The 108,470-nt window shown below is 45.0% G+C and overlaps 14 protein-coding genes and 1 non-coding gene across 15 annotated transcripts; 3 read left to right on the forward strand and 12 right to left on the reverse strand.

Annotated features, from left to right (window-relative positions):
• LOC8054873 (UDP-glycosyltransferase 85A5) lies at positions 934–2,542 on the reverse strand. The gene has a single exon (XM_002462650.2). It carries the CDS (start codon positions 2,540–2,542, stop codon positions 1,055–1,057), a length of 1,488 nt encoding a protein of 495 aa, XP_002462695.1. The 3' UTR covers positions 934–1,054.
• LOC110432970 (BAG family molecular chaperone regulator 1-like) lies at positions 12,049–14,030 on the reverse strand. The gene is made up of 4 exons (XM_021454348.1): positions 13,462–14,030; positions 13,102–13,358; positions 12,849–12,995; positions 12,049–12,747 (listed from the first exon to the last, which is right to left on the reverse strand). Exons 1-4 carry the CDS (start codon positions 13,715–13,717, stop codon positions 12,409–12,411), a joined length of 999 nt encoding a protein of 332 aa, XP_021310023.1. The 5' UTR covers positions 13,718–14,030; the 3' UTR covers positions 12,049–12,408.
• LOC8054874 (ribosomal RNA processing protein 36 homolog) lies at positions 20,573–23,825 on the forward strand. Its single transcript, XM_002460502.2, has 9 exons — positions 20,573–20,782; positions 20,863–21,059; positions 21,152–21,218; positions 21,756–21,808; positions 22,077–22,131; positions 22,222–22,296; positions 23,129–23,246; positions 23,361–23,407; positions 23,516–23,825. The coding sequence occupies exons 1-9, from the start codon at positions 20,672–20,674 to the stop codon at positions 23,615–23,617; spliced, it is 825 nt and encodes a 274-aa protein (XP_002460547.1). The 5' UTR covers positions 20,573–20,671; the 3' UTR covers positions 23,618–23,825.
• LOC8059028 (F-box protein PP2-A13) lies at positions 24,274–27,245 on the reverse strand. The gene is made up of 3 exons (XM_002462651.2): positions 26,293–27,245; positions 25,920–26,038; positions 24,274–24,962 (listed from the first exon to the last, which is right to left on the reverse strand). Exons 1-3 carry the CDS (start codon positions 26,641–26,643, stop codon positions 24,533–24,535), a joined length of 900 nt encoding a protein of 299 aa, XP_002462696.1. The 5' UTR covers positions 26,644–27,245; the 3' UTR covers positions 24,274–24,532.
• On the reverse strand, positions 30,522–34,193 carry LOC8054875 (E3 ubiquitin ligase BIG BROTHER). Its single transcript, XM_002462652.2, has 7 exons — positions 34,045–34,193; positions 33,325–33,491; positions 33,145–33,209; positions 32,975–33,019; positions 31,407–31,531; positions 31,180–31,288; positions 30,522–30,932 (listed from the first exon to the last, which is right to left on the reverse strand). Exons 2-7 carry the CDS (start codon positions 33,470–33,472, stop codon positions 30,897–30,899), a joined length of 528 nt encoding a protein of 175 aa, XP_002462697.1. The 5' UTR covers positions 33,473–33,491; positions 34,045–34,193; the 3' UTR covers positions 30,522–30,896.
• Positions 37,109–37,819, forward strand: LOC8054876 (anther-specific protein MZm3-3). The gene is made up of 2 exons (XM_021453843.1): positions 37,109–37,468; positions 37,600–37,819. The coding sequence occupies exons 1-2, from the start codon at positions 37,138–37,140 to the stop codon at positions 37,602–37,604; spliced, it is 336 nt and encodes a 111-aa protein (XP_021309518.1). The 5' UTR covers positions 37,109–37,137; the 3' UTR covers positions 37,605–37,819.
• LOC8059029 (plant UBX domain-containing protein 8) lies at positions 37,925–43,313 on the reverse strand. Its single transcript, XM_002462653.2, has 10 exons — positions 43,047–43,313; positions 41,793–41,854; positions 41,163–41,694; positions 40,858–40,958; positions 40,554–40,773; positions 40,281–40,469; positions 40,040–40,204; positions 39,503–39,646; positions 39,327–39,383; positions 37,925–38,344 (listed from the first exon to the last, which is right to left on the reverse strand). The coding sequence occupies exons 1-10, from the start codon at positions 43,128–43,130 to the stop codon at positions 38,231–38,233; spliced, it is 1,668 nt and encodes a 555-aa protein (XP_002462698.1). The 5' UTR covers positions 43,131–43,313; the 3' UTR covers positions 37,925–38,230.
• Positions 47,846–54,987, reverse strand: LOC8054877 (protein HAPLESS 2-A). Its single transcript, XM_021454327.1, has 18 exons — positions 54,761–54,987; positions 54,503–54,640; positions 53,813–53,901; positions 53,449–53,488; positions 52,737–52,794; positions 52,597–52,657; positions 51,932–52,010; positions 51,462–51,596; positions 51,168–51,362; positions 50,700–50,780; positions 50,521–50,621; positions 50,099–50,216; positions 49,903–49,935; positions 49,454–49,547; positions 49,269–49,357; positions 48,840–48,949; positions 48,655–48,758; positions 47,846–48,540 (listed from the first exon to the last, which is right to left on the reverse strand). The coding sequence occupies exons 1-18, from the start codon at positions 54,953–54,955 to the stop codon at positions 48,059–48,061; spliced, it is 2,202 nt and encodes a 733-aa protein (XP_021310002.1). The 5' UTR covers positions 54,956–54,987; the 3' UTR covers positions 47,846–48,058.
• On the reverse strand, positions 56,748–56,819 carry TRNAK-UUU. Its single transcript has one exon. It is a non-coding gene; the product is annotated as a tRNA-Lys (tRNA).
• Positions 56,883–60,161, reverse strand: LOC8054878 (RHOMBOID-like protein 2). Its single transcript, XM_002462655.2, has 5 exons — positions 59,512–60,161; positions 58,045–58,208; positions 57,757–57,923; positions 57,420–57,667; positions 56,883–57,223 (listed from the first exon to the last, which is right to left on the reverse strand). Exons 1-5 carry the CDS (start codon positions 59,796–59,798, stop codon positions 57,112–57,114), a joined length of 978 nt encoding a protein of 325 aa, XP_002462700.1. The 5' UTR covers positions 59,799–60,161; the 3' UTR covers positions 56,883–57,111.
• On the forward strand, positions 68,040–70,449 carry LOC8054879 (protein ROOT PRIMORDIUM DEFECTIVE 1). The gene is made up of 2 exons (XM_002460504.2): positions 68,040–69,524; positions 69,897–70,449. The coding sequence occupies exon 1, from the start codon at positions 68,076–68,078 to the stop codon at positions 69,441–69,443; it is 1,368 nt and encodes a 455-aa protein (XP_002460549.1). The 5' UTR covers positions 68,040–68,075; the 3' UTR covers positions 69,444–69,524; positions 69,897–70,449.
• On the reverse strand, positions 78,184–85,044 carry LOC8059030 (homeobox-leucine zipper protein ROC6). The gene is made up of 9 exons (XM_002462656.2): positions 84,183–85,044; positions 83,831–84,084; positions 83,602–83,719; positions 82,761–83,480; positions 82,522–82,623; positions 82,083–82,334; positions 80,731–80,905; positions 80,197–80,630; positions 78,184–79,254 (listed from the first exon to the last, which is right to left on the reverse strand). The coding sequence occupies exons 1-9, from the start codon at positions 84,345–84,347 to the stop codon at positions 78,856–78,858; spliced, it is 2,619 nt and encodes an 872-aa protein (XP_002462701.1). The 5' UTR covers positions 84,348–85,044; the 3' UTR covers positions 78,184–78,855.
• Positions 93,651–95,341, reverse strand: LOC8054880. The gene has a single exon (XM_002462657.2). The coding sequence runs from the start codon at positions 94,513–94,515 to the stop codon at positions 93,907–93,909; it is 609 nt and encodes a 202-aa protein (XP_002462702.2). The 5' UTR covers positions 94,516–95,341; the 3' UTR covers positions 93,651–93,906.
• On the reverse strand, positions 98,012–99,889 carry LOC110433170 (heat stress transcription factor B-2c). The gene is made up of 2 exons (XM_021454914.1): positions 99,315–99,889; positions 98,012–99,178 (listed from the first exon to the last, which is right to left on the reverse strand). The coding sequence occupies exons 1-2, from the start codon at positions 99,618–99,620 to the stop codon at positions 98,279–98,281; spliced, it is 1,206 nt and encodes a 401-aa protein (XP_021310589.1). The 5' UTR covers positions 99,621–99,889; the 3' UTR covers positions 98,012–98,278.
• LOC8054881 (UDP-glucose 4-epimerase 3) lies at positions 104,841–107,335 on the reverse strand. The gene is made up of 9 exons (XM_021452554.1): positions 106,976–107,335; positions 106,786–106,835; positions 106,491–106,626; positions 106,323–106,424; positions 105,960–106,187; positions 105,751–105,832; positions 105,574–105,656; positions 105,395–105,486; positions 104,841–105,304 (listed from the first exon to the last, which is right to left on the reverse strand). The coding sequence occupies exons 1-9, from the start codon at positions 107,204–107,206 to the stop codon at positions 105,214–105,216; spliced, it is 1,095 nt and encodes a 364-aa protein (XP_021308229.1). The 5' UTR covers positions 107,207–107,335; the 3' UTR covers positions 104,841–105,213.

Genomic DNA, 108,470 nt, shown 5'->3' on the forward strand with positions numbered 1-108,470 from the left:
TTTCCACACAACGAAGGAATGAATTTTTTTTAAAAATAAAATATTTTATAAAACCATACTTTCACTATCCAAATTGACAACCAAATAAATAAAGGTTGGAAAAACTTAGAGAAATATTTAAATCCTTTATTTTATTAGTGTTTTCTATTCATAACCTAAAAGAATAATTTTGCAGGTGTGACACAAAGTCGAAAGGTATGGAGTTCTTTGGTTCTAGTGAGTGGTCCTTTAGTCTTTGGATTGGTTAATAATATGAAACTCTAGTTTTGTTTGGAATGGGTGGAGCCACGTTAGGGCCACTGCGGGCTCCTCCCTCCCAGCCCCCCGCGCGCGCATCAACGGGAGTTTTCTGAACAGCCAAGTGTTAACGGTTTAGGCACTATATTTTTTTTTAGCTCCCCATGGAAGTTACTTGTTGTTGCGTACAACAATTGCTAAGTAAGATAATATATGTGCTTTCCTGAATTTGTTGCTCATTACGGCTCTCAAGCATTTCTCTATTCTTAAAGCATTGACATGCATGGTCGTGAATGATGTAGTAGCTAATACACAATGTCATGAAATGAGCTTTACATGCACAAGCACTTCGTCTCGTTTTTCATCTTGTTGGCTTCTCTTGCTCATGGACAAAGCGCAACCTGGAAGGGGGTACCAGCTAGCTAGGTGTAGCATGAGCATATGGAATTGGTCCCCTCTTGAGTTTAGCTCACAGTCCGCCATCGGCAACTTGGGCTATATATATCTTTGTAACAGTTGCGATAATTTGATGTCTCTTCTATAAAGAAGTTTGAAACCAGAAGTTATTCTACTATCTAAAATTTACTGTAAGCACTAAAGACTCTTTTGTAGGGCCACAAGTAATCTTTAGTGACAGTTTGAGAACCTTTTATGTGAGTCCATGGTGTGTGTGTTTTTTTCAGAAGTGTCCATTGTAAATATATTTGCTCACAAATCAAGAAAACACAACAGAAAAAACAACAACTCGAGTCCATGTCCATATGATGAGTTCTCGAGTCCTGACCAAGATCCGATCTTAATAGTCTCCACTGCAGATTTAACGTATCTTGCGGTTGCGGAGCAGCACCTCATTGACAACAATGTCCAGATTGGTTTCCGCAGACCCGCCTAACATTGTCGCTCGGATGGCCTTCTCCTTCCAGTCCGCGGCACGCCGGTGCATCTCCCTCCCCTTGTCCCCGCCCATGGCCTCTCTGATCATCTCTGCCAGCTCTGCGCGTCTCACCTTGCCACCGATCTCCATCCCGACGCCCCATTCTGTACGCTTGTACCGGCAGTTGGTCTGCTGCTCCGCGAAGAAGGGCCAGCTGAGCATTGGCACCCCCGCGGAGATGCTCTCTAGGGTCGAGTTCCACCCGGAGTGCGTGAGGAACAGCCCCACCGCCTCGTGCGCCAGCACAGCCTCCTGCGGGCACCACGTCGTTAGCATGGCGCGGCCCTTCACGGAGGACGAGAACTCCGGCGGCAGCACGGCGGTGTCACCCTTGACAAGGTCCGGCCGGATGTTCCACATGAACGGGTAGCCGCTGCCAGCCAGCCCCCACGCGAACTCCAGCAGCTGCTCGTTGGACATCACGGTGATGCTCCCGTAGTTGACGTACACGACGGAGCCCGGCGCCTGGCCGTCGAGCCACTCGAGGAGGCCACCCTGCTCCTCCCAGAGGTTGGAGCCGAGGCCATCGAGGTCGCTGCCCTCCGCGACGGCGCGGCGCGCGTGGAGGAGCAGCGGGCCCACGGCGTACATCGGAGGGAGCGTCGCGCGCAGGGCGTCGAGCGTCGGCGCCTCGAGGTCGTCGAAGGTGTTGATCATGACGGCGTCCGGGAGCGACAGCCGCTCGGCCTCGTGGATGAAGAAGTTGAGCATGACGTCGCCGCGGTCCGTGGTGCGGATGAAGCTGGGGAAGTCGCGCAGGCGCACGCCGTCGCACATGCCGCGCGCGCCGCGGACCACGGTGTCGAGGTACGCGCCGTCGTCCGCGAGCTGCGCGTCGTCGCTGAAAGGGACGAGGCCCCACTGGACGAGCTGCTGGTAGTGGCGGTACCCCGCGAGGCCGCACGCGCTGGCGGTCCAGAGCGCGGCGCAGGGAAGGCCCAGCTGTTTCGCCGCGTCGTAGGCGAACGACATGACGCCGTCCACGACGAGGCAGGTGACGGGTGGCACGCTAGTAGGGTCGTCGTCGTCGTCGTTGAGCTTCCGGAGGAGGGACAGGAGGTGCGGGAGGCAGGTGGTCATGGTGGAGTAGCAGAGCGCGGGGACGTCCTGCGTGGCGTTCTCGTCGGAGGGCGGGAGCCCGTCGGGAATGGCGGCGTAGCGGAACCTCGGGATGCCGTCCAGCGCTTCGGGGCCACGCGAGTGGAGCAGGCGGCGGTGGTTGAACTCGGTGTTCACCATGGTGACATGGAAGCCACGGGCGTGGAGCAGCTTCGCCAGCTTCAGCATCGGAGTGACGTGGCCCTGCGCCGGGTACGGCACGCACACTACGTGCGGTGGCATCTCCACCCCCTCAGGCCCCGTCGAACCCATGATGATCGACCGTCGTCAACCGAGCGAGCGAGGTGCGCAGACTGATCAGGATTCAGGCGCAGGACGAAACAAAATCGATCCCAAGTCCGCGACAGGAAAATCGATCTACGTAGCTACAAGAGCAGAGTTTTGCATGGGTTTCTTGATTCTTCGTAGGTAACCTCTTTATATATACTCCAGCAGCAGAGTAATCATCCAACAGCAGTTCGTTGTGGCCAAGGCCACCGTACAACAAAAAATCGTTCGCTCAGTCGGCCTCATTGGCCAGCCAATATATAAGCCCTGCCGCGCCGCGTCAACGAGGAAACGGACAAAATGATTGTAGCACGGTATCTGCTCCGGCCTCCGGGCATCGTGGCGTTCAAAGGACCGCGACTGCGCCTGGACGGCAATCGCGACGTGGAAACCCACACCCGACATCGAAACGGACATCAGCCATGATGAACTTGCTTTTTTTCGCAATAACATAAAGCTCACGAACTGTAAATACTCAACCTCCGTTTTTATCAAGGTGTCGCGTTTGGTTTTGGTATATGCTGCACAGACCAAGGTGGCTCACCAGGTCGTCCCTATATGCTCCATCCGATTTGCCACTTACTACTACATCATTTATAATTAAAGCAGGCAAAAAAGCTTTATCGAGGCGGTTACCCAACTACCTCAAATCAAAGTTCGTGGTTAATATAATTTTTTTCGAGACGGTTTGATGTTTGCCTCGATTTATAAAATTAAAAAAAAAACAAAAAAAGACAGTGCATAAGGCCAGCGAGACACCCATGGGCTCATCAAGCATTCAAGCCCATTCGCACTGCCGTTGGCTGGATCCTCTACTGTCATCGCCCCCGTCGTCCAGATATGGCCCCAGCAGTCGCACGAAGCAGAGGGGCGTCGCCAAGCCAGGCGAGGGAGGAGCACCGCCGGCCTTTCTCATCGGGTGTGGGGAGGACCTCTGCTCCGCTGACATAGCGCCGCCATGGTTGTGGCTGGGAGGAGGGGCTCCGTCGCAGAGGAGGATGACATAGGGGAGGAGGGGCATCGCTGGTCCACCGCCAATCCATCGTCGGCGTCGCGAGCTCTTTCTGGTCGCCGAGGTCACGGCCTAGCCTAGGGCACGGCTTCCTGGCAACTGAGTGAGAGAGAGGTGCTGAGAGAGAGGCACTGAGGATTGGAGGATGAAAACGGTATGGATATTTTTCGACCGTATTTGAGATCGAATTCGTTTAGAGGGGTTCAGATCTGTCCGTATCCGAGTCCGAATATTTAACATCCGATACCGTATCCGTATCCGAATATTTAAATCGTATATTTATGATGTCGACATCCAATCGTATCTTATCCGACATGATTGACATTATCCGTATTCGAATCCGAATTCGACCAAAAATATGAAAACAAATATGATATTGATGATATCCGTCCGTATCCGATCCGTTTTCATCCCTATTGAGGATGGTGAGAGAGAGGAAATTGATAATTCTCGATTACCAAAAATTGTTTTTGAGTAATGCCCCCCCCCCCCCCCCCTCTCCTCCCCCCTAAATGGAAACGGTAACAATAACCAATAGAATGGAAACGAGAACGGTAAAAACATATTATCTACGGTCGATAATTACCGAACTCAGGCAGAGACATATGTCTCATCTCTGCCGAGCACCCAGGCCAGGCACCTAGGCCTATTGGCTAAGCCCGCTATTCACCCTCAGCCTTTGAGGCCTTAGTAATATTCACCCTCAGACTCTAGCACAGCGCACAACCTTTATGTCATTTTTATTGCTATAATAGTGTATGTGTATTGCCTCTTATGTCATGAATCATTACTAATACAATATTATTTTTCATGTGACCTAGGTTGAGCAACTTCAATAGTTTTGCAAATTTTGTTTGACAAATTTTATTATTTGCCAACTCCTAAAACGATATAGGGAGGGAAAAAAAGACATCTCCAAGTATTCGGCAATTTTGGTTTGGCAAAAATAAAATTCTACCGGTTCTTAAGATCAATGAAGAAACATCAAGTTGTCAGCTTGCTATAAAAGCACGCAAATGCATAATGTCAAGCCTATTCTAGGTGTGCATAAATGCCAAAAAAGAAGAAAAATTTGTCAACTTGCTATAAATGCCAAACCCAATTGTCAAACTGTTGGATAAGAGATTTTGAGAGTTTTGACAAAAAAAACAAAAATGTCAAACCTATTTGTAAAACTGTTGAAGTTGCTATTATAGTCTATATAGTTATTGTCATGTTGTGCATATATATTGGTGTGTTTAATGTATTTTAGATATCGCTTTCATAATTTTCAATTGTTATGATGTACTTTAATTTGATCGAATAGTTCCGTTTCTGAATTTACTGGAATATCAATGCCGTTCTCATTTTCAATAATATCATTTTTAGAAAAATACTAATATGAAACTGAAAATGATTCGACCCATAGCAATCGTTTCTGGCCATTTTCAGCCCACTTCATATCCAGCGGTATCGTCGATCTATCTCCTTTCTGCATGGCTGGATGCAAGCTAAAGTCATGCAAAGCGCCCAAATATTCCGAGCCCTGCCGCCCGGCACTTACGCATGGCACGAACGATGCGATTAGAACAGAACACGACATCTAATCGTGACTTCTTTCAAAAAACCAAATGCGGCACCTAATAAAAAAATGGAATAAGAAGTCAATAAGAGACTTTTATTTTTAACAGTGTTTTGTTTTTTTAATAAATCAACGAACAATAATTTCAATCATAACTTATGAGCCTAGCGAACCAATGCGGAAGCTTCTAGTATAATGAAGGCAGAAACTGAGGCTTTGTTCAGTTGAAGAAAATTTTTTGTTTTGGGTACTATAACACTTTTGTTTGTATTGTTAATTATTGGCCGATCATGAACTAACTAGGCTTAAAAGATTCGTCTCACAAATTATAGACAAACTATGTAATTAGTTATCTCTTTATTCTATATTTAGTGCTCAATGCATGTACTGTAAGATTCGATGTGACGAGTAACCTGTAGATTTTTTGGAAACTAAACAAGGCCTAAGAAAGACTAGAGATTTGTCATCTGGAGCAACAAATGTGACCAATGATGGTAAAAATATCTACGTTAGGAATAAGGCCTTGTTCAGTTCACCCCAAAACCTAAAACGTTTCAAGATTTTTTGTCACATCGAATCTTGCGACACATGCATAGAGCATTAAATATAGATGAAAATAAAAACAAATTTTATAGTTTTCGTGTAAATCGTAAGACGAATCTTTTAAATCTAGTTACTTAATAATTGAACAATGTTTGTTATATAAAACGAAAATACTACAATATCAAAATCTAAAAACTTTTTGATACCTAAATCCACGTCCACCTGTAACGACAGTGACGCGGAGAGTTGCGACACAGTGGCCAAGGCGAACTTGATTTGGAAAAAAAAAAATAGCATTCTCAAATTGAAGGCTCCTGATCTGAGGCATTCCTGAGCGTGGTTTTTCTGTCCTTTGTACTCAGGCCCTTCCAGTAGATGGGCCGAGGCCTGCTCCAAGTCAAAGGTGACAAACATGTTTACGATGGGATGGCATAGCATGATCGAAATAGACACCTGCGTATTATTCCCATCCCAAATAAATGTTATTCTCGCTAAATAACTTTGATTAAATATATATTAAATAAAATTAATACTTATGATATATAATTAATATTATCAGAAAGATCTTTAAATTTAATTTTTTACAAATTTATTTAAAAATACAAATATTATATAGTTTTTTTTATAAATTTAATTAAATTTATGACACGAAAACCAAAATAATAATTATTTTGGGACGGAACGAGCCACTAGTGACGATAAAAAAGGCGCATTCGGATTGGATCTGCTCCTTTTGTATGATATGACGTACTGAGCAAGACGCTTCGAAAGACCGTGGTGTGCAGGTAAAACGCAGGCACACAGGTCCCAGACTAGGCCTTGTTTAGTTCGTCTCGAAATTCAAAAAGTTTTCAAGATTCTCCGTCATGTCGAATCTTGCGGTACATGCATAAAGCATTAAATATAGACGAAAACAAAAACTTTTTACACAGTGTAAATCACGAGACGAATCTTTTAATCTTAGTTAGTTCATAATTTGACAATATTTATCAAATAAAAACAAAAATGCTATAGTGCGAAATCCGAAATTTTTTTGAACTAAACAAGGCCTTTGCAAAGCTGTACGCTGTACCATGCCATGGCCATGCCAAGCGCTGCTCGTGACTCCTGACGGTCGCCATTCCCCACAAAATTCCATCCCGTGCCCCGGACACGACGGCAACGCAGGGGTTCCTCGGCAGATATCGCATATCTCATCTGACCGTGATGAGGTCGAGACGAGAAGGCCGGCGTCACTAACTACAGCAGCCCTCCTGCGTGGGCAGCCCGCCAATAATTCGCAAAGCAGGAGGCGTCATGTGGCGTGTTTCCCGGCCACCGCAGCCAGCACGGAGCGAAGAAGCACCCGTACGTCGCCCCACCCCTGCCGGCCGCCATCGCAACGACAAGCAGTCGCGTCTCCCGTTCCAGCTGTGCACGTACTACACCTGCGACCACAGCGGCCGCGCCGCCCAAGTGGAACCGGCCGTTGAACCGCAACTACTAGCAGACACGGGCGCTGTCCAGTCCTGTCCTCTCCCTCATCAAGCATAGCACTTCGGCGCAAACCGCTCCTACTGCTAGCTAGATCCTGCAGGCACACAACTGCTCTAACCAAAACCAACCCAACCCAACCCAACTGTCTCCACGCAAGGTACAGGTACTATACTACTACGAAAGTAGCAGCAGCAGCAGCCATCAAGACGGTAGCGCCTACGTATTTATGGGTCAGTCGGTCGGTGTGTCCATGCACGGTGCACGGATGATGGTAACGACCGTAAAAGGTTGCTCTGGTATTGCTATGTAGGGGGCAGGGATCGAGTTGGTGTGTAGTATGCCTTGCCTTGCCTTGCCTTGCCGTGCCGTTCCGTGCATGTGCGCAAGCGCCGCGGCCACTTTTGGTTGCATGTGGGCCGGAGAGCACCGCCCCGACCCCGGGCAGGCGAGAGCAGGCACGCACGCACGCAACGCAACGCGGGGGCATGGCATCCGGCGCGCGGCATTACCCTGGTGGATTCCAAACCTGACCACCCGGTCAGGCTGGCATCGATGGGTGTGCGGCGTGCGCCCTGCGCCGGTGCGTTCGTTGCGTTGCGTTGCGCCTTGACCTGCCGCTGCCCGGTGCCGGGTGGCGACGCCGACGCGACGCGCCCCTGGAATCGATCTGCCGGAGTGCCCGGGGTCCTGTTTTTTTTCTCGCGCTTCACCGGCCGGGGCGGTGGAAAAGGTCCCGAAAGCAAGCAGTTCGAGGCCGTGATCCCATTCCCAGACGTGGCCAATTCCCATCCCCATGTAGCAACACACGGTCACATGACGCCAAACTGTGATTTGCATTGCATGCAACAGCACCGCACGCGCTGGTCCAAGCCGCGTTGCATATATATAAACTGAGAGAAGCTTTTGTCCCTGTCGAGCCAGAGAGAGAGAGAGACGCGCGGCTTTGTCTGCTACAGGCGGTAACAAGTGACAAAGACAAACGACGACGCCGACCCTCGTCCGTCCCTCGCCTGTACCGCGTCCGCGTGCCAATGGGCTAGCCAATTGAACGCCGCCGGAATTATAGCACGCCGGAATTCCTGCTCGTCCGGTCCGGCTCCGGCGGCACGCATGAATAAAGTATGGTTGTGTATGCATGGCCATGGCGCGGGCGGCCTGAAGCTTCCAAAAGTCCACTTCGACCTCATCATTGCCCACATTTGCCAACTCACGGGGGACGGTCCCCGGCCTCTCATTCCGTGCCCACAGAACAGTGGGACCCCCACATCTGATCTGACTCTCTCTAGCAGATGTTCTACACACGGACGGCAATGGCTCTCTAGTAGTAATCTCTATAGCACTACTAGCAGAAGGATGATCTCGCCCGCACCCAAATCAACGAACGGCAGATGCATCGCTGAGCTTTCTTTCTTTGCTGGCCTGGCCGGCCACTTGCATCGTAACGGAGAATCAGGTCAGCTGGCAAATTGGCATTTGTTTTGGCGCGGGCGCGGGCACGGGCACGGCCACCGATTGGGCCCTGGAAAGTGTGCTTCAGAAACCGCTTTCGGTCTGGACACGACTTCTTGTGGGCCTTTGAACGTGCACGTGGTCTTCTCTTCCCCAGAATCCAGAGTTTACTCATCATTGGGACTAGAAACAAACCGATTGTTCAGCTGACTTCCATCTACACATCTACTAGTAGGAGTACTCGTACATGATACGAGTACCAGTAATAAGTATACTGTCAGACTTCTTAAGAAATACGAACTGCGAGGCAAACTGGGAGCAAAATGGCAAACTGGGAGTATTATAAAATGTTGGAAAGGCTCATCCTAAAAGCCCTTTATTCGATCAGAAATTAATATATGAGAAACAACTTCAACTGAGACACAGCACACTACTGAAAGCGCCTATATGTACAGCACTCGATTTTTGAGCTATGAGTTACTTATATAAAAATTTGTGAATAAGAGAAACGGTAAAAAAAAATGATACGGAGTACAAAACGTCTCTGCACTTTTAATATGATGGAGGGAGTACCTATGTTGAAATACGGACCTGGTGCAAGTCACAGTGTCTCCGCTTGTGCCTGTACATGTCCTAGGTTTAAACGTCAAACCAGCCTGTTTGCAGAGTTTGCAAGGGTAAAGCTAGAGGCCTAGATCAACTCCAAGTAGCGGTGGAAATGGATGTCTGGAAATCCAAATACCTTGCAAAGTTCGCAAGAGTAAAGTTGCTAGATATTTTTCTTCCGTATGTCCCATATAGAGCAACTCCAAGTAGCGGTGGAAATAGATGTCTGGAAATCCAAATACCTGAATCTATATCTAGTAAAACTTGTAATATAGATATCCGCATATGTATCCGTTCATAATGTAGATACTAAATGGATGTATCTGAAATCGAATTCGTTTTCCAGTAACTTCACTATTCAATTTCTGATGAATATTTGATAAAAATATGGAATACCTGACATTTATCTGTATCCGCAAATAACAAAGTAAAATGAATCTATTTAAAATTTTTCTCTACATGACTAGTGACTGATTATTTACTTTTCATATTAGCTGCTGTAAATATTAATATTATTTTACTATTAACAATACATGAAGACTAAATTAATTTAAGTATTTTTTATTAAGTTCCATGCTAATATATTTGATGCAAGTTATTTCATATAATTTAAGTAATTTGTAATTTTATGATAAATATTATATAAATAATGATTGATTAATTGATATATTTAATTATTAAATATTTATTAATAACAATATTGTTTTTTATGAGCTACTCTTAGCTATGTCATATACCCACATACTTTAATCTCTACTTGTGCAATAATTTTGTAATTACAAAAACATTGATAAAAAATGGCTACTTGTTGCCTACCATTCTTATTGGAATTTCTTTATTTGACCTATCGTTTTATTAAATATTACCCATTAATTTAGTCTACTTCGATACTGGATATCACTTTGGTTATTGATGAACTTAGTAGTAAAATTCTATTCATGTATGTTGAATTTTAACAATATACATTTGGAGTTGAATTAAGTAAATATTCAAAAAAATCTGAACTTGAGCATTTTGTATTCATATTAAAAAAATATGTATATCCGTATTCAAATTTGAATTAAATTCTGGTAGAAGGCGATATCCGGATCTGATTCCAAAAGAATCCAATTTGTTTACATCCCTAAAGAGTCTCTTTTATATCCATATGCATTGATAGGAATAGAGATTTTTGTGAAAAAAATTGTTCTCCAACAACTTCTTTAATTGAAGTCTAAATATTGTTATCCTATATGATTTCTCGCTAGCCAAAGATGAAGAACGGGTTTGCTCTCTAGAGTGCGCATAAGATAAAGATAAGTCATTAGAGGGTGGAGAGATATAAAAAGCTACTTTCATTTAAATGGATCTTCAAATGAGGATTAGAGAGTGAGCTTACTCCTAAGATGCTCTTAAATGACCATTCATCCATCCCAAGTTATAAGTCACTCTAGGCAGTCAGTAATTCGGTTTGGTTCGGTACTTCGGTTTTCATAGAAATTTGGTTCCTTAGAAAATAGGTACCGATTGGTTCCTTCTAAAAATCGGTATCGGGTAAATTCGGTTTCGGTACTTTTGGTATTTACTGAAAAATACCGAATTGATTGCATGGATAGTATTAAGTGGTTGAAAAGCTAATTTTAACATAATTTGGAAATGACCTCATAAAAATAATAGTGCCAAATACATACATATACAAGTCCACAAGATTATACGAGTAGAGTACCACCTGTATGAAATATAATAGACTTAAAAAATAGTGATATTAATAATATAACTACACTCAAACTCAGCATATTTCGATAATTTTGGTTCCCCGAGGTAAAGTACCAAATTTACCAAAGTAAATTCGATTTCTAAAAAATAGTAACCGAACAAGGTTCCAAAATTTGGTATTTTCGGTTCGGGTCTTGGTATTTTGTGCCCAGGGTGAGTTATAAGACGTATTGACATTTCAAGATTTGTAACTTTTACTATGTATCTAGACATAACATACACCTAGGTGCACAACAAAAAGTTATGAATCTAAAAAAGCTAAAATGCTTTATAATTTGGAAGGGGGGGGGGTATGATTCAAAGTTTTGTCCTAAAAACTCATTTTTAGCATCAGGATAAGTAGTGGTACTATCAAGATTAATTTTCTCCAGGTCAGCCTTCCTTATTTTTATGCATGGTTGCATACAACCTCTTTAATTACCAGCATGCTGCAATTATATCTAAGCGTAAACCGTAGGCGATTAATCAAGTGCCATGTTCTATTATATCCGAACTGCCTCTAATAAACATGAGTACTATGGTCATTTCACCTCACATTACTTTGTCCGATAAATTTTAGACAAGTGCTGAGGCCCTCCAAGGCACTCTAAAAGTTTCATGTGAGATTTGCCAATCCAAATTGAAAAGGAAAAAAATGCCCATCCAATAATTACGGGGTTTCCTGTACTTAATTTTTTTTAAAATTTTCAAGATTCTTCGTTATATCGAATCTTACGATACATATATGAAACATTAAATATAGATAAAATAAATAACTAATTCTACAGCTTGATTGTAATTTACGAAATGAATCTTTTAAATTTAATTAGTCCATAATTAAATAATAATTAATAAATATAACTGAAAATGTTATAGTATTTAAAACCAAATATTTCGCCACCCTTAGTATTCGAAGCACACTGCAGACCGCACACGGTTTCGCGAGCGCGAACCATAGCGCACCGCACCCAGCCAGACACGAATCGGTCGAGCCGAGCAGAGCACCCTCACTCGCCCCCTCTCACACACTCTGATTCAGGTAGTCAGACCTACACAAGCATTGCAAATTTGCACTGGAATGGAAATCAAGTAATCATACACGACCAAATATACATGCTATTTATATGTGTGTATATTTTCATGAAAATTTCTTCATCGTCATGGTAAGAAGACCACCACTTATTTGCTGTCACTGAACAACACGCATGGATGGATCCTCATGACATGAGGAGGAGTTGTGAACTGACGGACTTTGACTCACTCAACTCACTGAACACACTCGGCGCACCGGGGTCGGTCTCTGTTCTTTTTGTAGATATATAGTAGATATACAAATCGAAAGGAAATGGAAGAAAAGAAGAGAAAAAATAGAAATGGAAAGAATCCACAGAAGAAACAATGGCACTAATGATCCATGGACAAAGGGAGGTACCGTCTGATCGATCAACCGGCACGCGCTGAGGAGTGGCTTCAGAAGAGCTCCCAGTCGAACCGCGGGATCGGGGACGGGGAGGCGCCGGCCGGCGAGGTGGTGGTCGCGGCCGCCATGGTTGTGGTCACGGCGGCCGAGGACGTGGACGGCACCGACGACAGCAGGTCGAACGACTCCCAGCTCTGCGTGGGCGGCGCCGGGGAGGGCTGCTGCTGGAAGTTCCGCCGCTGCGACACGGGCGGCGGGCGCGGCGGGAGGTGCGGCGCGCGGGGCTTGGCGTGGCCGTTCATGTTGCCGTTCGCCTTGGGCGCCGCCGCCGCCGCGTTCTTCGCGCGGATGGCGTCCAGCGTCTCCACGTACTTCTGCACCCGCTTCTCCTGCACAATCATCGGGTTGGGCGGCGGCGGATTGAGCTCTCGGCGCACGCGAATTCGTCAAAGAAGCGGCAAGAAGTTTAGCCTGCAGCGCACGTACTGACCTGCATTCGCCGCTGCACCTTGACCTCGCCCTCGGCGGCGATGGAGTCCAGCTTGACCAGCTCGTTCATGAGCGCCTCGGTGAGGGTGACCACGTCGGCATCCACCACCTTGCCGCCCTTGCTGACGATGGTCTCCAGCGCCGACACCTGCACCGAATTGAGTAGTGCGTTTAACAGCCGAACTCAACACCCGACCGAGGTCACCGTGAGCTAGAAGAACTACTAGTAGGTAGGTTGCTCGATCGATCCTTACCTTGGTGGCGAGCTTGTCGACGTCGAGGCTGATGCGGGAGATGGACTTGGCGGCTCGCTCCGCCTTGTCGGTGCGGCGCTGCTCGAGGAGGCGCTTGGCCTGCGCGGCGGGGTCCTCGAGCAGCACCATCTTGGAGCGGTCCTTGACGCCGGCCATGTCCAGGAACGCCTTGGAGTCCCTCTCCTTGTCCTTGTACACGAGCTTCTGGTCCTCGGGGTGCAGCCCCGTCCGCGCCGACAGCAACTTCTTGAGCTCACCTGCAGGAGAGGAGAGCATCGCCGGCCATCTCGATCAGAAAAGCAGCTCGTAGCTAGCTAGGATCGCCAGCCAGGCGCGGTGTGTGCATTCTACTGGGATTACCGAAGGAGGCCTGCGAGTTGATGTAGATCTCGTGGTAGACGCCGTTGAACTTGACCTTGACGCGGATGGTGGGGACGGGCGCCCCGGCGGGGGCGTCCGCGTCGGGGCTCCGCTTCTGCACCAGCATCCCGCCCGGACGCACCTCCCACTCGTCCTCTTTCACCGCCGCCGCCGCCGCCGCCGAAGCCGGAGCCGGAGGAGGGGAGCTCTCCCTCATCGCGTCGGCGAATGTACCTTTGGGCCTGGCGCGCATCATCTTCTCATGGTACGTGCACGCACCCCCCGCGCGCGCGAAGCGAGAGCAGAGAGAGAGGGACAGAGAGAATCAAATCAACCGCTCCTCGTGCACGCACGCCAGCAGCCACAGCAACCAAGAACAGGCAAGCAAGCAGAGTCAGCTCTGCTCTGCTCTGCTCGGCTGTCCCCGGAACGATCTCTCTGGCGCGAGCAGGCGCGGATTAGGCGGCGGCGCCGGATCTGGGGAAGACGGGTGCGCACGGTTCGCAGCTGCAGGTAGCGCAGGTGCCTCCTCTCGGCTCTCGGGACTCGGCCTCAATTGGGGAAATCAGGATCAGGGCCGGGGCAGCAGGCAGGCAGAGAGGTAGGTGGGGGGGGGGGGGGGGGGGGGGGGTTAGGAGCTGAGGCAAAGCCAGCCGAGGCGGAGGTGGAGAGGAGGGTGGGGAAGAGAGAGCTAGAGACAGAGAGAGCGAGACGACGCGAAAAGAGGAGGGAGAGGGAGGGAAAACAACAGCGCGTGTACAACTCAGGGACAGGGCAGCAGCGGAATATTTATACCGATAAAAAAAAACGCGGCATGCGCGCGGGTGACGCCACGCGATCACGGCACAGGAAACCAGGCAATCCCGCCGCCGAGACGGAGCAAAAGGTTTTTTCGTTTTCTTGCCCAGCTCCGGTCCGGTTCGTTTCTTGCCGTGCGGTTTTGACCGTGGCAGGAGGGAGGAGGTGAGAGCGGGTGGGGGTGGGGTGGGCACTGCTGGTGCTGGGCAGGCAGGCAGGCATGCTTGCTTGGGAGGACGGCCACGGCCTTGCCGGTGCCGGCGGGCGGGGGGGCGGGCAGGCGGAGCCGCCAAGCAACCGTTGGCGCCGGCGCCAAACCGAACCTGCCTGCGGCCTGCCGCATAGCCGCGCGCCGTTGGGCAATGGGCATCGACCGCCTCGCTTTCTTCCGTGCCGAGTGTTGTGGCGGTGGGCATCGGCAAGCAAAAAGGCACGTCGTCTGCAACAAAAGCTAGAGCTGGTGTCGATGGTGGTACTGGTGCCTTCACCTCCAAGTGTCCGTTGTGCCGGGTTCGGATCGGATCCGATCGGTGGGAGTGATAATTGGAAGGAAGGCGCGCGATCGACAGCAGGTCAGCGACCTCAGCAGCAGGCCAGCAGGCATCATGCGTGCATGTCAGCAAAGAGTCACACCGGGAGAATTTCGTGACAGTCGCCAAAAGATACAGTACCAGCACGTACTGTACAACGTACGTATTTCCTTGTTGCCAGAGAATTTTTCGTTCGTATCGTATGATGGAAAAGCGGCAGTTTCGCTGTACTGTGAGTGAGTGGCCCCATTTTTGTATCTCTCGGTGAGAAATTATTAAACGAGGCTGGCGCCTGGTGGGTAGCTATAGCTAGCTACATGATGATGGCTGACGATGATGAGAGGTCAGGTATGCGGGCGATGCCCCGTACTATGGCAACAGGCCTTGTTCCCAAATCTGTCGAAGCGGCGCGACGGGGCTGGTGCGCGACTTGGCGAGAGCGTGCATTCCAGTTGCTTCCTCGTCCGCGTAAAAGCTCTTTATTTTGCTGCGTGTAAAAATGTACATGGATTATTTCACGGGTGCAGTTGGAGCATGTTTGTCAACTCGAGTAAAAGGTGACCAAAGGCTTTATATTTATCGACACAAGCATATGTGTATACCTAGAAACATTTTTGTGAAAGGATGAAATGACCCCAAAAGGAGCCGGGCCCGCGCCACTTGGGCCAACCACTCCCGCCAAAAGAAAGCGAGCCGAACGGGGATTCCTATTTCCAGTGCGGCGGGGCCAGTCCAGGCTGCAGGACCCACCTGTCACAGGCCAACAACATCGCGCAGCCGAGCGGAGCCACCCATCGGTGGCGCGAGGAGCCGCACCGACAGCGGGTCCACGCGGCGGGCAGGGGAACCCCCCACGTCGGCACCCCGTGGGCCGCCCCGGCTCCGGCGACGTGATCGGAAAGCGACCGTATAACCTACGGGCGCGGCCGGGCCCGGGCACCGGTGACTCCTGACCCGGCACCCACCCTACCACCCACGGGCCACGGCCACGACCGCGTCGCTCGCGATCCGAATCCGACCGACGCCTACGCTACGACCAAGCGAGGCGCGAGGAGACGAAATTCCTCATCTGCCCATGCCTGCAACCGCAAACGGTAGCATGCCATGAGCTCCCGAGTCACTTTTGCCCGTAGATTTGTGGCCAGTAAAAAAAAAAAACTGGATTCTTTTCTTTTGGCTGTGCAGTGCAGCACCTGCGCACGTGCGGTTTGGCCCTGAATTGTTTTAACTGCATGTCTGCATGCAGCAGCAGCATGGCAGCTGCGAGTAGTGTCGGCTGGGGTTGGTTTGCCATGCCAGCGGGATGTTTGACTCGTCTCCTCATGACGGCCACCGCGTCCGGGCCAATGTGGCAGCCTACTCGGCGGCAAGCAGGGCGGCAAGTCGCTGATGCTAGCTAGCTTAGATGCTTGCACTCGGTGCACTAACCACTAACCAGCTTCGGATACCCTCTTGACAGAGAACTAATCCTCCGCCGGCCGGTCCCTTTCCTTTTCCGAGATCGACGATGATGCATGGCAGCGCATTCCGCACAGCAAGTTCACGAGACGGAATGGGCTATCTACTCCTCCACTACTGATCCGCCTGGCCTCCCCTCCCGGAATGGCAGCGAGCACACATGGCGTGCTCGGCGTCCATGGCGCGTCCTGCCTGCGCGACCTCCCCGGCCGGCCTCCGTCGGCATCGCCAGCACACCGCGCCACTGCAGGCAGGCATCCTATCTATATAGCCTGGTGTCATCGCTCGTGGCCGCATCGATCGTGGTCTCCAATCTCCATCACATCTCCAGCAGTCGCCATGTCACTCGCGCCCGGTTCTCTGTCCACGTACAGATCCATCTCATCTCGCATCTCGGAAAGGACGCAAACGACGAGGAACGAGAACGAAACGATGCAATGTGCAGACAAAACCATTCTGCGTCCGTCTGCAGCCCTAGCGATCTGTACGCACTAGTACTACACTAACGTACAGCTGACTTTTCTGTACGTTCTTCAGCTACGGATTCAGTATCGGCCGTATCTCGTAGCCGTATGCCCGTATCCATCTTGTGCTAGCTAGCTTGGCCTCTCCGTTTTTTTTTTCAGCTGCGTACGAGCAGTTCTAGTGATGGATCTCGCCAGGACTCAGGACGGGGGCTAATAACGAATTAGTGTCAAAAGGAAAGGTAGCCAGAACAGCAGCCACACGTACGAATGGCATTCGTCAATCATCACGGTTCCATGATTAATTAGTGTCGGTACGCGCTGGATGCTGCAGTCGTGGCGCACATAATTTAGACGCAGCTCTCTGTTTTTTTTTTCTGATCTAACAAACTGCTACTGGTACTGTCACTTAATTTAACAGTCGTAGCCGTTGATCCGTTCGTGCGTACTCTTCACGAACTGTAGTCAGATTATGTCCAAGGTAAAGGGGAAGCTAGCCGGAATTACTCTCTGTTTGTTTTCCAACCTATAACAAGGACCTTACAAACTGTTACTTAATTATTAGTACAACAGTCTTAGCCGTTGGGCGTACTCTTCAGTATTTGGTATGTTAGGGGACTTAGGGTTCCTGACATGCCCCCCCAAAAATAAAAAGTTTGATGTGATGAACGTGAGAATTTTTCATCTTGTTGTTTTCCTTCAAGTCATGGAGGTCAATGGTCCTGTCCTCTGCACTTTTACCGGGTCAGTATCAGCTAGCAACTTGTCCGATCGAGATCTACAGATTCACGATCCACATTTCAGTGATCCGGCTTCTGCTGCTTGCTGACCATACATGCTCAAGGTCGAAACATCACCCACGTCCACGGCCACAAAGCTATCTCAAAGTCGATCGATGCCTGCAAAAGCTATAAAAAGTACAAGAACTGACCAAGAAGCAAGAATATCTCTCGTAGGCTTTTTTAGGAGCAATCATAATGCTGAGCCTCTCTTTAGTCTTTACCCAACAATAATACGTTTTCCATCTTCTTTTTCCCTGCCATAATGTGGTGCCTGCCGCTGCCGGCCTTTGCTTTTGATCATCGCTCCATAATGTATTTCGCAAACCGCACTTTGCGAGCGTGGAGGGCCGATCGATGTTTTGTCGATCGAGATATGTGCGCATCTAGTATGTGCCAAAACATCATCAGATTCTTCTGAAGCTTCGCCTCAGAAAAAGCGTGCCCCATCTGAAGGAGTGAAGATTAATATATGATTCCGGGGCATCTAATCAGGCCTTGTTTAGTTCGCAAAAAGTGTCAAAAATTTTCAAGATTCCCCGTCACATCGAATCTTACAACCTATGCATGGAGCATTAAATATAAACAAAAATAAAAACTAATTGCACAGTTTATCTGTAATTTGCGAGACAAATCTTATGATGCTAGTTAATCCATGATTGGACAATATTTGTCAAATACAAACGAAAATGCTACAGTAGTGTTTGCCAAAAAATTTTGGCAACTAAACAAGGCCTCAGTGTCTCGTCCTTCTTAAATATCTCATTTTTAACGGCCCTCATGCTGCGTGCGCTGGGATCTGGCCATCTGGGAATGGGATGGTGGTAGAGTAAGTAGCCGATTCACATGGGGGAGAACTAGAATCTGAATGCGCTGTTTGGTGTTAAAACCTACCAAATCATTTGCAAGAAGTACGCCTGTACTGTTATTGTTCAGGTCATCAAGTGTAAACGGAAGTAGTTGTGTGGGTAGAAACATGCTTTCCACTTTTCCATAGCGACAACCATTCAATCCTACAAACACAGCTTCTTGAACTTTTCTTCTGCGAACTATAAAATGAAATTAAAAAAATGCAGCATTTTTGCACTGTCGGTTGCGTATTAAAAACTGACAACACTTCTGGAGTTCTGGTCCCTTTTCCTTGTGTCCACTCTCTGAATTCAACATGTTCATAAAAAAATAGCTCTCCTCAACATGTATTAATTTACAGAGACTTACGGATTTGGTTTGTTTAGTGATCTGAGAGCTTGATTTAACAAAAAAAATAGGAAATTTGTCGGTCAGTTCTTCACAACAGATAGGCAATAATAAAGGAGTTAAACTAAAGCCACTTGTTGGCCACTTTATCAGGCTGTATCATCCAAGAAAGCGAGCAAATAGTATTGTACCTGCACATTTAAAGGATAATAAAAAGCGGCGACAAGAAATAAAAAAGGAGTAGCCCCCATTCTTGCAAGAGCACATGAACAAGATGCATGATCAATGTCCTTTCACCACCACCACAGCTAACCTCTTCGGTACCCCTGTCGCTGTTCATTTGTTGGTAAGCAAAAAACACATCCATAAAAAGACTGTTAAGCAGGGCCAACGCCATACAGACCATAGCTGTCGACATTGAATTAGCAAATCAATCCAGACCCTATCGCCATTACGTTGATTTTGACATACATGTCGTTGTTCAGTGTGTGAGTGTCACACACAGCTCATTCACTCGTTTCATTCCCATTATTTCCCACTACTAGGCATTGGCAGAAACATGATAAGATCTTCAGTTTTCGGTATCGAGGTTTCGTCAGAGGAACAATCTTTCGCATAGTTCTCATCCCTGATGTACACCTCGCACCAGTGCATGGTCTGCACGGAATGGAGGACAAAGTGAAGCTAGCTTTTTGTCAAAAAAAAAAAAGTGAAGCTAGCTGTGTGTGTTGCAAGCAATGCTTCTGGAGTTCTGGTGGTAGGTGACCATGAGAACATCACCCAGCAGCAGGGGTCCAATTCCAAAGCATCATTTTCTGTCCAGGAAGTCTGAAGCCTGCAAACCTTTGGATGAGCACACATCAGACTGATTGGTGAATAGTCCCTTTCCTTTTCCTTGTGGAAACCGCCCCGGTTTCAACGTGTGTGAACTTGTATGATCCACCATTGGTCCCTCTTAAAAAAAAACCCGATCTTCTTCGAACATGAGTTTTCTGCCTGGGGCTTTGCTTGCCGTCGACAATTGTGTTACTTGTAGCCTACGGGTTTCAGATCGTAGAAGAAACCATGTGACATCTTAACAGCAAGCTCTGTGCCGTACCAAAGCTACTAGTAACTCAGTCAGACTTGGAGTGCACAGTTTGGTCACATCCAAACACCAATGTGCTGTAAGGCATTTGTACAGTTGGTGTAGGACGGTGTCTGAAAGGGACACATAACAAAATCAAGTGAGCTGCTGCATCGATTGATCGTCAACCATGACCTGTTGAAGGGCATGGCGATGGCTGGCAAGAAGCATAGACCTGAGGCATGGGTGGAGGATGGAGGAGGAGAACAAGGAGCAAGAAAACAACCAGGCAGGTCATCTCTCAAAGATAGAGCCGGTCGCGTTGTATCTTGAGAGGAGAGCAACGGCGTAGCTTCTGCAGGGAGCCAAGGGCGTTCGCCCGTCGCATCTCGTTCTGATGAGCAGTTACCGTCGCCGATCGTCTTCGCCGGACGCGAATAAAAAGGTCTGGACTTTCATAAGCCTGTGGAAAGCAACGGCCCTGCACTGCACGGATCTCTCTACTACGCGGAATTGACCGGTCACACAAGCAAGATACCAGGAAGAATATCGTTGCTGAAAAGATATAAGCGGACAGCGACTCCAGTGATTGCAGCAGTAGACTTCAGTTTTTTTTTATAGCAAAAGTAGACATCAGTGTTTGATAGGCAGGCTTCAAACTGGGCCCGAAATTCAGATCACATATGGGCCGATCATACTTGGGCCCTAGGGGAAGTTATCGGGCTTTTATTTAGCACGAGCTTTAGGCTGGGCCGAGCCTAAATCACGGTCACGTCGTAATGGTTCTTTCTACACGAAGCGGCCCGAACCCGATCTCCGTTCCGTAACCCTGCTCGCACAGTCGCACTCGCACACCAACGCTCGAAGCAAAGCCTCGCCGCCGCCGCCAGGCCCGCCACAGCCACAGCTACCGCAGCCATGAGAGGCGACAACCGCCGCCGGACGGGAGCCTCCATCGCCTCGACGTCTAGCAAGCGCGACCTTCAAGAAGAGTCCGCCAGCGCCTCCGACGAATCGGGCGACGACGAGGTGAGCTGGGGGGTTGTACTCTTCTTCTGACCTCCTCGCACGAATCAAGGAGCGCTTACAAGAATTCGCTGGCGCACCAGGAGGTCCCCACGTCGTCGGCGTCGGAGTCGGAGTCCGAGAGCGACAGCGAGGATGCGGAGCGGGAGCTGGAGCGCGCGCTCGCGGACGTGCCCTTCGGAGAGCTGCAGCGCGCGAGGGCCGACGGGTCGCTGGCGCGGGCCACCTCTGCGGCCAAAGCAGCCGCGGAGAAGAAGGCTCGCAGGGCTAGCAAGAAGAGGTTCGGCGATGCCCAGCTGCTGTTGCCTTTTCATGGGTTCTGCTGTTGCCGGTGGCTGTTGGTACTGATGTGTTCGCGTGTGTTTTCGACAGGCCCATGGAGATAAGCACGAAAGTGCGGCCACCGAAATTGAGGGAGGTGATACAGGTTCCCAAGAAGGTTAGTTGTGCCTCCCGATTTAGTTCGATTTGTCATGTTGAGACTGTACTTTTATTTGATTAAGCTCTCTGCAGTGCGCATATGTTCTGTACCTCTGCTAAGTTGTGTTTTGGCTACTCGTTGAATCCCTGTCATCCTTCAAACTTATGCATGGATAACAGTGTGTTTTCAATCACCTATCTGGTTGGGCACGCCTTGCTGCTGCAGCTTGGATATTTCTGAATGTTGTTACATGTAAAATCCAGATTGCTTTATGTTATTTATTAAGTAATTTCATTTAGTTACTTAGGATTGAGAAATGCATCTTAATGTTCAATTCATATATAAAACTATAAAAGGTATCTGTTGTAATTGATACTCATATTTATCATGAAACAGTGCAGTTTATACATTGAATTTTCTCTACTTCCACTTAGTGTTCTTAGCTTCTTATCTTCATCTTAATTTCTTTCATGCAAATGACTCTGTCTTGAGAGGTTGTATTGTTCACGTTGTCTTCTAAATTCATATCAATTCTGAAATTGCTCTTTCCCATAGGTTGGAAGAGATCCAAGATTTGAGCCTATGTATGGATCTGTTGACAAAGAAAGGTAAGAGTTAGATACACAGTTGCATATGTAATTTTTTTTTACCTTGGTGTCCACACACATTTAAAGCATTTTTTTCATGTCAATTTCTGCTTTGATATTATATCTTGATATATCATTAGAGGTTCTCGATTGTGTTTTCAGTCTAATGCTGACCCCTGACCTATTTCACCCAGTTGATATTTTGATTGAGTGTTATTTGGTTGGTCGCTCTGGTACTGTCTGTTAGCCTGATGAAATCTTGACATTTTTCGATTTGGTTGGCATGCAGGTTCAGGAAAAGATACAATTTCTTATTTGATGAAGATTTTCCTTCTGAAAAAGATGTGTGTTCAGCATTCATTTTCAAATACATTGATTATAAGATGTTTCTTTTTGACGAAAATAATTCCATCCACATTTTCTTGTATATGCAGAGACTTCAAAAAATGATTAAGAAATCTAAGGACCCAAATGCCATTGAAGAAATGAAGAGTCGTGTCACGTGGATTGTATGTAGTACTTCTTAACATGTTGTTCTTTTCCATGATTTTTTTATTTTATTTTATTTTTTTACAAATTGAATCCATATGATGCTTATTTTGTGATTATTAGTGAGTTAAACTTCCTGAATCTGACCATTTACTGATAGCAAAATTGGTTAACCTTTTGGTCCATTGGATCTCTGTTATTTCATTAAAGTATGTTCACTTCAGCAGTCCAAGCCCTGTCTCTGAGAGTACTATTCAGTAGTTAAAGGCAATGTTAACCATACTGCATCACTAGAAACAGTATCCATCATCAGTGAAACTATTGACTATCTATACTATTCAGTAGGCAAAGGCAATGTTAACCAATAGCCATACTGCATCACCAGAAAAGAGTATCCATCAGTGAAACTACTGACTATCTATACTATTCAGTATGCAAAGGCAATGTTGGCCATACTGCGTCACTAGAAAGAGTATCCATCATCAGTGAAACTATTGACTATATTTATGCACTAAAAATATATTATGAATATAATCATTTGTTGTTGCATCACAAACTAGACAACTGTTATGCAAGTTTTTATCTCAATGGAGTCAGGATGAGGTGATGTTATTACGCCTTGTCAGAAACAAGCTGCTACCATGCAGTAATGGAATCCAATAATTTCACCTCTGACTATGAAATACGAGGCATCTACAGTTTGATTGTCGTATTCTTATATGGGGTTGACAATGAAAAGACCTTTTTAAACTGGTTATTACTTCCATTTAAACTTGTCCTTGTTGTGCTTTTGGGAGCAACATAATCTGTGGTGATTTGTTTAGTTGATTCCTGGAATGTACCTAACTACAGGATAAGCAGTTGAAGTCTCATCCTCAAAAGAATATTGAATCAGAAATCTTGCGTGAGCATATCAAGAAAGAGAGGGAAGCAGCAAAGTCCGGGAAACGACCATACTATCTGAAGAAATGTCAGTTCCTCAATCCCAGTTCCTTCTTTTCCTCAATGTCTCTCTCTATTCAAATCGAATGGATATAGTCTGTTCCTCAAATTTGATGGTTACTTCGATTTTTTTCTTAACCAGCTGAACTTCGCGAAAGGAAGCTGATGAACAAGTACAATGAGCTTAAGGTAAAGTTTACAAGGTTCACCTGGAGGTTTTTTATTTTTATTTTTATTTTCCCCAACGCTGGGGTATTTTGACTCGGCCCTCAAGTTTTTTATGTTCATTACTCACAGGAGGCAGGAAAGCTTGATGCCTTCATCGAGAGGCGGCGTAGGAAGAATGCTTCCAAAGATCATCGGTACATGCCATACCGACGGAATGGAGATGATGCATAATATAATATTTTCTTGATCCTCGAGGCGAAAGGATCTTCTTAAGATGGTCTTTTCATGGTGGCTGGACACTGCACAGTCTTCCTCTGTTACTTTGTTGCCCTAACCGTACATTCGTCAGCTCTGTCCACAATCTACGTTGGGCTTAGTAACAAGTTTTTGCTAAATTTAATTATGGATATATATATTTTTGTTTTGCACAACACTATCAGCCTCTTTCTACCTTCCTGCAAACCAACCAAAAAACGTTAGTGCTCAGTCCTGAATTGAGCAGTGTAGCAGTGGCAGAGCTACATAAGCATGTTCGGTTTTGTGGCTTGTTCCAGCTCTCATCCTCTGGTATCTTTTGGCAACAGCTCAAGCAAGAACAGGACATGATTACTTAAGCGCAACCGACCAAAGAGCACAAACCAACAGAAAGATACTCGGTTCCATATGTTCTGTTCCTAATGAACGATACCAAGAAAGATCTTCGATTCCATATGTTCTGTTCCTAATGAACGATACCATAGCTTGTTCGTTTGAGATTATTTACCGAATCTGCTAGTCATTCAGCAGTGTTTTTCTATCATGATAAATCAGCGAACAAGCTTACACATGACAATCCTGTTAATCCAGAATTTGAGTGGAAATTTTGGGTCGGCAAAAATAGCTTGGTGGGTGAACAAGTGCAGACCACAACAGATGTACATTTCAAAGTTCAAATGAACAATTTACAGAGGTCCAACATGTTCCTAGGGGGACAAGAGGAATTAAAAAACACTTACCCCTTCAGTTACATTGCAGTACTGCAAAATACTCTGTAACTTGTATAAGTGCAATTGTAAAACCGCACATCTATAAACAAAATGCACATCCGCAGAACAAAAAAAAAAAAAACTATGGATCACATCTCTAGACGCAACTTGTTTGACAAATCTACACATAAGTCCATGGTGCTTTTTTCTGCGTGAGGTATTGCGGTTTCACCACCACTGAATCCACACAAAGACCACCTTTCGTGTGTGTGCAATCTATCTGAATCATTGCAAACCTGATGTTTATTGGTCTGCTCGAGTCCTTCACGATAAAGTCCCCGACATGGTGATTGATCCAAATACCAGGATCAGTTAAATAACACTTGGACTGAACATGCTGTCCATCGGAAGTTGACATTTGGAAACGCACCGGCTTTATATCCCAGCCGTGGATGTGCTCTGAGCTATAAACTCGCCGTCCAAGACGCTTGAATGGTCGACCAAGATGAACGCGGTAAAATAGGCTGTATGTACCTTCTGGGAAGAAAAAATCAACCTCCCCTCTGACTTCAAACCACCAAATTTGCGAGAGATAAGCAACCGTGTGAAATCTGCAAGGAATGACACAAATCCATGACCTCTCTTCTTTATATGCATGAGATTGAAATGGTGGCTACATGCCTATATATTCATGCGGCAAAAGGAAAAAAAAAGATGTAGAGTTGAAGCAAATTTAAGCTAACTGAATAGGCACTAGAGTGAGTCATTAATGCTAATATGTCCTATTTACTCACATGACAAGAAAAGAAATCAATGGCAAATGTCAGGGGATACACGATGATATATGATTTATTACATGAAAACTAAAAATCAGATATATGTGGCAGCACAATTTGAAAAAAGAAAGAAAGAAAGAAAGAAAAGAATGTTGGATTGGAATAGCCAGTTGCCACAATAGTGAAACTTTAGGGACACATGACTCCCATGGTGGACTAAATTTTAGTTGTCCTTTCTTCTAACATATACCGTCAAAACATTGTAGGAATACAGATATAGGAAACAGAACATGTCTTCTTTCAAGCAAACTCAAGGTGCAGTTTTAAACCCTAAGGCTACTTTGTTTCAAAAAAAAAAACCCTAAGGTTACTACATCTTGTTCATGAGGATACGACACCTAGTTAGGGGGAAGGGGTAAGTGAATGGTTATCATTTCCTGCCACGAACAAGCTCTCACTAGTTGGGACACAAGTTGATTAGTTACAAATAGTCAACTCAACACACTCACTAGGCTGATGTCAGGTCTCATACACCGAGTCAAGCATGGTGGTTGAAGCAAACATGGTGAGTATGTCAGTATCTGTACCATCCATCATCAACTTAGTATAGGTAAGCCATCTAGATTTAAAAGCCTAGAACATAAGATATGCAATTCGGTAACCAAGTATGAAAAATGACCTCAGTTCATACATGAACAATGTCTTCTACTTTAAGACTCTGGGGTTTTTATATATAAAGCATGATCACTGAAATTGCCAAGTGAGATTTTCATTACTAGTAGATAAAAGCACCTTGATTCATCATTGGGAATGAAGTTCCAATATCTCCTATCATCAATGCCCGTTATTGAAAGTGCCCTTGAAGAAATTGACATGCATAGACCTCCACCACCCTTGTCCAGCCAGAACTCCTGCATAATGTGCCATACAAATTTGATATCTGAGTAGTCACAAAATCAATATACTAATCCGACTCCAAAAGGTCCTAACACAAACACGCTGCATTTGTCCTAATAATCTCAATCTGTAAGGCGCAATTTGGACAATACAATATTGTCTCACAAATTAATTCAACAAATTCCATATAATAGAATCAAATTAAACAGAACGTGGCTCACCAAGCATACAATCAAGCGAAAAAAGATGCCATGTAACAAATGAATACCTTTTTGCCACCATCGAAACGGTTCCGACGGCAAAGCCGCGCGTACAGTTCCTTCTTGGGCAGCGGCTCCGCCTCCGGAGCCGACCCGGCGGCCTGCCCCCTTTCCCCATCTCCGGCCGCGGCGATGGCGAGGAGGCGCGCGTAGTTCCTCGGCAGCTTGGACTCCCAGACACCGTCCCCGGACGCGGCGCCACGGAACGTGCGGCTGAGCCGCGCCATCCGGCAGATCTCCAGCGGGTCCAGCCTGAGCAGCACCTCCGCGACACAGTTCTCCGGCAAGTCGCCCAGCGCCGTGCCATCGCCTCCCCGGCCCCGGCCCCCTCCGGCCGCCGACGAGGCCACGGCGCCCATGAACCGAGAGAGATAGAGAGGGGGGCTCAGCTCAGCAGTAGAGGGTGAGCGACTTGGAGAGCAGCAGCAGGGAGCCCGGCGACTTGGAGAACGGCGGCGGCGGGTTATTACACCTCAGCGCCAGAGGACCCATCGCGATGGCGCCGCCTCGGTGGACGTGCCGTCGGGAACGGGGAAACCTCTGAGCGTCGTCGTCGTCGTCGTAGTCGTCGTCTGCTCACCGAAGGTAACTGCACCACCGCGTTCCTCTCCTGCTCGGCTGCCCTTCTCTCGCTCCCCTGCTTCAACCGGCCGGCTGTAGCAGATGATGCCCTGCTGAAAAAGGCTGCACCTTTCGGTTCTCCTCCACGATTCTTGACCAAACAAGAGGTGGTTGTTTCCTCTATAGTCTCTCCTGATGGCTGACGCGACGGAGAAGAGAAGAGTGGACGCGAACTCGCGAAGGGAAAGGCTTTGCGTGCGTTGGTAACTTGGCGTGGTGCGTTTGCTGGGTCAGGCTGTATCGGGGGAGGAAATGGAAATGGAATAGCATCAGCAGCAAGGCGTGGAAGCCGTGGAAGAAGACGGGTGGAAGTGTGGCACTGGGAGTACAAGCAGCGGCGGTGGCTTTGGGTTGACGGGATTCTCTGCGGTGGAAAGCAGCCCGGCGGCGAAAAGCGCATATTTTCTTTCAATTTTTTCGAGGCGAGCAGTGATCGCGTGTCGCCTCTCGGTGATCGTCGTGTGCTGTCTGCAGTCTGTTCAGGGAAAGTGGTTATCGATGATTCCACAGTTGTTCATGACGTCCTGTCTTGTATTCTAGCAGCAAAATGATATCAACGGTGATGGCATCCCTTCTTGTAAAGATGGAGTTTAAGATTCCACGATTGTTCATGAGGTTTTGTCTTTGCTGAGAATCCATGGTTAAAAGTAATATTCGTCAATTTGTTATAAGAGAAAAATATTACTAATAAGTAGACAAGTTTAAATAAACAGAGTGAGCAACTATTTGCTTACATGTTCTTTGAATGCGGCGTTTTTTTGGAAAATATGGAGGAAGACTGTGTACTTTCTCTATCTTAAAAAAAATCATTAGATTTAAACATTGTTCAGATTCAAAATTAGAATTATATTTTCTTTAGACAGAAAGAGTATCATTTTATTAGGAAAAAAAATTATGATTGTCTAAGGCATCGCAATTATACGGCTAAGTAATTGCTCCCAAACAGAACCAAGAACTACTAAGCTATCTTGGAGGAAAGGCTTTTTTTTAGTAGCTTTCTTTCGTTTTTGATTTAGGACTTATGGTTTAAGGTTGTAGGAAGGACATAATAGTATTTGTGGAGACCAGAGGAGAGCTATCTTCTCGCTAAACTCTTTGTCCTAATAATTCAGAGATCAAATTTGTTCACTCCAATGGAAGGTTATCTTGCTCAAAAGATGGCTATTCTTGCCGTTGTTACCACCTTGTTTGTTTGGCTGATAAGTTATGGTAGCTGTTGATTGATTTGTTGTGAAAAAAAAATGCTGGTACATTTGGCTGTAGTTGTGCTGTCCTAGAACAGGTCATGAGAGAAAGAATGGAAGTTGAGAAAGGGACGTGGCCGAAAGTACACGCGGCAAAATCGGTCCTAAGATGTCTTCTTTAATTTGGAGAAAAAGAAACCCCAGCATGCTTATCTAGTACTAAGACGATAAATAGTTGTTATTCTTATCGGCAACAACACAACAACAGTATAGTATACAGTGTTCCCTTTATAAACTTGGGGTTTGGATGATCCGCAGAGGCATATCCAATCGCTGCGCTCGGTGGTTCTCCAAGAAAATTCGGAGAGTTCCAGAACAGTCCCCCGAGCTGTCGATCATGTGGAGCAACCACGTATGCATTCCATCCAATCAAACGGCCCCAACGGCAGATGCAATGCAACATACATACAGGATCATCTAGGGACGCAGCTGGCCAGCAAATTGAACGCATCACTTTCCAGCTGAAGTCAGAGAAGCGCTTCCGTTTGCGTCTGCAAAATGTTCATGGTTACATGCATTGGATGGAGGTCTTGCTCTCCAATCACATCGATTATAATTAATGTAATACTCCGATAGCGATGCGCCATGATGAAACTCCAGAAACCAGGTGTTGTGAAACTAAGGATTTCGTCGTCGCCGCAGTTTCAGACATAAGTTCTTTCAGAAAAAAAAAATTCAAACATAAGACTTTCTGCTCCTGTAGTAGATGATACCAACTGCAGTCTCGAATTGATCTATATGTTTTTGTTGTTGACTAGCGTGTATATACTAGTATAAACTTAACCATGAACGGATGTCCAAGTGGATGATGGGTAGCTTCCAAACGCTGCAATCTTCAGGTTTGGCAAAGATTCTTTGATAGTGGATGAGATTGAGATCTAGTGCTGTGCCATGGAGACCACCAAGAGAAACCGCTCCTAACAACCGCCACCAGACCTACCATTGACTATGCTTCAAGCCTGCCTCATCTGATCAGCCATTTCAGCAAAGTTTCCCTTCCCTTCCCCAAAGGCCTGCATGATTGAACAATTATTCCCCAAACTAATCGGTTATTCTTTTCCTGAAGAAAATAATTGATTTTGTGAAGTGTCCGTGTCAGTTTGCTCCATCTTGGACGGACAGACGGCTCAACGAAGCAAAAGCGATCTCGAACGGTTCAGCAACATGGTCAGATGGAGAGGCACAAGAATACTCAGACGTGCCAATAATGTGCTCCTGCCTAACAGTACTTCCATTTCCTGATCTGAACGGACTTGGCCACATCGGCAGCTAAAGTTTATCTGTTTCAGGCCTGGAGAAATGGGCGTTTATTTGGTAGTAGATGATGCCTCCAGTTGGATGTCAGTAAGGCATACGAATGGGCTGAAAAGGTGCTTATGAATAATCATGATAGTTTGAGATGGTCATGGCATCATCCTCTTCTTTCGGTGGACGGAATAGCTCAGGCTCAGAAAGTCAGAAGTTCAATCGAAAAAAGAAGGCACAAGTGCGGTTCCAGCCAGCAAAAATACTAACCCAGTTGAGCGTCAATAAAGTAAAAAAAGGTTGAAATCTGTTGAAAAACGCCATAAAAAATGAAGGGATATGGAAACACAGAAGAGAGACTGGGTGACATGAACAGTTTTCAGAAAATTTTCAGGTAAATGCTTTATGTTTTTTATTTATACTAACAAAAGGAAAAATATGTCTGAATAACATTCATTTTCTTAAAAAAAAAATCATCTTATCCACGCTCTCTGTTACTACAGAGAAAAAGGCTTGGCAAGGCCACTTGCCGGTTCCAAGAAAGCTTCAGGTACGACAACGGAATGTTCATCTGTGAGTTTTGTTGGTTGCAATGTCCACATCCACACTTTACAACACTGGATAAAGTCAGAGAAACAATAGAAGTGGCAGAAAGAGCAATATGACAAGAGAACGGAGAACATGCATCAGCACAAGAATCTAGACCTAATGGTGTGGATCTGAGTCAGCATCGGATCATGCACCATTATATAATTGGCATTGTCAGAATCAGTGCCATCGTTTAAACTGCCAATCACTCTGAGAATACTAACCCAAGACCCAAGATATTTTTGGAGTGTATCCATCCCTGTTTTGCCCCAGCAACCTCACACAAGAACAAAATTCTCACCAAGAAGACGCATTTCAAATTCTACTGAGAATACTAATCCAAGACACAAGATATTTTTGGAGTGTATCCATCCCTGTTTTGCCCCAGCAACCTCAAACAAGAACAAAATTCTCTCCAAGAAGATGCATTTCAAATTCTACTAGCCATAAGCTTTTCCTACTGAAATAAGCAATGATGCAACTAAGTGGCATGGTGGTACAGAGGTCCGAGAAAAAAATAGAAAAAAGAAGAAGAGGCGTAGAACATCTACAATATTGTTTCTTGCCAGAATCAAATCATCATATCATCATATTTAACTGCTCTTGCTTGAACTTCTCAAAAGGAAAAAAAAACATCCTTCATATATTCAGGAAAACGGCAACCAAACTACCAAACTACCCACACAGATTTACCAATTTGTGATAAAACTAAGATGGATAGATGCATCATAAAACACGACCTGGTCCAGTTACCAGTACGTGTAGACCTATGGGTAGTTTTCTTAAGCAAAGGGCACCAACTAGGCTCACATAATCACAAAGCATTGACCATGTATATGTGTCCAACGTCTTCTGAAAAGGATGCTGCAAGCCAATAGCGATAAAACTGCAGCATTTGCCAGGTGCGTTGTAGATCATCCAAACACCTCCTCGTTGCAGATTGGGCATGCCTGAATAGACACACAGGTAGAGATCAGGTGGTACTCTATGGAAAATCCAATGGGTTCAAACAACACATATGCCCTGAAACGGCCTTAGTTGCTTTCATATGACTATGAGTACGAGCACTGGCGGACGCCGCTGACTATGAGAGATTCAGAATCAGCAGCAAAATGTTTAAACCTCTGAACCATATACTAGCATCTATAAAGGAAGACAGCAGATTTTTCCTGTTAGTATTTTAAAACAAAACTTTACCTTGTTGATCTTAAGCCAGCGAGTTATGCAATCTGCGTGATAACAGTGGCTGCAGGGCAGTCTTATCATCCTCTGCCGGCTTTTATATGTTGTTTTGCAGATCACACATCTGCAGGGAAGGTACAATGCAGTTATGTATCTGTCAGCAACTTTAATGATTCAAATTTCTACTTCCAAATTCAAAAGGATGAGCAAATCTGGCAAGGTAGAATTGTGCAGTTACGTACTCCTCGCTGTTCTTTTTCCTGGAGAAGAAGGTGCACTTGTTCCTAAATGGCTCCAAGTAAGCTATCAGCTCATCAGATAACCCTCTGGACTGAGTTCCTACTGCTTCCCCTAATGCTTGTAGTTGCTACAGCAGTTACAAAATAAATTATATGAGAGTTCCGTAGAAATAATATTATCATGAAATCCACCATAAGTGATAGATTTTAGTTAAAGCACTGAATATTTTTATGAAACAAGGATACAATGACCAGCTCTGAACCTGAAAGATGCAGCTGCTGCTAGCCCAGCTGCTTCTGGTATGTACTAATCCTAATTCTTATTCTATAACATGGAAGTTAGCTTGCTCTGTTCACTCTTATATATTCAAAACAACATGCTCTTTTGGTTTTCAACTTTTCAAAAAAGCATGGGAGTTGCACTTCTTGATTTTGAAGTTTGTGAACCTAACTCAACACTGAAGTTGGCTCCACTAGCCTGTCCTTGCTTCTACTGTATAGTAGCACGAGGACTCGAGGACAGGAATGGACCAAACCATATAATTGGCACGAAAGAATACTTCAGCTTTGCGGTCTGAAGATTCACTATCTAGAAGTGGCACTAGCACTAGAGTTTAGCCCAAGAGTGAAGTGCACCAGTGTTCCTTATTTCTTGTTCGGAGGTGTCACCCAGGTTCCAAAACTATTAATTTGCAATTTTAGGTCCCCAAACTTGCTTTGTGTCACTCAAGGCCCAAACATCTTTGAAGTGTTAATCCGTACACTTGGCGCCCATAAGATGTTGCTCCACCATGGCATAGAGAACAAAAATGAAGATGGTCTTTTCCATGTGAGTTGCTAGCATGCCATGTGGGCAGTTACACACTGGTTAGCAAAACGGACCTCGAAATGTGTATTTTGAGAGTTTTCATGTTTCCACCAAGAGATGAGTTTGCAAAACATATTTCCCCTTGAAGTGACATACTTAGCAAGTTGGGACATAAAACTACAAATTAATAGTTCTGGGACCTAGGTGACATCGTCAAACAATTTTAGGGACCGCTGCTGCACTTTGCTCTTAGCACAAAGTCCACAGAGAAAAGGAAGCGCTGCGTCATTTGCTTCCACCAATATTCACCAACATATATGCTTGGAATCCAGTCACATGCTGTAATGTTGTATACCCTGAATATTATATTCCGGGCAAAGAGTACTTGAAAAAATAGACTGCTGAACAACTTAGCATCCCTTCCAATCTTTTTCCCCCTTAAAAAGAAGGTTAAGCCTCCCCAGAGATGTTACAATCTTAGCAGGATGCACTTTTAATCTGTTGATAGGAAATAATGTACCAAAATTTCAGGAAGTCTTCAGGAAAAAAAAAACTATTTGTTCTACTACAAAACTCCAAAAGTAATTTTACTCTTTGCTACTAGCATATCATATCCTGCATAAGATGAGAATTTTGGATCATTCCTTCCATTCCAAGCTATTCTACTACAGAAACTTTTGCTACTAGCATATCCTACATGAGATGAGAGTTTCAGGTCATTCCTTCCATTCCATTCCATCACAGGAAACAAGAATCAGCATACCTCGTATGACATATTATCTGGGTCCACATTGTCTTCCCTTGCAACCTAATGTGGATACAAATCATCGTCATGTTTCCAGTTGAGACAAATGGGGTCCTTTTCATATAAGTGTAAGACGACAATCCCAATGAACCAAAAAGTTCAAAGAGAAGAGGGCCCAAACAACAAACCTGAGCTGCATTCTGTGTAGGCCTGTACTCAACAGCCGGTGACGATAACTCCAAGGACACATTGCCTGAATAGAAAATGAAGGATGAGCATGTGGTCAGTGACTGTGTTAGTTGACTACAGCTAAGTAACTAACGGAATCACTTCAGAAAAAGGGAAAGATTCAGAGAGTGGAGCTGTACCGGCGAATTCTCTGGTGTCGGCAGCAGCGTCATGCGTGTTCTCCTCCTCCTGCAGTTGCCTGGCCAGAGCTTCGTCAGACACTACCCAGGCCTCAATCTTGTGGGTCTCCGAGGAGACGCGGACTGAATAGGTAGTGTGAGTGGCCATTGATAGATTTGCAACTCCCCTGCAACGATTTAGCTTCGAAGATGGGGATTCAATCAAGCATATGAAACCTCGTGCAGCTTTTAAACATGTTCAAGCAATTGTCTGAACTATGAACCGAATTGACATTTGGAATTCGAGCTCACGATCGGAGTGAAATTGTTTTTATTTCTGCAATGTCTAACGTCTTCCAACAGAGATTGAAGAGCCTCCTATCACATCGCAGAAAGGGCAATTTGCCACACAGAAGAACGTAGCATCAAACGGTGCCACTAAATTTCACTCCTACCAAGAACAACCAGAGCTAAAATACACCTAAAACAGTTCCGGTTCATCGAAATCAGCCGGAGTAAGTTCGCAGGGAGGTTGTCTTCTGTTCTGCCTTCCAATTGCCACGGGACCCAACAAAAGATAGAATCTGGGACTCTTTTCTGTTTCCGATCAAGAAACCAATTACACAAAAGACAAAAAAACAAGAAGAACATACAGAAGTCACTACAGACCAAAAGCGCCCGCCGAATCATCCAACGACCGTCTTCTCGAACGAACTGGAAGGAGATAGCAGCAGTGCGTACCTCGCCCCAGATCAGCGGAGAAGAACGGAGTGATGGCGCCGCCGCCGCCGCTGCCGGCTCGCTCTCCCCCTCTCTCTATCTCTACCTCTCCCCCTCTCTCTGGCAAACAAACTGTGTGGTACTACTGCCCAGAAGCAATTTATGGCTTTATGCAACCGGTGAGAGGCGGTCGCTCACGAGTCAATGTGATGTAGACAACTTTACTCTCTTCCTTTTTGTTCTCTTTACATTTTCTTTTTTCTTGGTTTCTCGGCACCCTTGTTCTTCTTGTCTCAAGTTCTCAACTATGCAACTACTTCATTTTTCATTTCATTCGCGTTAACTAAACTCCATTTTATAAGCCCTAATCCGCAGGATAAGCCACGATGATGTAAGGCCATCCTCAATGGGAGTTTCATAACTCAGTTTTCAACGCATCTATATTTTGGAAACAATGCATTGGAGTTTTACAAGGATGAAACTCTCTCTACTCTCATAAAACTTTTATCATCTCTCTCTTCATTACTATAGCGCCACATCAGCATATTTAATCTGCATGAAACTCCATTGAGACTGGCCTAATGACGCATCTGGATTTAGCTGTCCTCCATGGGCACGTCACATCACCTTGCAGCGTTTGTTTAGTACTCCCTCCGTCCTAAGATAGAAGGCGCAACTACTTTTTTCAATTGTCCCAGGAAACAAGGCGCTCGACTCCTCGGCTCCGCATGCGCCGTCGCTCTACGTTCCTATTTACTGCTTGACATGGTACCACCCGCCTTCTACTGGAATATCGCCGTTACTCTCGGTGGCCAGTCCGTCAACCCAGCAGTATATGCACCGGAGTTGTACTTGCATGCAGTAGAACGACCGTGGGCTGGGTCTAACGGTCGTGACAGAACTACGTTTCATGCAGTTATCCTGTGATGGAAACGAAGCGGACATTACTGGGAGCATGTGCTAATTAATGCACATCTTGGTCTTTGTAATTTTAGAGTTGCGCCTTCTATCCTAGGACGGAGGGAGTAGATTTAACAGTGTGCTTAGGCTGCTAGCCTGCTAGGTTCACACAAAAGGTCACAAGTGGCATCATAGGGGAGTTGTTTAAGCTCACCGAACTGGTGGCAGGTCTTCGTCGCATAGATAGAGAGTGGCTCACAACCCACGAGGAAAACCAAGAGTTCCGTCCAGAACAGTAGCTTGCAGGCGACGGATCTCGCAAGATTTTGGCACTGAAACCCCTTTTGGATTCAGGGCCTGTTTAGTTCGCACAATAAAACAAATTTGAGATATTGTAACACATATAACTTAATAATTAATTATAGACTAATTAAAATAAAAAATCATCTTGCAAAATACATATAAATTATACAATTAGTTATTTTTTATCTATATTTAATACTTCATGTATCTAAACATTTAATGTGATGAAAAGTTCTTGGGTGAGAACTTAACAAAGCCTCACCTCCGTCAAATATGGAGTGGCTGTTCTGATGTACCAGCGAGGATCTCTGTCTCCCTACCATGTTTACTTTGTTTAACGCTTTAGCTTGGAATTGAGTTGAATTTAACACTATTCCCTCCTTATAAATAAAGGGATCACAGATTGAAATGTCCAAGACAAAAGAACAAAAGATCAATCTACTTTCACCTTTCTTTTGTCCTATTTTTTCTAACCTCTATATTGTTATTAATCACTTGATCTAACGAATAAGGATGATGCTCTAGGTTTGTTGGCCGACTTAGGATAATATCTCGATGTCCTTGCCCCAATGAGGCCACTTCCGGTTGAAAGGATCGACATCTTATTCTTCTTCTTCTTTTTTTTTTGCTAGTTTGCCCATAAATCTTTTCCTTTTTTTTACCACGTAATGTGACATTACTGTCATTGGACATTTCTAGGCAAAACCTAGATAAGCCAGGTAGGCTGATTCCCGAAACTGGCTATATCATTGTTGGCAGATTTGCGCCGCCTCGATCCGTTTGTAATCCAAGCGTCTAGCTTTTTGTGGTGTGTGGGCGATTTTTGCGTCAACCTATCTTATTATATCTTATTAAATTTTTAAAAATGCATCGATATCACTTAATATGTGTAACCATGCACTAACTATATTATTAGTTGGGTAAGCACCAGGCAGCGAGTCACAGAAACGCAAACGCCCAAAATTTAAGTAATTGCATAAGCAAGCTGAGAGACCCTTTTATAGGGCCCAAAAGATAATACAAAGAACCAATCACAATCAGTAAAAAATTCTATCCCACGAGAGTGGCTGATAATGATATGCGTCCAACCAATCACACTGCAGCTTTTTGATTTCACTTTCTGCTGTTCCGTATACGGTAAAAAGGATTGATTGGTGTTGGTGACGCTGGATAAATCCAAAAATTGCCGTAGTTTGCAATGGTGGGTGTATCGTGACAGCGACTCGTTTGAGCTTATTTGCTAAATCGGATAGTTATTTAGCAGTGTTTTGATCTCACAATAAATCAACGAATAATATTTTTCGAAACTGTGCATGTGTTGGACCACGAAGCCTCGTGAGGGCAGTCCCAATGGATAGTTTCTTTGATATAATTAATGAACATAGAAACTACCATAAATACTGCCCTGATAGCCAATGTGTGTTCGGCGGGTAGGAGTAGGAGACTCAAACTGGCCCAGTATGTAACCGGTGGGCCTTAGGGAGGATGTCAGGTGCTTCCTCGCAGGACGGGCCGGTCGTCGCGATGCCCCGCCGCATCGGCCCAGCTCATCGCGGTCATCGCCCCTCTTGTTTGTTGCCGCTCCACCAACGCCGACCCAACCAACCGAGCCCGCGAGCGAGCGCGTGTGACGTTTTTCGGTGGCTCACACGCTTGCGATGCACGGCGCTCCTCCGTCCCAAACGCGCGGGCGCGGCCGCCGCGCACGTAGACGATGTAGGTGAGCAACGCGAGGCTCGCCGCCGCTCCTCTCGAGGCCACAGTCACCCATGAACGCCTGCCTATAAATCGCGCCGTTAGCTAGCGCGCATACACTACACACACACCGCGACCCAGCAGTACGTGCTCTGCTGCTCAGCGTAGTACGCGAGACGACGGTTCAGGCCGGCCGGTGCTTTCCAGTTTGGAACAATGGCGATGGCCGCCGGCTTCGGCAAGGTGAAGGTGCAGCCGCGCGGGCCGGCCGCGGCGCTGTCCCTGCTGCTGCTGCTGCTCCTGGTGCTGGCAGCGGGGCTGCTGGGCGGTGGCGCCGAGGCGCAGCAGACGACGTGCGCGGGGCAGCTGAACGGGCTGGCTCCCTGCCTGCGCTACAGCGTGCCGCCGTTGCCGGGGCAGGCGCCGCCGGCGCCCGGGCCCGAGTGCTGCTCCGCGCTGGGGGCCGTGTCCAGGGACTGCGCCTGCGGCACGTTCGGCATCATCAACAGCCTGCCCGCCAAGTGCGGCCTCGCGCCAGTCAGATGCCGTAAGACCTCGATCGATCTCTAGTTACGTTACACACACAAATTGCATTGGTTTGTTATCAGTTATCACTGATCGGGGAACGTGTGTTTATTTGTCGTGGTGATGATTTGCTCTTTGTTGCCGTGCGTGCAGAGTGATGAGCTGACGGCCCAGTGCATCGCGCTAGGCAAAAGGGTGAAGGATGATCCAGAGACACGCTGAACAATAAAGGCCGTCGACTGCTGTGTCCTCGTTCGTATTCGTTTGGTTTAGTTTCCTGAAGTCCTCTTTTTTTTTCATATACGTTCAACCAGTCCTGTCTATGAGACACCAGTGAATGCTAAAGCAAACTCTGACGGTCGTTTTCTGAGTACCTCCTGTGCCCTTTTTGCGACCTCGACCAGCCCGTCGCTGTGCAATGTGCTTATGTGCAGCATCGCTTTGATTCACAGAACCAACAGTATATACAGAATCACTCTTGCACAGCAGGACTCAATGAAACGAATGGTCATAAGTAGGTATACGTTATCACATTGTATACATAAATTGGCCCCATGCCGTCCACAGTTTACCCTGACATAACATGCATATATAACGCGCAGCATGCAAAGCGCAATGCGTCACGACATGGCGCCACAAAAGAATTTTTTTTAACCTTTTCTTCGACCAACCCAACCATTTGACAGACTTTGAAGTTTTTACTGGCAAAAGGTGCAAGTATAAGATGTAAAACCTCCGACTCCAGCTGTGGTATCTCTAACCATATGCCTAACACTTATCCCCTCTACGCCGTGATCTGTTCTAGAAACAGGGCTTCCTGCTTGCTTGTTAGGCCGAGATCACTGAACGATACGTCGCCCTCACTGTCGGTAAATGTACGCCTTGGGTATGTCCTCACCTGCATGATACGGAATGGTGAAAAATACAAGGTTGGGAGAATTTTAAACAGAAGAATGAAAAGGTGCCACAAGAAAACTCGTCGAAGAATCGACTACATACGAATCTATGTTTCACAGTTAAAAGGAATTAAACTCTGGATCAGGGATTTTCAAACAATGATAGCTGCCTGGTTACCAGTCATTAACTGAAATGGTCAAAGATGATATATGGATACAATAAAAGAAACACCATCCAGCCAAATTTTATACTATTTTGTTGCCAGAATGCCCCCAGGAAACTACCAGTTTCAAGAGATCTCCAGATAGGGATGGTTTTTCTTCGAATGATATTCCAAAATGCACCCTGCATAGCTAACTAGCCTGACACTAACTTTTTTTTTTCTGCAAACCATTTCAGAGCAATGATAAGAAATCAAGCTAACTACTTCTAACATTTCTTAAGAATATCAGACATAGAAAAGCGATGTCCTGGAACAGAGCTAAGACTGCTAGACATATCAACTAGAATAAACCTACATGAAGTATAACAGAGGCAATGTCCCATATTGCAGCATGATAAAAATGATAACCCCTGACAGTTCATAGCCACATAGAAGCAAAAGGAAAAACTATGGGTGCAATTGGTTGCTTGCATTAACCTTTTGCTGCATTGGGTGTAATGCAGAATGGCCTAAGCCAGCATAAATGTACGCAGTGTGTTTGTGTTTGGTTGCGATGTATAAATTGCATTTGCTAATATTGGTGTTTGGTTGGTTGGCTGCATTGTATTTCTTGTGATCACCCATGCTTGTTGTGGTGAGATTAAACTCTCACGTTTAATGCTACAGAAGTTTGCATGAAACATCACTCAAAAGCCACATAGCATGCGGCATGCCCTGACTCATGAATAAAGTAATTCAAATTGATTTATTTGAGAAGACAGGAAACTGACAAGTTCTTTTTAACACAAAATACTATTAAAGACTAATGGTAGACAATTACCAATCTGTAGGTCCCTGGCTTGCAAGTCCTCCCAATGTCTAAGAAATCAAATAGGAACTGCAGGCAAGCCAACAAGCAAGTATTAATCACACAGATATAAAAAAAAACAGAAAAAAGAAAGAAAGAAGGCTAGTGGATGATTTTGTTCTGGATTCAGGCATCTCAAAATTGTTTACCTGAAGTTTATCAGTTTTGAGAAAGCGACGCCCCTGTCGACTACCATCAGGCATGCGGACTACAACTGTCACGGCACCCTCTGCATCTGGAGGCGGTTCTGATGGTAATGATGCTTGCTTGGAAGCGAGACTGGACTCTAGCTCCTATTTGATCAAAACGTTAGGGACAACATGACAAATAGGTAGTCAAATATCCAGTAAAAAAAACAGATAGCATAAACAACGAAAATACAGATCGAGTAAGCCAAACTGAAGTTGGTGAGATGAAGTGGCTAGTTATCATAACCTCATGTAAAGAAGACATTTTTACCAGTTTGCAGTCCCAACTAAACACATGATATTAATATGATGAGTACAAGTGTACAACTTTCACAAACCAAACTTAAAACAATATCCATCCAAACATAAGATAAAAAGAGTACCGAGTTTCATATGATCACACTGATGAACTGATGCTGTAGTTATCTAGCATTCAAATATTTAAGATAGTTGCCTATCAACCCTTCACCTTCCAGATTACATGTGATAGAAAGGTACCTCTTCCTCAAGTTGCTTTTTACGCCTTTCCTCCTCCTCTTGCTTCTGTTTCTCAAGAGCAGCTTCTCTCGCAGCAGTTTCTTCTAGGCGACGGAGCTCAGCCTCCTGTAAGGCCTTTAACTCCTTTTCTTGATCAGCTTGTAGCGATGCAAGGTACTCATCATCCTGTAAATCAAAATTGATAAAGTAGCTCACCCATAGTGGCAATTATGAATAGATGGATAAATATTAGACCTCGAACCTGCTGCTCTCGTAATAACCGCTGTTCAGTTAATGCTGGTGATGGAGAATGAGCTATTGGGGGATAATAAGTAGAGCTTCTGTGAGAAGGCATGGAGAAAGGATATGTTGGTCCTTCAGGAACTCCACCAAACATTGCAGCCTCAAGCATGACAGCTTCATCATGTTCCTCAGAAGAAATGCCGCCCCACTTTTTTATAAAGAAAAAGAAGTCAGAAACTAAACAAATGTTCTCTAATGTCCTAACACACATTGGGACCACAGATTATAATACCTCAGATGGGAAATCATCTCCATTGTTATACTGGCGATCGTTCCGAACAGGGCTAGCACCTGGGTGCACTATTTGTGCTAGTTCGGTGTTCTCAGAAGGGACACGCCGAGAACGGCGTCTAACTAACGGTTGTTCCTCTACATCTTCAGTCTCCTCTTGGAAGCCCTCTTCATCTATTGGTTGCCTAGACGTTCCAGCCTTTCCTGAAGCTGGTCCTTGCCTCCAAAAGGAAATCGCATGTATAAGGAATCAATTGGTGCTGGTAGCTTGGGTAAAGAGGTGGGTAGTAAAAGTTAATATTCACCTCTCGACTATTCCATCTGTGGTTCCCATGCCTGCTTTATCAGAAGAATGTTCCTCCAAGTTCACTCCCTCTTGATGCTGGTCTCCTCCTTGCTCTACTATCTGAAAATTATTGAAAAATTGGAGATGACATCAAGATGAGCACAGAACACAAGTGAGCGTGCAAACAGATGTCATAAAGCAAAATTAAAGATTCACAAAATAATGTTGGAGAAAATAAGCATGCATGCATGCAAGCTAACAAATCAATATTGGAGAAAAAAATATAAGCACGCACAAACGCGCGCGCACACACAGCTACATTACATTTGCCAGTGCTTCAGAATCCTTCTTTGAAGCTTCAATTGCTGCCCTAATCATTTCCTCTTCTATGTCATCATCATAGTCATTAACATGAACCAATGGAGGAGCAGTTGGCACAGAAGATGTAATGCTAGGAATACTGGCATGTGGAGCAGATGGTGCGGATAACAATCCTCCATCCTCCTCATCAATTATGATAGTTTCAGGAACTTCAGGGCCATTTAAAGACTCATTTCCAGTAACATCCTCAATAACAGGAGCCTGTCCAGATGGACCTGTTTGAGGATCACTATCTTTAACTTCAATAGGAATCTCTCTCGCCTCTCTAGGGTGCGAAACCAGCGGTCCATGACTGACACCATCAGTGGAGCCAACTCTGTCAAAAAACTGGCGCTGAAAATTTGGATCCATTAGCGCAAAAGGGTCATGGGAATTCTCTGGGAACAAAGGTCTTTGAAATGTATTATCAAGTGGTCCATCCAGGTCCATCATATCATCATGACTAGCAGGCATGGTGTTTTGACTGATTCCATTCCTGTAAACAACAAACATGTTATTAATCTGGACAGTATGTGTACCAGGGTGAACTTCGATATCCATAGCAAACATGGTTAGGAAAGCCGAAGCACTTACGATATGCTATCTCCATCATTGAAATGTGAATTTATTGCTCGATTAAGGTCACCACCATGTTCCTGGGTTACATTAGTCAGTTAGCCACTATGACTAGATGATAGATTGATGAAAACAGATGCAAATAGAGTTTGCTAGACTTCTGAAAGAGAAAATCATAGTAATAGAAAGTTAACGAACTGTTATGTGATTTCCCTCTTAAGATCAGATCAAACACATTGGATGATGGTATGGTAACAAGTGTAGCCAACACTCAACAGGCTCACTGGAAATATAGCTATGAATCCTCATAGTAAACAAGTACAGGAAATGTCTGCATATGGTACAAGCAGAATGAGCCAAGTAATCATTTCGAACATGAAGAGCGGATTGGACCAGGTCATGAAAACAATGCTAATCAACCTGGATACCCTGTGACCAATTTGAGCCCTTTTTCATTGTGAGGAAAAATATTGTAGCAGATTAACTACCACTTCATAGGTGGTATCTAAAGATAAGAGTTACAGCATCTAGACAACTGAAAATCAAAACAATAGGAATAACAAGGTAACAAAGTTGTTATGTGAGTTCCATCTTAAGATTGGATCGAGCACATTGGATGACAGTATGATATCAAGTATAGTCAACATTCTGAAGGTTTATCGTGGTATTGCAACTATGAACACCCATATGTTGACAAGCACGAGATATTTCTGCAAATACTACTTAACAGAATGAGCCAAGTAAATCATTTCCAACAGGAACAGCAAAATGAACAAGATCATGCAAACAATGTCAATCAAACTGGGTGCCCTGTGACCAACACGGACCGTTTTTCACTTGAGTGAGGCAGAAATTGAGCCTTCTTTTTTTTTGAAAAAAAAAGAGACACTTTTGATGAATAATTATATAAAGAAGAGAAAAAAAACAGAAAAGGGACAAGAAAAGCGACGAGATTTGGTAACAAAAAATCCATTCCGTAACTGCACACCAATTCCAGCACTTGCTAGTGACTTCAAGATTCAAAAAGACATGTGGGTTAATAATCCCGGCACGCAAATCTGGTGCACCTTATCTCGATGACATCTCGTCGCATCACACAAAAACCCCCAACCCCATCCGCTACACACCCGAAAACACGATTAAACACCAAGTCCTAACGCTCGCCCCAGCGCGACCAAATCCACCACGAGCCTAACCGATTTCGCCAGATTCTGGATTCTGAATTGAACAGGGGAAAGTGAAAAGGAAAAAGGATAGGCCTTTGGGCGGTACCTCGAGCTTGCGTACGGCGACGGCCTCGTCCGCCCCCGTGATGCTGATGAAGGTATCGATCGCCTCCTGCGGTGGCCTTGCCATGGCGGGAGGGTTCGGTGGCAACGCGATGCGAAGGGAGCGAGGGAGAGAGAAGATAGGAGAGGAGTTGCGTGAAGAGGACAGAGAGACGGCAACAAACTGAAGAGAGGCAGGTGTTCTCTTCTGATTCTGATCTCTGAAGCCGTGACTCCGAGCGACCTGTTTGCTGAAGTCTTTGAGTTGAACAACCCACCTCAAAAGGGCTTCCCCTTATCATCAAAATAGTTCTCAGCACCGTAGCAATTTCTCGCTCCACTCCGATTACGGGAAGCATAAATTACAAAATATTTTGATTTGTTATATACTACACTAGTAAAAATATGCGTGTATTGCAATAAAAAAAATTATGTTTTATTCTTTTTATAAAATTAAATAAACTTATCTCTATATCTCTCTTTTTTTATGTTGTTATATGTCAATCAGAATCCTAGCGTTTTTCTTATTTTTCTACAAGCTTATTCCATCGTTGTGCCATCTCCTCGGTAATTCTTACGGTTATCGGTACATATTTTTGCTCCAACCTAGGTAAGTATGGTTACGTTTTTACCAAGACATCGGAAAGCACACAATATAGCATGGGCTATGACCGTGGGACGTCCAGAGACTCGAAGTTGGACAGCACGGATTGTACCTATAGTGCTAGTGGAAAAATATATGCATGGGCTTAGGAGTTCAGCCGTTCAGGCCAGATGGCCCTAGCATCGCCATGTCCATGCCTGATTGCGCCTCAAACTCTCATTGCATTAGAAGGTCCGATTTTGATAATTGATTGACAACTTAGGTAGATTAATATGTGTTTATATGAGATACGTGTAGTTCGAGCTCAATACATATGAAACATGACATGAAATTATGTGACCAAGGTGGAGAAGATCAAGATGAGGCTTGGCTTAACAGACTGGTTGCAAGTGTGAAGGACAAGTGAGAAGCTTTAAAGTGAGAGAATGCTTGTGACAATGAAGCTTGAGCAAGACTTGGCGCCAATGGACCGACACAACTGTGAAGAGCAAGTGATGTCAATATCGATGAACCAATACGGTTACGTGATGATATGAAGTGGATCATATCATTTTTTATATAGTTGGTGCATATGTTGCATCAGCATCGAAGGAAATGGAATGGAATGTACAAGACAAAGATATATTTGTAGAGTATTTTTTCACTGGTCATAGATGTCTAGAGAAGTTTATGACCTAGTTTAGAATAGAAACATTTTGAGACAAGGGGGCGAGAAGCAGCAAAACAATCCCCTCATGTTTTTTGGATTATTTTTGTGCTAACCCCACAATATTTTGACGCCGGCGAAGAGCCGCGAAATGAACCCTTTGTCTTTTTTAGTACTTTGGTACCAAGCTCTCAAACATTTTTTATACAAGGGGGCTAGAAGTGACGAAATGAGCTCCTCGACACTTTTTAGATTACTTTTATGTCAACCCTTAAACAATTTGATGTGGGACGAAGAGCCGTGAAATGAACCTCTTGATTTTTTATTACTTTGGCACAAGGCTTCCAAACATTTTGAGGCAAGGGGGTGAAAGCTCCTAGCATGGCTAGAGGGAGTGAATAGCCTAATTTAATAACTACAAAACATTAGAGCACAAGTTAGATAATAACAAAGTGAAGCCTTTTGCTCTAGCTCTATGAGAGAGTTACAACTTTACAAGCCACCTATCCAAACAATTCTAGTTGATATAATCACTCTGTCAATCAATGGCTGTCTCTACTTATACTAGTGAGCTACCTAAAGTTTCTAAAGCAAGAGAGCAAGCTACACTAGTTTGCGGGAGTGTAAGTGAGGGAGATGTGATCTTTATACCGTCTTGTCGAGAGGATGAACCAACCAGAATTAGATAAAGACAAACATCAGGATAAATCCAATGGTGACATGAATTTTCTCCCGACGTTCACGTGGTTGTCGACACGCTAGTCTCTATTGTGTCAACTAGTACTTGATGGTTCGGCAGCTAAGATGTGTTGCACGGACCTCGTCCACATAATTGAACATCGTAATAACCTATCCACAAGTAAGGTAGCTCAAATGACACAAGCAATTTACTAGAGCTACCTTGCAGCGCTTCACCAGGGAAGCTGTAAAACCCCTCACAAGATCACCGGAGTCGGCGTCAAACAATCACCAACACATGTCGGACCTCCACCGCTGCTCTAAGACGTCTAGTTGGTGCCAACCACCAAGAATAATAAGAACTCCACAGCTCAAACAATCCCCGTGTGCCATTAGATGCAATCACTCAAGCAAATACACTTAGAATCACTTTCAATCTCACTATGATGACGAATCAATGATGAAGATGAGTGAGAGGTGTTTGCTTAAATTCACAAGGATGTCAAGTATGTCAAAGTGCCAAGAAGAATCATCCTAGAGCCGACCACCATGTATTTAAAAGCCCCACAGACAAAAAAAGTTGATAGCTCTATCCTTACAAAAAACAAGGCGACTGGACGCACCGGTCATGTTGACCGGACGCAGGCCCCAACGTCTGGTGCACAGATTGTTGTCACGTGTCCTCTGTCTTTCAACGTCGCGTGTTAGATCTCAACGTCAAGTTCTCATCCGACGCTCTTCACAAGATAACCAGACGTTGGACCTCAGGGTTCGATCGCTACTTAGAGAGGTTCCAAACTGTAGTTTTCACCACCAGACGCAACCGGTGCCTAGTGACGAGACTTAGCCCTATGTCCTATCAATGTAGGTGCTGATAGGTGCTTCACACAGCATTACATCAGCGTATGTCAGCACTGACCGAACTCACGTACCACGCGTTCGGTCCTCAGATCCAACATAGGTAAAAAGTGACTAGACGCGCAAATCCAGCATCTGGTTTACACGACAGACCATTGCGTGTTGTCAGCCAGCACTAACCAGACACACGACTAGCATTCGGTCCACTTGACGCTAGCGTCCAGTCAGAGTGTTTCTTTGCGAGAAACACTTCCGCAACTTTGCCATCTTCTCAACCCTTACTTGAAAGTGCTAACCACTAAGTGTATCATCTTATGCATGTGTGTTAGTATATTTTCATAAACTTTTTTCAAGGTTTAATGTTAGCACACTAGGTCCCTAATCCATATGCTCATATCAATTTACCTAGTGGCACTTGATAACCACTTTTATCATAAATTTTTTTCTCTTCATAGTACGACTATTTATCCTAAGTACGATCATACCCTCTATGGTGTCTTGATCACCAAAATCAAAACCCTAAGTTATACCTTTGCCTTGATCAACCGGATTTTGTTTTTCTCTTTCTTTTTTTCAAAGTTGAGCACTTGATCATCTTGTAGTCATTACAATTATCACCATAATTATCTCTAGCTCCACCACTTGGTATGGGACCATCCTTATATGTCTACACACTTAGCATTAGGATTAGTCACTAGGTTTCATCAACTAACCAAAACTAAGCTTAGGCTTTTAGAGGACTAGAAGCGGCGAAATAAGCCCCTCAGCGCTGTTTAGATTACTTTTGCGTCAACCCATAGTCAAAGTCACCAATGGCGAAGCCCCTCGCAGGATGTTGGCGAATGTTTAGTTGATGACGTTGGCACTGATTCTTAAATTAAAATAAAGTTTGCAAAACACAAATTCACATTTTGCTTTTGTTACATGCATGTATTCTTGGCGATGCGAGGTAACTGGGCTATATCAAAGCATTATGGTTTTGCTCATATTTTTGGCAACATGAAGTCTCTAAGCTCTTTTCATATCGTTCTGTGCATAGAGATCGAAAAGGATGCATGCAGGGATCTGTGACTGCTGACTATCAAACATATTTTTGCCAATATCGGGGAGCCTTTTCGATGCTAAGGTGCCTCTTTCGCCTCATGTGAAGTGCTCAAGCAGTGAATGGATGTTATGAATGAATGTCGTGATGCATATGATGGATGCATTCACACATATTAAAAGGATTGGAAAGTATTTTCATTTGGCTTCGCCCTCGCATGTCTTTGGAGGGTCAAAGCCTTGAGCGCATAAGTTTTTCGTTTACCTTGACCCTCATATATTTTTTGCGGATCAAAGTCACGAGCCCTTAGGCTTTTCGTTTACCTTTGTCCTTGTATTTTTGGAGGGTCGAAGTCTTAATTCCTTATGATTTTGTTTATGAACATTAATCCCTTAGGATTTTTGTTTTATTAGCTTTGCCCTCACGTATTTTGAGAGGATCAAAGTCTTAAGCCCTTTGCCTTTTTCGTTTAGGAAACGAGCAATCAAAACCAAAAGGTTTTACAGCGCAACAAGAAAACAAATAAAAATAATATCTTGAAATAATCATGTACTTGAGAAACAACCATGCTATATAAACGGTTTTGCTGATAGGACGAGGGATACTCAGTGATGTTATCCTGCATGTTAGAAATGAAGGATGCAAGATATGATTATTTTGAGACCGGCGCTTGGGTTAAGCGAGAGCTGCTTGGGATGATTTTTGATTGAGTTGCTAGCATTTCAGTTACTTTGGTGACCTTTTATTCATACGAAGCTTATGTTCTCATGTTTTGCTTAGTAAAGGCAAAAGTTAAAAACACAATCTTAATTATATTGACCATTTGAGGAAATGAAAACGTTAGACTTCAAAAGACGGATTGAGAGTACTTACTGGGCAAAAACCCACAAAGTGACAAGTGTGATAGGGGCATAGGGCCCAGCGAAGGGTGGGTATTCAAATGATACGAAAATAATCACATGGCAAACGAATAAATAAAATTATTAAGAAAACATTGTTGCAAAAAGTTTAGAATTGCATGGGTTATGCTTGTTGTTACACTGTTACGGTGTTACCTCTATGAAACAGTAGTATGATCCGGCCTGCAAATTTGAGGATTTTACAGCCCTTCCACAACGAGATCGTTAGGCAATCTTACGCTACATATGTTAGTGTTCAGACGGTCAGAATTCGGAATCCATTCCTACTCTACACTTCCCAGGAGTGGTGGCGGCCGTGATCGTCGTGCAGCACGCGCCCGGCATGCTTGACCTCGTACGGTCTTCGTTCCCTGAACTCCAGGGCGTCCTCTGCGATCACCGCTTTGCCATGCCGACGCTTGTGCCCCAAGTGCCCGGCCTCCCTGTGCTGCACACCGAGTGCCGGGTCGTGTATGTGCCGGTGGCCTTCTGCCGCCGCCTCGGGCTGCTGCCTGTGTAGAACGTGGTGGTGGCTGGGCTCGCTCTTGCTCCTCTGGTGCGCGTGGTGGTGACTGTGGGGGTGGTGGCCATGGCGGTGCGAGTGTCCATGGTGGTGGTGCCGGTGGTGATGATGGTGATGATGGTGGTGGCGGTGGTGGCCTTTCTTGTGCCTCCGGTACGTGCGGTCGTCGAGCCCCAGCAGGTCCTCCCACCAATCGTACACCGGGTCGAAGAAGCCTTTCTGATGAAGAAGACACAGGAGAAGTGCGCCTGCAAGCCACATTGATGACCAAAAGAAATGTTTGCTGAATGATGAGCATGGGTAACGTCACTCGTCACAGCATTTAGGGATCATTCGATGTTGAAATGTTCAAAGCCTAGTACCTGCAGGTAACGTAAAAAGTAGCAGCACCAACATGACGAGCCAGGTGATGCATGTGTACTGGGTATGGCAGCTGAAGTCAAAAAAGCTCCAACATTTGTTCATCCTGCTCCCAGATAATATGGTAAGAACGGAGGCAACAAGAAATTGTCAAAGATAATGAGCAAACTGGAAGGAATTGGAGCACCTGCAGGATTTGCCACTGAATAAATCAATCAGAAAATCCCAGAAGCTAAGCAAATAGCCTTTGATGGTATCAAAGAAACCCAAATCGTGGTCATTTGATGAACCGATTATCTACAGATGAAGGCAAGAAGCATCAGGGTTTTTGCGATAAAATGAATGATTTAATTGTTCAGGGCACACACAAAGCTTTCTCAATGCAGAGAAGAATATTGTGGCTGAATTGCTTATTCATACATAATAGTAATTTCATGCGACATGATTGTACAAGCATTTATAGTTTCTATTCTAGCCAAAGGAGCATACAGGTCGACAAAAAAATTTTCCGACAATTGAAATTGCTTTGAAAATCTGAAACAGTTTCTATGAGCATACAAACAAAACTAATGAATTCTAGCAGAATCATTAGGAAAAAAAACAAACTTTTCCGAACCTGTGTTCCATTATCAAGAACTGTAGCCATAGTAGAAAAAAGGCATTCTTGTCTGTCAAGTTCACTAAAATCTGACGCCTTCAGAATAGCTGAAATAGAGTATAGTGGCATCCGATATTAAGTCTCTAACACAATAACATTGTCAACACAACTGATGCTAAGCTGTACTGCAATTTTGAGCCCACCTGTACATTGATACTTTGCTGCTTTATCTGTAGATGCGCGCAAGTAAAATAAACGGGTACTTGCTTCATCCGGTTTCAGGACATAGTACTGCTCCTGAAAATCAGTAATGCAAACTTCAGGAGACTGACTCCAGTGAGAAGATAAACGGAGCAGGGAACTTGCTGATTGATAATAAGAAATAAGATGAGGCATAAAATTTGATATAGTAGGAATAAAATGTCCAGAAAATTCCTCTTAAAAAGAACATGAACTGTGCAGAGTGCAGACTAGTCAGGTAGCTGACTGATTGCATATTGAATGTATATTTACTACATTGACGACATATAAAATCTTACGAAAACAGGTATATATGTAAAATTTGGAGTAAACCAAAGTGGCACAAGTATGGCAACGGAAATGTGTACAGAAGTGCCAAACATGCACCCATGCAGACGAAAGTAAACATTACCTCCACAAAACTGATTCCACTTAAGCAGTTAAACTGCAAAAAGGAGCAAACCACTGGTTAAATTTCAACAAAATCAAAGTCGGGGTTTGCAGTCAAGCTCATCTGCTACTTTGATCTCGGATAACACAGAAGACACAAAAGTTCACACTCCAGTTGGCAAGTGAAGCAAGGTGCAAAATTTCTAACAGATGCATACCGTCAAGGTATACGAAGCCTCCAGTTTACCAATATTCTTAGTTGTGACCTTTGCAGTGCCATATTGACTTAAGGCTTCAAATGTTGGAACACTAATGTTGGTTATCTTCCCTGGGCTCCTGATGTGCAAGTACAATATATTAGACATTCTCCTAAATTAAAGAACATAAAAATGTAAAGAGCGGGACTTGATAAGAAACCTAGAGTACCAACGTTTGTTTCCCCTACCGTTTGTGAAACATGGCATAGATTTAAAGGGGCACTTGTTATTTGGATAGCATCTACTTTTAATAATAGGGCCATGGTCAACAAATATAGATATGGCTGTAATATCTAAATGGAAATGAGTATGAACACCTGATAAATATAAATCTGTCTGTACTTGCTAATTTGAAATGAGTGGGGCCATGGTCAACTGATTACCTCTGATACATGTATTCTATGTCATCAGCACTCAGCTCTATCCGTAAATTGCTATTACGAACTTCTGTCACTCCAATAGAAAAGGTATGAACAGTTGCATTCTGTGTAGGAGGTGTGTCAAAAACTGGACCCAACGTTAGCAAATGAGAACAAGATAGGAAAAGAGATGGAAACATTACTGGATGTTGATTGATCCTCTGAAACCTTCCCTGCACAACATATTGGGGCTGTTGTCTCCTGTTTATCCGATTTTTGTCAGACTGAAACATATGGGAGACAGTTTTCAAAGACTTGGTGCATAATAGGAGTAATTCATTGCAAAGAGTAGATAGTGGTTAGTCGCAAAAAAAAAATCAGATAGTGGTTTAATAAATAGGCACCTAACACTCGCTCTTTTATGGTGATCTCAGTGCTATAATATGAAATTAATGACAAAAAATCTGAATTTAAACTGAATTTAAAATATGATTCAGGATGGAGAGAGAGAGAGAGAGTGCAGTGTGGTCCAGTTGCTATATTGAATCTGCCCTAACCAGTAATAACCAATAAAGGTAATAGTTATCTTTGCTGCTCTTTAAAGGATTGATGCACAATTTCCCATCCTAGTGCAGGAAAAAAGGGAAAATTCCAGGGGCTGTTAACAATACCTCCAAAAAGGTCGATAGCTGATTGTACAAACAGCTCCCAAATGCCGATGCACAGAAGTTAGGTTGGTTTTGGAAAGCCTGATAACCAACACCAATCTTGTCACATTCGATACCTTCTGTAAAACGAACTCTCTCCAACAGCATCCACTTGCTATATTCAGCACCAAGGTTTTGTGGCTCACCACTACCAGCACCCTTCAATGTAACACATCAAAAAATGTTTTCAAGTCACATAATAGAACATTGCAAATACATTGATACAGTCAGGGTGTCTATTGTAATTTGGTGATGCACCTTCCTAGGGGTCACAAGATAGAAGTTCTCAAATGTTGGGATGCTGGTATAACCACTAAAATCACCAATAAGATTCACTCTCAGAAAATTGTCTTTAGAAACAACAGTTCTATTCTCCGGACCAACAACAACCTCCTGCAGTGCAATTGGGGAAAGATATAAAAAACACTTCTGAAGTCAGTGACATAACAAAAAATCTACTGCAGATTAGGAGTAAAACCCCTTTAAAACAAACTTCGGTTTTATAAGTAAACACCAAAATTCAGAATTTAGTTTCTAGACTAGAAAGAAAAACGATCTCAAAATAAACAAATAAGTATAAGCGTAGTAAGGTTGTGGAATTTTCTAAGCACAGTTCATGGGTATGTATGCTTAACCAAGCAAGAAACTGGCATTAGTAATTTGATAATTTATGCCCTAGTCCTCACGTGATACTAGTTGGAACTCTAATGCAGAATTTCAAATCCTACCGATACAGATGAACCTTTCTTAACTTGTACCCTGATGTTGAACCCAAGTAATCTTTTTCCAATTCCAAAAACATGGAACCTGTTTGTCAGAAAATAAAGGAATATCAATACACATGTTTATTATTAGTATAATTGTATAGCCTATTGTCGTACCACACTACCACAGTAACTTGTATTGTATCACAAGATGTATATACATGGCTATATATATGTGTGTGAAAGGAACCCCCCACAATGGGTGTGTGGTGTTGCCCCACATCATTGTCCCCGTTTATTTTACATTACATTTATTCAAACTGGACCTGAACAATTAATCGAGGATACCCTAAAGTAGTAGAAGAGTATATAAGCTTATTTTACATTACAATTATTCAAACTGGACCTGAACAATTAATCGAAAATACCCCAAAGTTGTAGAAGAGTGTAAGTTTGAAACGAGAAAGTATTCCCTACTTTAACAAATAAATAATATCATGCCTAATCAACATAACAAACTATATATTGTGTATCTAATATTGGAGCCATAGTCATGTTCAGAAATTTTACAGTCAAGTCATTAAGTCATAGCAAAGACATGAACATTTATTTCAGTTAACTCAGTTTATTGAGTGAAGGAATTATTAATACAATATAAACAACAGAGGTACATCACCAACAGTACGTACCAGTCACCTGGAAATCGTAGACAGTGAGCTGTATTAGCTTTTCCTTTGAAAATTTTATCAACTATAAATTAGATTGTGTGAAAGAGGTGTTAGGTCATGTACTAAAATAACAAGAAGGTAAACATTATTTCTGAACTTACAAACGTTTCCACAAGATGAAGGTACACGGCGGTTAGGACCACAGGGACAGCAAATAGGCTAGTGCAAGCCAAAGTAAAGGAAAACATGAGAATCACAAGGAGATTATAAATTATACAAGATATATAAGTAAAAACAAAAACAAAGGAATGTCCATCTATGTGCCTTGTTTTGGTTAATGCTAGCATGTCTCCCGCACTTTGCTGCTGGGTCACTTAAATAATGCCTACTGCCAAATCAATAATTCTCAACGTTTATAATTTCTAGTCGAGAAAGACTTACCTTTTTTCATGAAAAGATGTATTACATTTTAACTAAGCACTACCTCTTCAATCAATATGTAGCTAAAAAAAAAACCTGAGGTGTGTGTGGTGTGGTGTATGTGTTGGCTATTTGAGCCTTTCTTTTCCCTATCTTAATGCAATGATACGCAGCTCTCCTGCGTATTTCAAAAAAAATGTAGATAAATAACATCTCTTAAATATTTAAGATCTGTTACTGATAGTTGATATATCTATTTTGAATTCGACCGAGTATCAAGGGCCAATATTTTAGAAGTGACACTGAGCACATCAGCACATGGCATAGAGTGGATGTTAAACTAGGAGCCGATTTCTTATTAAAGAAAACTCAATCAATGCAGAATAGGAGGTTAAATACTATCATTACTATATACTGAGAAAATACAAAGCATATGGGTAAAATTGTCCTCACCTCTGAGTGCTCAATTATAGAACCGTTTTGATACCATAACCTGGCCATAATCATAGAAAAAAACAACATTGGCATATAAACAGAATTGGGAATGCAAAGTAAATTTAAAGAGTCTACAAAAAAAACTCACAGATATGACCCATGCATGAATACAAGGATCTACCGGAAGGCTTGCATTTTTTAAAACAAAATGAGCATTGACTTCCGAAATTTCTAAGAAATTTTGCTAAATATAAAAGAAATGGGGTTGCCGATATATATCTACTGAACTCCATTCTAAATTATAGGTTTTTTGACTTTTCTAGATATATCGAGGGAGTAATTGAAAAAAAAAAGAATAAATACGAATTGCGATATACCATACCTTTCACAAGCTCCAACAACATCAGCACCAGCATCTGGTTCACATTTGCGTGTCTCAACAAACTGTTCCTCAGGTTTGTAAGCAACATCCTGAAGAGACAAACAAAGAAGAATGGATCGAGTAATATAGTTGAATACACTGGTCCAAGAAATATTAAAAAAAACTGAGCCATCTGAACCAAAACTGCCGAGCAAACACACATGAAAATTTCACACAAATGGACCGTTATCACAAGTTCACAACCAAAGGCACGATCAACATGTAGGTTTCCTGAAACAGGCCAAGTGATAGCAAAGCACATCCAATGGGTATCAGAACCTTCCGGCTTCCAGAGATTCTCTAATCCCACTCCCAACCCGGTATCACGTCAAATCTTTCTGAACGTGAGCCTACTACAAAACCATCACACAATTCTCGAACCAACACGTCAAATGATTGCTGGAACAGCCACAGATTGAGAAAATCGTTAAGAGCTTGCCATTAGTATGTTCTGCTCAAACGCCACAACTAAATGAAAAGACCCATTCCCCTAATTAATCCAAAACCTATCGACACACAGAACTGTGCAACTTCCACGTTGTGTAAAGGTACAAGGATGCATCGGAGTAAATGGATTATATGATCAAAGGCCACATACAAAACAGCAACGTTGTCATCAGAAGAGAGCACGATCGAGCAAATGGTTTTTACCCTGATGTAGTTGAGGGCGTAGAGCGCGTACACGGCGCCCTTGTTGACGGTAATGACAGGGGGATTTCTTATGGTCTTCGTTTGCTCCGTGTCGTTCACGTGCGCGACCTGCGCGACCAGCGACGCCTCCCCACCGCTCTGCACCCAAGACACACACACGCACACGGCACGCCGGCGCAGCCGCCGTCACTCAGAACGCACATACAATTCGAATGCGGCGGGAATGCCGGGTGTGGAAGAGGGAGTAGAGGCGCTTACGGATTCGCTGGGGACGGCCATGTCGACGACGACCTTTCTGTCGCAGGAGAGGCGGCCCCCCGCGCCCGAGTCGTCAACGCAGCTCTCCAGGAGGGACTTGGCGAGGACCTCCGCGCCGCCTGCGCTGCCGGCCGCGAGGAGCACGAGGAAGAGGACGGTGAGGACGGCGGGGAGAGGGGAGCGAGGAGGAGCCATGGAGGTTGCCGCCGGCGAAGAAGCGTTGCGCGGAGCGGAGGGGTCAGGAGCGGGCTGCGGATTCTGCAACTGCTAGTGGAAAAAAAAAAGCAACTTCGGCGCTTTGGCTTTGGAAACGAGCGCACCGGCGGGTAACCGTTTCTGTGGACTGTGGAGTGAACTTCTCTTTTTTTGGGACGCGAGTTTGTGGCACAATTTGGGCCTTGCCGGACTGTACCTCCAGTCATGGAAGGCCCTGTTTAACAAAATTTTTTGCAAAATAGACATTATAGTTTTTTTATTTATATTTGATAAATATTGTCTAATTATAAACTAATAACTAAGCTTAAAAAATTTATCTCATAAATTAGAGGCAAACTATATAATTAGTTATTTCCAACTTACATTTAATATTCTATACATATGCCGCAAAATTTAATGTAATAGCTAAAAACTTTCAAAAAATTTCTCAGAACTAAACAAGGCCTAAGGTACGTTAAAAATTTTTGTTTCGGCTGAAGTCAAAAATATCTTTACAGTATTTCTTTTGTGACATAAAAATTCTAATATTTTTCTTCAGGATTGGCGTGTCTCAAAGTTCTAATTATTTTTATAATTCATTCAAAAATTAGATGAGATATAGTAGAGTAAATACAAGAAAACTACATAGTAGAGCTACAGATATACTTACATGCTTATTTTTGTGTGGTGTCGGTCCAAATATAGGTCAAACTGTGAGGTGGGCATGTAACTTATTATGTCAAGATTCTAGGCTCAACACGGCTCATAATATTCATGTCGTGCCGTCTTTTGGACTATGCCATGACATCGCCCTGAAATGGCACGATGAAGTCCCAACTTTAGTGACGGGCATGTGGCTTTCATTTTTTTCCGGGCCAACGTGGACATTTGGATGGATGCTTGCCATAGCTTGCAGCGTCGTTGGTCATGATGGTGCAGTTTCGGGTTTTATAGTTTAGAGGGGTTTATAGTTAACCCTTCCTATGCCACGGGTTATATAGACTTTTTTACTATTGTTTGTTGATTCAAATTCAATGTCATGCCAGCACTCACACAATAATATGCCGCATTAGTGAAATCACCTTCAAAAACGTCTCAAGAGTTATTAAATAGGTTTTTAATAATTTAAGAGGTAGAATATCTTATTTGTAGGAGATGAATTAAAGTAGACAATCACTGATAGTTCTAATAGCTTAAGTTGATGTGATAGAAGAGGTGGGAAATTCATTTATACTTCAACACTTCCCCTCATATAGAGACTTCCTCAGATCTTTGATGTGGGATAGGAGCGAGCAAAAGTATTTTATTTAATTGCGCTAGAAGGATTTGAAGTTGAGATTTTTGGCTTTAGTATCGTATATTGAGTGTGTCGTCTACACTCTATGTTAGCGGAGGAGCGGACGAAGACAACAGACCTTTTTGGCTGGTGCCATAGTTCGCTATGTTTCATCTTCGATAAATTGTGGCGCCATATAAAGTGTGGTGGCAAAATCGAAACCACACTTGTGGCAAAGTTTGACAAAAAAAAAAGTCTCACAATAGTCGAAAATATTGGAACAATCTTTGGTAACGAATCAAAGAGGCCCAGATATTGGTTGTAGTGGCGAAAATCTGAACTTAGAGAAAGGTTCAATCTTTCGAAATTAACTTTCAAATTTCGTCAAACGATCGGTTTCAACCAAATTTCCTTAGCAGAACTCGTTTGATCAGATGGATAATGAAGGCTGAAGACCTGAGTAAATAAAACTAAGGAAAGCTGCTAAAAAAATGTTAAAAAAGTTGACGACTAAAGCGCCGTCCGTGGGGATCGAACCCACGACCACGTGGTTAAAAGCCACGCGCTCTACCACTGAGCTAGGACGGCTCGTCTGTTGCTTTTAAAATGTTTCTCATTTTTATTATGAGAACACCGCGCTACAAGTACCGGTCAGCGAAATAATAGACACTGACATTCTAAACAACAATTTTGAACAGGTATCAAGCTCGAGTTATAAACATACAACCGTCAACAAAACAGTTTACAAAGACCAGGAAACTCCAACCCAGCAAAGAACAAAGAACTTGTTCATATCTACAGACAAACAAACATAAAAAATGGTCTTCTGAATCTGAATACTACATGTTTCGCCGGAGAGTGTAACAGAAAACTGAGGTGTCTAGGTGTTGCACTTCCACTTAGATGTTGGCACGCAGTTCAGGTAGTGGCACCAGTGGCAGCCATCGTTCCCATTCTTCCCTTTGAAAAGCATCACCAGTGAAACCACAAACCTGCACCACAAGAAGTTTGACATCAGTACCATTCCAAGCTTTCACAAAAACAAGTAACATCTTAGTAGCTCGTCCAAAATTGAGCATTAGTCCAGAATGACGAATCTTTGCAGCAACATTTTCTGCAATATATGTTTAAACACGTAAAGACATGTCTACAACAAATATACTGAAAAGGTCTGATGGATTTACTTACCCAACTAACAGCAAGACGAGTGCCACAACCCACAAAATATACTGGTACGCTTTGTACTTGGGAGGTTGGTTAGTCTGTGGCAACTCATGGCGCTCCATCCAGCTAAATTGAGGCCTTGCCAACAGAACAAAACCCAAGAGGAAACCCGTCGCGAAGCCACCAATGTGAGCAAAGTTGTCAGCGTGAGGTAATATCCCAATAGCTAAGTTGAGTGCAACAATAAACAGGAGTGTTATTATAGCTGCTGCCTGCAATAGAAAATTAAGTAGATGAGCTAAACGATTATCATGCAGCTGGATAAAATAAAATGTATATTTTCTCTATTGCTTGTACTGGCCTTGTTGGAGTATATAGTCCAGTTCATGAGTAGCTCAGAAAGCATGGACCCAAGCAGGCCAAATAAAGCTCCAGAAGCACCAACAGAGATGTAATTGTTCCGTAGGAAGAGTGCAGACAACACGCTGCCACCAAAACCAGACAGTAGGTATATGGCACCAATGCGGACTTGCAAGCAGGAAAAACAGTGTCAGTGAAATGACCATGAAGGACGAATGATTGGAAACTGAAAATCAATGGTTGGAACGATGTTGGTGTACGATGATTTTTTTTTAAAAAAAAAACTTACCAAATCCAAATTGCTGCTCAAGGCGGATTCCAATAAACAGCAAACTTAGCATGTTCACAACCAAATGGATTAGGCCAGCATGGAGCCAAATGCAGCTAATAAGGCGCCACCCTTGGTTTTGATGAACAATTTTATTCCAGTCAAGAGCTCCCATTTTCTCCAAACTGGCAAATAAAAAAAAGTGTTAATACAATCATCCCATATATCTTGCCCTATCTTACATGGGCAGTGTAATGTAGATGAAATTCACAAGGACAAAACACAAAAGCCTCATGGCTACTTCGCAGCAATCCCAGTACACAAGGGCCTTGTTTACTTCCACCCAAAAACCCAAAAATTTTTATGATTCCCTGTCACATCGAATCTTTAGACGCATGCATGGAGTATTCAATATAGACGAAAATAAAAACTAATTACACAGTTTGGTCGAAATTGACAAGACGAATCTTTTGAGCCAAGTTAGTCTATAGCTAGACAATAATTATCACAAACAAATGAAAGTGTTAGTGTCGCAAAAAAAAATTTCCTTCGGAAACTAAACAAGGCCAAGTTACACTAAAAAAATAAGCATACATGCAAGTACAGCCAAAACAGGCAACTCCAGGGAGTGTTATTCTCAGCACATGTTCTGCAAAGGCCAAAAGTAAAACTGAGGCCCTTACACAAGTCAAACTAATCCCATGATTCCATCTACAATAGAACATGAAAGATAATAGTACTATATTACAGGATACTGCGCCTGCTACATAGCCTCCGACAGAAGTGTCAAAACTTAAAAGCATCCATCAATAATTCATTACTAATAGCCTCTGTGATTTTGGTATCAAAGGACTCCAAATAGATAACATCTAGGCAATTCATTGTGTTCATCTATCGAGTTGATTGGACAAATAAATCGAAATTTCAAGATTCTAGGAGAACAGTTGAAGGTAGGCGCGACGGATATCTGAATGCAGTCACATCGAGAACTCCCCTGCCTCGTGGACTTCAATAATAAATAATTAAAAGGTGAAAAGGACTTAACTCAAGGAATAAGGCAATTTAAGCTTTAGACTTTATAAGCAAAAGATCTTAAGTCTACAATCCTTCCAGACCACAATCTTCGAACGGCAACAGAAATGGCGAAAGGTTTCCTCCCACTAAAACTTCACCCCCAACAAAATTGCCTTCTCTTACCACAAAGCGTGAGCTTTAAACCCTCGAAACCACCCAAACAAGATGCAAAATTTGCTCAGAAACTAGCTGCAAAGATGGTAAATTCTCAAGTTTCCGCTACTGGTACCATCCCTATCGAACCGCAAGGTCCCAAACGCGAAATAAATCCATCCCCCCCCCCACCCAATTCCACCTGAAGCACACCGAAATCACTCTAATTGGGGGGGGGGGGGGGGGGGGGTCATACTTTACTTGGTGTACGCACGTCCGCACAGGTGAACAAAACGCAAAGCTTGTGCAGCGACAACGTACGTGGAGGATGACGGCCCGAGCAGCGGGTTCTCGCGGAGCGGCTGGAAGGAGAAGCGGCGGAGGAACCCGGCGACGCAGCCGCCGAGCTGGCTCCTGTTCTTGGGGCAGTTGTTCTCGTACATCTCGACGACGAACACGGCGATGCAGGCGACGATCACGGTGGGCACGAGCCACGGCCACCACTTCCGGTCCTCGAACCCCTCGTAGCCGCCGTACCCGTACCCGTACCCGTACCCTCCCCCCGGCGCCGTCGCGACGCGGCCCTTCCCGTCGCCGTCGCTCGCCATGGCTTCTCCTCCTCCTCCTCCTCCTCCTCCTCCTTCCTCCCTCACGCCTGCCCGCTTGTTTCCCTCCTTTTTCGCCTGCTTCAGTGGAGTGGAAGCCAAGGGGTCGTCGCTCAGCGGCTCAGGTGGTGGTGGTGGCTGTTGGCTGTTGCCGCTCGCTGCCGCTTCGGATGGGTGTCGCTTGGAAGCGAGGAAGGCAGGCAGGCAGGCAGCAGGGGAAGGCCAGCGGCGAGAGATGATGAAGTGGTGTGGGTGCGGTGCGGTGCGGCTGGCTGGGCTGGGGGCGCCCGAGACAGCGACCGTTAAGGCTCGCGGTGGGTGGGCCGCCGTCAGGCTGGCGCGCTGGGCCCGCGGGGCGCCGGGACCACCGGGCGGTCAGACGTTGCTGTCCGCGGGCTGGAGCGGTTGGGTTCACTTGCGAGGAGGAGCTAGTGCCGAGTGGGGGTGGGGCGGATTAACTGCTCTGCGTGAGGAGGAAGGAAGGGAAGCCGGACCGAGCTGAGCGGAGAGGATATCCGCTCCCGCTCGCGCGCGCCAGAGCGGATTACGGCGTCGCCGCCTCGACGGGGGTACATGCGCGTGGCGTGACGTGACGTCGTGACGAGGAGGCGCGCGCGAAACGTGTGGAAGGGTGGAGGCGCAGGAGCTGCGGCACGCCACGGCACCCGCAAAGTGATTCGTGGGCGAGCGAGCGCCGACGCCGAGAGCGCGTTGAGGTGGCGCGTTTTTGTCGCCGGGCCAGGAGCTGGCGTGCCACGCCTTCGCGCTCGTACGCGCAGGAGCCAGGAGAGGAGAGGAGAGGAGACCGACCTCCTCGCGCCCGCCGTCGGCTTCCGTAGCTTTTACCTGGTCCGGTACGGCACGGACGGGGTAGGTAAGGTAAACCTCTCGTAGTCGTACGCCAAGTCGCGAGCTTCCATTCGATTTGTGGGTGGGCGCTGCTCATTGCTCCATGGGGGGTTGCCGTATTGGAGGCGATGGTGCCTGGTGCTGTCAGTCTGTCACCGTGAACGGGACGGATCTGGGTCTGCTTCCTCCAGCTGGGCGGAGCTTCGCGTCGCGTTGCGTTGCGGCCGACCGGGATATAACTGTGCGAGATCCAGCATTTTGTGGGGAACTTTTGCCGCTGGTCCATGCTGTCCGGCGCTGCATTCACGCGGATGCAAAACTGGACGCCGCGATTGCGTTACGGCTCCTGCCTCGTCGTGGCCGTCGTCCCGTCGCGACGGAGGTCGCAGTTGCTTGCACGCAGCCACGCGCACACCCCCGGCCGCGGGCACGGCCCCGCGTCGTGGCCTGGCGATGCATATGCATGGGTGCGCGGCATATTGGAGCGTACTACGCGGTCCGCTGTCCGCACCACACGACGGCCCCGTCGCATCGCGCTAAGCGTCGGTGGCCGACTCTCATTGCGTCGCGTCCTCGAAAGAATAGATCCATGCAGCTATGCTTCCACAGCACTAGCTATGGCCACTAGCCAGCGGCATCGCCATGTGGGACTGTCAGTGTGTGCTTGCATTGCCGTTTGCTTTCACGTCGCCCATGCATCTCGCATTCGACCGCGTGCCTGTTTTTCTTGCTCCTCGACAGCGATAGCTCCGTTGCATAGCTGTGAGCACGATGCCACGCCACCAGAGGCCAACTGGACGAGCAGTGACTTCTCACTTTGTTTTCAGGTAGAATAGTCATTTTGGTCCCTCAACTATTACTCCAAGCTCATTTCATCTCTGAATTTTTAAAATGACTGTTTTAGTTCTCAAAGTATACTTTTAGATTCAGTTTCATCCTTCTATGAAGATGGTCGTTTTGTTGTGTTCTAAGCTCAATTTCATTTTAAAACTATTAAAGTGTATTTTGTTCTTTAAACTTTTATTTTTTAACTCAACTTCGCCTACGTGAAACCCTGCACTATTGCACATCATTAGCTCCAACACCACTAGCAACTAAAGATAGAAAAATAATATTTATCCAAAAACTCTTTCATGGCTATTGATAATTCCAAGCTATTATTTTTAATGTTACCTTATAATTGTACCATTTATATATATCCAACTAAATTGATATTTATGGGAGCAATTATAGTTACATCGAACACTATTTATTCTTCAAGAATACATGGATATATTGAAACATTAGCAGATCTATAATTTTGATAATTTATAGATGAAATTATGCTTAAAATATAATGTTTTATTTTTTTAATAAACAGAATTGAGTTAAAATTTAAAAGTTCAATACACTTTGATAGTTTATGGATGAAATTGAGCCCAAAATACAAAATTTAAGGACTGCAACGATCATTTTCATAGTTGTAGGATAAAACTGAGTCTAAAACTAAAGTTTGAAGACCAAAATGATCGTTTTAAAAAATTTAAGGACGAAAATGAGCCTCGAGTAATAGTTGAGGGACCAAAATAGCTATTGTGTCTTTCTTTCACCTTGTTAGCTAGGCTAGCTGCCAAGCTCGGCGGCAGCTGGTACTCAAGTATCACTATATCAGTGCTCAATCAGGCAACCGCAACCACCTTGCAGCAAGCTATCCACATGGCAGAAAATGGCTTGTGCTGTTGTGCAGTCGTGCAGAGTGCAGACCGTCCATCCACTCAAAGTCTGTAAACCGTTGTCATTGCCTGGTAAAAGCTGTGCTCTGGCGACGTCCCAACGCTTCAATCATTTCCACGCGGCAAAGCTGTTGGCCTTGGCCTGTTGGAATCAATTCAGGATTAATACTTCATGCATAATTCCAAAGATTCAATGTGATAATTTTTTTTGAAACATTCTAAAACTAAACAAGACCTCATTTCTACAATTTTGACGGACGTTACTTCCCTGGAACAAAACGGCATTGTTCCCTGCAATTTCATTTGAATATTGGGGTCATTTAGTTGCATTCAGTCGTTCGCCGCGCCACAACCAGCGGCAGCCACAAGGTAATTTAAGCTGTTGTTTGGTTGCTGAGAAAGCTAAAGTGGCAAAAAAAGAAGTGCAGAAACTCGCCATAAATTGTGGTGCTTGTTTTGAACACCACAGGGTGTGGAACGCGATGGCATGTACGTAACTAAACAGGCTCATACATGCGTGAACATTCGGTAATAGTTTGAATTAAAATTTACCCCATATGTTACAAATTATAAGACATGTTTTGTTACTCCTTAACACCGTCGAAGATTGATTGATATGGTGCCTAGTCACATATAGTGAATCAATATTGTACTCTATCTGTTCTAAACTGTAGGACGTATTGCTTTTTGTTTTGTTCTTGCTCGCTCTTATCCAATTTTGGTTGTCAAGCTCTATGCTTTGTTGCTAAATAGTGAGCACACACACGACATCTGGATTTTGGCATCACTACGATTCAGATTATGTCTCCGAACAAAGCCTTGTTGCTACCGACCACTCATACCCATAGCATGGATTACAATTGGTATGGTGGCATGAGGGGATACAAACCAAGATACAAGGGAACTTGACAAGCTTGTGATACATGACCGCTACACCGGCAACAATTAGATCACGACTACTAATGGGGCACGTATGGACATTCATCGATTGTTAAATCCATTTATACACCGTGGTTGTGATCTGTTCCCTCACGGTGTCCTTCGTGCCTTCCAAACTAAAAAAAATCTTATCTCGATTCATCACTTTACTAATGATAACAATACTTTTATTGAGTATCACCCTGATTTTTTTCTTGGTCAAGGATTAGGACAAAGACAATCCTTCTATGCACAAACGTATAGATGATCTCTATCCCTCTGCAATGCCACCATCAATAAACAACCACAATGTCTCTCACATGTTGGCATAGTTGGCTTGGTCACCAGATGCAGGACTTTAGAAGATAGGATACTCAACTCATCTTACACGTAGGAGTGTTGAGGTCAAGAGAAGACGAAAAGATCCAAGAAGGAGGAAGCAACAAGCTTTGCCAGAATTTCAAGGATGGGTGAGTGGAGAATACACAAGCTCAAGTTTAAATGATGAGTCAAGCAAACCACCCGCTCCCCTAAGCCAAGCCTCTTTGCCAAATCATCACCAATATGCTTCATGGCTATAGGTAACAAAATCAATGTAAGTGATGAATCCTCTAATGATAAAGGAATGAAGAAGAGATGGTCTTAATTAAAGAAATGATCTAAAAAAAATTTGCTACCGTTTGCTACATTACTCAAAGTAGTTGAAGAATGCAATGCTACCTTTACCACTCATTATGAATCATTTTAAACAACTTTAATTCATCAGACAAGGAGCATTGTGAATTTAGATCAAAATTTGAGAGCCTTAATACAATGAGCCTTCCTTATGCATGTGTACACGTCTTGCTCAATTCCAATCTCGAGGGTAGATGCCTCCACATTTTGTGATCTAATCACTTGCAATGAAGTTGTGTTGAGAAAGTTACTGTAGAAACTTATGATGACTCTATTGTGGAGGAGAATGAAAAATCATGCAAGAGGTGGAGAGGCTCAAGGAGGTGGCCAACTTGAAGGGCAAGCACATCTATGTCTCGCACAACTAATTGTTCTCCATGGCTTCCTTCACTTTATTGATCTATCCATTCTAAATTATAATTCATTATTTCACTATTCATACTAATTCTATTCTAAATCAAAATTGTCTAACCTTACTGAATTGTGTAGAAAAAATGCATATGCATATGCAATACAAAATCATTTTATTAAATTCTCCATATAAACTATGTCTTGATAGTTCATTTATTTGAACTCACTGATTTTAATATATTTTTCTAAAAGCCTATGTAAAGCTAGAGAAGTTAGATTTAAAAGTTATAACAAAAATAAAGTGAGCTATAATATATCATAATTTTTTGAGATAAATTGTTTGAATCGTGGTGAAGAATCCCTGACTATCACTCTTATAGAGGTACATTTATTATGTATTAGAAGCATATTTCTAGTGTTGTTATGAGAATCATGAATAAATTTTAATAAATAGTGTGATATACTGATGTGGATAAATAAATGCATGCTAGTGAATGACATAGTTTGCCGACATGAATAGCTTGCATGAATAGATAAGTGTTATAATTATATACGCTAGCGACCGGATGATGTGGATAACCTGCACATCAAAATAGAAATTTTTATGGAGAATAACTTTATAAAGAACTATGGATTAGTGAATTACGTGGCATACTGACATGGAGAACAACGCTTGTGTGTTCTAGTTGACGTGCTAGTGAGTATTAAATGTATGTGATAGTGCACTACTGAGGTGAACAGTTTACATAAGAGATACATAGCTAATATGATTTAGAATTATAAGAAAATAGATTTGCAAAGCACCAAAGTAACGAGGATAGTAGTTGTGTAACCTAGCTTTTATTTGTTAAGAAAACTTCCTTACTATTCGAAGTTTGGAGACGTCTTTATGTTGTTTTAATAGTAAAGTAAATGTTCTATCCTATATAGCTATCTTTTATTTTAAACAAATCAATTTTTAAATCAAACAATCTTAAATTTAACTAAATTTACAAAAAAAATCAAATAAATATATTATAAAAGTATATTTTATTATGTATATATGTTTGACAACTCTGAAAATTAATGTGATTTAGGACAGAGATATATAGGAAGGGCGCTGTCCATTATTACAATAAATGCACCAACAGAAAAGAGCAAAGGTAATAGTTCTTTTAATGAAAGTGCTAAATCAAAGCACATGCATGTGACGTTACCAAATCCGATTGCTAAACTTCAAACGGCGACAAGTGAAGAACTCCATACGAGTTTGGTAAAATAATTCCCTATCTTAATATTTTAGGAAAAAAGAGAAAGACAGTCTTCTCCAAAAATTTAGTAAAAGAACTCTTTAAATATAAAAAGTTGTCAAATATCATTCTTAACTCATAAGTTTAAAGTCGAGAGAACTCTCCAACTCTCCTCCTAGGACATGTTTTCACGGCACTTTCTATGCAACCCTCTGATTTGGCCACCACTAGTATGTACCAGCCTCCATTGCCGCCGCCTTGTAGGTCAACAATGTCGCTCTGTGCTTGCCTCCGCGGGTGTTTATTGATCTTTGATTCAAAAGCATGACATGCTGAAGCCCTTCTTTGAGGCTGATTTCACCAATAAATTACTGTAGCAACATCTTCAAATCACCATTAAATTTTGATTACAAATTAATATCTTCACTATTTAGCCCCTCTTGTCTCCCATCCTGGATCCACCCCTCCATGTGCATGGCCTACTATCTTTACATATGCACATCAGTTGCATTGGCTGGAAGGCATGGAAGCTAGACACGAAGCTGGCACTAGCATCAATGCGGTGCCGACAGAAGATGCGGTTTTCTTTTCAATTTCTTCGTGAACAACATAATAAACAAAAAAAATTAAATGTGGGTCCTACTATAACTTTTAGAAAGTTATTATAGGTAATTATTGGAGAAGAACAAAAATTAAAGTTGCTATTTCTTTTATTCACTTGCTAAATTGATTAGTTCAACAAGTAAATTATACCAAATTCCTAGAGATGCTCTTATTGTATCTAGAGCGAAACCTGATTCAGTGAATGGCTTTGAACACTAAAACCAGATTAAGGGCCTTCTTGATACATATAACTACTCCTTCTGTCCCTAAAAACTTTAATTTTTAGAGTTGTCTTAAATCAATTTTTTATACTTTAACTAAATTTCTAGAAAAAAACGCTAAGATTTATAGTACAAAATTAGTACCATTAAATTTATTATAGAATATATTTTCATAAGATACTCATTTTATGTCATAGATATTGATGCTTTTTCTGTAAAGTTAGACAAATTTTAAAAAGTTTGATTTACACGGTTTGTAGGAATTGAAACTTTCGGAGAGACTACTTACTAGTTAGGACTAAAAATCAGCATAAAATAGCTGTAGTTGGCTGGCTAGTTGGTTAGCTAGTTGATAGGTGTTTAGTTCCCAAAAAATTTTGCAATTTCTTCTAAATTCTCTATCACATCGAATCTTTGCGGTATATGCATGGAACATTAAATATCGATAAAAAAATAACTAACTGCACAGTTTGCTTATAATTTGTGAGATGAATCTTTTGAGCCTAATTAATCCATGATTGGACAATATTTGTCAAATACAAACGAAATGCTACAGTATATATTTTGCAAAAAATAGAACTAAACAAGGCCTAACAATTAGTTAGCGATTTGGCTAAAAAAATTAGCCTACTTATTAGCTATCATGTTTGAATGTAATAGAGCTAATTTTTAGCTAGCTAAGAGCAACTCCAACAGTTTGACTATTCTTGTTGTGGAAGCTATTTTAGAATTTGTAAAATAGAAAGTTGGCTATTTCTTGGTTTTCGCTGGCCATATATAGCTAAATATTGACACAAGCTGTATGATTGTGGAAAATAGCAAGTCTTTTGTGGATCTTTTTTTTAAAGAAGTTTCTACTCCTACTTTACAAAATGGCTAAACAATAGAATTTAACTACTAATTTTAGCTATGCTCTTAGAGTTGCTCTAACAATTAGTTCATGTATGCAAATAGACCCTAAACAAATAACTTTCTTTTTCTTATCAAACATAGCAATATCGTTCCAAATAAGGATATGTTTGATACACATGACTACTACTAGTTAGAGCTAAAACATAGCCCAAATAACTATGTTTCGCTAGTTGGCTGGCTAATAATAACTAGTTAAAGATGCTAAAGGGTTTCTAGCCTTGTGGTTAGAGCACCTGGGTAGCATCTAGCAAACCTGAATGTGAATCTCTGTGGGATCGAATTTAAACAAGTCTAGAAAAAAAAATAGGTTGGGTTTTCTCTAGTTGGCTTTGATTAAAAAGTATAAAAATAGGTTAGGATTTTCTCAACTGACTTCGATAAAAAAAATAACTAGCTGAAGACTTGACGAAAAATTAACCTACCTATTAGCTCTTTTGTTTAGATGTATTTAGCAATTTTTTAACTAGGTAGCAATTAGCTCTTATATTCAAACATGCTTCAAATCACATTGTCTAACATAGAACACTAAAACCAGTCGGAAATGTGCCTATGTACGAGCTAGTGTATATCGTTTTGTCTTAAGATTGTTTGCATAGTTTGATTCCATCATTTGTTTTATTGTTGAGATAAATATTTTTGAGAGGGCTTATTTTCAAATGTAAACCTAGAGACTCCGCCTCACATGAAGCGGCCCAAAATTAAATGCGACCTGTACCATCTCAGAAAGGCCTGACCCAACCCAACACTTCCTCCACCCGCACCGGCAAGGTCAGTCACCTCCCCCTTTGCAGAATCCCACCCCAAGTCTCGATGCTCCGCCGCATAGCCGCCCTCCGGCCGCCGCCGCGGGCGGCCACGCCGGTGGGGGCGATTGCGGCGCCCTATTCCTCCAAGTCCACGTCCATCCCTCAGAAGCAGCAGCGCGTCCGAGACCATGCCTTCGATGGCATCATGGAGGTCCAGAAGCGCGTCCGCCGCTTCCACGCCCTCTACTCCCTCCTCCTCTACGCCGCCGCCCCCACCGCACCGTCCCGCGCCGGTGGAAGTGGCGCCGTGTCCGTCCCCTTCACTCGTCTCGGCGCCCTCGCGCGCCGCCAGCTCCGCCTCGCGCCCCTCGACGCTGGCCGCTTCCTCCTGCGCCACGCGCACGCCTTCCACCTCTTCCTCCACCCCGTCCACCGCATGCTCCACATCCGCCTCACCCCACGCGCCGCAGCGGCGCTCGGCGCTGAGGCCGACGCCGTCGCCGCCGCGCTCCCCGGCGCCTCCGTGCTACGCCTCCGCAAGCTCCTCCTCCTTGCGCCCCCGCACCGCCGTCTCCGCCTCGAGCACATCCATCTCCTCCGCCGCGACCTCGGCCTCCCAGACGATTTCGCCGAATCTGTCATCCAAGCCAACCCCTCGCTCTTCCGCCTCACCCCTGACGGCTTTGTCGAATTCCTGCCGTCCCCCACCGACCCGCCCGACCTCACCGTCGCCGCCGTAGAGCGCGCTCGGGAGCGCCACTACCGCGAGCACCGCGCCCCCGGCTCCGCCGAGGAGGACGCGCGTTTCGCGTTCCCCATTCGTTTCCCGCCAGGGTTTAAGATAGGCAAGTACTTCCGGATCGCTGTCTGGAAATGGCAGCGCCTCCCCTACGCTTCGCCCTATGCAGACGTCACGGGCCATGATCTGCGCTCGCTTGAGGCGAAACGCCGCATGGAGAAGCGCGCGGTCGCTGCTGTCCATGAGCTTCTCTCGCTCACCGTTGAGAAGCGCACCACATTGGAGCGCCTTGCGCTGTTCCGTGATGCACTCGGTGTGCCCAAGAAGATCAAGGAGTTCTTGCTGAAGTACCAGGGCATATTCTACATATCCACGAGGGGGAATCAGGGGAAGCTGCATACAGTGTTCCTCAGGGAGGCGTATTACAAAGGGGAACTTGTTGATCCAAATGCAATACATGCTGCAAGACGGAAGCTGGAGGAGGTGCTCATGATCAGCCCGCAGAAGGCGAATTTGGACAGAATGTTCACCAGCATGGGCCGTGGGTGGGATGAACTTGGTGGCAGCGGCCGTGGTGGATCTGAACTGAGGGATGAGTTTCTTGGTGATGGACGTGGCCGTAAAAAGAGTGGTGACGCTGATGGCGCTGAGAGTGGAGAGGACTCGGGTGTTGAATCACTGTACATTGAGTGAGAAATAGAATCAGATATGAAGGCTCTGGACATCAAGTTGCAAGCTTGATTCTGAGCAGGCACCCCGTTCCCTTTGGACAAGGTTAACTTCTTGCATTGGTGTCATCACTGTTGTGTCGTGATTTGAAGGGATGTTTTTTTTTTCTCTTTTTTGTGTGGGAGGGGGTGGGGATTTTTCAAAGATCAGCTTGTAGTGGTCAGTTACAGAGTTTTACTTTTAGTGGACAGTCACCACAATGATTCAAGTTAGAACTATCTGACATTTGGGCTGCCATTCTTATAGAAGTATAGCATTTCTAGCTAATTGGTCAGCTATAGATGAGTTCCCTTTGGACATCTATAGCATTCTTATAGAACTATCAGAGTTCTTTTTTGTAGGAATGTGGTATAAATTTCCTCTTATGTTCATATCCATGATGGTGCCTTAGTAATATCACAATGTTCCTTCATACAGGTGATGAGTTCAGAACTATCAGCAAGGAAATCACATTCATGAACCTGCAATGAGTCAATAATAAGATGGAGCCCGAGGAAAAGGCTAAAGGCCTCCGCATAAAGGGAGCTGAGAAGTTTTTGCTTCAAATAAGATGGAGACCGAGGAAAAGACTAAAGGCCTCCGCATGAAGGGGCAAATTAGCCTGAGAAGTTTTTGCCTGAACGTGTAATCTACAAGGGGACTGCAAACCACGATATGTTCTGTAAATGCCCAGACCATTCTCCTAGCATTGATGTATGAGGCATCAGACCTGCAACAACAGCTAGAAAGGGAACTACAACGTTCATAGTTACTATTGCTTCAAGGATTCTGAAACCTGTTATCAGATATTTGTTGTTCAACAAGGCAAGCTTTGTATTGAGCCTTGCCTTTTGCACAGCCTTTGCCTGAAAAATGATACAGTGGATAGGCAACTTTTTTTTTTCAGTATCATTCTGGTCAGTAGGCCACTGCAAATATAATGTAAAAGCTCAGACCAAGAGCCTTGCAGGAAATCAGATTTTGATAGCTAGAGCAGAATCGAACTAACTGCTTGTGCAAAACTAAAATGGAACAAAATCGAACTAACTGCTTGTGCAAAACTAAAATGGAACAAAGATACCATTTTCAACCATATTACAGTGTGCACAGTTGGAGTAATATCTTTTCAGCAGGCTGTTTTTTTTACTAATGCTGATTTGTTGTGAGAGAAAAATATTGTTTATGGCTGACTGATTTGGATCATAAGCTCAAGCGAACAGGGAGATGGGAATATTGAGAAGCCTCGAGACAAACATTTAACTCAACGAAGGATTTGTTTATTGCTCCATATTAAATCAATGACAGCTTCTGTGTGATTATGACGGTGAAGATTACTTACAATTTAATGATTTTTTGTAGTTGTGGGATTTGCATAACGTTATTTACAAAATCTGGACAAATAAATGATAGCAAAGTGACTTTCCATCTTTTTGGATGCGTCAGGCATAAATCTGTGAATAAATCTGCTACATTCACAGGAAGGTTGAAAATCAAAGACTCCTGTTTAATGCGTTCATGTATGCTTATCCACGCGGGACTCCAAATCTGGTTCTAGATAGAAACATTACCATCAAAGAGCTGCCATTGAACAGCATTAGGCCTTGTTTAGTTCACCCAAAAACCAAAAAATTTTCAAAATTCCCCGTCACATGCATGGAGCATTAAATATAGACGAAAATTAAAATTAATTGCACAGTTTACCAGTGAATCGCGAGATGAATCTTTTAAGTCTAGTTACTCCATGATTGAACAATGTTTGTCAAATAAAAACGAAAGTGCTACAATCCCGAAAACCAAAAAGTTTTCGGAACTAAACAAGGCCTTAGAACCAAAAAGTTTTCGGAACTAAACAAGGCCTTAGACAAAAATATATTTTGAGATTCGAGAACTAGCTCCCCAATAAGAAGTGTTCGGATATATAGGGGGGGATTGGGCCAGGACTTGTATCAGTTCTTGGTCTGTACTAATACTGTAATACTTAGTTTGCCGAGGGTTTTTACACCTGACTTTGTTTATTTGGCATGCAGTGTTTATGCACCATCTTTCAGTTGTTGGTTTCCCATAGGCACTGTTAGGTCCATTAGCTCATAGTCTTGACTACTGAGCAAGTCTAACCTGACTGTGAGGTTCAGCAAAACAAAGGCTGAGTTCTTGGCTGCTAATACTAGTTCATTAGCTAAATTGCTTGTCAAACAACTGACTGAAACCTTTGCTAAAGAAATTTTTGTGTTGGACTTAGGTACTCGGTAACTACACGACAATCATATGTTGGAACCTAATCAGCTTTAATGATCTTTCAGACATTTCTCTTATCTGAATATAAGCAATCCCTTGATTATCAGTAGTGGGTTTTTTTTTTCACTTTCCTGTTAAAACTAGGGAGAATAATAGAACAGAGAAACAAATATTGTGATCCGGCTTTTGGGGGTACCTTTATGTTCATTCAATGAACCAAGCTTTGGAGTATCATCAAAATGACAATCAATAGACAGAGCAGAAGGCGATGATGAAATTAGAGTACAAACTGTACATGACTAGTCCATTCATTTTGGAACAGAGGTCATGACAGTTTTTGTAGCACTGCAGTTGACCTTATTCAGGTCTGATCAGTGTTGGCTATAAAAGCCGGATGTCATGCTGATAGGTCATAGTAGCTGGTTTGTGTTGTCACTGTTGAACATCTGAGTTATACACTGAACAGATAGATGCACGTAGTGAATTCTTGACTTGACTAGTGCTGCTTGTGTTACTCCATAGTACTGCCATTTGAAATTTGCACTTACAAAAACAAACCTTAGGAGGCCAATAGATGGAATCTGTTGTGACCTACAGTTATCATGTCTGGCATTATCTGGAAAAGTTGATGAGCCGTGAAGGTGCTGTGATTTCCAAAATGTGAACTTTCAGAATTTTGGAATGGACTGCAATTGCGAAGTTTTTACTGATTCATTCCATCTTTGTCGAATACTACCTCCATTCCAAATTATAAGATGTTGTAACTTTTCTAAATTCATTGTGTTTTGTTATGTATTTAGACATAAACTATATCTAAGTGCATAGTAAAAGCTATAAATTTAAAAAAGGCAAAACGTTTTTGACCTAAGCAGACTCTTCGTCAGTTTGCCACATGATATTGTCAGCACTCACTAGCAATAATGACGTTGTCTCATAGGAGTATGTATCTCACAAGATACTAGCGCTTGTCATTTCTCATCTGGCCTTATCATTTGACGGGACTTGCTTTTGCTTGTTTTTTGCTTTCTAGCTACTCCTATGTCTTTTCTTTTCCGAAAACCTGTCAGTATCTGCTAGTGTTTTTAGATGCCGGAGCTTAATACTCTGGTCTATTTCTCGCTTAATTTGTTGTTAGCTGCAGCAGCTGAAGGATATTAGCTTGTTCATCAAACCTCGTTTTAATATGCGAAAGTGCAGAAGATTGAAATACGCAGAACACGCCACGCCGTGCGTGATTCAGATGACCCATCATGGATTCATGGGGGGTCACTCTCCTTCCATCTAACTCCATTGATAATTTGCATTCATATCGGCATCCCAACTTCGTTTTCAGTTTTGGATTGAGCTTATCAGCCGAATCAGTCATTCAACAATATTTTTCTCTCACAACGAATCAATCAACAGTACTGTCATGGCTTATCAGCCAAACGAACAAATCATTGTCCTTTATTTTCTCGTTCCATTATTACCTCATTGAGAGGAAATGCTGAAAGATAGCTTTACCTTCGCACACCCACCGCATGCATGTCTCCTCTGTTTTCATTGTTGTTTTTGCTGAAACATTAATTATGCAAAGAGATTTGTGCCATGTGTTGTGCACACATGCAAGAATGATCAAGCCATGGCTGAACACCACGAGGAGATTCATGTGCTTGACTAACTAGATGGATTCTTTCGGCATGCATGACAGGCGACAAGTGTGTTGTGTTGGCATCGTATTAGCTTTGAATTCCTGAACAAACTGCGCTAATAGAAATTAAGGGCTAATGGACGTTTAGTTAGGTAGGTTTGTTTGGTGTGGTGTGGTGTGGTTTAGAGTAAGTGCTATCACTGTTGAGCCTCCGCGATTAGGTGGCCTGGATTGATCCAGGGCTAGCGTGGCGCAACCCTAACCATCATCATTTGAGGTGATTCAATGGCATTAGGTCGCATCGCTGGATCTCTATTGTGCTGAGCGCAATGGTTCAACAACCTCGCGCGCACTGACACTTGAGTCTCTTGGTTGCTGTTTTTCTGTAAAATAGTACTGGTAAATGAATATGCGATCACGCGCAGGCTCTGATTGACCTGGGAGGGATCAGGATTCAGGAAGCTGACGCGGATGCTACCGTACAGTTTGTTCCGAGGTCAAGAAGGAGGCTATCAGGGGAACGTTAAGGTCCGGATCCGGATCAGCAGAACTCGACGGATGAACTCTGAAACCACTGCAAAAAGAACTGGAAAAGAGAATCATAGCGGTTTTGTCGTTCTGCTAATTTAACTTGTTGATGTATGATGATAGTAGTTTAACAAAAAGTTAAACGCACGGAAGGTCCATCCCAAACTGATAGGCCTTCGATGCAGTATTTAACTACAAATTTCACAAAACACAGCCCACCTGTTATGCAACACTGCAAACCTACAGGATTGTGATGTGATGTTACCGGCGTCAATCAAGTCAGATGTAAACTCCACCAGATCTTCTTGTTTATCCGAGAAGTAATATAATGGACCTCAGTCAGACGGGTGTACTATGACTATGGAGTTTTCACATCCTGTTGGTCCCAGCCTCGCAGGCTGGTTATCCTCGTGCCCCCACAGCCTTTAAGCAGTCAGGATGTGCTCCAATATTGGATTCCGGTAGCCTTGGCCTGCAGTCTCATGGATGAAACGGTCGAGCTCTCGAGTGTGCGTCATGCACTTATAAATATAAAACAGGCCCGCAGCTTGCTGAGGCCTTGTTTAGTTCCCAAAATTTTTCAAGATTCTCCGTCACATCGAATCTTGTGGCACATGCATGAAGCATTAAATATAGACGAAAACAAAAACTAATTACGCAGTTTATCTGTAAATCGCGAGACGAATCTTTTGATCTTAGTTAGTCTATGATTGTATAATATTTGCCACAAACAAACGAAAGTGCTAAATTTTTGTCAAACTAAACAAGGCCTGAAGTGCTGGTGCTTGCTCGCTCACCAATCGCCATTGCCATGTACGAGCACTGCAGTGGAGCTCGCCAAGCCCCTATCATCAGTGGCAAGATGTGCGTATGGTCGTATAAATGGAAGCACGGACCACGGGGCTACTGGACACTAGTGTTTTGTGTTCTCCGAAATGGAGTACTCCTACCTACAGTACATGGATACCTCTCGACCTGAAATATATGTAATGCCAAAATGGTGTAGTGTAGTGTAGCACAACGTAGGGCCTTTGGCGGCAGAGATCAGTGATCAAACAGGCCCACGTGATCGTTGTTAAGTCGCGCATACAGTTGGTCATGCGTCAGAATACAGTTTTTTTTTTCTCTCTCTCTCTCTCACGCGTGGCAGAACTAACAGCTCAGTCAGTCACTCTCACACACTCCTCATGCTGCTGTATCGATGGAGATCTGTGTACCAATTAACCAACCCGTCCAGGCGGTTACGTTACGCCAATGATAAAACGTCGAACTGGGCGCTATCGCGCAGTCTCGCAAACTGTTGAGCCTTGAGTACACAGCGCGTGGTCTCTGACTCGCAGCTAGCAGCCGAGCATGAACTTGTGCCGGGCAGCCGGGCACGGCAAAGGCAGTCTCGTGATCGCGACAGGTCGGTATAACTGCCAGCGTCTCTTTTTCCTCCACTTTTTTTTTTTTGACTGCATTATCATCATCATCATCATCATCATCATCATCAAAGGCAGTCTCTCTGGCAACCTTTTTGCTCTCAGCCACCCGGGCATGAACTTGTGCAAATGCAGGTAGCATGTGAAAGATTGACGAAACCTCTGCTGCTGCCACCACCGTACCCGGGGCGCTGGGGTTGTGGGGGTACGGTGCACAGTAACAGCTACAGTCCGGTGAACAAGGACTCCTTGAGACTTTTTGATCGATCGAGTAACAGGACTTTTGAGACTTGAGAGATGCAAGGCACTGAACACCGATAGAAATCGTGAAAACGTGCGGAGTACGTACGTAGGTAGGTACAGTAGAATACCTACCAGATGAAACGGACACGGGACGGGTGTCTACAGTGTAGTATTTGACACCGGAACCGGAGAAGGAGGCGGCGTTGGACTTTGCGTGTCGCGCGGCAAGTGGCAGCGGGCCGGCATCGCCGCGCCAACAGCGACTCGGGCGAACGAGAGCCGTACCCGTACGTACGCTCCGGAGTCCGGACCCCCGGGGCCGTCCGGGAGGTCTCACTCATTCACTCCAGTTCTCTCTGGAAAGCTCAACAAGCCGCAAATCTGCAGGCGCGATCATTTGGTAGTCGTAGCGATACCAGCACCGATACAGCCAGGCATGCGTTCGTGCGCGGAGAAATTTCGCTTCGCCAGCTTCTTGAATTTGAACTTTTTATAGCGCACGTAGCAGGATTGCAAATTGAGAGTCGCCGGGGTACCAGAAAAGTGGTACTCTACTCTTTGTTTACGGGGTGTCACTGTCACCAATCATTATTGATGGGTTCGTACGGCATCGGTGAGGAGGAGTTGCCGTACGTGTACGTGTTCCTGTTCTGAATGGGCTTGGAAGAACTCGGAGCCTCACCGGTGCAGTGCTCGAGAGAGGGGCGCACGGCGGAGGAGGACGGGCGACGGGGCATGCCGCATGCAGGAATCGATGGAGGCGCACTAGCAGGCCCGGGCGCGGTGCAGCGGATGCGGTGCCAACTAGGGATGTCAACGGGAGGTAAGCTAGCGGTGAAACCAAATACTTTGGTCGCTCTTAACTTCTAGCTCAGGTTAATTATGAAAACAGATATAGAGAGAGAGTTCATAAAGTTTTATCTAGATGAAACCCGATGTCACTGTTACAAACATAGAAAATAACGTGGCAATCTTGGTAATTGTGTATTAAACTCTCTAAGGTGAAGTAGTGATGGGCAAATATTCTAAGCATACCCTTGGTCGATTCAGAACGGCATGTAGCCGAGAACGAAATCTCCACGTAATTTTTTACCATGTATAAATATAGACATAAAAAATGATTGCTAGATAATTTCCACTCTAAAAATATTGATGATATATATAATTGCCAAGGGATCTATTTTATTTTCTAAAAATTACTCTTCTATACTAATACGATATTATAAAATATAATATAAAGTAACCTCTAAATTACCACATTAATGAACTGTCATTATGATGCATAATCTAAAGAATCACTTGAAGAACATGATGTATTCCACTAGCATTTACATCTAAATGGGCAATTCTAGATGAAATCACATTATTAGGCTCCGAATATTGATATCCCTAATGTCAAGAAATATAATGCTTGTGTAAACTAGAAACTAAAAGCCTCTTTAAAATTCAATATCTTTAATTATATCGCGACTACGTTGATACATTATTTTGACATAGGATATGTGAAATTGCAAAACACACAGAGCTATTACCTAGGTGGCTACTAGATTAGCAAACCCTATATTGTACCACATATGTTTGAAAACTAGTTATAAGGTACTAGCAATGATCAAGTTGTTTGCTTTGCTAGAGAGGGTGCGCTACTTCTTAAGGCTATGTTTGGTGGAGCTCCCAGAGGCCGGCTTTTTAGTGCAACTGTAGCAGAGCCAGGAGGAGCCACTGAACCATAGCTTCTATGGCTCATCTCTTGCGTTTGCCGGAGTCGGAGCCTTTTTCCCAACCAGCATAGGGATCTGCAGTGCCTAATAGTAACGCACAGGAGACTAATTAAGAGCAGGAGCCAAAGCTTGCAGGAAGCTGCACCAAACCGTGGTCTTTGTGGTAAGGCCTTGTTTAGTTCACCCGAAATTTAAAAAGTTTTCAAGATTCTCTGTCATATCGAATCTTGCGGCACATGCATTAAACATTAAATATAGACAAAAACAAAAACTAATCATACAGTTTAACTGGAAATCACACAGTTAGTCCATGATTGGATAATATTTGTCAAATAAAAACGAAAATGCTACAGTACCGAAATCCGAAATTTTTTCGGAACTAAACAAGGCCTAAAATAGAAATGATACTGAGTTGTTTTCTAAAAGAATATATTTTTTATGTGCAACTTATTTAGGGTTTAGTTGTGATGATGTTGCAACATTTGGGATAGACGGCCAGGTTATTTTTTTCTAGGCACACGAGTAGTGATCTGGTTTACAAATTTATAGTTACTAGAGAATATGTTGGCATCTCCAACAGTTTGTCAAACCAACTTGCTATTCTTCATGTTTTTAGCAACAACAGTTTGGCAAATGACTTGCTAAAATTTGGCAACTTGTCATTTCCTACCTCCACCCGCGCATATATGCGCGTCGATCTCAACTTGTCATCTAGTTTGCCATCCGGTAAAAACTAGGCCAACAGGGGCAAGTGGCGTGCTCTCTGCACGCGGTCCATACAATTTCAGCATGCATGCATGATCTCGCAGTATATGCATTGTCTCGAATAGCAAACTGTTGGAGATACAATCTTTTTTCACTTGCCATATGTTTTAGCAAACTTGCCGAATCATAAGATTTGCCAAGTAATTTTTGACAAATTGTTGGAGACATCAAGTTAGTTTCCAAAAGAAATGAGATGGCAAACCTATGTATGCCAGTCTGTATCCTCTATTCAAAGACAATACATGAGCTACACTAGAACATTTTTATCCACCTGAGAACACACAAAACAAAACATATATGTCATATCAACTCAAACGAATTATAACACTACACAAACGTTACAAACACAAAGCCATATATCCTAGGGGGCATGCATATCTCTCATCTCTCTATATTTCCCTATATCAGAGAAATAAAAACAAAAAACAAAACTCTTCACAAAATGGTTAAAACAAACTGCTACATATATAATATAGGAGAAGCCCTAGGGGTTTCACTTTCTTTGCCAGAGACTTAAGTCAATACCCGAACCACCACATGAGCATATCAAGCTTGAGCAATAGTAAAACATGTTTGCTCAAGCAATTAAAGCCTAGCACGCGGTTCGTTCTTGACTTAATCCCTGTGTACCTCACCCCATATATTGCTCTATATGCAACATATACTCCACACTATATAATTTATTTTAATCTTCTTTCACTGCCTCTCAAGCACCAGTTCGTTCCCTTAATTGCATCCTCTGAAAGCGACGAGCTCAACCCTGCCTCGAGCTAAGCATTTGACATGGCATCCGTCTCCGTGGTCCTTCAGTGAGAATCGGTGGCCGCCGGAATGCATGTCAAATGCCCGCTAGCTTAGGGCGTGACAATGCTGGCCTGGAGCGCAGACTTGATCTTCTGGATGGTGCAGGAGAGCAGGTTGCTGACGGTCTCCACCGACTCCACGGTGAGCTTCGCGGTGGGCAGGTTGTTCACCAGGATCTGGAATGCCACCGTGACCAGAGAACCGCCGGTGCTGCTGTTGCCGCCGCCGCTGCAGTTTGGTGAACCTTGGGCGGGGTTTGACGACTGGCAATGGCCGTCCGGAAGGATGGCAAACCCGGAGGGGAGGAGAGAGACGTATGCGGAGTCGCCACCGTTCATGACGACATGCATGGACTGCACGTCCACCGGAGCGTACACCACCAGAGAGCCGGATGGGTCTGTGCAGGTCTCCTGTAAGATGAGCATGTTGTTTTGGTTGCCACTTGTTGCCTGCAACATCTCAAAAACGAGAGTATCAGATACTGAAGAGAACAAACGCATTTGACTTTTGAACTTAAAAAAAGTGCACCAAAATTGTATTATGAACTTGGTAATAAGCGCACCGTTGTAAAATATGTGATTAGAAATTCACCAGTGCAATAGTAAATCGACATCAGTTTGGGTAAAAAATGTAATCAACGTCAGTTTGGGTAAAAAAATATGTATGTAATCAGCATTGGAAGGGATAAAACACAGCTTGTGAATCTGAGATTATATCAATCAGAACATGTTGCGCCTCAAAAAACAAAGGGGACTGAGGAGATCAAGAAATTACTTGCTGGGTCCTAAAAACCTTTTAGAAGTCAAATAATTTTCATGCTTGACCAAATTTACATAAAAAAATTAAAATCTATGGTACAGAATAAGTATCACTAGTTTAATCATAGAATATCCTTTCATATTAAACCTGTTTAGATATAATACAGATACTAATTTTCTATAAATTAATTAAACTTAAAAATTGATTTATTTTAAATCTAGAATTGTATTTTTTTCACTGAGGAGTACTGTAGTTCAGAGGGGAAGATAAAGGTAGGCTTTTGTGAGCACAAGGACAAGGGCAGCCACGCATGCTTCCAAACACACACAGGAAAGCTGACAGGAGCTTTTTCTCACAAAGGTCAACCATGCCCCAGTTTCTGGTAAACAGCCAGTATTTAACCTTTTCTCTTTTGTCGTCTTCTTCATGTCATGCTGTCTCTAAACCCATGCAATACTGCAATGCATGCATGTACCCACAAATCCGGCACCATGGTACTGTAAGTACCACACTAGATGAAAAGACAGTATTGCATTTCAATGCGGTAACAAATAAAAGTCCAAGAGATTATAGTTCATTTAATCGCGATTGTAAAAATGGCAGTGAAAAGTAATTAAGGAGCCAGTGCTTACATTTGGGCGGAGGAGGGAGACGGCGTTGCCGTGGTGCTGGCCCTTGGCGATGTGGTCCATCTCCTGCATGGCCTCACCGTTGGCCAGGATGTCCCACTCGCCGCGGCGCTGCTCGTCGCGGAGGTAGTCGAACACGCGCTGCGGGGACGTGACCGGCAGCCGCACCGACGTGGTGGCGCTCAGCACCACGCCGGGGGGCTCCCCGGGCGCCCCCACGCTCTGCCGCGCCATCATGCGCACCTTCTCCTCCCCCTCGCCCGCGGCGCCGCCGCCGCCGTTCCCGGCGCTGCTTCCTCCTCCTCCCTCACCGACGCCGCGCCACTCGTCCAGGCGCCGCCACTTCTGCGCCGCCGACGCGCACACGCCCGCGCAGAAGTTGTCCGTCATCCGCTGCGCCAGCTTCAGCATGCTCCTCCGCCCCACCGGCGTGATCGCTGCCATTATATATCCATGCATGTTCACCGCCGTCGCCGCCATTGTTAACCACATCGTCTATATATCAATGATGAAAGTGAGCAGTAGTAAGTTACTCACCGGCGTGGTCGCGGGCAGGGAGAGAGTTGGAGCAGAGGATGGCGAGGTACTGGCACTGGCGCTGGAGCGAGGCGAGCCAGCGGCGCGCGCCAAGGGCCTGGCCGGATTGGAGCAGCGGGCGGTAGAGCTGGTGCACGACGGCCTCGTCGTACTCCGCGTGAACAACCCACGTGACCTGTGGGCAGCACGCACAGTACAGAGCAGCGTTAGCATAGCACGGGTGGTAGCTCTCCCAGTGTGCCGTCACTTGGCCATGGCCACTTGCCGCCGCGACAGCGCAGTAATGGCGGATCGGAAGCAGGTAAAAGGCCTCTTGTGCCGCTGGCCACGGGCGGAAGGTAGAGACGCGCAAGAAATGGCAACGATAAGATGGATCGAAGGGCGGCGTACGTACGCCAATTTTGCAAGCGGACAAGCTAGCAATGCGGTACGTACGAATGCACCGCAACAGGATGCTGCGTGTCTATCGTCGTGTCATCTATAAACAAGCATCGATTGGCCACAGGACGCAGGAGTCAGAAGTTCAGGGCTCAGAAGGAACCCAGTTTGACCCACTGCAAAGTGCAGAACCCTAGCTAGCTGCAAAGGCATCATGCATACTGCTCGTGCTAGTACCCGAATACAGAAGCACTACTGCAGGAAACGATATGTTAACGCACAGCAAACGAACAAGATCTACAACCGAGACATGTTCATGGGTCATGAGAGGTTTGGACTCTATCGACGACCCCATTACATTACAGGTCGCATTCGTGCACTCACAAGCTCTCGGCACTCGATCGGCAGTGACGACGATTAAACAGCATGATGATATCCCCTAAAAAACTGGATCTACGAGACCAAACGACGCCCGGCCCGAGAGATGGCATTTCAGCGCTCGTACAGTAGCGGAAGCATCGAAATGTTTAAAGAAAATCATGTGATACCCTAGGCTAGATGCCCATGCTACAGGTCAAGCTCTCGCTGCGGGTCAGCCGGCCGGCCGGCGGCCACTCGCACACGTCTCGGCGCGCTGCGCCCTGGGCCCCGGGCTACGAGAGCATTGACCTGCCGCACCTCTCCGTCCTGGGTGGAAGCACCGATTGGTGCATGCGCAGGGCGCAGCAGTGGCGCCGCGCGGCCGGGCCGGCCTTGGATTCATCACTCGCAGACTCGTTTGCGCACGCGTCGTGGCAGCATAAAATACTGGGCCGCGGCCGCCGCTCTAAATGCGAGCGTAACTCGCGCACTGTAGCCGCCACATGCCGCTGCGCCGTGCGGATTTATGACGGCCGAATCGGACGACGGTGGAGCACAACACACAACAGCCATGGTAACGGCCAGGCCGGGCCGCGGTGTACTACGTAACGTACCTTGGAGTAGCCGTTATTCATGTCCTGCACGATGCAGCCGGTGGGGAGCAGGCGGCAGCCCATGTACCCGGCGGCGCCGCCGTTGTGCGCGTGGTGGTGGTGGTGGTTGCCGCCGCCGTCGGGTCGGAGGATGGCGTCCACCGAGACGTCGACCACGGCCCACAGCCCCTCGGCGTGCTGCTTGCAGAACCGAAGGAAGACCACCTCGCGGATCGGCACCAGCGGCGACAGCACCTGCAGCTCCGCGTGCATCTGCATGCATCGATCCCAGAAAAAGCACGTACGTACGTCGTCACACGTCGCGTACGCGATTGAGCGAGCAGCCGTAGTATATATTGGCGAGTAGAGAAGGCGTGTGTGCGTGCGCGCGAGAGCATGGCGGCATTGCGTGACGAAAGTGTGTGGTACGTGTGGGCAACGAACGGGGTGGATGACTCACCAGCTGGATTGACCCGCTGCGCGTGCCGCCCATGCCGCTAGAGATGATGTCCGTCGTGCTCGCCCTCGCCACGATGCACGGGAACATCTCCGACCACCGAGCCTGCACGAAACATGTCTACGTGTATGTCATCGTGCCAGTGCCAGCGTCTCGGAATGGAACGACACGTAGTACGTAGCATACTACGCCATTAGCATGGAAGAACACCACACACAATGGCTCCCTGGTTGCGTACATACCGCGTCCATGAGGCTGTCTACGAGGTCCACGCTGCTGATTATGGCGATGCCAGCCTCGCGGGTAGCCTCGGAGACGTAGCCGGCGGGGCTCGGGCCGAACACCCGGGCGAACGCTCGGTGGTACTCGTCGAAGTTGAGCGTCTCCAGGCCGCCGCCGCCGTCCGGGCTGCGGAGCCAGAGCGGCTCGTCCATCTGCGCCACTTTCATGAGCTCCTCCATTGCGGCGAGCCCCAGCTCGAGGAGGACGGTGCGGTCGATGCCGTCGGCCGCCCCGTGCATCGCGCCGTCGAGGGCGCCGATGCCCACGGGCAGGCGCATGGCCGCCGCCGAACCCACGGGGCCGGGCAGGCCGCCGGCGCCCATTAGGTCGGGGAGGGGCTGCAGCGCGGACGCGCCGAGGGGGCCGAGCCCGAAGCCGCCGTTGGTGCCGACGCCGAGCTCGAGGCCGGAGCACCCTTGCAGGGACATGGAGCTGCCGGAGGAGATTGGGCGGCCGAGGAACTTGCCGGCGAGGGCGCAGACGCGGTCCAGCTCGTCCTTGAGCCGCGCGTTCTCTATGCGGAGGTGCTGCTCCTCCAGCGACACCTCGCCGAGCACGGCCGCGCCGCCGCAGTTGGTGCAGATGGGGTTGCGCATGGCCTCCCGGATCGTCATGTTCTCCGCCCGCAGCTTGTCGTTCTCCTGCCTCAGCAGCGCGTTCTCGTGCCGCTCGATCTGCGTCTGCGAAGCAAAGACATAAAATTGTCAGTCATCACACACGCAGACGCAGCCCGACACTACTGACACATGTGTAGGTCGTCCATGGCCTGATTGATCGGCTGATTATATTCGCGCTCCGAACCTTCATCTGCGTGCGGCGATTCTGGAACCAGAACTTGACCTGGCGGCTCTCTAGGTTGAGCCGCTTGCTGAGCTCCATCCTTTGCTTCTCGTCGGGATGGGGGCACTCCTTGAACACACTGCGTGCATCCATATGCTTATCATTATAGGTCTAAAAAACTCATGAGAAATAAAGATTTCTTCGTCCATATTCTGGGCTGTGATAATATAATATAGGCGACATGACATACGCTTCGAGTTCTTGGATTTGCTGCGGTGTGTGGCGATGGTATCGCTTCTTCTTCTTGCGCGGGTTACTGTTGTCCGGGTCGAGCTCGTCACCGGAGGCGCCGTCGACGTTGTCGCTGCCTGACCGGCTGTCGTTCTCGTCCTCCCCCCGGGCGCGGCCCAGCGAGTCGCCGTCGCCTCCGCTCGCGCTCCCGCCGCTGCCAATCAAGCCCATACGACTCAAGTCGGCCAGTTGCCCCCCTTCCATGTTCGTTTGCTAGAACAACCAACAAAATCAGTCAGACACTACATGAGGTCAACAAAGAATCAGAAAAAAAAAATCAGAGAAGAAGCCATCGTAGTGACTGTACGTACCAGGCCGAGGGAGAGGCCGGTGGCGCCGAATCCGCCGGGTTTCGGTAGAGGCGGGGCGGGGATAAGGCGGCTGGGGTTGTGCATGCCCGTGCCGCCTCCCCCCGTAGCGTCGTAGGAGAAGACGCCGGAGCCGGCGGCGCCATCGAACATGCCGCCGAAGCTCATCAAGAGCGGACTGCAAGTCACAGCGAAACGAAGACTGGTTTTTCTCCTCCACTCGTGGCTAAAATCTCTCTGCCCACGATCCTACCAAACCCGCTCCGCGGATCCCCTCAGATCCCAAGGAATTATTAAAAAAATTTTATGAGGTGAGAGGCAAAGAAGGCACGCAATAAATTAAAAACAGGAGGAGCGCAGCCACGCAGCCGCCGATGGCCTGGCTGGAGCAAATATGGAAGGGAATCAGCATGGAACGAACAACGTCACGGAATGGAAAGAAAGAAACTCGAGTTGGGTTGGGTAGGGCAGAAGGAACGCGAGACGCGTCGTCCACCTAAAAATAGGCGTCGAAAGCTCTGAAGAACTCGCGCGGTGCCAAACTCCGCCGCCGCCGTCACAACGGCGGCGATGGCGACCCCCTGACGAATCCTTCGAAACCCTCACTCAGGCCAGGAAGAAGACGCAGCAGCTAATTAAAGAAGACGAGAGCAGACGAGCAGGGAAGGACGACGAAGAGGAAGAATGGGCGCGAGGGAGAGGGAGTGGGAGTGCGAGAGAGCTCGAGAGGCTGGCCGTGGCTATGGCTACGGGGTAGATAAAGCGGGGGACATGTGGAGCGCGTCTACGAGGGAGCCGCCAGCAGGTAGCGCTGTGGCCTCGCGGGGCAGATAAAAAGAGGGAGACGACGGCGTCGTGCACCGCCGAAGAAAAGAAAACCGGAGTCAGGCTGGCCATGTAAACCCGTAAACCAGCGTGAAAAGGCTGTGTTTTTTCGGAGCGTTTTCGAGGCCAAACCCCAGACGGAGGAAACGAACAAGGGCCCCAGGGCCGGGAGCACAAAAATCAAGTGGGGCTGACTCGCACACGCAGGCGAGCGCGAGAGTCAAATGGCCCCCACCGATGCACCACCACGCCATGCCCCATGGGCCGGTTACAACGTAGGCCGCGGCTCGACTTGTGCTTACTTTCACACTGCCACACAGATCTGTCAATGGCCAACAAACGATTGTGAGTGTGAGCTCAACAAGGGGGGACCGCCTATGTGGATTGTCACGATTGGAAGGATGCCCAAGTACAACAGCGACCAATTTTTATGCTTCAGAAATTAAGATGATGGAGGCGAGGAGAGGAAAAAAAAAAACGTAACAGGGCTTTATACCCCCCCCCCCCCCCCCTACTTCGCTGTCAGCCGTGCTGTAGCGATCAGAGGAGGCGCGAAAATGCCGTGGAAAAAAGCGGATGGCACGCACGGCGGAGCCCGGCCGGGTGCCAGAAAGGAGGGGAGGGTGAACGTGACGGGGACTTCTCACGGGCGGTGCTGGGCTGGACTAGTGGCTGGCTGGCTCATTCAATCGAGACGCCGTACGGGTCCCCCGTCCGTGCCCCCCCGCGCGCGAAGTGCCGTGTCTGCCCCCCCTGCGCGGCTGGGCGGATGGCCGATCTGACGGGCACGGGCGCACGGAGCGGGGGGCAAGTCCGGGAGCGCCGGAGTAAATGAGGCGCGCGGCGGCGGTGGGGGTGGGATTTTTCTGGTGCGACGTCCGGGGGGGAGGCGGGACGCAAAGGCAACTCACTCCTCCTACTCCTCTACTACGTTCGGTTCGCGAGACGGGGCCGTTGGGACTCTCTCGGCTCGGCTGGCACGGCGAGGCGGGAGTAAATGCCGCGCGCGAGCGCGAGCAGCGTGCAGGGGTACGACACGACGGGCACACCGCGGCACGGCACCCCCACCCCCGCGACGCGCCGAGCAGAGCGGTGTACGGCTACTCGCTACAAGGGTCAAGGGGAGCTACTGCTAGTAGGTGGCACCGCGTTGGCGGGCCGGCCGGGAGAGATCAGAGGCGCCCGCGCGGGGCACGGGCGGCGTGGGTCGAGCCGTGGATGGATCGGAGGTGGGGGCGCGCTATATTGGGCGCGTGAGGGCAGGTGACGCGGTGCTCGCTCGCTCCATCGGCACGTACTTGTTGCTGCTGTTACGCTACTGTTGTGGTGCGTGTGTCTCGCGGTGGTACTACGACCGCGCCGCTGACACGCGGGTGACGAGTGACGAACGTGTCGTCGGTGCACGGGCGCGCGCACCAGATGGGGCTAGGCAAAAACCACGCTGTACTACTTTTCTCGGCTGATTCATGATTCACTGGAGAAGCCGTAGGTATGTGCTGTGCTGTGCTGTGTGTTCCACGGCGATGGAAAAACTTTCAAAAGATGACAACCTAGGGAGAGGGACACATACACGTTGGTATGGATCGAGTACTACTAGGTGGTGATCATATGACACCTGCACCCCCATAATTAGAGCTGGCTATACGTTTCGGTATTCCCAGCTGTAAATGACGCATGTTGCAAAGTCAATAGTACACAACACAGGCGGGGCCAAATAAAATCTCTCCAACTATTTGGGTACGCCGTTTATGGAAACTCGTTTATTTCATACTATACACAGGTTCCAATTGGATCACCCGTTGGATTATCCCGGTGTCAATGGCTATCTGCTATCCTAATAAAATCACTACCCATTTGGACACGCCGGTTGTTTTCAGCATTTCCTGCTTGTGGTCCAAGATGATTTTGGGGGTCTTGCACTTCACATGCCATATGCCAGGCCCTATTTGGTATGAGGATCAAAAAATAAACCTTGAGTTGTTTCTTCTGAAGTTGAACTAGCTCTATAGAATCATTGTACATTTCCTTGGTTGCTCCAAGAAAAATGGATATTGTGGTTGAGTGCTAAACGAAATCGCCATGGTAAATAACTCATTTTCTTGATTGTTAGTCCAAACCACCAAGGTAATCCATGTTCGTCGAGTGTCATTACGAACCACCAAAGTAATTACTCATTTTCTTGGGTGGTATTTGAAATTACCAAGGTAGTTCATATTTTCTTGAGTGTTATTTGAAACAGCCAAGGTAATCTATATTTTCTTGGGTGTAACTGAAAACGTCCAAGAAAATTCTCAGAGCTCTAAAATTAATTTTCTAGAATTTTTCACATGACCTCGGATGGAGATACGACCTAAATCAAAGTTATAGTATTCTATGAGATTTAAAACTTTTTATTTTAATCTTTTTATATTTGAAATCGTTTAGAATCTCAAATATACTCGTTACAAGATTCAATAAACTAAAGACAAAAGAAAAGAATAATTCACTTAGTTAGAAATTACTTCAAGGCGTATTTGCATGTGTTCATCTAAAACTATAGGTTGCAAGTTTGATTCCTAGCAAACGCATGAAAGTTGGCTTTTGTTGATTTATGCTTTTTTTTTGTGCTCTTGCTCTATATTTCCTTGGAGGTTGCTGGCCGTCAAAAAAACTATCCTTGACGCTTACAAATGTTTCTTTACAAGTTGTCAGCCCTCTAGTAAACTAGTTTACATGGTGGTTGGAATTTTTTTTGTCGCTTTAGCAAATTAGGTGTGGTCCTACTTTTCTTGGCAGCCAGCCTCTAAAGAAAATCATCCTTGAGTGCCAAAATCACTAAGCAAAACAATTTCCGGTCCTCTATCCTCTATCCTTGACGGAATGTGCTTACGACTTTATAGCCAAGTATCATTGACTTCGTTGTTTAGCTATGTTTTGGCGGTTTTGGGTGTTCAAGCTAATTTGGGATTCTAGTAGTGAAACGTTTTGCGTTCCAAATTGAGAGACATAATATATATTCCAGATTAAGAGACATAATGTATTAATATAGAAGAATCCTTAGAAATAAGAATGTTAATATAAGCATGGTTTGATAATCTAGTGGCTATAGGCTTGCTGTTCTATCCTCTTTTGGTTGTGGGATGTCGTAACGTTCTTGCATATCATTCCTAGCTTTCCTCTAGGGTTTGTGTTTCTCTCTCTCACTCTCTCTCTCATCTCTCTCTTCCTCTTTTTCCACGATGTGTACGCTTCACTTTTCTCTCATTGTTGATGGATAATGATCGTTGGTTTCAATTATTGTGTGGCTAGACAATAGTAGGATGGAACCAGATGCATGCTCGTTTGTGCGGATCGTTTAGAATATGAGAATAGTATGTGTGTTATATAACTAAGGTTGATCAGGATTTAGCACTCGTCATTGACTTGTTGGATTCAATCCAAGGGTGAAGCTAGAGTAAACTCAAGAGGAGGAACTTGTCTTGGATGAGTGTACCTAATTTTTTTGCTGTGAAGTTACATGTATGATAAAATATTTATGGTAAATTGCTGCCTTTTTTCACTTATAGCAGGTGTGCCTGCACGGCGCACCCACTATTATCTAAGTAGCCCGTCCCTTATCCGTACAACAACGTCCACAATGACCCAATGATGAAAATAACAATTTCTATAACAAAATATTTGGCTTCTAACATATGTCTTTAATTTGTAGAGAAAAAGCTGCTTAGAAGAAGGGAAGCTTCCAAGCCTCCCGAAGACGGAAGCCCTGAAGCCGACGCCACTATTTCACGAACGTTCAGTGGAAACAAAAGCAACGGTCAATTTCTGACAGCACTGATATAACCCTATTACTTCTCTCACTTCGTTCTCCTTCTCTGGCAATGATGTGAGCATTGACATAACCTACAAAAGCCATTTTTTAAAATGCTATAACTTAAAAACGGTGTGTCCATTTTTAATTTCGATGGCACTAGTGTGTTCTACACGATGAGACGAATAAAACTAGACCCCACTTACATATGTTTCGAAGAATTTTGTTCTACAAATAACTTATATGTACTAACTTAGGATATATAATTTAGAACATATAAGTTAGAACACACCATTTACATGTAATAGCTTATGTGTACCAAATAATCAGATATAACTTAGAAAGTATAACTTAGAATATATAACTTATAATGTATAACTTATAACTTATACGAAACCTTGAAAACGCAAGAGTTATGAAACACATTTTATTTATAAAAAGTTATTAAACACAAAGGACAAATGAACTAAGTTATACCTTATGACAAAACTTGCAAACACAAAAGTTATTAACATACAAAGGAACGAATTAACTTATAACTTATATCAAAACTTACAAACATAAAAAATGATGAAATCTAACTTGTGTAGACAAGTTATTCCATGTAACTTGTGTATATAAGTTAATCAATACAATTTATGTGCATAAGTTGTAAAGTTATATGTTATTGTAATTTAACACATAAATTTCTATGTAAAAAAATCTTCGAAATATATGTAAGTAGGATCTAGTTTTGTTCATCTTGTCACGAAGAATACATTGGTGCAAACAGAATGAAAATTGGATAAACCGTTTGGAAGTTATAGTAATTTAAAATAAATGATTTGCAATTTTGAGATGACGTCAATAGGACGTCAGCGGAGTGGAAGACGCTGAGATCGTTCGCTGGATTAGTTTCTAATGAACGTTCACTAGAATGGATCTGGGCCCTGAAGCCCATGAGGTGAGCCTCAAGTGAAGATCCACCGTCGAGCCTAGTGAAATGCATGGGCTATTTTGACCAATAGCCTTCGCCGAAGAATATTGCTAGAATGAGAATAAAAATCTATCGATCTATCCTAAATTATAAGGCATTTGATTTTTTACATCAAATTTGATCATTTGTCTTACTAAAAAATTTATACAAAATATTATTTATTTTGACGTGGCTTCGTTTGTTAATAATTTTTTTAATAATGACTTAAATTTGACTATGTAATTTTTTTGAATAAGACGAGTGATTGAATTTAGAATAAAAAAGTCAAACGTTTTATAATTTAAGATGTATGGAGTAATTTGGTTGAGTTTAGGTAACTGAACATCACTACATTCAGCCTATTCACTGCCAGTCGTTTAACAATATTTTTTTCTCACAACAAATCAGCTAATAATATTTTCTGTCATGGCTTATCGGCTAAACGGGAACGCTGGCCAGTCTATTGTTTTGTGATGATAGCTAGCTTTACGGACTTTATTTTTACCGTGTGGGAAACAGGGCACAGGGCGTAGCCTATGCCGGAGTACGTACGCTAGCTAGGCTCTGAACTCCTTGAACAACAGGGCAAGTAGTGAAGCTCAGGCTTTTGTCAAAAAAAAAAAAAAGCTCAGGCCTTGTTTAGTTCACCCTAAAACTAAAAAGTTTTTAAGATTTTCCGTCACATCGAATCTTGTGACACATGTATGAAATATTAAGTATAGAAAAAATAAAAACTAATTACACATTTTAGCTGTAAATCACGAGACGGATCTTTTGATCCTAGTTAGTCCATAATTGAATAGTATTTATCACAAACAAACGAAAAGTGCTACAGTATCGAAAACTTTTCACTTTTCGGAACTAAACAAGGCCTCATTCTGATGATGGGTCTCGGATGCTGGCTAGCAACAAATGACTTTGGCAGCATCCGATGCACTGCAAACATCTTCTCCCAACATTAAGTGGCACTGTTTCTGCATTGATACAATTTCTGTACTCTTCCAGAGGAACCAGAAAAAAAATCATTTCTCATTTATGGGCAGTACTCAGAAGTTATACCATACCCCTGGAGGACTTCATAATTTAACTTTTAAATATATAAGACGACAATGGCTTCAAGCGTCTAAATATTAAGCCACTTGCTCTTCAAGGAATTATTAATCGACGGATCGACCAACATGCATGCATGCATCGATATGATGATGTGCGATGCTACTTGGCGGGCTGTAGATAGATTCTTAATATAATTGCAGAGTTGCAGTGCTCCTGCCTCGTGCACTCCTGCTCCGCGACGACTGCACTCGTGCCATCGGCCATGAGCCCGGAGCTGGCTGGCTACTGCGAGAGGCGCGGGACGACGTGGCCTGCGGACGGATCGACGCGACGTCGGCCCTGGGCTGGCGAAGGGGGGTTGCATGCGGCGCGCGGCGAGGGCGGGTTGCATGCGCAATGCAACAGAGGATTACGTCGCGACGACACGCCCAAGCAAAGCAGTATCGATCGGCACTCCGGCAGGTTCCACTTGCATCGGTGCCGGTTGGTGACCGGCGAGTCGATCAGATGGTGGGCGTGGCGAGGAAAACACCAGACCAACATCGTGCAGTGCAGCTACCAGTTCGATCTTGCCGCCGTTGCAGTTTCCGCTCCCTGGAACCCGAACTGCTGTGGGCAACTTGCAAGAGGAAGAGTGAATTCGATGTGCCTTCTCCTCTGACGCCTCCATCCCTCTTTCAAGGAGATGCCTGCCGTTGGTTGGTGTGAGAAGACTCTTGACTGAAAATGAGACCAGTGCATGCGATGCGCCGTGTATTCATAGCCTAAGACCAGTCTCAATGCATAGTTTCATGACACAGTTACCAAGACTATAAACTAGGTAACCGAGCTACAGAGGTTTCATGGGGATGAAACTCCTCTCTCATCTGATGAAACTCCTTCATTTAATGACCATGCCAAATCAGCAATTTTGCTTATGTGGCACTCAGGCCAGTCTCGGTGGAGAGTTTCATGGTGTTGTTTCCAAGACTGCCATGTCATGTGAATTGAAATAAAACTTGGATGAAACATCCACTCTCAATGGAGAGTTTCATTTCATAGTTTCGTGTGCATTTAATACCAAGACTCATAGAGAGTTGGTAATCGTGCCAAGAGAGTTTTATATAGATGAAACTCATTTCTTCTCTCTTTTCTTAAATACACAGCCATGTCATAAAAAAAATCCTGGCCTAACTGATCACTCGTCAGCTGGTTTCATTGCAGCACAGCAGCAGCTGCTGCAGCCATGAATGTGCGCTTTCGACCGCCATAGACCGCAGGAAAGCCGCAGCCATCTTGATTGCATGTCTTGGAGTGCGGGAGACCATTTAAAGGGCCCTGCAAAAGCACGCAGTTTCGTTGCAGTCAGCACCCATCAGCAGGCCAGCGTGTCATCAACATGACATCAAGGCGCTGAAGAGGACGGGCGAGTGCGACTGAAGACTAGCGTAGCTTGACTTGGGCCGCGACGTCCGAATAACGCTGGAGCCAGCCTGAACTCTCCCATCTTCAGTTCAGAAACACTTGTAACACCCCACTCATGATCTATTCTACTGCAAATACAGAAAATACAGGAGCACTACTGAAGAAACAAGTGAGCCTGCAGGAAGGAGGAAGGGGATCGGGTGAGGTGGTGTGGTGTGGTGTTGTCCTTGCCGCTGACGAAGTGCTTGAACCATCTGGGTTAGGAGTACGTTGTGATCTGAACAGGGATCGGTGAATCCATAGAAAAAGAAATGCATTGTTCTGACAAAGACACGGTGACTGTAAGTGCTTGGAGATGACGTTTGATGAACGCGTTTCTCCTAATCTGGTTGCTCACCAACACCGAAGATGTAGTAGCTGAAGTGATGGCGGATCCCGGACCTCTCCTGCATTTTAGGCCCATGGTAGGTGACAGCGTTTCGTGACTCGTGAGTCGAGTACCTGAGTTCTTCCTGGGCCATTCTCCGTTGTGTTTGGGCCATTCCTTTCTGAATCCGGGAACATCTGTGCAATTGCCACTGGATGAGCACGGCGACGAGTGGTCTCCACGTACTACTCAACTTCAGGGCTGATTCAGGATGAATTTCAGTGCAACTGGCATTCATGAAACCAAGACGAAATTCGTCACAGAATCCACGCGCCACATCATTCGATCTTCAATTTCTAGAGTTGTCATAAGTCAAACTTTTTAAACTTTGACCAAATTTCTAGAAAAAAATACTAAGATTTATAGTATCAAATTAGTATTATTAGATTCATCATAGAATATATTTTCATATAATGTGCATTTTATATTATAGATGTTGTTATTCTTTTCTATAAAGTTAGTCAAACTTTACGGATCCTAGGAATTGATTCTTTCGTGGACGAAGGGAGTACTGCTATTTTGCTTTGATTTTGATTCCAAGACCTTGTGTGAACACAAATACGGACGTGACATTCGTTCAAAATGAAAAATATCTGTATTCTGCTACGCCCGCAGCTGACCATGGACTGGAACAGAACAGTGATGTGCAGATTTGTGGTACATGTGCGTGCAAATTTCTGTGTTGGCTCAAGGAAATTCTACCGGAGCAGTTAAAATTATATGTTTCTAGTGTTGATTATACAGGACTCAAGATACTCGGTCCAAGAAAATTCTACAAAACAGTTGTGAAATATATATACTGTTTCTAACGTTGATTATCCAGGACGGAAGAACTCAGTCCAAGTCCAACAAGAGGGAGCAGTGGGCCAATTTCTTTACGATGCACCAATCTAGTCCAACTGATCAAGCCTAACAGGTCCAATAATGAACAATGCCCAAGGGCAATTTCCGTGTGAAGTGTAAACCATGCTTGAGGCAATTGTGTGAGAAGAGCTAGGCAACATGAAGAACAGCAGAAAATACAGCAAATTATTTGACAATCTTTCTTAAATTCTTCGAATCGCCCGATGCATGAACAAAATCTGAAAACGACCCTGAATACTGGCCAGTAATGATCAGATATATTTTCATCAGATCGTAGAAGAACATTAGATCCAACTGCAAGATCAGACAGGCATTGGCGCATTGCAACCCTGAAACCAACATTAGATCCAGTAGAATATTTTGGTCTATATACACAGCGCTACTAGATGTTAGTAGTAGCAAGCCGAATCGGCTAGCACCCGACGGGGTAACCCATGACGGCACCAGCCGGCGCGGCGGGCTTCCCCTGCTCCACGGCGGCGGCGCCACAGCACGAACCACTCCCGCTCGCGCCGGCGGCGTCCACCACGGCCTTCCCGGTCGCTGCCGGCGGGAACACCGCCTTTCCTTCGGCCGGAAGCGGCGCGACACCGTCGAGCCTCTTGACGGTGATGTTGACGATGCCGTTCCGGCGCCGCATCATCCCGCGCTCGGCGGAGCCGAACAGCCGGTAGCTGAGGCAATGCAGGTGGCCCGGGGGCCCGACGGTGAAGTCCTCGACGGGGACGCGCGCCGCCGCCACGGTCTCCGACTTGCCCCCGGCGTGGGCGCGGCAGATCTCGACGTCCAACCAGCGCGCGCCGGCCGGCAGCGCCACGCGCACCGCCTCGCCCCAGTGCGGGTAGCCGTGGCAGTCCGGGTCCTGGTCGACGCGGGTGGGCGCGGAGGACGACGGCGTGTGGACCACGGCGTAGGCGCCGTGGCACAGGGGACGACCCGACGGGACCCGGACGTCCTCCCCGGACACGATCGTCACCTCGAGGGTCATCAACGGCATTGTCGCCACCACCTTGTGCGACATGATCGACTGCGGCGGACTCGATCGACGGCGGCGGCGCAGAAAACTGGCTGGGTGGTGATTACTCGATCGACCGACGGGGAACAACACGATGTAGTCGGGGCGATTTATATGGAGGGGAAATGGGAACGGACGGAGACGAGGCGGCGCTGGTGGATTCGGACCCGTTGCCGCGTCGAGACGCCTTTTTTTTTTTTTTTATCCCAACAGCGTCGACACGCGTTGGAATTTGGTTGTCCGCTGCGAAGCTTCGTTCGGATCACGGCGTTACTTCACGCCGTGGATCAATTGCCTTTCCGATACAAGGATGATGCCGAATTGAACGGCCGTGGAAGTTTCCGCATGGCTCATTTCAGTCGTTCGTGCAATGCTGATAATAACGGATAAGCGCGTCTCATGTACGGATAATCTCGTACTACGCGCAGTTGCCTCGAGCGTGCATGGAAATCATAAAATAAGACCGCATTGCAATGCATGGCACGTATAATTAAAAAAAGGTACGAAAAATCTACACGGTATGTTTGATTGGCGTGTTAAAGTTTAATTGTTACTGTAGTAGTATAGTGTCTAATTATAGAGGTTCGTCTCATAAATTACTCGCTATCTATATTTTTAGTTTCGTATACATATGACAGAGGGTAAAGTTTACTAAGAGCGACTAAACAGGGCCTAAGCTTTTTATATCACGCGGGTCAAAACAACACGTCAACCATTCCCGTGAACCCAAGACTCACGCTGTCATCATGCACAAAATTGAGAACCCTGGCGGTACGGCTTTTGCTTAGGCCTTGTTTAGTTCTTTTTTCTTTTGTAAAATAAACATTATAGCACTTGTGTTGGTATTTGATAAATATTATCTAATTATAAACTATTTAGTTTTAAAAGATTCATCTCGTAAATTACAGACAAACTGTGTAATTAGTTACTCTCTCCGTTTCAAATTATAAGTCCTTCCAAGAATCTTGGAAAGTAAAAGCATTTTTAAGTTTGACAAAAAATATAAAGAGAAATATAAAGATTTATGTCATAAAATAGGTAAACTATGAAAATATAACTAACAAAGAATCTAATGATACTTGGTTTGTACAAAAAATGTTATTATTTTGCTATATAAATTTGGTCAAACTTGAAAAAACTTTGACTCTCCAAGATTCTTGGAATGATTTATAATTTGGGACGGAGGGAGTATTATTTTTATTTATATTTAATGCTCTATGCATATGTCACAAGATTCGAAGTGATAGAAAATCTGAAAAGTTTTGTAAAATTTGTTGGGAACTAAACAAGGCTTTAGAAGCCTAGCGGCCAGGAAAGCCGCTATTTGCTCCTCCTCCTAAGGCCTTGTTTAGTTCCCGTGAGAAAACTTTTACGGCTACTATATCACTTTCATTTCTATATGGCAATTACTGTTCAATTCTGTACTAATTAGACGATTTAATGTGACGAGAAATTTTTAAAAATGTTTGATTTTTTTTTAAAAAAAGTTTATAAGCAATGTAACATATTTATAACTATAATAATTAATGTTTAATTATACACTAATTAGACTTAAAAGATTCATTTCACAAAATAATGTAAAATGTGTAATTCATTATTTTTTAATCTTGGCGTTCTCAGGCCTTGTTTAGATACGAAAAGATTTTAGATTTCGCTACTGTAGCACTTTCGTTTGTTTGTGACAAATATTATTCAATCATGGACTAACTAGGATTAAAAGATTTTATCTCGCGATTTACATATAAACTATGCAATTAGTTATATTTTTATTTATATTTAATATTCCATACATGTGTCGTAAGATTCGATGTGATGGAAATCGTTCCTCGGCCAACGGCGATGCAGGCTGAGCGGCAGCCGGCAGGCGGGCGCACATGTTGGCGAGGCGCCTCGCGGCGAGGAAGACGGTAACGGCCCGGCGAGAACCTAGGTGTTCTTGCATCGCTGCCAAGGAAGCGTCGAAATCGTTTCCCTCTCCGTTGATTTCTCGTCAGACACGTGACAATACTTGTCTCCTTGATAAATCTAATGTCACGTTAAGTTTTTATAGCACTTATTAATATTATGATTAGGAAAACCATCCATAGTTTTAATTTTATTAGGACGGGACAGCCCTACGGTTCCAAAAGGGACTATTGCACATGAAAGCGCTCGGTGGTGGCGTTCAGAAAAAAAAGGGAAGCATCAGACAACAGTCGAGAAAGCCCAAAGCATTTCGCCTGACCCTAACGAGTTGATTGGACGGCGCGTCCCTATCTAATCCTCTGCAGCATCCACACCTTCAAGGAGTCCAGAACAAAGCTGGCCTTCCACTTTATTAATAAAAAAAAGAGATAAAAGCTTACTTTCTGGTTGGCAATGACGTTCGCTGCTTTACATCCCATGGAAATGCTTTGTAGTGATCCCTCTATGAGTTGACGCAACAACATTGCTTATCTGATCACAGTTCACAGAGGTATGTAGTCCAGTATATAGTTGCTATCCTGGACTCCTATAAATTAGGCAATTCTAAACTATCAAAGTTAATTATTTTAAGTTTTAATAAATATAATTAAGTTTTAATAAATTCATATAAAAAACAGTACTACATCTATGCTAAGCTATAAGACATTCTAATAATCTTCAAAACATCTTAAGTTTGACCAAGATATGATAAGATAATAAAATTTATTATATCAACTAAATATCATTAGATTCTCGATTAATTATATTTTCATAGTATATCTATTTGATGTCATAAATCTTCATAATTTTCTCTATAATTTTAGTCAAACTTGAAATATTTTGAATCTCCAAGATTCTTATAATGTCTTATAATTTAGAATGGAGGAAGTATTACCTTTGTTCCATAAAAGATGTCTTTCTTACTTCTTAAAAAGTCAAATATTTTCAGCATAGCTTAAATATATATTGAACATTTCTATGGTAAACACATTTGAAGAACCTGTAAAACTCAATAAAGTATATTAATCAGCCCGAACCCATGGCGACACTCGTTTTGAACCAGTGAGAGTACAAACTTATATGGTTTTGAATACATGTACTATAACAAATCTAATCTAATAATAACTATTTATACCATAATAAATATTACCATTTTTATATAATAAATTTGGTAGTCCTATGCTAGAAGTGTACTCTAGGCCTTGTTTAGTTCACTCTAAAATCCAAAAAGTTTTCAAGATTCTCTGTCACATCAAATCGTTCGGCATATACATAAAGCATTAAATATAGACGAAAATAAAAACTAATTGTACAGTTTAACTATAAATCCCGAGACGAATCTTTTGATCCTAGTTAGTCTATGATTGGACAATATTTGCCACAAACAAACAAAACAAAGTGCTACAGTAGCGAAATCCAAAATATTTTCGCATGTAAACAAGTCTCTATTTTTTTCACGGCGCGGAGTACCATCTAGTCTCTAGTACAAACGTGAGAGACAGCGGTCACTCACTCGTATTTGCCGACGTGCAAACCCACAAAAATGAGCAAAAAAAGATTGAGATGAGCGTTCATCTAACAAGAACCATATATAAAATAAAGTACACCAGAGCCGCGCTCGGCGCTTCCATGGATTCTGACCGCTGATTTTATAAGCACAAACTACAACAAGGGAGAGGAGTTTCCCAATCCCCAACTAGCAAAGCACAGAACAGAGAAAAAAATCTAGTATTTATTCTGTTTCTAAGATGATAATTAGTTGCCCATATAATATGGCAATCAATTAATTGGTACTAGAAGCTTCTACAAGGTGGGGCGGGCCCACTCACCTGGAGTTGGACCCGTCTTGGTCGGACCCGGCACCCTGGTCCGGCCCATTGCAGGGCCGCATAGAATGGTACACGGGCGTGGGCCGGTATATGGGCCATGGGTGCTGGTCCGGCGATGGCTCGTTGCTACTGCTAGGATGCTGCTGTTGTTGCGGATCCGACGCCTCCGTCTTCACCTCCCCTCCGGCGCCGTGGTCCGCCTGTTCGTCGCCGGTGTCGTCGTCGTCGCGCATCCGCTTCAGCCCGATGGAGACGCCGAACAGCCTCGCGGCCTGGTCGGGGTCCGCGTCGGCGACGAGGCCCGCGGCCGCGGTGGCAAGACCCGGGCACGCGGGCATTAGGTCGAGGATCGCCGGGGGGAGGGGCGGAGGCGCGGGTGCGGCCTCCGATGACTCGCCTGAGCAGTTGACGACGGAGGACAGCGCTGCGGAGGCGTCTAGCTGCTGGGAGGAGGCGTACTTGGTCATGAGGAGCAGGATGTTGTTGCAGAGCTTCTTCATCTGCCCGAGCTCGCGGGTCAGCCGCGCGTTCTCCCGGCGGAGGCGCTCGTTCTCCTCGCCCGTGTCGCCGGACGCCGAAGCGCCGCCGGAGGCGCCGGACGCGGCCGCCTGCGGGTGGTCCTCGGCGGATCCGGAGTTGGATGAGAGGACCTGCTCGTCGGTAGAGAGCGCCGGTGAGGCCGGCCGCGTCACCGGCAGCGCCATGGGGATCGGCGCCGCGGCCACCGTCACCGCCCCGGACGCCGCGGCGGCGGCCGCGGTCGCCAGCCCCGCCACTGGCGTAGCCGGAGCCAGCGCTACCTTACGGCGGTGTATGTCGCAGAGAAGGCGCTTCTCCCCACGGCGGAAGAAGTCGTTGGCGAACTCCCACCGGTCGGGCACCATCTTCCTAAATCCCTACGTTACAGCCAAGCAAATCCAAACACATCACTCAGACATGGAGCTCCATGCCGAGCCAAAGCAAGCCCCACCCCCCCCGCAACCCAAACCCGATGGAGGAGGGAATAAGCCAAGCGAGCATCAGGTATCGTACGTAGGTGTTGAGCTGCCGCACGAAGCTGGAGAAGTTGTTGTGCTTGAAATACTTGGGGAGGAGGTCGCGCGCGAACTCCGCCGGCCGCCACACCACGAACGTGGACCCGTCGTCGTTCCACGAGATCACGTCGTCCACCGCCGGGTCGTCCACCAGCTGGTACGTCTTGGTCAGGAACGGCGTCGGCAGCGACCTCTGCCCGGCCGCGTCCGCAGCAAGCGCTGGCGCCGGGGCAGGCGCTGGCGCAGGCGCAGTGGTGTCGCTGCCAACGGCCTCCCCGGGGGCGGCGCCGCCCTGCTCGGCCATCTGGCCAGCGCCCGTAGCCCGGCTGGATCTAAGCCGGCGAAACCGTAGCTTCCAGATGCGGGAAAGAGCGAGGCGCGTTGGGAGGAAGGTACGGATGAGGAAGCCTTCTGGAAGCTTCGATTGCGGATTAGGAAATTTTATACTCCCACCAACGGGAGGAGGACAGGACGGAGAGGAGAGAGGAGAGAGAGACGGTGAGAAAGGTAGCAGCAGCAGCAGCACGAGGAAAAAACCCGACCCACTTCGTGAACCGGACTGCGACAAAAACCACTCGCACCGAGCGAAAGCTTGCCAGATGGTGGGCCCAGGCGCTAGATATCTCGCTGCGGCGCTGTCCCGACCCGTCAGATGTGGCTCCGGCGTGGCACGGACGGCTGGGATCGGAGATAGGGCAGGATTGGGTTCTCTGCGGGCAAGGGGTAGGGTGTAGCAGGGTGGCGGGCGGAGGAAAGTGCGCGAAGGACGGAACGTCACGCCCATTCCTTCTCGAAGGTTCAGGTAGGCGCGGTGGTGGGCCTGGGTGGATGGGACACGTGTCGACTGTCCAACCACGGATGCTTGATGGGAAGTGGATGTTCGGTTGCTAGTCAAGTCTACCAATTTGGCCTCAGAGTATCTCTAACTCTAACAGATTAGCTAAAAAGACTAGCTAAATTTACTGATGTAGCTATTTTCTAAAATATATTTGATAAAAAAAAATATTAGAGTACTTCAATAGACTCTATAAAAAATGGCTAGTGAGATATAGGCTATCCAAAAGTAAAGAGCGAATAAGGTGAGATAGAAAGCTACTAAATTTGAAGAGTCATTTACAGCTGTTGGAGATGTTTTTTCTTCGACAATAGCCAAATTTATCTTTAGAAAATGATTTGGCTTGGAGATGCTTTTAGACCCTTCACCAAAATTCAAAAACTATGGCATATGCATGGAACAATAAATATAGACGAAAATTACTAGACAAATCTTTTGAGCCTAATTAGTATATAATTGAACAATAGTTGTCAAATACAAATGAAAGTGCTACAATCCAAAATCTAAAAACTTTTCACAACTAAACAAGACCTTAATTTCAAAAAAATTCAAAATAGGAACCGTAGCGCTTTTGTTTGTATTTGACGAATATTAAATAATCATTGACTAACTAGGCTCAAACGATACGTCTCGCAAATTATAGATAAACTGTATAATTAATTATTTTTTTATCTATATAGTGCTCCATACATATACTGTAAAATTCGATGTGATAGAGAATCTGAAAAACTTTACAAAATATTTTGAAAACTAAACAAGACCTATATTTTGCTATGTCTAAGTGTGGCAAACTGTTGCTAGCAACCAAACAACCCATGCCTCCTCTCTCTTTTCTTTTTCAATTTATTCTCGTCGTCCTCAACACCCAAATTGGCGCATTTCGGGGTTAAAAATAATATACCTAGAAGATACCGCAGCACGTTAATGTGGGCTCTCTTAAAAATTAAACTATTACATATATATAAATTAAATTATCTATATCTAAATTCTTACATCTATTTTTATTAAAATTAGTTGCATTAAAACGTTATAAGTTAATGAAATAGATGATATGGATGACTTGTATATTGAGGTAGAATTTTGAGTGAAGATTAGGTTTATAAGAGCTCTATAAGAAACTAATAACATATTGAGCTAACGCTAAGAAGAAAACCAAAAACTATTTTTTTATTAAGAAGAGAAAAATAATAATGTTAAAAGCCAAAAGCTTAAGATTAACACAAGAAAAAGACCCTGCATATAAAATTTAAACCAAATAACATTAATTTATAACATTGTTACGAAATTCTTTATAAAAGATATACCCGAGAGAAGAGATACAAGGATATACTCATTCCTTGCTTCTTATTAGTAATCACATCCAAGCTTTGAGTACGCGTGTACAACTCAAATATGTTGAAAGAAAAAGGCTGCCTTTTCTTTCTTCGGTACATAAAAATGGAGGGGGGGGGGATTTGTAACACCTATTTCTAAAATATGAGAAACTATGTTAGACATTGTTTATTGTTTCCATTTTCAAGTTCCAAACCTTTTCAATAAAATAGAAAATGATGTATTAGTGGTGAAATATTGTACATTACCAGCCCATTACAACAATCTTATATGTATTTAGAGAAAGGCGATAAACTGCACATATCAACCCTATATTTTCAGAATGAAATTCTTAAAAATATTCCATGAGGCCTATATCATTACAACAATGATCATATTTTCTTCATTTTCCTCCTCTCCAATGCATACTTGGTGATAGAACTTTATATTACAATCACCTTTTTCTAACCAATCAACATGGGTGTGTTGCTTCTAGCATAAGTCCTTTTGGTTCTCTAGCCTGTCTAGAAATGATCATATTAGTAGAATAGGGAATAGTACTAGAAAACTCAAATAAGAAAACCACATAGAGAGCACTAACTGCGAACATCAGTGTCAATGACAATCACGAATGACAATTGAATGCACTTTCCCTAAAATTATAACAAAAATTATGAATTCCATGCTGTTAACAAAAAAACCGTGCCAAACCATCCGTCTAGAAAACCCATTTTCCCATTTTTGTTTCTATATATTTTGGTGGAAACAGAATCGAGTCTAGAAAATTCTAGTCAAAAAACAAATTGGATATGTAGATGTACAAAAACGAATCAAGACTAAAGGAAATTCAATGAAAACGGCTAGGAACTCCAGCAATATGGATCAGCATATTACGCATAGGGAATTACAAGGGTAGCACATGATGCCACGAGGTTTATATCGGTTTAGGTAGGTGGTACCTTACATCCAGTTTGTAGTGGATCACTTATCACGTATGCTTGAGTTTACAATGGTGTTGATTGTAGCTTGCGGTGTACCGATCAGGGGTCCCTACTGCGCCTTATATGATCTGAGAGACAGGCTTACAAGATCCTAACAGTTTATAAGATATATTTTCTAGTTTGATATTGGGCAAATACAAAAAATATTCTCTATCAAAGTCTGCATCTAAATCCCTTACACCACCTGACTTGTCCACCAAGTTTGGTAATGCGCCTTGGCTTAGTTGGGCTTTATACTATCGTCTTCGGCCCATACCAACAACCATCGGCTAGTATACAGGCGGTGAGGTACCCTAGGTCCATATCACTAACAGCAGAAATACCCTAGTATTTATATTCACAAATCACAATCAACATAAAAATTCAAAAAAGTTTATGAATTCAAAAAAGTTCAACATGTTTAGAAGGTGAGATGTGAGAACACTATTTTTTTGAGGGATGTGAGAATACTAGCTTTGTTTAGGTTGGAGAAGCTTTGATGGGCCGTAGTGGGCCTGGCATGCCTTACAAATTCAGGTCAAATTTGAATCAAATATGGGTCTATTCTGACTACGGAACTGCGCAAATACGAGCACGAAAACATCCATCCCATTTATGTTCTGAGTCCGTGAACTTCCGTCTCGTCTATAAATTCTTTGGAAAATATAAAAACGGTTGGTCAAATGTAGAAAAATGGACGGAGAGAGACGGGAAAAATTCCACCCGGTTTAACCCTAGCTATATAAGCCACATAAAAAAGAAATTAAGTAGGAACAAGCAGGTACATAGTCTCGTATCCGTGACGACGTGGCCTTGAGCTTTTACTAGGTTTCGCGTGAAAAGATTGTTTTTGAGATGCAAAGTTTCAAAAGCTACGTGTTTATTTGAAAACAACCGAGGTCTGTTTAGATCCATAAATTGAAACCAACAGCCAGAAAGTGCTTCTCATTTTATTATTAAATTATTTTTTCAATTTCAATTTCCGGGAACCAATTTTTACTTGAGTTCGTGTAAAATCTTATACAAAACAGGCACGCACTTGACACTGTTGGATTTATTATGGGTTAGACCCATTTAGATTTAATAAATCAATAAACTCTATGGTGTGTAATTATGGACAATATATACATTGTACCAAATAGGAGCAAGTCCAAGGGTTGGAGTGGCTGGCTGATGGTACGGGAGTTTCAACTCAATTATGTGAGAGTTTCAACTCATTATCTGCGGATGTTTCGATAATTAATTGAGGGAGTTTCAGCTCCGCGTGAAAACCCTGATGATGCCCGTCTCTTCAGCCGCCAGTAGGGGAGTCCCTTCCCCTCCTCTCCTCTCCAGCCACAAGGATAAATAGGAGACTCATCTCCTTGGTACAAGAAGAGAGAACATACAGATCACAGTTCCGTTGCAAAGTAGGAATCCCCATCTCGTAACTTCGCGCGCACGGAGGAGCGAGAGGGCAGTTGCCTCCGGAGCCCTTGCCGTTCGAGACCTTGCACGGGGGATCGGCAATTAGGTTTTTGGAGAGCGTCTACGCGACTGCCCAACTCCATTGCTGCTGTTCATCTTCTTCCCGGAGGTCTCTTGGTGTTGCCGGTCGCCGTCTTCTCCTTCCCGGTGATTGGTTCGACGTCTTCACCTTCGTCTCTACTCCATGGCGATCGAGGAAGGACAAAGTTCTGGAAATCTGAATGCGCGAGTCTCAGGGTATGATCTGTTCATCTTCCCTCAGTTTTACGTCGCTCTGTCTCTGTTTGTTTCAGTAGCTCTGTCGTGCAGGTTCAATAGTTGTGTCATACCTATTTTAGTAGGTCTGTTTAGTTGTTTCAGAAGATATCTGTTGTCTGTTCATGTTATGTTTAAGTTCTGCGTATATGTCTCTGTTCTACAGTTCTGTTGTTTCGCTAGTATCTGTTTTTCTATTTCAGTATATCTGTTTATCTGTTTCGATAGTTGTATCATGTTTGGTGCTGTTACAGATAATTATATACCATGCTATGCTTTGATATTTGATTTGCTTTATGGATCATGGTTACATGTCGTAATTATGATTCATGTCATATTTATATTTATCAATAACATCATATATGTCATCATCATATTGTTAATTTATGGAATTAAAATGACATGGAAATTGCCTAATATCCTAACAGACACCACACATTGCTTTGCATATATGGGCCTTGTTTATTTCACCCTAAAAACTAAAATTTTTTCAAGATTCCCCGTCATATCGAATCTTGCTACACATGCATGGAGTATTAAATATAAATAAAAATAAAAACTAATTGCACAGTTTAGTTGTAAATGGCGAGACGAATCTTTTAAGCTTAGTTACTCCATAATAAGACAATGTTTATCAAATAAAAATAAAAATATTATAGGATCAAAATCCAAAAACTTTTTGGATCTAGACAAGTCGTTAATTCGTTATCGTGCTGTCTTTTCTTCTAAGCAAGTACTCTCTGATGTGGGAATGAGCAAAAGGAAGTACAAGACGGTGGGGACACGATCCGAGTCAGAGCGCAGCTTAGTTAACACACCCAAATCTTGGCACGTACCAACCATCTGAAGTCATCACCCGGCCGGTAGCAGCCAATAAACATCACGTATTAAGCTTGGTTCAAAAAAAAATCACGTATTAAGCCGGGAGATCGTATGAAACTTTGTAGGCACATTTAGGTGGTTTTTTTTTTTTACTTATTACATGTTCCACTGATAGGTTGCAAAGAACTACTATGGACAATTCATTCCGGAGTTCTGATGAACCCACTCTATTTTTCGGCACTGCCGCAGTAGCCATACGGGTTCTTCTTGGCCCAGTTCCACTGGTCCCTGCACATCTCCTCGATTCCATACTGGGCTCTGCCGCAGAAATACCACACAGGTATCAACTGATAAAGTGATAAGCTTAGATGATGCAGATAAGAGGTGTCACTGTTCACAGCCATTTACCTCCATCCAAGCTCCCTTCCAGCCTTCTCGGTGGACGCGTAAACCTCCGTCGCGTCACCCGGTCTCCTGGGGCACAACTTGGTGGGAATCTCCTGCAGTTTTGCAGCCAGAGACGTCAGTTTCAGGTCCCTTTCTCCGGATCAGATCATGTAGAGACACGATCCATGCACGGATAGAACCTTGCCGGAGGCCTTCTTGAACGCCGCCACCATCTCCAGAACGGATGTGCCGCGCCCCGTGCCCAGATTGTAGGCCACACAACCTGCACAGGGGGGCACGAGCTAGCATGGTCAAGTACAACTGGATATGATTCGTGAACATGTGGTGGTGCCCAAAATGGTTCGGCGGCGTCGTACCGATATCGGGAGCGTCGAAGAGCTTGTTGAGCGCTGCGATGTGCCCGTCGGCCAGGTCGACGACGTGTATGTAATCCCTGATCTGCAACACCAATCAATCGATCAAAAAGAAATTGATACGGCCAGATACGAACGAATTGTCGACGTCAGTGAGTATCTGTGGCGATTTTGTAGGCAAATTAAACAAAGTGAGGGCGCAGCGCACGCACCGCGGTGCCGTCCCGGGTGGGGTAATCGTGGCCGTAGACGTTGAGCTCGGGGAGCCTGCCGACGGCGACCTGCTGGATGTAGGGCAGCAGGTTGTTGGGTATCCCCTTGGGGTCCTCTCCGATCTCGCCGGAGCTGTGCGCGCCGATGGGGTTGAAGTAGCGCAGCAGGACGATGCTCCACTCCGGGTCCGCGCGGTGGTAGTCACGCGCCATATCCTCCAGGATAAGCTGCGGAAGCAACCCGAAAAAACGACGTGAGGACACGAGAAAAGCGTCGAGCGGCCGTTACACGTCCTGGTCAGCGACCGTGAACCACAACACGCGACGCGATTATTGGCAGTTCCGTCACGGGGATTTTGCTACCTTGGTCCTGCCGTAAGGGTTGGCGGCCTGCAGCTTGGAGTCCTCCACGCATGGGATCTCCTCCGGCCAGCCGTACACGGTGGCGGACGACGAGAACACCAACTGCACACGGACGCGCTCGCGGGGTCAGTCAGTGCCAGTCAGATCGTGGCGATCCAGCAGTAGTACCTTCTTGCAGTTGTGCGCCTTCATGGTCTTGTAGAGGTTGATGGTGCCGACGAGGTTGTTCTCGTAGTACATCTCCGGGTGCGCGACGCTCTCCCCGACGGCCTTCAGCCCGGCGAAGTGGATGACGGCGTCGTACCTGGAAATGGAGGACATCAGCAGCGCATGTGTGGTGTGGTGTGGGGACTCACTTTGTTGTAGAGGTAGAAATCGAAGCGCTGAAAGGGCTTCATCAGAGGATAGAGATCGATTTTGAAAGGGCATGCAGTTTCATGGATGGATCGATCTAGCGCCGTACCTCCTGGCAGAGAACACCTTCTCCAAGTCCTCGGTGCTCCTCAGGTCCCCCTGAAATGCAGCACGGTGAGGCGATCGAGAGAGCAATTCAATCAGCGAGGGGGCGGGGCAAGCAAACAAAGGCTCATGCGAAACAAACAACAACCCGCCGGCGCCCGGCGGCGGCGCGGTTTCGTCACAACGTAACGTACGCGGATGAAGTCGAGGCGGGCGGAGAGCGCGGGCCCGGCGATGAGGCGGACGCGGTCGAGCGCCTCGGGGACGGAGTTGTGGAAGTTGTCGACGACGGTGACGCCGTAGCCCTGCTCCAGGAGGCGCAGCACCGTGTGCGTGCCGATGAACCCGGCGCCGCCCGTCACCAGCACGCTCCTCCTGCCCGCCGCCGCGCCTCCGCCGCCGGCATCCGACCCGCCGATCGCCATGGGACCGACGAGGCGCCGATCGATCTGTCGTCTCCGCCCGCCCGCCCGTGTGGTGTGGTGCGTGGTGTGCGGGTTCTGTTGCACTGGCTGGCACCGGCGGCGCTCGCTATACTAGCTGTAGCTGGGGCCCGACCCCAGCGAGGGGGCCGCGGGGGGATATATATCCCGGTCCGGTGCCGTTGGTGCGCGTGCCGTGCCGTGCCGTGCCGTGGCGAACGAGGCCACAACGCAACGTGACACGGGCTCACGAACGCGGAGGAGGTGTAGCGGAGCGGCGGATCAGATGACGGGACAAACGGGTGGGACTAGTGCCTAGTGGCCGCCGCGCGTTGTGCCCTATGCGACTAATGCTTTGGGCCTGGCTGGCGTTGCGGGTGGTGCGCCGGCTGTACTGTACCCTGTGGGTCGCGTTGCGTTTTTCTTTTCCCTTTCAATTCAACGAGGTCAAGGTCTGTGTGTTTTCGTTGGGAAACGAAGCGAACCCGACGGCGGGCGCCACGCCTTCTTGGCGTCCGTGGCATTCGCTATCGCGGCCGCGGCAGCGAATCCCTTGCCCGATCGGTTCGGCAGGCTCCTTCGTTGCCGCTGTCACCTCGCCTCAACTCGCGTGCCTATCGGCAGATATCGTCGTCTCGTCTCGCCTCATCTCATCCCAAATGATGCGGGGGGTAAGGCCTTGTTTAGTTCTCTAAAAATTTTGCAAAATTTTTCAAATTCTCCATCACATCGAATCTTTAGACGTATGTATGAAGTATTAAATATAGATAAAAATAAAAACTAATTGCACAGTTTGGTCGAAATTGACGAGACGAATCTTTTGAGCATAATTAGTTCATAATTGGACAATATTTGTCAAATACAAACGAAAGTGCTACAGTATCAATTTCTTAAAAAAATTTGGAACTAAACAAGGCCTAAGCAAAGAATCCGGCGGTAGTCAGAAAAAAATTGCCAAAAGGCTAAATCCTTATTGATGCCGTAGTATTAAGAAGAAATGGTAAAATTACAGGTTTAGAATCCATTGCATGTATAGAACCATCATTTAGAAACAAGGGATTCAGAGTGGTGTTTAAAAACAAAGACTATTTTAGCAATACCAATAGCATTCAAAACAATAAAGTTTGTTGCATCCAAACATATAACCAAAACATTAAATAAAACCATAGTATTTTTCTAGAGCTCTAAAAGTACTTTGCATCCAAACATGGCCTATCTGCAAAAATACAACATGCTAGTCTCCTACGGTAATCGAACTCCTCTAAGA

The sequence above is a fragment of the Sorghum bicolor genome, chromosome 2 (genome assembly GCF_000003195.3).
Source record: "Sorghum bicolor cultivar BTx623 chromosome 2, Sorghum_bicolor_NCBIv3, whole genome shotgun sequence".
In the NCBI taxonomy this organism is placed as follows: Eukaryota; Viridiplantae; Streptophyta; class Magnoliopsida; order Poales; family Poaceae; genus Sorghum; species Sorghum bicolor.

Excerpts from the sequence above, each read along its gene's own strand:
- LOC8054873 (XM_002462650.2), bottom strand. The coding sequence starts at position 2,542 with ATGGGTTCGACGGGGCCTGAGGGGGTGGAGATGCCACCGCACGTAGTG.
- LOC110432970 (XM_021454348.1), bottom strand. The coding sequence starts at position 13,717 with ATGATGCGCGCCAGGCCCAAAGGTACATTCGCCGACGCGATGAGGGAG. Across the intron at positions 13,359-13,461 it reads CAACTCGCAGGCCTCCTTCG|GTGAGCTCAAGAAGTTGCTG; the intron begins GTAATCCCAGTA and ends CCTCTCCTGCAG. Across the intron at positions 12,996-13,101 it reads TCGACAAGCTCGCCACCAAG|GTGTCGGCGCTGGAGACCAT; the intron begins GTAAGGATCGAT and ends AATTCGGTGCAG.
- LOC8054874 (XM_002460502.2), top strand. The coding sequence starts at position 20,672 with ATGAGAGGCGACAACCGCCGCCGGACGGGAGCCTCCATCGCCTCGACG. Across the intron at positions 20,783-20,862 it reads ACGAATCGGGCGACGACGAG|GAGGTCCCCACGTCGTCGGC; the intron begins GTGAGCTGGGGG and ends CTGGCGCACCAG. Across the intron at positions 21,219-21,755 it reads TGATACAGGTTCCCAAGAAG|GTTGGAAGAGATCCAAGATT; the intron begins GTTAGTTGTGCC and ends TCTTTCCCATAG.
- LOC8059028 (XM_002462651.2), bottom strand. The coding sequence starts at position 26,643 with ATGGGCGCCGTGGCCTCGTCGGCGGCCGGAGGGGGCCGGGGCCGGGGA. Across the intron at positions 26,039-26,292 it reads GTTTCGATGGTGGCAAAAAG|GAGTTCTGGCTGGACAAGGG; the intron begins GTATTCATTTGT and ends CACATTATGCAG. Across the intron at positions 24,963-25,919 it reads ATTCCCAATGATGAATCAAG|ATTTCACACGGTTGCTTATC; the intron begins GTGCTTTTATCT and ends CATTCCTTGCAG.
- LOC8054875 (XM_002462652.2), bottom strand. The coding sequence starts at position 33,472 with ATGGCCACTCACACTACCTATTCAGTCCGCGTCTCCTCGGAGACCCAC. Across the intron at positions 31,532-32,974 it reads CAGATAATATGTCATACGAG|CAACTACAAGCATTAGGGGA; the intron begins GTATGCTGATTC and ends TAACTGCTGTAG. Across the intron at positions 30,933-31,179 it reads GCTGGCTTAAGATCAACAAG|GCATGCCCAATCTGCAACGA; the intron begins GTAAAGTTTTGT and ends GTGTCTATTCAG.
- LOC8054876 (XM_021453843.1), top strand. The coding sequence starts at position 37,138 with ATGGCGATGGCCGCCGGCTTCGGCAAGGTGAAGGTGCAGCCGCGCGGG.
- LOC8059029 (XM_002462653.2), bottom strand. The coding sequence starts at position 43,130 with ATGGCAAGGCCACCGCAGGAGGCGATCGATACCTTCATCAGCATCACG. Across the intron at positions 40,205-40,280 it reads GGTTATTACGAGAGCAGCAG|GATGATGAGTACCTTGCATC; the intron begins GTTCGAGGTCTA and ends TTTGATTTACAG. Across the intron at positions 39,647-40,039 it reads AAAAGCAACTTGAGGAAGAG|GAGCTAGAGTCCAGTCTCGC; the intron begins GTACCTTTCTAT and ends TTGATCAAATAG.
- LOC8054877 (XM_021454327.1), bottom strand. The coding sequence starts at position 54,955 with ATGGCTCCTCCTCGCTCCCCTCTCCCCGCCGTCCTCACCGTCCTCTTC. Across the intron at positions 50,217-50,520 it reads ATAGAATACATGTATCAGAG|GAGCCCAGGGAAGATAACCA; the intron begins GTAATCAGTTGA and ends CTTGCACATCAG. Across the intron at positions 49,936-50,098 it reads AGGCTTCGTATACCTTGACG|TTTAACTGCTTAAGTGGAAT; the intron begins GTATGCATCTGT and ends TCCTTTTTGCAG.
- LOC8054878 (XM_002462655.2), bottom strand. The coding sequence starts at position 59,798 with ATGGCGAGCGACGGCGACGGGAAGGGCCGCGTCGCGACGGCGCCGGGG. Across the intron at positions 58,209-59,511 it reads CTCGGGCCGTCATCCTCCAC|TTTGGAGAAAATGGGAGCTC; the intron begins GTACGTTGTCGC and ends TTTATTTGCCAG. Across the intron at positions 57,924-58,044 it reads TGAGCAGCAATTTGGATTTG|TCCGCATTGGTGCCATATAC; the intron begins GTAAGTTTTTTT and ends CCTGCTTGCAAG.
- LOC8054879 (XM_002460504.2), top strand. The coding sequence starts at position 68,076 with ATGCTCCGCCGCATAGCCGCCCTCCGGCCGCCGCCGCGGGCGGCCACG.
- LOC8059030 (XM_002462656.2), bottom strand. The coding sequence starts at position 84,347 with ATGAGCTTCGGCGGCATGTTCGATGGCGCCGCCGGCTCCGGCGTCTTC. Across the intron at positions 83,481-83,601 it reads ATCGCCGCACGCAGATGAAG|ACGCAGATCGAGCGGCACGA; the intron begins GTTCGGAGCGCG and ends TTTGCTTCGCAG. Across the intron at positions 79,255-80,196 it reads TCTCCCTCCTCCGCCCAAAT|GCAACAAGTGGCAACCAAAA; the intron begins GTAAGCACTGGC and ends GAGATGTTGCAG.
- LOC8054880 (XM_002462657.2), bottom strand. The coding sequence starts at position 94,515 with ATGTCGCACAAGGTGGTGGCGACAATGCCGTTGATGACCCTCGAGGTG.
- LOC110433170 (XM_021454914.1), bottom strand. The coding sequence starts at position 99,620 with ATGGCCGAGCAGGGCGGCGCCGCCCCCGGGGAGGCCGTTGGCAGCGAC. Across the intron at positions 99,179-99,314 it reads TGCGGCAGCTCAACACCTAC|GGATTTAGGAAGATGGTGCC; the intron begins GTACGATACCTG and ends GCTGTAACGTAG.
- LOC8054881 (XM_021452554.1), bottom strand. The coding sequence starts at position 107,206 with ATGGCGATCGGCGGGTCGGATGCCGGCGGCGGAGGCGCGGCGGCGGGC. Across the intron at positions 106,425-106,490 it reads AGGCGCACAACTGCAAGAAG|TTGGTGTTCTCGTCGTCCGC; the intron begins GTACTACTGCTG and ends GTCCGTGTGCAG. Across the intron at positions 106,188-106,322 it reads ACCCTTACGGCAGGACCAAG|CTTATCCTGGAGGATATGGC; the intron begins GTAGCAAAATCC and ends TTGCTTCCGCAG.